Source organism: Eurosta solidaginis, chromosome 3 (genome assembly GCF_040869045.1).
Source record: "Eurosta solidaginis isolate ZX-2024a chromosome 3, ASM4086904v1, whole genome shotgun sequence".
Classification (NCBI taxonomy): Eukaryota; Metazoa; Arthropoda; class Insecta; order Diptera; family Tephritidae; genus Eurosta; species Eurosta solidaginis.
In genome coordinates this window covers 259,508,522-259,652,700 of record NC_090321.1, presented here as the reverse complement: position 1 = coordinate 259,652,700, position 144,179 = coordinate 259,508,522, and the positions used below count along the sequence as shown (strand labels likewise).

Genomic DNA, 144,179 nt, shown 5'->3' with positions numbered 1-144,179 from the left:
ACACGAATCTGCGATTGCTGAATTTAAGGTGTGCGCAGTACAGTGAACGTAGATGGCTAAGGGAAATTCGCCTGCGATACAGGCTTGTGCTCCTTGCAAATGTCCACTCATTGACTTTGCACTATCGTATCCTTGACCGAATATAAAGTCACAGTTTATGCCCATTTTTTGAGCTTTGTCATAGATGATCCCAAACTTTGCCCAGTTGTTTCAGATACGGGAACGAATGCCAAGAATTCTTCTTTATTTTGTGAAGGGCTAGAATTTGTGACATAACGTACATATAATTATAATTGTTCGACACCTGAAAATACCCAAGCTAGTATATTTTCACGATAAAATGTTTTTAATAAATAATTCTTTGAACCTGATATGTCTGCGCTTTGATCAGCTAGTACGAAAAATCCTTTACTTTCATTCTCTTCTCCAACTATTCTGTGCAATATTATTTCATGGCAAGCATCGATTACTTCGTTTTGAATTGTTGAGCTGAGATAAGATGCATTTTTCGGACAAGTTTCTAAATTATTCCTTAATTCCTGGTCAGTCTCGCTAAGAATTCGTAATATTGTACGAAAATTTCCATCGTTTTCCGCAACTTCTACAGAATCTCCAGATACTTCTAATGAACGCCAGTCTTTCTTTCCCCTCAAGGCTATGTTTTGACGCCCACACAACATTACAACTTTTATTATAGGAGTAAATTTTTTCTGATTTTCTGTTATTTTTTTACCGAGACCTTCATCCAATTGTTGTGTGATTGGCACTGTAAGGTGTTTTATAATGCTCACACGTTCGTTGTGATTTAAAATTGCGTTATGATGATATTGCAAACCTGAATGATTTTCAGATGTTTCTATGGCCTTTTTCCAGTTTGAAAAAGGTTTGCAGACAAGCTGACCTGCAAAATATTTAAAAAATCTTTTTCGTTTTGTGCGTTCGAGTTTATCAAGAGAAATAAGTTGAAATACATTTAAGTTAAGCCCAGTCCGTTGGTGGTAAAAAACGCTTTAAGGAAATCAAAAGTTAATATTTTATTTATTTGAAATCGGGCTTCAAATCTTAAGTGATTCTAAATAACGTATCCCTGTTGTTTTGCATAACTTTGCTAATAAAATGTTACAGTCTACGAATAATTAAAAGTGGCAACTTACCGAGAGGTTGGGAGCCAGAACCGCCAGTTTTTACGCTAAAAACGCGCAATACTTACAAAAAGCACCATTTTGGTCTGTTGAGTATGCAAGCCAATTCCATCTGCTCGATCACGAATACTGAAACTTCAGTTTCCTTTTTCCACTCATAGGAAAAGGAAAGCTTGGTGTCGGTGTACTAATTCGATTGAATAATTCCAATCTATTGGAATCATTTAAATTTTTCAATAAGTTAATGACATCATCAGGGTCACCGGGAGAAGGTAATTTGGAAACATTTGAAACAGAAGGATCGGATTCGTATTTCGAAGCTGCATTCAAATCCGTATCTATAACAATGGAATAGGTTAGGTTGGAATTAAAAAAAAAAAATAAAAGGCAGTGCGATTCATAAACACGTTAAAATAAATAAAACGTAATTACATCAATCATAATAATTATTTCACTCTAAATAATGAATGGAAAACGATGTGCCTACTCACTTGAGTCCTGCCGCGCACGTTTTTCCGGTGGCGATTGTAACCATTTTAATAAATTAATTTTAAGTCAAGTTGAACTTTAAGCTTAAATTAAACTTTTAGTTTTTTTTTAATTAGATAACCACAACTCGAAAGATCAAAATTTATTCTGATTGTCTCTTATTTCACAAAATTACTTCAAAGCTATTTAGATTAACTTATTTAATAAATTTCTGAAAATCATAGAGCATAATTCGAAAGAATCGTTGGCCAAATTATATTGAAACCAGCAATACGTACATATTTGCATGCTGCTGCATTCAAATGACACAGTGACAAAATTTAAGCGAAAACACTCGCTCGCGTATACATATGTATCAGAGAACTGCAAAAATCACAATTCTCCAGATTTAATCAAACTCTAAAACTTGCATTCACATTCAATCATGCGAATAAACTATAATTGAATAAACTCAGCACCTGTCTTTACTAGACTCCGTTAGCATGATTGCGATCGAATGACCGAACAGGTCTTGCGTACGATTGTATTGATCAAACGAAGGCAAGCGGAGAATAATATCAAAGCACGAGAATTAGTATCGTTTAGTTCGGCAAACAAACAGAATCGTAAGCAATGTTTCTATGTATGTTTATATGTAGCTTGTCGCCGTGACGTAAGGGCAGAAGAATCATACAAATATTCAGACGCATGGAGTTTACATATTTTCCTTTTCATTCCGATGAATGTAATCGCTGTTGAGGCAAACGAGCAAACGCCTGAATTGACTATATTCACGCATGCAATAAGCTGGTTGATTTTAAATCAATGTCGATTATGCAAGTTGGATCATTGAACACGATCATGTTGCCGAATGTAATCGAACGTTGTTGTGTTCGATTTTTGCTGTTCTCTGATATGTATGCAGATGATCGTTAGGCAAATTTACATTGAGACTTCTTTATGCAATTATATAAAAAGTTAACATGTACATTTGTATATTTAATAAATTGCAGAATTATTATGAAAAAGAATATGATTAAAATATAAGTGTTCACTTCGTACATACATATACTTGCATATTAAAAATATAATATCACCATCAAAGTAAATACGTAGCAGAGTTATAAAGAAATTTATTAGCATAGACATAAAAACATCAAATATTTGAATTGTAACAACCTAAAAAATCAAATGATCCTGAGGCAAGGGGGCGGGTTTTAAACCCCCAAACCCCCCTCGCTACGCCCCTGGTGGGTATTATCAATTCTTGTCTTTATTTCGGCTTCGCATGCATACATATCAGTTTTGCCAGGTTGATGCGACTAAATCGAATATCACAATGAACTTTAGAGCTCTAAGCAACAGCTTTCATTTGATATCCATAATAAACACACATTCTAGGGGTATCCGGCCCATGTTTTGGCCTATATTTCGAGACCCTAGTCACCCAACGGTGTAAAACTTACTCTGTATTATAGCACACATCAACAACTTCAATTTGATACCCATAATATAAAAACACATTCTAGGTGTATCCGGGTCCATGTTTGGCCTATATCTCGAGACCGTAGTCACCCAGCGGTGTAAAACTTACTTTGTAGTAAAGCATACATCAACAGCTTCAATTTGATACCCATAATATAAAAACACATTCTAGGTGTATCCGGGTCCATGTTTGGCCTATATCTCGAGACCGTAGTCACCCAGCGGTGTAAAACTTACTTTGTAGTAAAGCATACATCAACAGCTTCAATTTGATACCCATAATGTAAAAACACATTCTAGGTGTATCCGGGTCCACGTTTTGGCCTACATCTCGAGACCCTAGTCACGCAGCGGCATAAAACTTACTCTGTACTAAAGCACACATCAGCAGCTTCAATTTGATACCCATAATGTAAAATCATTGTCTAGGCGTTCACGGGCCCACGTTTGGCCTATATCTCCAGACCCTAGTCACCCAGGGGAATGAAAATTATCTTCTACTAAATCACTCATCAACAGCTTTCATTTGATATCCATATTGTGTTACCACATTCTAGGGGTACCCGGGTCCACGTTTTGGGCTATATCTCGAGACCCTAGGCTCCCAGTTGTATGCAAATTATTCTGTACTATAGCACTCATGAACAGCTTTCATTTGATATCCATATTGTATAAACACATTCTAGGGTTACCGGGGTCCACGTTTTGGCCTATATCTCGAGACCCTAGTCACACAGGGGTATGAAAATTATCCTGTACTATAGCACTCATCAACAGCTTTCATTTGATATCCATAATAAACACACATTCTAGGGGTATCCGGACCATGTTTTGGCCTATATTTCGAGACCCTAGTCACCCAACGGTGTAAAACTTACTCTGTATTATAGCACACATCAACAACTTCAATTTGATACCCATAATATAAAAACACATTCTAGGTGTATCCGGGTCCATGTTTGGCCTATATCTCGAGACCGTAGTCACCCAGCGGTGTAAAACTTACTTTGTAGTAAAGCACACATCAGCAGCTTCAATTTGATACCCATAATGTAAAATCATTGTCTAGGCGTTCACGGGCCCACGTTTGGCCTATATCTCCAGACCCTAGTCACCCAGGGGAATGAAAATTATCTTCTACTAAATCACTCATCAACAGCTTTCATTTGATATCCATATTGTATAAACACATTCTAGGGTTACCGGGGTCCACGTTTTGGCCTATATCTCGAGACCCTAGTCACACAGGGTATGAAAATTATCCTGTACTATAGCACTCATCAACAGCTTTCATTTGGTATCCATATTTTATAAACACATTCTAGGGGTACCCGGGTCCACGTTTTGATCTCAAGACCCTAGGCACGTAGCGAAAAAAAAGGTAGACGTTGGCCGATTCTCAGACCTACCCAATATGCTCAAAAAATTTCATGAGAATCGGTTCAGCCGTTTCGGAGGAGTTAATCCTCTAAAAACGTGACAGAAGAATTTTATATATTAGATTATAATACGAGTGTATGTAGTCAATTCTTCTAGTCCGTAAATATTTTCTAGCCCTTTAATGTGTCCACCCTAATATGCACGTTTAAATATATGTAGGGTTAGGATGTGTCATACAAGTGCTTAACTTAATATATTAGGCAATAAGTTCAAGTAAATAAGATATGGATGTGCATGTAAAGGTGAGATAGTAAACAGCAACGAGATAAAATGTAAACCACAAATTTACCTTCTCATTCCTTCTGTATGCTGCCGTCATATACCCGCTACACCCGCTACAACCAAGTAACTCTCACAAATCATGAAACGATAAAAAATTAGGGGGAATCGATATAGTACTCATTGAAAGTATTATTCCAACAATATCGGGTACCCATTATTATATCGATACCAATTCAGAAGATGATGTACATAAGTAATACCGTCAAATTAAAATATTTTCGATGGCGAGAGGAGATGTAATGTATCCAGAAAAAGCACCGAGAAATAAGCAAGAAAGCATACCGCGTAGAAATGTGTGGATTGAGGATGTGAAGGGAAATAGTAAGTTGCTACATGGCTCACCTATTTAAAAAATAAAAATAAATTTAAGGCGCGATAACTTCCGGAAAGATTTTATGTCGAGCTTCTCTTCCAATTTGCATCGTGCTCCTACATGCCTACTCCGAACTGCAAGGCAGTTGAGTTTTTATTGAAAATCTTTTCATCCTGCTTAGAAAAACTTTTTTCTAATTGAAAAACTTGTTTCAAAAATTTTGATATTGCTTTGTCCGGGGCGTGAACCCAGGATCTTCGTCGCGGTAGGCGGAGCATGTTGCCACCACACCAAGGCTTACCTATTTCGATAAGAGATATCTAGCAAGTCATTTTTCATTTTCAAAGCTAATGATGTTGTTTGTGTTTATGCTGGTTCCTCCTATAAACGAAGTTTTTTATTATTTCGAAAGTATAACTGCCAACATTGGCGTGGTTGCTAAGACGCAAGTGCGCTGACTCTTTGCTTAATGACAGTAGGTACTTCGTATTATCCACAGACAAACAGTCCCCTTCTTTTCCTAGTTTTGAATATACAGATCTTACGGCCGTGTTCAGGCCGGTGATATCAATGTCATCAGCATACGCCAGTAATGGTACCCTTTTATATAATATTGTTCCAGAGCGCCTAAGTTTTACAGCTAGTATAATTTTCTCCATCATCAAAATAAATAAATCGCACAATGAGTCATTCACCATGTCTGAAACCTCGTTTAGTTTCGAACCGCTCGGAGCGGTGCTTCCCAATTCTGGCAAAGCCGACGGTGTTTAAAATCGACGAAAAGATGTGTGTCAATTCTTTTTGCTCGAGCTTTTCCAAGATTTCGCGCAAAGTGAAAACCTGATCGATGATAGATTTACCAAGTCTGGGACCTAAATACCTCTGTAGGTAATACACCAGCTCCCGGGGCCTTGTTGTGTTTTAATCTGGTTATTTCTATTCTGGCTTCATCATAATCGAGTGGAGGACATTAATGTAATAATCCTCGATCGCGTGATCGGGTTCATACTCCCTGAGTGCTACATCACTGTCTACATTTTCTCGAGTTAGGAGAGCAAAGAAGTGTTCCCTTCGAAATCTAAGTACTTTCTGGACATCGTTTACTTTGAAAAATTATCGATTAGAAAAATCGGTTTCGAAAGCTATCGATATTCTATCGTATTGTTTAAAAAAATGCTCCGTCTCTCTGCTATCAGCTCATTGCAATTTTATTTCAGTTCAGTTTAAGTCGAACAACCAGCGAAACCGTCCGTAAAAATCGCGTTTGTGGCGGTTTTTTTTTTTGCTGATAACAAAAATACTGCACGAGAAAAATTGTTATTTTGCTACATAAATTTATAAGAAAAATATTTATTTTTTTCAAGTTTTTTTCGGTGCTTTAACGCTTTTGATAAAATGTCATATGAGTATAAAGGTCAACAACCACCACCATACTCTGCTCCACCAGCTGGTTTTACACCAGCCACACATTTTCAACCACCACCAATGGCACCGCCACCACAAGTACCAACTGTGATCATTACGACATCAGCACCAACACAACTCGGTGAAGAGCCAACACGTACCAAATGTCCCTCATGCCACGCTGACATTTTGACGACTGTGGATTATACGGCTAACAGCTGCACACACATTTGGGCGTTGGTCTTATGCCTTTTCATGTATGTAAACAAATCAGTATTTAGCAAAACCATATACAATATCTTTAATTATTAATTTTAATTTCAAGTGTTAATTAATTGTATTAAAGTGAACAAGAGAGTATTTCATTAACTCAAAAACAAGCAATACAGAGTAGGTTCAGGTTCCACCGATCGTGTATACTCAACGGTCAACTGTCAACCGGAAAAATCATATACGTTTCGGGGCGCTTTTTTCTAGAATACTACAAGGTCCGTCCAATTTTCTTTTGGTCCCATCTAGGACAAGAAACCATAGATTTAAGCATATATAATGACAGACTTAGAAATCAGAATTTTTTTTGCTTGCAAGAGAGCTGTACTTCCTTCTACTTAGCACAAGCTCTGCAGCGAATGGCACTTACTTCCAACTAGCGCAGAACTATCACATTTAGAAATGGTATAGTTCTAATTCTGTCCTCTTACAGTGCTTTAAACAGACAATTTTAGCAGTATATTGTTCGGCGAAGTGGCAACTGTACCCCGTTTTCAGACTCTTGAATAGGCACACGTGTGGCTGCCAACTGTCCCGCTGTGTAATTGAATATGTAGTGTGACATTATCGCATTGCCCAATTGTATCCCAATTTTTGTGCGTGATACAAGAACAAATGACAGTGTGAAGATTGGTTTCCTTTTTCGGTTTGATACTTATTGTGTTTTCGCTGTCCCCACATACGAAGGTATTGAATTTATATCCTTCAGAACACTCACTTTTACAAACCAGAAAAGACAGTATTTACGGTACCTTTGTCAAGGCCAATGCGTCAGAAACAGTATGCTCCTATATAAGATTTGTGCTACTGTGATTTAAATCCGATACCAGAATCACCTTGTCAAACATTAGGTTAATGGAAATGCCTCTGTTTGGAACTTGGGGATGGGGAGGGAGGGAATGACCTGAAGATTTAATGTGGCCACATAAATCGTTCCCGAGATGGTCAGGCTAGCACCTTAATGGTGCTGTGTTACCGGAGTGTACCGGATCTGTATCCGGCAAAGGACCATCACATCGATAACACTCCCCAAAGCATTCGGGGAGCAACCTTATCGCTACAACAAGAACAACAACACCCCAGGTACAAATATGTATTATAAATAGGAATGTGTAGGGTGTATTAATATTTCGATGTAGGGTATGCAGATGTTGCCTTTGTCACTCAATTACAGCAATCAAGGTATGATACGGAGATAGTCTCTATACGATACCCCGATTTATACAACCTATATCAAATATCATTGGCCTAATTCATAGAAACGCTTCAATGTTCGTTTCTTCAAATTGTTTGACCTCGAAATCTGTGACCCGTACATACCAAATCCCCCCTTCTACATATTTTGTATGTAGAGTGAGACACTCTAATGCACATCAAGGGCCTTTTTATGAACGAACTCTCTTACTTGTTTATTGCATGCATTACTCACTGAACATTTTCTAAGTTAAGAATTGCTCATACGTTTGTTTCTAAATTTAGTTGTACATTTGTGACGTCAAACAACTTCGTCACAAACGAACTCTCGATTTCATGATAAATTGCATAAAATACTAAGCAAAAGTATCAACTACTTGTACGATTACTCGGTTTATTGAACTTTCTGTTGCATTATTATTCGCCGCTTATAAGAGAAATACACGTCAGATATACAAAAAGTCATAATAAGAGTTGAGAATAACAAACAACAAACTAGAGTAAATGACTCATTAATTATGTATGTAAATGTTGAAGATTGTCTGTGCGCAGTACGAATGTAATCATGTGATGTAAATTATTTTAAATTAGGTGAATAATAATAAATAAATATCTGTATATAATTAGCGAGACATGCTCATATTGCTTTATACAATTGTTTTTGTTATTGATATGAGAGAAAAATTACAAAGTTTACAAACGGTGATGGTTACTAGGACATGTTTCTGAATTTCACTTCTTCACCAGCTAGCTTTTCGGGAGCTTAGTATTGAACTCGAAATGGCAATGGGGGGTTAACCTGAGACCCCAAAAACACCGCTCGCACTCAGAGAAATAGGTCCGCCTTAATTTCTTAAAAAAACTGCTCGTAGAAAGACACCTTTGTATGTTAACCTTTCATCTAGCAGACTGTGAATATTCCATCTTTTACTTGCAATTTCCTTTTTTCCGTCTCATACAATGGAGCAGTTAAACTCCATATATTCATGTGCGTAACAGGTGAGCAAATTGAAGCTAATTAGATGGATTACCGTGGTCGATTTTAGAATTTCACTTTTATTGTTATCGCAGTACTTTGCCCGGCTTCGGTCCGTTGACAATTGTCAACGATAATCATTTAATTGATACTCAATTAAATTTTCTGTTAAGCAATTCTGATTTACTGAGCGCTTTACGGAGACACTTCGCATGCGGGACGAATGGCGTGATATCCTAGAAATTTTTAAAGGGGATCGATTCTGAAGTTGTATCAAAGTAACTCTAGTCTCCTTGGTTGTATGAGGTTCTTTGTTTTTAAGCAGTATCCGAAGATTTTTGCCTTAAGTGCACTCGGATACTAGCACACTCAAATATTTATCCGACTTTTGTGCCAGCCATTTGATTTGTCTTAAGCACTTAGCTGTCGAATGCTGACTCAGGAGATTAATATCCATATCCTTATGAACGTTGTTCATGATAGGTACACCGTCGGATCAAAGGTATACTTTATTTCTTGCAGGATATCGTCAAAACATGTCAGGTCGAATGCTCACCATGTTAGTTCCCCAACGTATTGCAATGACTATCGTACCAGAAGCGGTCCCTAAAAGCCTTAGGTCATTATTTTGCCGCAAAAAAATAAGGGCTTCCAACACATTCTCATATTCGAGCTTTAGTTGTTTTAGTTTTTATTTGAAATCTTACTTTTTAATCGCTCTACGGCGATCGTTCCATAAACCTCATACAGAAAGATGGAAGTTCACTTGCAGCCATACTGTTTGGTGGACAGACGCTGCAGATACGAAACTGATAGGTTTTAAGCTGGATATGATAGAGTGAACTTTCCAAGTGTGGCGTTAGATTAGGTTGAACTGGCCGGTCAATAAAGACGGCACATAGACTGTACATATGTACCAGAATTTGTTTGACGGCCAAACGGAAAAGCTCCGAATAGGTACCAGGACTTTTTATAAAATAACTCCGTCCTCTTGGCTTATACTAGATGTTTTTTAGGACTGCTCCTGGTAGATGGAGCCTTGACCTCTCGAGAGCAGGACACGAACACAACACGTGCTTTGTAAACATGTGATGGCGGTTAACCAGTATAAATGTATGGTATGGCCTGAGCGAAGTTTCTGCAATGCTGGTTTTCATTCCGGGTCACTTCTTGATGACGTACTTTGAGAGGTTATTGCATTAGTGGCCTCCTGACTATTAATATGTGTATTGACGTGAGCACTCTTTCTCCAGAATTTCTTTTGGTTCTTTCGCAGCTACAGTTTCCGTCTGAAAGACACTGCTGTGATCTGGCATCCAATAAGATCTAGAGCGACACAGTAAACATTAGACCCGACCCCTTCCCTTATCCCGTTCAGGACCGTAAGAAAACTACAAGTAAATTTTGTTGAACGACTGTTTTATTTAGTTGATTTGAAGGCAAAGTACATAAAAAACAATTCAACTTTTAAATTAATTTCACGGTTTTTTTGTAATTTCATGGGAAAAATATTTCCCTATGGACCTACGGTAATTTCCCAACAACAGGAAACATTTGTTTTCTAATAATGCAAACTTTAAAAGTTTGTCATGAAAATATATATATAGATTTTGAAAACTAAATCATCTATGGAAATCTGCAAAGCAGTTTCTTCTGCTAGTATAGCAGAGCTGAACGTTGCACATTACACATATGTTATGCGTCCTATTTTCAATCCGCTTCTTAGCGCAATTTACACACCTCTTCATGTTATTTACTTTTTGCATATTGTGCATTGGTAAACTTCGCTTCACACCGACTTGACTCTTCGGTTTATTCACTACGGACGGCCAGGCTCTTTGCCTCTACGAAAATTCATTTATAAGACTTGGAGCAATATTTCGACGAAATTCTAGACTGCTCAAAGGCGGTCCCTCTACAAGTTTCTTCTCATGTAACTTTTTATACACCAAATATTAGTTGTTCATAGCAATATCCATTATATCGAAAAAAAAGCGGAAGTAGTAAGTATTTTATCTTTGCTTTGCGATCAACTTCGTAGCAGACTTTACGCTGGTCCATTAGGTCAACGCCACCCATATATTTATTATATTTAATTATCATCTCTGGGCACGTAATATTTACTTTTTTTGACCGACCCAGCCTTTCGCCTCTTTACGAAGCCTGTTTTGATGGGTGAAATGAAATTGGTCAATATATGAACGGATTTTGTGTCCATCTATTTGACAAACGATATGCCCTGGATTTCCCCCCTGGACATATGCATGTTTGTCCAACGGCAACGTTTTTGGCACGTTTTTCCTGTTTATTCTTACAGTTCCACATGCTTTAGTATTATTAATTCTTAGTTTATAATGCAAAAGAGGCGAATTGAAAGAATTATCAAAAAATACTTCACAGCCAAGACCACTTAACTGTTGGGTCAGATTCAAAATAACTGATTCACCCAAAAACCAACTTCGGTACTGTTATTTTTTTGCCCCTATATAAATCAAATTCAAACAGATATCCTGTAGTTGATTCAGCTCTGCACCACATTTTGAATTCCCATTTTATGGGTTTATTTTTTAGGTACTGTTTCATAATGTTGTGGCCTTTAAACTTTATTATATGCTCGTCTATTGATTGCTGCTTTGAATTATTCATTGTCTTTTGAAAACATTCATTAAAATGCTCCATTACAGGTCTTATTTTATAATCTATATTAGTAACTTGTGACTGATTATCGTTATTACAGAAATGTAAGTTTTCACGTATGTGTTCAAATCTTACTCGTAGCATGACATTGGCTACAAAAGTAACGCCCATATCTTCATCAGTCGACCAGTAGCCTTTTTAAAGCGGGTAATATGTGGTAGCTCATCATGTAGTTCATACCCAAAAATATCTTCACCTCCAAATCGTCAACTTTGAAAACTCTACCATGTTGTTCTGCATAACGAATACTTTCTGGATCCAATATGTTTTAACTTATCCAGCTGTGTAACTTCCATAAAAATTTCAATGGGGTCACACTTTCACGCTTATCACAGAATATATTTATGCGACTGAACTCATACTCACTTTCTCGAAAGATACTCAGCCCATATGAGTCCTTTCTCCATCTGAAAACAGGAGCTTCTTCATCAGAGGTATGGACAGGATTCTCATCCGATTTGTCTTCTTGAACATCGTGGGCTAGACATGTTATTTCTACCACACCTACACCATTTTCCACATCCTGAGCAAAATATTCTTGATCTTCTTCGTCTAGTTGTAGTTCATCTTCTGCATCACTATTGTCAGCCATGAGTAATTGTAAAATCCCATCTTCTTTCAGATGAAATTCACTGCATCTTTGTCCAGCTATCTGTAGTGACTTCGAAAAACATGAATAAATGAGTAAATCGCATCATAAAATAATAATAAAAATAGTACCTAAAAATTTCCTTTGTGGTCCACAAGGAAACATGTTCCCCTTATAATAATTCTTTATTTTTAGATACTTTTTCCCATTTAATTACATAAAATTAATCATTGTTTAGTTTCGTACTTACCATTCAACAAATAAAAGCTTTTGAAAACAATTTGAAACACGAAATTCTAAATAAGTTAAATCAATATGAACACACTTTACTCCTCGAAAATTTGCCGACTTTACCTACACTTTTAATAAAAAATATTTGAAAATACTGTCAATCTGCTTAACTTGATTATGGGGATTCTCCTTTTTATATTTAAACACACTCGCTTGAACAGAGTTACCATATAAGAAGATATACAAATTCCCTAATTTATTCATGGGAAATATATTTCTCATAGACCAGAAAGGCTTAATTGGAAATTTCCGTTTACCTACATTAAGTATATTATGTTCTGCTACTGACGCGCCCCTGCACTAACCTTCTGACTCTATTTTGCCTCCAAGACTCTTTTCGAAGCTCAGTGCGGCGTTACTTGTGAGGCGGATTCACTAAAGGATGATTTGATATACATACATATATCCGTATTGATCACATATTATCGTATATGTATGTACATCGTACGCATTTCCCTTGAATAAGATTACCCTTAAACAACTTTACCAACATACATAACTATGGCATCGAAATAAATATCGAAATTCCGTAACATGGTCGCTTTAGTAATTGTGCTCCATTGTACCAGATGTTTCCATATCCTTTTCACATCTCTTGCGGAAATAAAAAAACAAAAATGAAAGGAACAACCCCGAAAAACCAGAAGAATTTTTCCTGCATCTCTCAATGTTTGTATGACTGAGTGCTTCATTCACGTGCGCGAACCACGGTTGCCACTTCGGACCATTTGTACCAAAAATGGTCCTTTTCCAACCCCATTTGGTCCGCTGGTCCCTTTTTCAATTTTGGTACTTTTTAGGCTTTGGTAATTTTGTCTGTTTTTCACTGAGGTTATTAAAATGAAGACGAAAAATAGCACTTCACCAAGCAGATAGTTTAGAAATGTGTTGGATCTTGAAGCAAACCAATTTTCGTTAATTGTTGATGATACAAGCGGCCAATCAGAAAATCTTGTTATGGTAGCTACTTATTTCTATGGGTTATCAAACCCTTAACGCTATAGTTTTTTGTCAATATTTGAACTTAAAAAAAGTGCGTGCACCTCAAAGAAATTAGACGGAATCTGCCACTGATGAAGCCATTCTTGAATTCAAAACTAAATCAAAGCATGAGACTAATTTGTGTTATATTAAGTGCACTTGCCACTCCTTTAATTTATGTTCCAGTTATGCATTCAAGTCTACCGATGGGTATTTAGAGTTTGTGGAACAATATGTCGACATGGCAAGCAAAAAGTAACCTTTAAAAAATTTTTGCAAAGACGTCCCATATAAACATTTTGAATGTGTTACTTTTCGTTTGGGATGTCGATATCTAAATGTTTCCTACACAGCGAAAAACAAATTGATGAGTTTGAGGAGTTGCAAGACAATTGTGGAAAGTGTGTTCTTGCGCACACCTCACACTGCGGATACGGCTGTATTTTCTATCTTCGTGTCTTGAAGTTAATGGCGTTTCCCTCTAATATTCAATATCAGTTACAGTCTAATATTCAATATCAGTTACGGCATTAAAAGTTTATATATATTTCTCGTCTGCATTAAAGAGTTCAATCAGATAAACTTTGTCTGCCGATATTATACCATCAATATGAAGCACATTTGGAGTAATTTTAGGTACACTGATTATATCCAAATATTGGATATTTAAAGAATTTCTGTGTACATAATTTGGAATACTAAGAATCTTAACCCAAAGAATATTTTTATTGGAAGCAATGCAGAAATATTTTTTGAAAGCTGAGGACTGTGGCTAGATTCAATAAATGTGAGTTTTGAAATGTACATTTTTCTATAACGCAAATTATATGGAAAAAATTGTACATTTAAAAATTCTCACTTATTGCATCCAGACCATAGATGGGAAAACTGAAGCGTGAGGGTGCATTGGTAAACGGAAGAGTAAAGAATTAAAATTTAAAAAAATTGGAACACCCAGCTATTGGAATCAATTATTTTTATGTTTAGGTCTTATTTGAAATAATTGATACAACCGAGTTCTGGAGAAATTTATTTTAAAAATAAGATTTTTATGTTTGGTTTGTGGCACGGGTTTTCCTCTAAGGTTTTTCGTTAAAACATATATTTGTACGAGGCGTTTTGTTAAAATGAAAGTGTGTGGGACATTATGGGACATTGTGTGACATTTACCTGAAATTAAAGATTTTACAACGAATTCGACGCATTTCTGAATTACCGAAGTGTTTGTAAGCCAATTAAAGAATATAAAAATTTGATCCATTTCTTTGAGATTTGGTCCTATTTTTCGATGAATTTTGGTCCTAAATAAATACATGGTGTGGCAGCCGTGGCGCGAACTCTCATCACAATACGAAAAGTAAAGCAAAACTCACCACACTTTAGTTCATATGATGTATGAAGCAGCTATGTAAGTTTGAAGCTACTGCAATGCATTGTCAGTTTATTTCTAACAGCAACGCGACATAGCAGAAAGTCGAACGAAGTTAGTCTATTAAATACAAACGATTAAAATTAACATTACAAGTGCAAAGTACATTGTACGCGATTTCTCTATACAAACTAGCAAGAAATTGGTTTTATACGCTTAGTTGATTTCTATTTTGTGAGACTAAAATGTCATATCAAGCACCACCTCCGACATATTCAGAAGCCGTGCCCGGTTACCATCAGGGTGCTTCCGCTCCACCGCCAGGTCCAACCGTCATCATACACACAACAGCGCCAACAATCACGCCCGTGTCTAGTGAACCAACAACAATAACTTGCCCCTCTTGTCATGCCATAGTACGCACAACAGTCGTTTATCAACCTAGTACGACAACGCATCTTTGGGCGCTAATACTTTGCGTTTTTGTGTAAGTTTTTTCCATTTACTTAATTCCTTAGAAGCACTTTTTTTATCTTTCTTTTCTTGGAAATGTATTCTAATCTTATCTGTGCAGATAAAAATATGTGTACCTACATAAATATTTACCAACTTTATTGCATATATACGTTTGTAAACAATCTGACTGAATATATGTATAAAAGAAGATGAAATCGCATACGCAAAAATAACCCTTTCCTCACCTTTCCACCGGCATGTTCCATCGACTGTGGTGAATATGCTCGTGAGAGAGCGTTAAAAAGATAAGAGATTAGTGATGTGTGGTTCCGAGTATTGTAGGAACCGGTTCAGTTCATATAGTTCGATTCTATGGAGGGCAAAATGAAAGCTCTGCGTGCCGAGCCGGCTCATCTATTAACATAACATGACCTAGTCAGTGTAGTTTTTAATTTTTGTACTATGTTCACATCTGCTCAGAGTTCATACATCTCATCATTAATCGCCGTATGAGAGGGAGTATCGAATACTCTCCGTCGGTAACGCGTCCATAAATCTGCTGGAGAACATTTCTCACGAACACTCCAAGGAACATGCCATCTTCTCTCGACACCATCCATGACTCCGAGCCATACATAAGGACAAGACTTCTAAGCAGGACATTTAATTTCTAAGCAGACATTATTTTCGCTGCCGTTACTACCAAGGCTCGAATACCAAAAAAAAAAAAAAAAATCGAGTGCCCGAAAATGTCGGCCAACAACAAACAATCCCACCTTGTTCCACAAAAAAGTTGTAGGAACAGTACAGTCCTATAGTTTGTGTACATTTGCCCTATATGTGTGAGCAGTATGGTCAATCACATAAATAGGTACGATACGGAATGGAAGTGATTCAAGGGGTTGTGTAGCCCAATATATAGCTTCTCTAACCCAATTGTCAACCTCACCTTCGAGCGGCGAATCCCGTTTCACTAACAGACGAGGCTCTGGCGACCCCAAGCTCCTCATGGAACTTGGGGGTGGGGAGGGAGGGATGGCCTGAAGGTTTAATGTGGCCATATAAATCGTTCCCGAGATGGTCGGGCCAGCACCTTAATGGTGCTGTGTTACCGGAGCGTATCGGATCTGTATCCGAAAAAGGACCATCACATCGATAACACTCCCCAAAGCCTTCGGGGAGTAACCTAATCGCTACAACAACAACAACAACATACTGAATGAAATGGTCAAAAGAGTCCTCGATGCTCTTAAAAAATTCTACTAAGGATTTTACGTGTTTCGCCGTCACAAATGTATGGGCAATGTTTTTAGCCAATTTACGAGTATATTTTTTGCTTTTTAATTGTGACCATTCCATTCTGTATCGTACCTTATGTTATTTCGCCCAAACTGCTGACATATGTAAGGCATTAGCTTATCGGAATGTAAACAAACTATAGGGCTGTACTGTTTGCACAACTTTATTCGGAACTAGGTGGGATTTTTTTTTTTTTTTTTTTGTTGTCCCACATTTTCGGTCACTAGATTTTTTCTGGGCACTTCGCCTTGTCCTCATTCACTGCAATACCTAATTTTTTCCTTTTCATCGAATTTAGAGAAAGCCCTAAGCAGAGATATTTTCAGTGAAATTTAGGTCTGTTGGCCCGACTATCTACGAAAATGCCATATTTGTATATTACAAATCCCCCCAGCGGGTTAGGGGTCAGAATATACCCGCGGTATGTATGCCTGGCGTAAGAGGCGACTAAAATACCAGATTCAAGGGGCTGTGTAGCGCAACCCTTCAGGTTGCTAGCGCAATATATAGCTTCTCCAAACCCAATTGTCAACCTCACCTATCCGCGGCGAATCCTGTTTCGCTAACAGACGAGGCTCTGGCGACCCCAAGCTTCTCATGGAACTTGGGGGTGGGGAGGGAGGGATGGCCTGAAGGCTTAATTTGGCCACATAAATCGTTCCCGAGATGGTCGGGCTAGCACCTTAATGGTGCTGTGTTACCGGATCTGTATCCGGCAAAGGACCATCACATCGATAACACTCCCCAAAGCCTTCGGGGAGCCACCGTATCGCTACAACAACAACAACAATTGTATATTACAAGTTTTGCCCTCAAGGAAAAAACAAAATAAATATTCACTTCTTCAAGATCTGTTTCGACAATTTTAATTCCTTTATATTGGGTCCATTTCATGTTTATGCGCAAACTTCAGGAGTTCAGCTTCACCTCAAATTCTTAAACAATTTTTGGAGAGGAGTAAGGAGTTTAAAGCATTTACTCCAACTGCACAATAACCGCAGCCATTTTCTTAATCCGTAACATCATATAATGATGATCTCCAAATGGATCCATATTCGTAATTTAAGATTTTTATACTCAGCTGAGCAGAGCTCACAGAGTATATTATTTTTGTTCGCATAACGGTACCCCGTAACGGCATAAACTGATCGAAATAGATATAGACTTCTATATGTCAGAATGATCTGGGCGAAAAAAGAAATTTATTAAGCCATGTCCGTCCGTCCGTCTGTCCGTCTGTCAGTAAACACGATAAGTTGAGTAAATTTTGAGGTATCTTAATGAAATTTGCTATGTAAGTTCCTGGGCACTCTTCATCTATTTAAAATGAACGAAATCGGACTATAACCAAGCCCACTTTTTCGACATCGAAAATTTGAAAAAACCGAAAAAGTGCGATACTTCATTACCAAAGACGGATAAGGCGATGAAACTTGGTAGGTAGGTTGACCTTATACGCAGAATAGAAAATTAGTTGGACAATGGGCGTGGCACCGCCCACTTAAAAGAAGGTAATTAAAATGTTGTGCAAGCTGTAATTTAGGAGTTGAGTATGTAATGTTCGGTTACACCCGAAATTAGCCTTCCTTGTTATTTCTCAGATCAAAATACCGAACAAAAAATGCATACGGCAAAGTAGCAGAATAATTTCGCAATCTATGGCAATTATTGCTTAAACAAAATGTGTTGAGTTTTTTATTTGTTGATTATGTGAAATTGCAACTGGTTAATACGGCAAGATTTAATGACTTCAAATAATAAATAATGTTGTATGTGTATACAACGTTATTTGTGCTAAATATTAGAACAAATCCCACATAAATATGCATTCCTTCATAAAACAAAAAGCCAAACCGTAAAGAGATTAATCCAGATTAACAAAGCTTTCACTTAAGCCCCGTCTCATAAGCAGTTTTTCATATAGATGTGTATAACACAATCGTATGCACTACAAGTAGATTGCACGTATTTTTATGGAGAACGGCAGATAGGGCGCCACTACGACATAAAAAAGTAGCCATCTTCAAAGTTTTTGCAAGAAAAGCATTAGAAGAAGAATTTGATATTTGATTTGGCTAAGGGTGCTTTCACACTTTGCATGTGAAAATATTTTTCCAATTTGTTGATACTTTTCTAAAATTTTTCATAGTTAAAAGCTGCAATTTAACAAATGAATAGAACTCAAAATATGTTAGAAAGTTTTTTCTTGTATAGTGAGAATGTTTATAACAGTGCTTCGCGAAATTTTGTATGTTAATAGACGAGGCGAAATAAACTTCAATAGCCAAGTCTGAAGTTCTTTATTTACAAACGCAACATCTTGGTTGATTGTGGCGATGTTACTGGAATGCATAAGATTGCGTTGAACGCATCTTTATGAAAAATGTCATTATGGCTCGGCTATTAAAAGCAGATAATAGCAAAAAATGCATATCTTCGTTTGATGTGACTTATGTAGTTGCGAAACCAAAGTAAACAAGTAAAGGTGCCTAAGTTCGGGTGTAACCGAACATTATATACTCAGCATGAGCTTCAATTGTACATTTCATTTCAGATAAATTACTTTTCTACATAACACGTGGCACCGCCCGTTTAAAAATATGTCTCCCCATTTCCTCTTACAATAAAACTTGATAAGTGAAATATCATTGATTCAAAAGTTATAGCTTATTATTATACCTTTCATGAACATACCGAATTAATCAGGGCGACGAAAGGAGTTGATATAGCTATGTGCGTCCGTCCGCCTGTCCGTCCGTCTGCCTGTTTAAACGCAAACTAGACCCTCAAATTTTGAGATATCTCAATGAAATTTGGCACAAGGATGCATTTTTGCATTATATTAGACATTTGTCGGATCCGGTAGGATCGGACCACTATAACATATATCTCCCATACAACCGATCGTTCAGATAAGACGATTTTGGTCATTCCTGCCGCAATCTAGAAAGTATAAACGTGAAACTTGGTGATATATATTCTAATATAATATAATAATAAAAAATCACTTTGATCTACCTATATATAATGTATAACCCTTACAACCGATCGCTCAGATAGAAAGATGTTTAGCCATTTCTCCCTTAATTTCCAATATAACAAGTAAGGAAGGCTAAGTTCGGGTATAACCGAACATTACATACTCAGCTGAGAGCTATGGAGACAAAATAAGGGAAAATCACCATGTAGGAAAATTAACCTAGGGTAACCCTGGAATGTGTTTGTATGACATGAACAATGAAAGGTGTTGATGAGTATTTTAAAAGGGCGTGGGCCTTAGTTCTATAGGTGGACGGCTTTTCGAGATATCGCCATAAAGGTGGACCAGGGGTGACTCTAGAATCTATTTGTACGATATGGGTATCAAATGAAAGGTGTTAATGAGTATTTTAAAAGGGCGTGGGCCTTAGTTCTATACGTGGACGCCTTTTCGAGATATCGCCATAAAGGTGGACCAGGGGGACTCTAGAATTTGTTTGTACGATATGGGTATGAAATGAAAGGTGGTAATGAGTATTTTAAAAGGGCGTGAGGCTTAGTTCTATAGGTGGACGCCTTTTCGATATATCGCCACGAAGGTGGACGGGTGACTCTAGAATCTGTTTGTACGATATGGGTATCAAATGAAAGGTATTAATGAGGCTTTTAAAAGGGAGTGGTGGTAGTTGTATATGTGAAAGCGTTTTCGAGATATTGACCAAAACGTGGACCAGGGTGACCCAGAACATCATCTGTCGAGTACCGCTAATTTATTTATATATGTAATACCACGAACAGTATTCCTGCCAAGATTCCAAAGGCTTTTGATTTCGCCCTGCAGAACTTTTTCATATTTTTCTACTTAATATGGTAGGTGTCATTCCCATTTTGCAAAGTTTTTTTATTAAGTTATATTTTGCGTCAATAAACCAATCCAATTACCATGTTTCATCCCTTTTTTCCTTTTTTCGTCTTTGGCATAGAATTATGGCATTTTTTTCGTTTTTCGTAATTTTCGATATCGAAAAAGTGGGCGTAGTCATAGTCGGATTTCGGCCATTTTTTACACCAATACAAAGTTAGTTCAGATAAGTACGTGAACTGAGTTTAGTAAAGATATATCGATTTTTGCTCAAGTTATCATGTTAACGGCCGAGCGGAAGGACAGACGGTTGACTGTGTATATTTTTCACAGAAAACAGTTATCGTGCTAGGATTTCACAAGGTTTGGTAAGTTTTTGTTCGACTTATGGCATTAAAATTATCCTAGACAAATTAAATGAAAAAGGGCGGAGCCACGCCCATTTTGAAATTTTCTTTTATTTTTGTATTTAATTCCACCATATCATTACTGGAGTCGAATGTTGATATAATTTACTTATATACTGTAAAGATATTAAATTTTTTGTTAAAATTTTACTTTAAGTGGGCGCGGTCGATCTCCGATTTGCTAGTTTTTATTAAGCATACATATAGTAATAGGAGTAACGTTCCTGTCAAATTTCATCATGATATCTTCAACGACTGCCAAATTACGTCTTGCAAAATTTTCAAATTAACTTCTTTTTAAAGTGGGCGGTGCCACGCCCATTGTCCAAAATTTTACTAATTTCCTATTCTGCGTCATAAGTTCAACTCACCTACCAAGTTTTATCGCTTTATCCGTCTTTGGTAATGAATTATCGCACTTTTTTGGTTTTTCGAAATTTTCGATATCGAAAAAGTGGGCGTGGTTATAGTCCGATATCGTTTTAAATAGCGATCTGAGATGAGTGCCCAGGAACATACATACCAAATTTCACAAGATACCTCTAAATTTACTCAAGTTATCGTGTTAACGGACAGACGGACGGACGGACATGGCTCAATCACATTTTTTTTTCTATACTGATGATTTTGATATATGGAAGTCCATATCTATCTCGATTTCTTTATACCTGTACAACCAACCGTTATCCAATCAAAGTTAATATACTCTGTGAGCTCTGCTCAACTGATTATAAAAACGTTAAACATGGTGATATTTATTCTAATATATCATAGAAGATTTCCTGAAAAAATCACTTTGATCGGAGCTATATGTATAAAGTATATACCTATCCCATACAAGGATCGTTCAGATAAGGGGGTTTTTTGCCATTTTTTTATATTTATCTGAAAATCGTTTAGATATGTACATATGTTCACTATATATTTCTTATCTTATACAGCGCATTATTTGGAGATTAGGAATGGGGTAAGATTATTGTTCAGCCCCATTCATGAAAGGTATGAAGTCTTCGGCACAGCCGAAGATAGTCCCGTCCTTACTTGTTCTAGCCTACGCCGATCTTAAATTTGTTTTATATCTAAGTTGCCGTGGTCTTTAGCCGATCCCGTCCTATTTATCTAGAAATATTTCCTGCTATAAGGAAAATGTTTTTACCCAATTTTGTTACGATATGTAAATTTTTCTTCGAGTTATGGCTCCCGAAACATAGAAAATTGCTTAGTAATAAAAGGGGCGGTGCCACACCCATTTTCAAAAATTTTAGTGTCCAATTTAATGTTATAATTCAATTTAGAAAGTAAAATTCTATTGATACAAAGCTCTTATTTGCTACGATATAGCTTATTATTTTCCTCTACGACCGTTTTAAAATCTTTTATATAAAAGTGAGCGTGTTATTTATTTAACCGATCACGTCCTATTTTTCTAGAAATATTTCCTGCTATAAGGAAAATATGTTTACCCAATGTTGTTACGATATGTAAATTTTTCTTCCAGTTATGGTTCCCGAAACATAGAAAATTGCTTAGTCATAAAAGGGGCGGAGCCACGCCCATTTTTTTAAATTTGAAAGGTTTCCTATTTATTGTTATAAATCCACTTGGGAAATAAAATACCATTGATATGAAGCTCTTTTTTGCAAAGATATAGCTTATTTTATTCGCCCACGACCCTTTTAAAAATCTTTTATATAAAAGTGGGCGTGGTCCTTAACCGATTTTGTTAATTTTTCTTCAAAGCATTCCCTATAGTAAAGGGAACCTCTCTGCCGAATTTTGTTACGATAGGTTTAACGGTTTTTGATTTATGATTAAAAATATTTGTAAAATTGATTTTATCACAATGGGCGGTGCCACACCCATTTTAAAAAATATTTTCAAATTTTTTCCAAGAATCTTAATATTAGTCCACATGTCAAATTTCAACATTCTAGGTGTATTATTTACTAAATAATCAGGTTTTTTGTGCTTTCCAAAATGTTATATATATAAAAAGTGGGCGTGGTTATCATCCGGTTTCGCTCATTTTCAATACCAATCTATTCTGGGCACAGATAAGATTGGTATTGAAATTATCAGGAAAGAGTCCTTATAATAATGGTGGTGGTGTGATGGTAGCATGATCCGCCTACCACACCGTATGCTCTGGGTTCGGACCCCAGGCAAAGCAACATCAAAATTTTAGAAATAAGTTTTTTCAATTAGAAGAAAATTTTTCTAAGCGGGGTCGCCCCTCGGCAGTGTTTGGCAAGCGCTCCGAGTATATTTCTGCCATGAAAAGCTCTCAGTAAAAACTCATCTGCCTTGTAGATGCCGTTCGGAGTCGGCATCCGACCAATTTGTAGGGAAAATCAAGAGGAGCACGACGCAAATTGGATGAGAAGCTCTGCCTTAGATCTCTTCGGAGGTTATCGCGCCTTACATTTTTTTATTTTTTTAATGAAATAGAATGAGAATTAACAGGCAATTAAATAAGGACTAAAAACTTGAAAATAAAATAATTAAAAAAGTTTCTTAAGTTAAACGGTTTTTTTGAAAACAATACTTACATTAAGTAATAATAACACTAAAAGCTAGAAAATAATTAGGTAGGTCCTAGGTACTAGAAATCACACTCATCATCAGTCTAGGGCGTTGATCAGAAAATTTAATAAAAGCTTTGGGCGCGTGAAATTTCTAAAAATGCGAGGCGTGGCATAACCTGACTCTTCAATTATAAAATCCAAATGACGCTTTCAAAACTCCAATTGACAATTCCAAAATCCAATTTATGTTTTCGAAAATCCAACAGACTATTCTCAATTCCAAATTGATAGCTAAAACATTTTTTGTATATAGAGCTTTAGGTGTTTCGAAGTAGAAAATAAAAATTAAAAGTAATTTGTCAGTTTTTAAATTAATTGTTTATGTCCAAATCGCCTTTTGACATTTTTATACTCAGTTGAGCAGAGCTCACAGAGTATATTAAGTTTGATTGGATAACGGTTGGTTGTACATATATAAAGGAATCGAGATAGATATAGACTTCCATATATCAAAATAATCAGGATCGAAAAAAAATTTGATTGAGCCATGTCCGTCCGTCCGTCCGTCCGTCCGTCCGTCCGTCCGTCCGTCCGTCCGTCCGTCCGTCCGTTAACACGATAACTTGAGTAAATTTTGAGGTATCTTGATGAAATTTGGTATGTAGGTTCCTGAGCACTCCTCTCAGATCGCTATTTAAAATGAACGATATTGGACTATAACCACGCCCACTTTTTCGATATCGAAAATTTCGAAAAACCGAAAAAGTGCGATAACTCATTACAAAAGACAGATAAAGCGACGAAACTTGGTAGATGGGTTGACGTTATGACGCAGAATAGAAAATTAGTAAGATTTTGGACAATGGGCGTGGCACCGCCCACTTTTACAAGAAGGTAATTTAAAAGTTTTGCAAGCTGTAATTTGGCAGTCGTTGAAGATATCATAATGAAATTTGGCAGGAACGTTACTACTATTACTCTATATGTGCTAAATAAAAATTAGCAAAATTGGATGAAGAACACGCCCACTTTTTAAAAAAAAAATTTTTTTAATTCAAATTTTAACAAAAAATTTAATATCTTTACTGTATATAAGTAAATTAAGTCAAAATTCAACTGCAGTAATGATATGATGCAACAAAATACAAAAATAAAAGAAAATTTCAAAATGGGCGTGGCTCCGCCCATTTTCATTTAGTTTGTCTAGAATACTTTTATTGCCATAAGTCGAACAAAAATTTACCAATCCTTCTCAAATTTGGTAAGAGCATAGATTCTATGACGGTAACTGTTCTCTGTGAAAATGGGCGAAATCGGTGGAAGCCACGCCCAGTTTTTATACACAGTCCACCGTCTGTCCTTCCGCTCGGCCATTAACACAATAACTTGAGCAAAATCCGATATATCTTTACTAAACTTAGCCCACGTACTTACCTGAGCTCACTTTTTCTTGGTATAAAAAATGGGCGAAATCTGACCATAACCACGCCCACTTTATCGATATCGAAAATTACGACAAATGAAAAAAATGCCATAATTCTATACCAAATACGAAAAAAGTGATGAAACATGGTAACTGGATTGGTTTATTGACGCAAAATATAACTTTAGAAAAAACTTTGTAAAATGGGTGTGACACCTACCATATTAAGTAGAAGAAAATGAAAAAGTTCTACAAGGCGAAATCAACAGCCCTTGGAATCTTGGCAGGAATACTGTTAGTGGTATTGCATATATAAATAAATTAGCAGTACTCGACAGATGATTTTCTGGATCACCTGGTCCACATTTTGGTCGATATCGCGAGAACGCCTTCACATATACATCTAAGGGCCACTCGCTTTTAAAACACTCATTAATACCTTTAATTTGATATCCATATCGTACAAAAACATACCAGAGTCACCCCTGTCCCACCCTAATGGCGATATCTCGAAAAGGCGTCCACCTATAGACCTAATGCCCCCTCCCTCTTAAAATGCTCAGTAACACCTTTCGTTTGATACCCATATCGTACAAACATTCTAGAGTCACCCCTGGCCCACCCTAATGGCGATATCTCGAAAAGGCGTCCACCTATAGACCTAGTGTCCACTCCCTCTTAAAATGCTCAGTAACACCTTTCGTTTGATACCCATATCGTACAAACATTCTAGAGTCACCCCTGGCCCACCCTAATGGCGATATCTCGAAAAGGCGTCCACCTATAGACCTAATGCCCACTCCTTCTTAAAATGCTCAGTAACAGCTTTCGTTTGATACCCATATCGTACAAACATTCTAGAGTCATACCTGGCCCACCCTAATGGCGATATTTCGAAAAGGCGTCCACCTATAGAACTAAGGATTACTCCCTTTTAAAATACTCATTACCACCTTTCATTTGATACCCATATCGTACAACACACATTCTAGAGTCACCCTGGCCCACCCTAATGGCGATATCTCGAAAAGGCGTCCACCTATAGACCTAATGTCCACTCCCTCTTAAAATGCTCAGTAACACCTTTCGTTTGATACCCATATCGTACAAACATTCTAGAGTCACCCCTGGCCCACCCTAATGGCGATATCTCGAAAAGGCGTCCACCTATAGACCTAATGTCCACTCCCTCTTAAAATGCTCAGTAACACCTTTCCTTTGATACCCATATCGTACAAACATTCTAGAGTCACCCCTGTCCCACCCTAATGGCGATATCTCGAAAAGGCGTCCACCTATAGACCTAATGCCCACTCCCTCTTAAAATGCTCAGTAACACCTTTCGTTTGATACCCATATCGTACAAACATTCTAGAGTCACACCTGGCCCACCCTAATGGCGATATCTCGAAAAGGCGTCCACCTATAGAACTAAGGATTACTCCCTTTTAAAATACTCATTACCACCTTTCATTTGATACCCATATCGTACAAACACATTCTAGAGTCACCCTGGCCCACCCTAATGGCGATATCTCGAAAAGGCGTCCACATATAGACCTAATGCCCACTCCCTCTTAAAATGCTCAGTAACACCTTTCGTTTGATACCCATACCGTACAAACATTCTAGAGTCACCCTTGGTCCAGCTTTATGGCGATATCTCGAAAAGGCGTCCACCTATAGAACTAAGGATTACTCCCTTTTAAAATACTCATTACCACCTTTCATTTGATACCCATATCGTACAAACACATTCTAGAGTCACCCTGGCCCAACCTAATGGCGATATCTCGAAAAGGCGTCCACCTATAGACCTAATGCCCACTCCCTCTTAAAATGCTCAGTAACACCTTTCGTTTGATACCCATATCGTACAAACATTCTAGAGTCACCCTTGGTCCACCTTTATGGCGATATCTCAAAAAGGCGTCCACCTATAGAACTAAGGATTACTCCCTTTTAAAATACTCCTTACCACCTTTCATTTGATACCCATATCGTACAAACACATTCTAGAGTCACCGCTGGCCCACCCCAATGGCGATATCTCGAAAAGGCGTCCACCTATAGACCTAATGCCCACTCCCTCTTAAAATGCTCAGTAACACCTTTCGTTTGATACCCATATCGTACAAACATTCTAGAGTCACCCCTGGCCCACCCTAATGGCGATATCTCGAAAGGGCGTTCACCTATAGACCTAATGCCCACTCCCTCTTAAAATGCTCAGTAACACCTTTCGTTTGATGCACATATCGTACAAACACATTCTAGAGTCACCCCTGGCCCACCCTAATGACGATATCTCGAAAAGGCGTCCACCTATAGACCTCATGCCCACTCCCTCTTCAAATGCTCAGTAACACCTTTCGTTTGATACCCATACCGTACAAACATTCTAGAGTCACCCCTGGCCCACCCTAATGGCGATATCTCGAAAAGGCGTCCACCTATAGACCTAATGCCCACTCCCTCTTAAAATGCTCAGTAACACCTTTCATTTGATTCCCATATCGTACAAACACATTCTAGAGACACCCCTGGTCCACCTTTATGGCGATATCTCGAAACGGCGTCCACCTATGGAACTAAGGATCACTCCTTTTCAAAATACTCATTAACAGCTTTCATTTGATACCCATATCGTACAAACACATTATAGAATCACCCCTGGTCCACCTTAATGGGGACATCTCGAAAAGGCGTCCACCGATAGACCTAAGGCCCACTCCCTCTTAAAATGCTCAGTAACACCTTTCATTTGATACCCATATCGTACAAACAAATTCTAGAGTCAGCCCTGGTCTACCTTTATGGCGATATCCCTAAATGGCGTTCATCCATAGAACTATGGCCTACTCTCTCTTAAAATACACTTTAATACCTTTCATTTGATACACATGTTATACAACCACATTCCAGGGTTACCCCAGATTGATTTTCCTTATTTTGTCTCCATAGCTCTCAACTGAGTATGTTATGTTCGGTTACACCCGAACTTAGCCTTCCTTACTTGTTTTGTATTGTTTTTCGAACTGTATTTTGTTTTCGTGCTGAATTCTTTTCCATTTGAAGAATTTACATACATACATATATTTGCAAATATTATGTAATTATCCAACTAAATGAACTAACTCAATTCATTGGGCTTAATTTGACAAAAAAAAATCAAATATTTACTCAAAGAGCTCGTCAAAATGAATCACCATCGTATAGTATTTGTAGAAGCTCCAATGCAGGAACCAATGAGCATTATCTGTCCAAGTTGTGGTCAAACGATTTGTACGAGTGTTAAATATGCACCAACAATTAAGACACATATAATGGCTATACTGCTTTGTCTTTTCTGGTAAGTGTGGTTATATATGAATTTTTGATGTATTGGGGAGGAGAAAGATTTCCTGACACACTCAGATTTAATTGCTTCAAACAAATAAAGGCGCTTTGGGTAAGAAAACTTCTATAAAGTTGAGGAAACTCTTCCAATTCAGTAGGTTGTCAGTTAAATCTCGTATCTTAGTCACGTCTCGATGGAATCACGCCACTGTTGGATAGAAGATTCGCGCTTTACATGGTATGCTGCCTTTTTCTCTTTGGGACTATATTCTGTACTAGCAGGTTCTTCAATCTTTAATCTCACTGCACTAAACAATGGCGCTTCAAACATCCACGAATCACTTGATTAAAATGAGAATGGAAGAACTTAAATTCTGCTGCAAAAATTCAACGAATTTCTAAAGGCACTGATGATATTTTTGAGAAAGTTAACATCGAAATCTCTCACTGCGAACTATTGGTCTATTGCGCACTCATTATCTTCACAGCACCTCGTCCATGCGTATGTATTTACTTTCTAATTTTGGCCATCCAAAGTTCGTTAGTATTCTATTCGCGAATGCATCGCAAGCAGGATGTGTTCTTCAGTCTCATCTTCACTGTCATCGAACCGGCAAATGCTATTAGACTATATATCCAGTTTTTGCTGGATTCATTATTCTGCAGTGACCTGTGATCATACCTGTTAGAAATAAAAGGTGGCTTTTTTGGAGGTTAGTCATGGTTTTATAAAGCTTTGAGCCCTATCCTCCTATTAGTGCCTTTGCCGAAGCCCTGGATTTTGACAGCAGCGTTATTCTCTAAGGCATGCCTTCTTTTGCCTGAGCTCTTCCCTTATACTGTGTAATCCTATCTTCATGATGGGCTCAGGCCCTACTGGCTTTTCGGCTGCTGCTTTCCTAGCCAGTTCGTCCACTTGCTCATTTCCACCCACCGCTCTGAGGCCAGATACTCAAGCCAAACTAATGATGTTATTAGCCCCTAAATGATATTATCAAACGAACTAGGTTGAAAAACACCCTATCTCAGAGTTTTTTCATAAACGCCTTATCTCATGTCAAAATGTTGTGAATTTGTACTAAGATAGGGCGGCTTTGAAACATATTCTTAGATAATGATAACAAAAGCCTGTTGGCATTTACAAAACTACTATCACTACTGATATACTATTTAATGTACTTTTCTACTACAATTTTCTTTGAGGGTGTTTGAATTACTCCCCGCTTTCACTCCTTTGGAAAAGCACCCCGTCCTGTTTTAAAATTTAGGAGTTTCAAAGCTCTTGTTATTGAATCATGGGCCGTAGCATCAAACTTCATCAAAACAATTTTTTTTTTGTAAGTTTAAGAAAAAACGACAATGTATTTGTAACTGAAACTATGCAAAACAAAAAAACATACTTATTTTTATACTCAGCTGAGCAGAGCTCCGTCCGTCCGTCTGCCCACAAACACGATAACTTAAGTAAATTTTGAGGTATCTTAATGAAATTTGGTATGTAACTTCCTCGGCACTCATCTCAGATCGCTATTTAAAATGAACGAAATCGGAAATTCGAAAATTTCGAAAAACCGAAAAAGTGCGATAATTCATTTCCAAAGACGGATAAAGTGAAGAAACTTGGTAGGTGGGTTGACCTTACGACGCAGAATAGAAAATTAGTAAAATTTTGAACAGTGGGCGTGACACCGCCCACTTTTAAAAGAAGGTAATTTAAAAGTTTTGCAAACTGTAATTTGGCAGCTGAGTATATAATGTTCGGTTACACCTGAACTTAGCTTTCCTTACTTGTCGAATTTGGTACACGAGCTTATCTGGACCCAGAATAGATTGGTATTGAAAATGAGTGAAATCAGATGATAACCACGCCCACTTTTTATATATATAACATTTTGGAAAACACAAAAACCTAATTAATTAATGAATAATACACGTAGAATGTTTAAATTTGACTTATAGACTGATATATAGACTCTTGAGAAATTTGAAAAAATTGTTTTAAATGGGCGTGATAAAATCAATTTTACAAATATTATTAATCATAAATCAAAAATCGTTAAACCTATCGTAACAAAATTCGACAGAGAGGTTGCTTATACTATAAGGAATGCTTTGAAGAAAAATTAACGAAATCGGTTAAGGACCACGCCCACTTTTATATAAAAGATTTTTAAAAGGGTCGTGGACGAAAATAATAAGCTATATCGTAGCAAAAAAGAGCTTTGTATCAATAGAATTTTACTTTCTGAATAGAATTATAACGTTAAATTGGAAACACTAAAATTTGTGAAATTGGGTATGGCACCGCCCCTTTTTTGTCTAAACAATTTTCATTGTTTCGGGAGCCATAACTCTAAGAAAACTTTAAATATCGTAACAAAATTGGGTACACAAATTTTCCCTATAGCAGGAAATATTTCTAGTAGAAATGGATAAGATTGGTTAAGGACCACGCCCACTTTTATATAAATGACTTTAAAAAGGGTCGTATGCAAAAATAATAATTTAAATCTTAGCGAAAAATAGTTTTGTACCAATCGTATTTTTATTGTTCTGTTATATTTTTATTTTAAAATAAACAGTAGGGAAACCCCCATATCTGACACAAAACTGCATTATTACCCGCTCAAGACCATTGGTGTTAGGCTCTGTATGCTTTTTGCGTCTTTTAAACGAAAATTGGTTCAGAATAGAACCATATCTATATGTATTATTGCGCAGCCCGAACATAGACTTCCTTACTTGTTTGCTTCTTTATTTAATCCCGGGTAAGCAGAACTCACAGTGCGTTTGTTCAGGCCAATAACATCAGCATGCCCTTATAATAGATTGTACCGTCATGGTTTAGTTCTGCTGCAAAAATTATCTTATCCGGCATTATGTTAAAGAAATCGCACGAAAGGGAGTCGCTCTGTCTGAATTCTCGTTTGGTTTCGAATGGCTCGGAACGAAGCTGGTGGTGTTGCTCAACGCCATTAGGAAAAGCCTTATTAGCTTTGCAGGGAACTTAAAACCAGGCACAGTAGCATACAAGCAGCTTATTTCCCCGCTGGCAAATACTAATGGTGAGTGTCGATTATCTTGTCGTGAGTCTTCTCCGGGATCTGGTCTGGGCATTGGTCAGACAACCTGCTGGCTATAGGGGCTTAGTATATATCGGCGGTAGGTATGCCTGTCCTAAAAGGCGACTAAAAAACAAATGCCGTTCCTGCGCTGTGGGCTAGGCCTGGGACCTGCGACGTTAAAACGCTTTCCAATGCCACGATGCGATACAGGGCATTCGCTTATGCCAAATATGGTCAAACAATCGCTTGCTGAATATTTTCTCACATTTAATATACTGACCCCTTTGTAAGCTCCGAACCCCTTACTTCGAATTTCGGGTTATAAGTTTATCAGATTATAACATTTTCCGATAAACAATTAAAGTACAAATAAAATCCGAATGTTGAAATATGTTATCTCCAATGAAGCCTAATAAAATTAAATCAATCATGTAGTTAAAAATAATTTATGACATCCGAAGGTGATAGATTTTTACCGTGAAAAATGTTATGCATTTCTACAAGAATGTCCTCATATCTATATGGACTTATCGTCAAAATTTAAGCGCACTTTGTATTAGAGATATACTTTACCTAGATAACAGCTCGTACTGTATACACACTAGACCTACCCATTTGAATAAAAAAGTATAACACGAAGTTAGTTTGGTTTTACACACCAGTGTTAACGTACATTAAACACGCATAATAACGTCAAATTTTAATTTAAAAAAAGAATCATTACATTACTATTTTGTGAAACTACATACATCTATACAAACCATACAATTATGTCAAATCTTGAGAATACATCGATCCCGTCGAACTTCACGCCCGCTCAAACCTATCAACCATCATCTCACACAGTGATCATATCAACTTCGCAAATCCCTCCTTTGGGCATTGAGGCGACGCACGTCACCTGCCCCTCATGTCATGCTCAAGTGTTAACTGAAGTTAAATACATAGCAACCAGCCGCACTCATTTGTGGGCTGTGGTATTATTTATTTTTTGGTAAGCTAAAATTTTATTAAATTTTCGTATTCAAAACAGCGTTTACATTTGCTACTCCAGAGTAGCAGTGGAAACGCAAAATATGCTCTGTTACTGCTCCGGCTCTGAACGTGAACAGAGCCTAGAACAGGGCCGTAGCATAAACAAGTTATAGCAATTCAGAGGTTCTGCTATGAGCTACGTCGTGTTTTAGAGCGGATTATACAGCAGAGAAAAAAACTTCAAACGATATTTTTAGTGGAGCGATAGCAAAAACAAAAAAGCAAGTTTAAGTCATAGCAGAGGCTAAAAAATGCTATGACGCTACAGCTCTGCTCTATGCTCTGTTCATCTTCAGAGTCAGAGCAATAGCAAAAAAAAAACATTGTACAGGGTAGCACAGTATTTTAAATCACTGACTCAATACGTGGAAAATAATTCGTAGCTGTAAAGAGTAGGAAGCTTTGTTTTCGACTTTCATGGATTCAACTACGGAAATACAGCAGCGAACATAAAAATAGCAATGAAATTTTCCTTCAACTTTCGTCAAGTAATTTCTACTTTTTTATACTCGATATTTTTACAAAAAACTCTTTGAATATTGTTACTTTTACTGTGAAAAACATTCTAGAGAACAATTTCGAGAAAAATTTTCGAAAAATCGAGTTTTTTATTTAGAGGCGCTGAACCATGTTTCACACATTGTATGGATAAAAATCTGAAACACCCTTAAAAATTGTTAAAACTTGTCAAATATTTAGCGACCTATAACTGTTACTTTGTTATATTAAAATGGATTGGGCTACAAAACAGCATCCTCAAATAATTCAGATACCTCGAAATTTTCCTGGAATTTTCTCCAAAACGATTTTGATATTGGTTTTTCTTGTTTCACTTATTAAATTCATGAAGGTTCTTTTCTAAAATATCGAAAATAAATAGAGAAGAATTTAGCTGACGAAATTTGATAAAAGATGTCCACTGTTATTTTCCCGTCCGCAGCTATTGGCAGTTCCTTTTCGTATTTTCGATGGCGACTTTGAAATCGTCTAAGAGGTGATGTGCGTCAATTCTTTTTTCGCGGGGCTGTTTATCGTAGATTTTGCACATATTTATCCTATCGATGGTAGTTTTACTAAGTCGGAAGCCGCACTGATATAGTGCAATCAGCCTATACACGGTGGGCTTCAATCTTTCAAATCTTTCAAAGAATATGCTTGACAACATCGTAGCCAATTTTTTGTTACATTTGTAATTATTTGAAGCTTTTCGGCCGATAAAATAAAGACAAAATACAAGGTTTCTCTTTTCCTCCTACGCGTTTCGATGAAATTTTTCCATCTTCGTTAGGGAGAATTCAATTTATAACATTGAAACTTTAACATATAAACTAGAGTTGGGTCGTTTCGTTCTGAACTTGTTCAATTGACCGGGTCTCTCAACTGAACAAGTGAACTAGATCTTCGATTTCAGTTCTATTTGTTCTTTTAGTTCTTTCTCTCTTCTCGTTCCCGAACATTGTAAATTCTTACATACATATGTACGTAGAATTTCACAGTGAACACGAATGTCGGTGATGCCACTTACACTAAAGATATGTATGGCACTGCTACAAAAAGATATGTGTGGACTATTTATGAAAAGCATCTTTTGTAAGAAACTAATTATTGCATTTATTAAACTTTAAAAGTTCATATTTACAATTTGTGTCTGTACTATTTCAACTTCCTGGATCTTCCGAAATTTGTAATTATTTATTATTATTATATTTATTCATAACACATTTCAATATACCTACACAAAGCATTGCTGCATACACACCCCCATCTATACTTGTTGACTTTTTTCGTGGGTGGGAGCAGCAGTGAACAAATTTGCTTGAAAACAAAGAAGGAACAGATGAACTAAAAGAACAACTTGTCCGTTCATTAGAAAAAGAAAGAAAGAACCGAATCTCTGAAATGAACGAAAAAGCACAACTCTAATCTAAACATAAATAAACAAAACTTTACATTTAAGTTACTGCCTCCATTCATGTTTCCTGCTTCGTCCATTGGCTGATAATCTATCAGTTTATTTATGTTTAGATGTTACAGTGTCAATGTTATAAATTGAACTCTCCCTGATGAAGCTGAATAAAATTCATCGAAACGCGTAGGAGGAAAAGAGAAACCTTGTGTATTGTCTTTATTTTATCGGCCGGTAACCATTTTTATTTAAACCGAACAATAACCTACTTTTATTGAAATATTATATTAATCTTTTTTCATTTCAGTTGTTGGCCGTGCGTTTGTGTACCCTATTGTATGAAGTCCTGTCAGAATGCAAACCATTATTGTCCTAATTGTAATGCATTCATTGGCACCTATTCAAATTGATTTCCAGTAAACTGAAACCGAAAATTCCAATATATCATCCCTAAAGCCAAAGCTATAAAAAAATGTGTGTTAAACAATCAAAAAGAGAGCAGGAGGTGACAGCTTTTCACATTGGAGCATTCCAAGGACGTTTAAATAAATGTACTTAGATATATACACACACTAGGCCGGGTCGATTTGTGGGGAGGCAAAAAAATCGCCCATTGCTCTGTGAAAATCATATTCTAGGGATCAAAATAAGAAACTTTGCCGAAGGAATCATACCCCTAAAACGAATTCTGATGTCCCCCCTTTGGGTCGTAGAGGTAAATTTTGAAAAATCCCACTTTGAAATGCCAATGTTTTTTCTTTTTGGAGTTTATTTTTCTCTTTAGAAATTTATTTAGTCAGAACATATGTAAATCAAAATATGAATTTAACTTAGTAATAGAAAAGAAATTAAAAAAAATTATTAGAAATTAGCGTTTGTACAACCTCCTTTTAAAACCAAGGCATCACTGTGATGCATTTGCATGTCGTAAACATAGTTATGTGGGTTTTTTATTCAACCGTTTTAAAAAATGAAGGTATCACTGTGACACAATTGCCGATCGTAAAATTGCTTGTGTTGTTTTTTTTAAACCACCACAAGACACAGCAGGTAGCATTGAAATTGCCCCTACCCAAAAGTTCGACCCAAAGGGGGGGACTCCAGAATTCGTTTTAGAGATATGGTTCCTTCGGCAAAGTTTCTTATTTTGATCCCAAGAATACGATTTTCACAGAGCAGGGAGCGATTTGTAAATCGACCCTTCCTAACACACACATACTTGCTATTATATGTATTCAATCCATATACGACACCAGTAATTATTTTTTGTAATGTGTCATATTTATAATGTGGCAGCATTGACGATAATGAATATAAAAATTAACTTTCTACAAACGTTTACTTGCTTGTACACACAAAAAAAAATTGTGTTGCATTTTTTAAGTAAAATTTCTGAAAAATAATTCAATGCAAATTCTATTTGTGTATATTTTTCTCGGTATACTACTATGCTTTTGTATTTGTATAAGCCAATTAAAAAAAAATTGTAATTTGTATTAGTAAATAAATAAAACTTTGTTAAAAGTACAGAAAAGCATTTAACGATAAATAAATACATATGTAATGTGATAAACGAAGCCAAAACATACATTAATTTTTTTTCTGCAAAAAATGGGGTCAAGAGTCAGTTTAGATGTGTTAGTGAAAAAATTTTAGTATAAGTTACACAGATATGACTCTAGCTTACCCGTAAGAACCAAAATGAGTTTGATATTTACACACGTGACTCGCGAGTCAGACGCTCCTTGTGTAGACCCTATTAAAGATGTGTACAATTTTCAGAATTCGCTGTTTTTTTTTTTGTGGAGTGTAAAATTGTTTGAAAAGAAATTCCAACATTAAACATAAATTTGCTCTTATTCGATCTATCGAACCTGTCGTCTTTGAGGACAATGATGCAAGGGTTATTCTAAAATCTCCAAATAGCATTGCTTTAAAAAAGCCGGTAGAAGAATTGTCATCGAAATAATCTATAAAAAGTCCAAAATGCAAGTCTGGTCTGGGATGCGCTGGTTTTACTGTGACTGTGGTTGGTTGGTTTTTATTGGGTACATCACATTTGCATTGGGTGGCGTTTGGGCTTCAATTACAACTTTACCGGGTGGACGTTGACAAATCAAATGGCTTACTCCTTAGGTAGGGTTGACAAAAAAACAAAAAAATGTTCAGTTGACGTTATAAACACTTTAAATGGCCATAAGATCAACTGACCTTATGACCACTTGAAATGGTTGTAAAATCAATTGGCCTGATGATCATTTTAAATGGTCATAATGTCAATTGACTATGACATTTCTTAATATAACTTTATGACCGTTTGACCTTATGACCATTTCGGTAAAAAGGCCATAGACATTAACTGCAATTTAAGATCAGCACAAAATCAAAAAGAAAATTGTTTAAGCGTTTAGTTGAATATGTTCTTATTTGGAGGGAATCATCACTGGCCCAGCTTTTTAAAGGATTTTTCATTTTAATGAAACCGTTATTAGGGAAAGTAGAGCCGCTCGCGAATATGTTCTCTAAATTTTAGTTGAATTAGTTCTCATTAACTGTGGTTCTTTAAATTTGGTGATTTTTTATCCGATTTTTCACTAAAATGGGAGCAAAGTTTAGGAAAAGGAGAGCTGTATACGAAAATTTTAAACAAACAAAATTCTTGCGAAAAGAATAAAACGTAACAGCAATTCAATACTTAAGGAAAAACGGGTAGACTTTATGACCATTTCGGAAAAGTAGGGTGGTCATAATGTCAATATCATTAAAAATTTGACACAATTTCATATGGTCATAGCTTCAATTAACTTTGTCTTTTGAACAGTCAGATCAAACGATTGTTTCACGGACCTTATTATTTCGATCTTGAAAGTGCCTATTTATTTCCTTTGAAGCCGATATCTCGTGCAGCATTTCATAATGCTCTCATGCGTTTTTGCATTCAATATCCGAAGTATTATCCAAGGATTGTAGTTCATTGTCAGGAACGAGCATCTCGATACGATCCGCAGCAAAGAGCAACTATGCTCTGCCGTACTTAACGACTTTAAGGCAGAGGTTCTCACGGAAGTGGTTTTTGGTCATGCAAACAGTTAGGCCTGTCTTTGCCCTGGGCTGTCAATCCAGTGACGTCTGAATTATTCAGTTTCCCTGGTTTGTGCTTTTGTAAGTCTACAAAAGGGCTGGACTATAGAATGCTGTTTTAGCACCCTGATTTGCTACGTAATCTAACAAAACCTTGTTTTTGGCTCCCAGGTCATTAAGGATTTCAGTGCAGTCATCCACTAGCAAGGCTGTCCGACATAATGTAGATGCTCTTCGATGCTGTCTACCACAGACTTCTCTTGCATGGATTTCTGCCTGAAATATGGTGGGGTAGCATCCCATTTGTATCGATTTCTTGAAGTGTACCCATGGTTATTACGATCCATTAATTTGTCTTCGAGTTATAGCTCACGAAACATAAAAAATTGTTTCGTCATTCGCTACGGACCAAGCGAGTGCTCCAAAATTAACCATAATTCATACAAAAAATATGGTCCAATTAACATTGCGATGTCCTAGGACTGGACCATATACTCCAGCTCAGAATTACAACAGAGTAATCCATGGAGTACCCAGTATGACACAATAAACATTGCGATGTCCTAGGACTGGACCATATACTCCAGCCCAACTTTACATCAGAGTAATCCATGGGAACAAGGAACAAAAAACACAAGGAAAGCTAGACGTCGAAAAGCTTCAATCACAACAGACTGCCAATGATTTCGCAATTCGACTCTCACACCTGCTCTCTGAGGGAACAACTCATCCTGAAGGAATACAGGAGCAGTGGGAGCATATCTCCAAAGCACTTCATACTGCCGCCGAGGAAAAAATTTGTTACCGGCGGCCACGAAAAAACAACTGGTATGATGAAGAATGCCGCGTTGCAACCGAAAGAAAAGACGCTGCCTACAGGGCTACGTTAAAAGCGAGCGCGACAAGAGGAGTGTGTGAACGCTATCGTGAGTTAAAAAGGGAAGCGAGACGCCTTTTCAGGAAGAAAAAAGCAGCAGCAGAAAGGCGTGAGTGCGAGGAGCTTGAGCTGCTAACCACCAGGAATAACGCCCGAAAATTCTACCAAAAAATACGGCGACAGACGGAAGGTTTTAAGACCGGGGCAAACTCCTGTAGGAATGAAAACGACGACCTTGTAACTGATGTCCAGAGAGTGCTTAGATTATGGAGGGAACACTTCTCGGCTCTCCTAAATGGAGGCAGCAATTCACCGCGCAGAGATGAAGAACCCGATCCCGCAATCGATGATGATGGAATATATGTCCCCCCGCCCGATTATGACGAAGTTAGAATAGCAATAACCAGATTGAAAAACAACAAGGCCGTGGGCGCTGATGGATTGCCTGCGGAGCTGTTCAAGTTCGGCGGCGAGGAGTTGGTAAGGCGCATGCAGCAGCTTCTTAGCAAAATATGGGCGGACGAAAGCATGCCCGACGGTTGGAATCTAAGTGTTCTTTGCCCAGTCCACAAGAAGGGGGATACTGCAAAATGCACCAACTATCGTGGAATCAGCCTTCTTAGTATCGCATATAAGGTCCTTTCAAGTGTATTGTGCGAAAGATTGAAGCCCACCGTGAACCGGCTGATTGGACCTTATCAGTGCGGCTTCAGACCTGGTAAATCTACCATCGACCAGATTTTCACAATGCGCCAAATCTTGGAAAAAACCCGTGAAAAGAAAATCGACACACATCACCTCTTCGTCGACTTTAAAGCCGCCTTCGACAGCACGAAAAGGAGCTGCCTATATGCCGCTATGTCTGAATTTGGTTTCCCCGCAAAACTTATACGGCTGTGCAAAATGACGTTGAGCAACACCATCAGCTCAGTCAGAATTGGGAAGGACCTCTCCGAGCCTTTCGAAACTAAAGGAGGTTTTAGACAGGGTGACCCCCTATCGTGCGATTTCTTTAATTTGATGCTGGAGAAAATTATACTAGCTGCAGAACTTAACCGCACTGGAACAATATACTACAAAAGCGTGCAATTACTGGCATATGCTGATGACATTGATATCATCGGCCTAAACACCCGCGCTGTTAGTTCTGCTTACTCCAAGCTGGAAAAAGAAGCGGTAAAGATGGGTTTGATGGTGAATGAGGACAAAACGAAGTACCTGCTGTCATCGAGCAAAGAGTCAGCGCATATGCGCCTTGGCAACCACGCTACTGTTGGCAGCCATAATTTCGAAATAGTAACAGACTTCGTTTATTTGGGAACCAGCATCAACACTAGCAACAACATCAGCACTGAAATCCAGCGAAGAATCAATCTTGCCAATAAATGCTACTTTGGATTAGGTAGGCAATTGAAAAGTAAAGTCCTCTCTCAGCGAACGAAAATCATACTCTACAAGTCACTTATCGTACCCGTCCTGCTATATGGGGCAGAAGCATGGACCATGACAACAGCAGATGAAGCGGCTTTGGGAGTGTTCGAGAGAAAAGTTCTTCGAAAGATTTATGGACCTCTACGCGTTGGCGATGGCGAGTACCGAAGAAGAATTAATGATGAGCTGTACGAGCTATACGCAGACATCAACATAGTCCAGCCAATTAAAACGCAGCGGCTGCGCTGGCTAGGCCATGTTATGCGAATGAAAGATGATGCTCCGGCCAACAAAGTGTTTCTATCGGAACCCGCCAATGGAAGCAGAGGTAGAGGGCGGCCCCCACTCCGTTGGAAGGACCAGGTTGAAAACGATTTAAACTCCCTTGGTGTGACCAATTGGCGCCGGTTGGCGGAGCGAAGGAGCGACTGGCGCGCCTTGTTGGACGGCCATAACCGTTTAGACGGTTAAGCGCCAATTAAGTAAGTAAGTAAGTAAGTAATCCATGGAGTACTCCAGTATGACACAAGTGGACCACATGATCCAACGATTTTTGCAGAGTAACAGTGAAATAAGTTCTATTAGCTATACAATTAATAAAATGAGGATTTAAAATTTTTTTTGCTATAAATGAACACTTAGTCCAATCGAATAAAGGAAAGAAAATGTTAATGAAATCGGTTAAACCGTTTTTGGGTATAAGCTAAAATAGTTTTCAATTGAAATGTTTGCCGTAAATGATCCCTGAATCAGATCAAAAATAACAGAGAAAAAATTATTAAAATCGCTATAGCCGTTTTTCAGTTTTGAACGTTATAGCGCACAAACATTCATTTTTATATCTATAGATTAAGTAAAAACATGTTTACGAATTGGGCGTTATGAAGAATTTTCCAAGGCCTTTAAAGAGGCGATATGTTACCAAAATAGGATTTTATTTTGTCAATAGGTGTCGCTGAATGTGGCACTAATCGAGCTATTTGGAACACCCTCGGAAAGCGGTGCCGCTATTTAAAAAAAATACTGGGCGCGTTTTACCTCCAAGGAAGTTTAAGCCTAATGGCGGCCACCGTGGTGTGATGGTAGCGTGCTCCGCTGAAAAGCTTCACGGCAGAAATGCACTCGATGTATTTGCCAAGACACTGCCGAGGGGCGACGCCGCTTAGACAAATTTTCTTCTAATTGAAAAAAATTTGGTTCTAAAATTTTGATGTTACTTTGCCCGGGGCCTGAACACAGGATCTTCGGTGTGGTAGGCGGATCACGCTACCATCACACCACGGCGGCCGCTTGTTGATACTTGCTTAATTTAATTCATTATTAACTAAGTCCGCTCATAGCAGTTCAGAAGTTTTTATACTCAGCTGAGCAGAGCTCACAGAGTATATTAATTTTGTTCGCATAACAGTGCCCCGTAACGGCATAAACTAATCGGGATAGATATAGACTTCTGTATATCAAAATGATCTGGGCGAATAAAGTTTATGTTTATATTTTTATGTTAAAATATACAGCCTCCCTGAGGAAGATGGAAACTACCCATCGAAACGCGTAGGATAAAAAGAAAAACTTGTGTTTTGTCTTCAAATTATCGGCCGAAAAGCTCCAATAACCACAAAGTTAACTAAAAATTGGCCCAAATTAATATAGAATAAATAAATTCTTTTACCCATGTCCGTCCGTCCATCTGTTCGTAAACAAAATAACTTGAGTAAGTTTTGAAGTATCTTAATGAAATTTGGTATGTAAGTTCCCCGGCACTCATCTCAGAAAGAAATCGGACTATAACTACGCCCAATTTTTCGATATCGAAAATTTCGAAAAACCGAAAAAGTGCGATAATTCATTACTAAAGACGGATAAAGGTATGCAACTTGGTAGGTGCGTTGACCTTATGACGCAGAATAGAAAATCAGTAAAATTTTGGACAATGGGCGTATCACCGCCCACTTTTAAAAGAATGTAATTTGAAAGTTTTGCAAGCTGTAATTTGGAAGCCGTTGAGGATATCATGGTGAAGTTTGGCAGAAACGTTACTCCTACAAAAATTTGAAAAATCGTCAAATTTTAACAAAAAATTTAATATCTTTACCGTATATAAGTAAATTATGTCCACATTCAACTCCAACATTTGTCTCTAAAGCTCTCAGCTGAGCATGTAATGTTCGGTTACACCCGAAGTTAACCTTTCTTACTTGCTTTTATTATTATTGTTTTCGGATATACTCCTTCATGCAACAAAAAAATGTGGTCCTTTATTTGAAAGTTCGGTCCTTTTTTTCAATGAATTTTGGTTCCAAATGAAAACATGGTTTGGCAACGGTGCTCAAGACCGTTGGGCTTGTTTTAAGAACAGTTTTTCCAAGCATACCTTTCATATTTCGTTTCCAGTTTGGTATTGATGTGTGAATATTTTTTACTCATTTCAAGCACTATTTGTGGTTGATGTAAGATATTTTGTTCTCATGCTTCGAGAACGATTTGTCGTCGATCAAACAGTTTTCCTTCTTAATCCAAGAACGGCTTTTATTTATTCACTGGTGTTGATGGTAATTTTTTCAACAGGTACCCATTTATTTATTTTTATGAATAATAATTTTTTTGTCATTAATACAGGCATGCTTAACCAACGAACCGATATCATTTCGTTACGATAATTAATGTTAATAAACGAAACAAAGTCATTTCGTTTCGTTTATTAACGTTAAAAACGTCAAATTAACGAAATGATTTCGTTTCGTTTTCTGCCATATCAAAACGGAATCAAATCGTTTATGTTCATTATTAATTTCAAACTATGCTGGCAAAGCTGATTGATGGCGGAGTCATTAAAGGTGAAAGCAATAGCCAAGCTGATTGCAACTTTTCTCATGAATTTTGACAGTACGAACATTTCTCAGAGTGTTTTTGACATTACCACCAACGAATTACACAAACAAATTATATGGAGTTTGTGTGTGTATGTGCGCTCGTTGTTACCACCTTACGGCTTCACCATGGCTATAGCATTGCCAGCACAATTCAAACATAAAGTATCACGTTTTTGTTAAAGTTTTTAACGTTAACGAAAGCTTTTCGTTTCGGTTAAAAACGAGATACAATTTATCTTGATAATTTCTTTATCGATAGTATTTCGAAGTGTTTCAACGGAAACGGTGGAAATTTTTTGATAAACGATTAGCTTAACGTTAAGGTGCATCCCTGCATTAATACAAAACATTAATAATAAAAATATTATTAATAAAATCCAAAATTTTAAGAAAAACCAATAATGTAATCTGCATATATACTTAAAACATATCATAATAAGTTTGAGAATTAGCTTTGCATACATATGTGAATCGAAATGAACGAAAAATAAGAGCTAACAAAAAATAGACGATAAAAAAAAATTTTTATTTCAGAGGTTGGCGGTGTTCGTACTCGCGCCACGCATCGCAGCCGCAACATCATAACCGCTGGGTCACTACGCCTGCTTCACAGGTTGTACCAAATGTTGTATTAAACATTGTAGTGCACACGAATTGTATCGCTTTTATACTCATAATTTGATAAAGCCATGTCCCTCCGTCGTTTGTCTGTCGGTTCGTTAACACAATAACTTGAGCAAATATTGAGATATCTTCACCAAATGCGGTATACGGACTTATATGGACCCAGAAGAGATTGCTATTGAAAATGAGCGAAATCGGACGATTTTTTTTTTTTTTTGATATCGAAATTTTAGAAAAATGTAAAAAACGAGATAATTCAAAAACGAATACCATTAAGCTTATTATTAGTAGGTTGATTGGTTTTATAGCGCAAAACATATGCCAAAGAATTTTGAAATATAGGCGTGGCACCGCTTACTTGTGATGAAATCAATTTTACAAATATTATTGATCATAAATCAAAGGCCGTTAAACATACCATAACTTAATTCGGCAGAGAGATTGCTTTTACTATAACGAATAAAATTAGGGAAGTCGGTTAAGGTTCACGCCCAATTTTATATTACAGATTTTTAAAGTGGTAGTGGTGAATAAAATAAGCTATATTTTTGCAAAAAAAAAAAGCTTTATATCAATGATATTTCTTTTTCCAAGTGGAATTATAACAATAAATAGGAAAATTTCAAATTTTAAAAAATGGGCGTGGCACCGTCCCTTTTATGACTAAGCAATTCTGTGTTTCGGGAGCCATAACTGGATGAACAATTAATATGTATATCGTAACGACATTGGGTAAATATATTTTCTTTATAGCAGGAAATATTTTTAGTAAAAGTGGACAGGATCGGTCAAAGACCACGGCCACTTTTATATAAAATAAGTTTAAAGGGGTCGTAGACTAGAATAATAAGCTGTACCTTAGCGATAATAGTTTTGTATCAATGATTTTTCACTTACCAAGTTTTATTGTAAGATAATATTGGAGGACGTTTTTTTTAAATGGGCGGTGTCACGTGTTTTTTAGAAAAGTAATTTATGTGAAATGAACAGTACAATTAAAGGACACCCTTAGTATATAATGTTCGGTTACACCCGAACTTAGACACCCTTACTTGTTTTTTCTTTATCTTAATTTAAGTACATTGATCTCATTGATAGAACATTTGTTCATATTTTAAGACCAGCCCTTCTCTTTTCAAGAAAATGGTGTCAGTTCACACAGCACAAGGTTTTTGTTCTAAGAAATCGTCGTTGGTTTTTCAAGAACAAAAAGGGCTGGATTTTAAAACGGCGTTTTTCTCTGTGTGTATTTGACGTTTGAGAAATATTATGATTTTATTAGAATTCTAATGTAGTTCTCTAGTGCATCTCTAATCGAAAACTAGATTAGAGAACTAGGTTTGAATTCGATTCGAGAACTATTCGAGAAACACTAGAAATGCGATATTGTCACAGCTATCGATTATTTGCAGGATATGATCACTAATTCTTAGTGTTATACAAAAGTATTAAAAGGAAGTAAGTGAAAATTTATTTGAAAAAAAAGTTAAAGAGGGAAAGGGAGCATACTATTTGATTGGAAAACTTGCCCTCATTTATATTTCAAATCAATGCGGAGTTAAATACTGATGGAACAAGTGACAGCAACATTTCATTTAGATTAGGCCATGATGCAATAAATCAGACAGGTGAAGTCAATATTACAAAATGGAGTCGCATTTGACAATACTAGCCCTCATAAACTAAAGTGTTGCTTCTTGACTTTTCTGCAATGTTTATTTGTTTTTTTGCTATCATACAAAATACTACATTAATGCCCCTCTCAAACATGAGGTAACGTGCGGGAAAACAACACCTTTTGAAAACGGTTGTAATTTTCTCTTTTTAATTAAAATAAGGCTCGCTGTCATTACTTAAATTTTTTGGCGTCGATTCCGAGGGCATTATTTCACTGCATCTGCATTACAAAGCTGCTTAGATGAAATGACAACAGTCTGGTCAACGGAACGGAGACGTTAATGAGATGACGATTCGGAGCAATATCATGACGATACAGATGAGTATCTCGGATTGACCGTTCCTAGACATACAAACATTTAGCTAGACCACGAATACTCTCATTCTCCCTTTTCCTCTTGTTTTCTTGACTTTTTCGACTTCCCTCCAACTTTCTATACATTTCCTCTGTTTTCCATTATCTTTTATTTCATCTCCTTGTTTCCAATGTGAAGTTATATCGAATTTGGCTTTTCCCCGCACATCGCATTACAAGGTAGTAAAATAATACCAAAAATTTTCCCTCCCTACTGCTTTGAAATTTATGACAGGATTATGAGGGCGTCATGGGTTAGGCTTTGAGTGATTATAAGAAGCGTTTGAAACATATTCATATCAAATATAAAAGCTTATAACCCAATAAAAGTTTTTGATATAATAAACAATGAAAATTGACTTTATTTCAAGGGGTTACACAACCTCCAAACTTTTCGAAAATCTTTTTTTTTTTCCTGAAATTCTACCTCATAGTTTTAAGAACACACAAAGAATATCAAATTAAATGTTGTTCATTGCAGTCAGACGAGAATTATGCAAACTACACTGGGTACCGGTTGTACTTCGCCTGTTGGAGAAGCTTCGATGCTATTTTGTCCGGGCGTTGAATCCAGGAACCCCACACCACCAATTGGAAATTGACGTTAGAGTTCTATTAGATCTTTAACCCTTTTCCCGATATCCAGAACAAAGTTCCCTTTTTGTCGATAGTGCTATAATTCTCGACAGTTTCGCAAATCGTCTTCTAACTTTCGGCGGGAATGAGAGCAAAACCGGTTTTTGAACACCATCGAAAGTGCACCAACACCTAGTGCAATTGCGTTAACACAATGCGCTGATTCTGGCTAGGTCGCTGGCACGAAATTTGTCAGCAGTACACAGCATTAATACGAAAGTGTTTCTTCGCACTCGTTAAACAAAATATCCCACTCAAATACACAATAGGAATAAATAAATTTTAAATACAAGCAGCAATAACTTACGTGGCTTCAGTTTTCATTAAAAACAAAAACTCAAAGTTATTTAGGGCGTTCCAGTGAGCCATTCAGCTCTGGATCACGATGTATGTATGTAACAATTAGCTTCAAATATAATATTATGCGTTTTTTCTTATATTTTTGGATTTGAATAACAATTTTGTTTGTTATTAATAAAAAAGTATTATTAATAAAAGAAAAAATAACCTATTAAAAAAATTACCTTCCCACTCGCACCAATAACCAAGCACAGACCGTTCTTGAATTCCACTACACATTTTCTCGAAACCAAACTGGTCCTAAAATAAGAACGGTGTGCTTTAAAAAACAGTTCTTAAAACAAGCCACGAGTTAAGGATAAATGTACTTACTGAGTGTATGACATTAAAAATATATTCCTTGCGAGACATATCTCACGTTTTAGGTGTAGTCCAGTAAACAAAATCTGCATACCTGGAATTGGAAATACGCCCGCTTTGTCCGGGTTAAGCGGTCGAAACCCCCCTTTTCATTAGCGGCGACGTATACTAGTATATAAGTTTCCGTCTGTTTATTCTTCGATAAAGTTTTAGGTCATTCAAAGTACGTTCGCGTGTTTCTAACGATGTCTAAATGTTAGTTTTATAGAAGAAATAGAAAAAACTCTAAAGAGGCCATATATAATTTTGCGTTCAAAAACTCACGACTATAATAAATCCATTGAAATTTGGATAAGATATTTCCATTTAACCATTTCTAGCCGACAAATATATATATATTTTTTCAAGCAGATAAGATTTCTTTTGTGTCTTCATATGACATTGTTGAATACACCAATAAAACCTACATTAATCTTTAATATTCATATCTTGTTGAAATTAGAACTGATTTTAGATTTTGCTCAGATAAATCTTTGTATATATAAATTAAAAAAGAGATACAGCAATTTAAATTGTCGTCATATTTTGTAAGATTTATCTAACATCTCCAAGAATCAATTAAAAGTTTATACACTGCTGAAAGCGCAAAATGCCCTCTTTCATTGGCAAAACAGAAATAAAGTTATAGTCAAATATATACATATGTAGATCAAAAATGGAAAAGAGGTTTGACAAATTTTAGATAGGTACTAATAAAAAATTTGACCCGAACTTTGGGGAAAAATTTTAGTAAAGAGACCTATTTGATATCTGAAAGCTTTTTTAATTTCAAGCTTTGAAAGCTGTTTTAATTGTAATGTTAAAGTCTATACAGGCGGCCACTGTGGTGTGATGGTAGCGTGCTCCGCCTACCACACCGTATGCCCTGGGTTCGCACCCCGGGCAAAGCAACATCAAAATTTTAGAAATAAAGTTTTTAAATTAGAAGAAAATTTTTCTAAGCGGAGTCGCCCCTCGGCAGTGTTTGGCAAGCGCTCCGGGTGTATTTCTGCCATGAAAAGCTCTCAGTGAAAACTCTTCTGGCTTGCAGATGCCGTTCGGAGTCGGCTTAAAACATGTATGTCCCGTCTGGCCAATTTGTAGAGAAAATCAAGAGGAGCACGACGCAAATTGGAAGAGAAGCTCGGCCTCAGATCTCTTCGGAGGTTATCGCGCCTTAAATTTATTTTTTTTTTAATTCTAGACAACATTTTATTAAAAGCAAAAATATAGAGCTGGGTTTAACAGCGCAGCAATATAAAGAAAGGACGTTATAAATTGTTAGTAAAACATCCAAATTCGCAAAACCGATGAAGCATTTCTATGAAATTTTGTTTATCTGTCCAGGATGAGGGGAAAGAATAAGTTATTGATTTCCACATCATACATAGATTTGACCTTTAATCCCAAGTGATAGAAATTACGTCTGACCACTTTTGATTTTCGGTGCGTGATGGACCTTTTTTGGGATTCGCCCACATATAAACAAAGAAATTTTCTTTTGAAAAAGTATAGCAAAATGTTTTGTTAAAGCGGAGCTAATTTCATTTCGCAAGAATAATAGACAATACATTTTAATTAGTTATTTTGATGGAACAAAATCTGTTTGTTCAGCTAAATAAAAAAACAACAAAAACAAGTAAGGGTGTCTAAGTTTGGCTGTAACCGAATATTATATACTCAGCGAGAGTTTGAATTGTAAGTTCATTTCAGATAAATAACTTTTTCGAATTTCGTTACGAAGGATTTATTGTTTTTTTTTTTTTTTTGAGGCTCGATAAATTGTTTGTAGTGCTGTTGTAGGGGCACCGCCCGTTAAAAAAAAATCTCTTAATTTCCTCTCTCAATAAAACCTGGTAAGGGAAATATCATTGATATAAACTATTTTTCGCTGAAACATAACTTATTATTCTAGTGTACGACCCCTTTAAATATATTTTATATAAAAGTGGGCGTGGCCTTTAACCGATCCCGTCCATTTTTCCTAGAAATATTTCCTGCTATAAGGAAAATATGTGTACCCATACTTATTATGATCCGTTAATTTTTCTTCGCGTTATGACTACCGAAACATAGAAAATTGTTTGATCATAAAAAGGGGCGGTGCCACGACCATTTTCAAAAATTTGAATTTTTTCTATTTATTTTTATAACTCCACTTGGGAAATGAAACACCATTGATATGAAGCTCTTTTTTGCAAAAATATAGCTTATTTTATTCGTCCATGACTCTTTTAAAAATCTTTTATATAAAAGTGGTCCTTCACCAATTTCGTAAATTGTTCTTCGAAGCATTCCTTATAGTAACGGCAACCTCTCTGCCGCATTTTTTTATGATAGGTTTAACTGTTTTTGATTAATGACTAATAATATTTGCAAAATTTATTTTATCACAAGTGGGCGGTGCCACGCCCATTTTCAAAAATTTTTTTTTTAATTTTGATCAATAGTCTTAATATCAGTCCACACATCAAATTTCAACATTCTAGATGAAATATTTACTTAATAATCAGATTTTATATATTTTCCAAAATGTTATATGTATATGTAACAAGTGGGCGTGGTTAAAATCCAATTTCCCTCAGTTTTAATAGCGATGGAAAATAAGGAACCCATATACCAAATTTCAATATTTTATTCTCAATAATTACTCAAGTTATCGTGAGCACCGACAGACGGATGGACGAAAATGGCTTTTTTTATCCTTAGCGTTTCGATATATGGAAGTCTATATTTATCTCGAGTCGTTTATGCCGTTACGATTAATCGTTATGTTACCAAAGTTAATATACTCTCTGCGCAAAGCACGCTGAGTATACCAAGACTGATTTTGAACAGCTTTAACTTAAATTTAGATGTGCTTTCGTTATATCAAATTCCTGGAATCTTGAATAAAAGTTGTTTGTTTATTTTTTATTCACATGACTCAACTAGGTATAAATTGCGCCCGCAATAATAATCTCGGTGTACTTAATACTTAAAAAGTTATAGAAAAAGTTTTAAACTAAAATGAACCTACGCAATTATTTCGCACTGCTGTTTGTCCTGCTTTGCGGTTTTTGGTCCTACACGAATGCGCAATTTCGCATTGCAAATGGCCTAGATATAACAATAGAGGAAAGTCCACATTCGGTAGCAATATTTAGTGATTGTAGCTATCGTTGCGTTGGTTCCTTAGTCAATATGAACTCTGTGGTTACAGCTGCGCATTGCGTAATAAGGGAAGAACAGAATAAACTCGACGTTGTAGCTGGTGTTGCCTATTTACGTAAAATAAATACAGGAAGTGGGCAACGTCGCAAAGTGCAGCGTATACATCATGATCCTGCTTATGATCCACAAACAAGATTCATGGATATAGCTGTGGTTAAAGTGGATGGATCCTTTAAAGAGAATGATGCAGTAAAATCAATATTACTTTGCGATTATCAAATAGTACCGGGCATGACGATGCAAGTTAGTGGATGGGGTGTGAAATCTGAAACTAGTAGTGATAATCCTTATATTCTCCAAACTACGTATGTGGATATAGTAGACACGCAAGAATGTAAGACTACCTATGCGAATAGACAAAACCCGCGAAATTTAGCAGAAACAATTATTTGTGCTGGATGTGGTGGTGAAGATGTATGTATTGGAGATTCTGGAGCACCAGGCATTCTGAATAAACGACTTTGTGCTGTGGTACAAGGCGGTTGTGGGGACCCCAATGTACCGAGTTTATATACAGATGTAACAAATGCAAAAGTTTGGGACTTTATAACAAGCAATATGTAACTGAAGGGTGTTGTTATAAATTGGCTGTTAAGTGGAATACCACCCTAACTCGAAAGAGCGAAGAATTTCGAAACAACAGTTGAGATATGGTAATATTCCGCTCAGCAGTCGAAATGCCGATATTTTTTACTTGTATCTTGTACAAATAATTTATTATGATTGTGAGTAAATAAATATTTTTTATTGTATGCAATGAAAGTGTGAAGCATGTAAATGACTTAAGTTATGAGACCAAACTTTGATTGGTCGTGTATGAATAGATCATGAGATAAAAAAAAAGTTCCAAAATAACTACTTTCATGCCTTGGAAAACTCCGTGTATAACAGCTGATCCAACGAATTCTATGAAAGTCAATCTAATCGGTTATTGAAGCCATTGAATAACGCCTTAGTCATAACGATAGCAAAGCCAACAGATTAGTTTTTGGTTTTCCGCCATATCCATAATCTATAAATTTGTGGGTTGTGCGAATTTATTCACATTTTGGAGATTGTATTTTTCGTTTTGAAATTTTTTGCATTTTCTATTTTATGAAGTTATTACATTTTTTAGTTTAAGGTACCAATAAGCCATGTCAATATACATTTATCTATGATTAACAGACCCGGCAGACGTTGCTTTGCTCTAGCTTTGGTCTATCTGCCTAACTTTTAAGCAGTTTTTACCTTTTACTCTCCCTTCCCCTCTCTTCTCTTTTTTCCTATCTTTTTATGCACTCTTCCCTCTGCCTTTCTCTGTTTCTGCGTCTTTTTCCCAGTCCCAGTCTCACCCCAAGTCGAAGTCCCAATCCCAGTTGGTGCCTGCTCCATGTCGCGAAAAAAGGTGGATAATTTCTAATCTAGGCAAAGGGCTACCTATATGCTATGTGTCGCATAGATTCATTTCAATTATTAAATTGTGGCAGAAAAAAGGCAATTCCGGTAGCAATTTAATTTTAATTTTCGTTAATGGTTGATAAAACAACGACTTTTCCGAAAGTTGGATATTTCGATCAATCAATTATCAAACACTCTTCGTAAACACTCACAAGCCCAGTCAAATAAAAATGATGCCGATCCTGTGCATCACTGAATACAGAATTTTTGCCTCTTGGAATTTTTACTAAGCCTGCCATTGATAGAGCCAATACGATGGCCGGCGAAAAAATTAATTAAAAACAAGTAAAGGTGTCTAAGTTCGGGTGTAACCGAACATTATATACTCAGCGTGAGCTTCAATTGTACATTTCATTTCAGATAAATTACTTTTCTACATAACACGTGGCACCGCCCGTTTAAAAAAAAAATGTCTCCCTTTTTCCTCTTAAAACAAAACTTGATAAGTGAAATATCATTGATTCAAAACTATTTTTTGCTAAGTTATAGCTTATAATTCTAGTCTGCGACCCTTTTAACCGATCTCGTCCATTTTATTAGAAATATTTTCTGCTATAAAGAAAATATATATGTACCTAATGTCATTACGATATACATATTAATTTGTCATCGAAATATGCTTAGTCATAAAAGGCGCGGTGCCACGCCCATTTTTTTAAATTTAAAGTTTTTCCTATTTATTGTTATAAATCCACTTGGAAAATGAAATACCATTGATATAAAGCTATTTTTTGCAAAGATATAGCTTATTTTATTCGTCCACGACCCTTTTAAAAATCTTTTATATAAAGTGGGCGTGGTTCCAAACCGATTTCGTTAATTTTTCCTCAAAGCACTCCCTATAGTAAAGGCAACCTCTCTGCCGAATTTTGTTACGATAGGTTTAAAGGTTTTTGATTTATGATAAAAATATTTATAAAATTGATTTTGTCATAAGTGGGCGGTGCCACGTCCATTTTAAAGAAAGTTTCCTAATTTTTCTCAAGAGTCTCAATATCAGTCCACATGTCAGATTTCAACATTCTAAGTGTATTATTTACTAAATTATCAGGTTTTTTGTGTTTTCATTTTCAATACTGGGTCCAGATAAGCTAGTGTACCAAATTTGGTGAAGATATCTCAATATTTACTCACGTTATCGTGCTAACGGGCGGACGGACGGACATGGTTCAATCAAATTTTTTTTCGATACTGATCATTTTGATATATGGAAGTCTATATCTATCTCGATTCCTTTATACCTGTACAAGCAACCGTTATCCAATCAAAGTTAATATACTCTGTGAGCTCTGCTCAACTAAGTATAAAAAGGCAAGAAAAAGGCAAAGCACCTAGAAAAGGCGGAAAGTTTAAAAAGGAAAAATAAAAATTTATATTTTTAATAAAAAAGATGTCAAACGCGTAATTCTTGATTCCATTTACAGATAGGACCAAGCAGACTTGATATGAATATTTTTCAAAGGCTTCTTATAATCACTCAAAGCCTAACCCATAACGCAATAAAACCAGACAGGTGAAGTCAGTGGTACAACAACAACAATTTGACGGCTCTCATAATCCGGTCACGAATTTCAAAGTAGTAGAAAGCGAAATTTTTTGGTATTATTTTACTACTTTTTTACTACGGTGGTAATATGCGGAGAAAAGTCAAATTCGATATATATTCACATTGGAAACAAGGATATTAAAAAAAAGTGAGTGGAAAACAGAGGAAATGGGAAGGAAAAGTATAGGAAGTTGGAGGGAAGTCGAAAAAGTCAAGAGAACAAGAGAAAGAGGGAGAATGAGCGTAAGCGTGGTTTACATAAATGTTGGTTCAATCCGAGATACTCATTTGTATCTTCATGCTATTGTTTCGAATCGTCAGTCATCTCATTGACGTCAACGGTCTGTTGCCATATTCCTTAGTTGTGGACAATGTGATAATCTGATGATCCCGCCATTACGTTCCGTTGACCAGAATGTTGTCCAGTCCTTTAAACAGCTTCGTAATTCAGATGCAGTACCAGAATGTCCTCGGAATCGACGCCTCAAATTTTGTTGCAAGCAAATCATAAGAAGAAGAACTTGACATTGGATGGAGTATTACGAGATTTGAGAATATCGCGAGAATTGAAAGTCGAGAAGCTCGGGAGTATTACGAGTATTTCGATATTCGAGAATCTTGCAAGAAGGCGTGTTCTCGATGTCTCGTTAAAAAAATAAAATATTGTGAACAAAATTATATGTATAATAAATATGTTTTGAGTTAAATGCCATTGGAAAGCAATATAATCAAAAACAAATCACAAGTAAAAAAAAAACAAGTGTATAAATGCTGTCCATACAGCATTTAAATTTATGTCGAGAAGCTCGGGAGAGTTACGATTACTTCGAGACACAAGAATCTCGTCGAGTTCTAGATTTCTCGTGTTTCGAAAATCTCGCTTGTGTTCGAGAAGAAATCGTAAGCTCTATTTGCAAGTGAAATTATTTCTCCCACTCGTTGGCAACTTTTCTAAAATTGTTCGGCTCATTTTGAGTGTTCTCAGCAAAAAAGGGCATTTTTTATAAAACAAAAAATGCTGTTACTTGTACTCAAGTGTGGTTTGAGAACTGTTCTTGGAGAATAATTTGAGAATGACGTTGAAGATCAACTCGAGAACTATAAATCTTACCCCAAAGGCGGTCTTAAACTATGACTGAAAAACTGCTCTGTAGTTTAACTGAAGTTTAATTTGGTTAGAGTTTAAGCAAACTTAGTTTAAGTCTAGCTTACCTAACTATTTTTGTTGTTATATCGGCGTACTGTAACCATTCAGCTATCACAGCGGGTGTTTGTTTATCTTCATTATTTCTACTTCTATCCTGTTTCTTGCCAAATAATTTTCACAGCGCGGCGACATCTGTTGCAGAAACGATGTGAAAATTGGACTTGATGCCATAGTCTTATATTCATTGAAACTTTTTCCCGTGTTCTTGGATGTACTAACAATTTTTGTTATTATATCGGCGTACTGACTTGTAGGATGGAGGGTTCGAATCGAGATCAAGGCCTAACAATAATTATTTTATCTTATTATTGTTATGATACATTTTTTTTAAATGGAAAATGTTTATTGAAAACAATACTTACATAAAGTAATAATAATACTAAAGGCTAGAAAATAAGTAGGTAGGTCCTAGGTACTAGTCATCACACTCCTCACCAATCTAGGGCATTGATCAGACAAATAAAAGCGTTGGGCGAGTGAAACTTCAAAAAATATGAGGCGTAGCATAACCTCATTAAGGTTCAGTTGGTCTATATTGGTATATGAATAACTATCAATAGAAATTTGACGCGTCCAACGCTTTTATTTAATTGTCTGATCAACGCCCTAGATTGGTGAGGAGTGTGATGACTAGTACCTAGGACCTACCTAATTATTTTCTAGCCTTTAGTATTATTATTAATTTATGTAAGTATTGTTTTCAATAAAACTGTTTAACTTAAAAAAAATTTTTTTTAAATTATTTTATTTTCAAGTTTTTAGCCTTAATTTCCTTTCTTTCTCATTCTATTTAGTTCAGTGAGTCATTATTACAAGGACTCTTTCTTGAAAATTTGTAACAATCTAAGTCCTCAATACATAATCGATCCAAAGACTTTACTCGACTCTGCGCCACGTATGCTTGTCCCTCCTCGAACTCAAAAATATTTTGGTGTATGTAATATTTGTTCCAAATATGAGCCAAATCGGACATCATAGGTCGCATTCTATTCATGTATGTATTATGTGTCCCAAATATGGACCAAATCGGACCACAAATACGATTTTTTTGAATATATCGATCCTTGCGCCACCTATCGGAGTTTTTTCCTTATTATTGCATTGTCATCGGGTTCTGAACTATATTCTAAGTTTCAAGCTTGTAGTTCATCGGGAGTTTCTTAAATTTCAATTACAAAATTCGTGCCGGCCAGCCAACCAGCCAGCCAGCCAGACTGTCAAGTCAAGCTAAATAAAACCGTTTAAAAAGAAAATATTTAGAAAACTGCCAAAGCTCGTTGTATAGATCCATTTCCGGAACTGCTAAATTCTTTCATCGGCAACATTTAGACAGCGCCGCCATAACCATTGAGCTATCACGGCGGTATGTAGCATAACATATAAAATAATTATTGTTAGGCCTTGAGCTCGATTCGAACCCGCGATCTTAACTAACTACTGAAAACCCGGGCCTTTAGGGTGGTGTTTATTATTAATGTTAAAAGTAAATTTCAGTATGTGTGCCGTCTATATAATTTTTTTTTCTAATCAGATAATGAGTGCTGATACTTGTTTTTATTTGTCGCACTTGGACTTTTTGACTGAAGCCTTATCTCGATAATAATACGAAATTTGTGTGCAAATATAAATGTACTTGTATTGTGTTGCGCTGTCATAGACTAATTCCCTTGAAATGAGTTTTGCTTTTAAATATATATTGAATACGCCTACATAAAATCAAAAAAATTTTATATCAAGCCATAGCCGCCCAAAAGGCTTATAACACAGAGAGCAAACCTTATGTAGAAAGAAGATACAGAATTTTTTAAACACTTCTCGTCTTATTCATACAAAACAATACAGGTATTATAACTTTGATTGGGTAACGGTTTGTTTTACAGGTATAAAGAAGTCGAAATATATATAGACTTCCATAAATCAAAATCATCAGTATCGAAAAAAATTTAACACGACAACTTTAGCAAATATTGAGACACCATCATCAAATTCGGTATACGGGCTTATCTGGACCCAGAATAGATTGATATTGAAAATTTGCGAAATCGAACGATAACTACGCCTACTTTCTTGATAACGAAAATTTAGACAAATGGCAAAAATTATATAATTCAAAAAGGAATACCGTTAAGTTTCTCGAGTCCTCCTCCCACATAAAATATGCGAGAATTGGGGTGATTTTCAATTGTGAAGTTCTACTAACATAGTAGTGCTTTAAATAAAGAGGAACATTTGATTGTATTTATTCGAAAGTTCAACAAATCGAACAGAAGGCATAGACTTATAGAAAAATTCTTAAGGTTTGCAACAATAAGTAAAAGCTTACAGTTGGAGAAGCTTTCATTTACAGTTCAGGCACAAGGTGTTCAATATATGGGTTTCACTTAATTTTAGAAAAATGCAACAAGTAAAAAAAGTAATATTTTTCTTTACTATATGTAAAATTAAAGATCCTATTTCGATAAGAGCGAAACAGCTGATGTACTCGGCCGACTTTCCTAATTCAAGTCTCAATATAGACAGACGTATAGACGGACATGGCTAAATCGTTTAAGGACTTACAACTTTCCACTATTTTTATTTTCATAAAAGGGATAAATTCGAAGGCGTGGCTACCCACTTTATTTGAATTCGGGTTTTGATGATTTTAAGAAATTTTTTTTAGCTGGGGATTGTGTGTTTGGGAATTTCGGGGCACCCCCGTTTCAGGCACCTTCCTTACAAAAAAATCTTCAATTTCACACATATGTATGTTCAGAACCATTTGAGACAAGTGTAAAAATATATATTCGATATGCGTGATAATTCACTCAGGTAACCTTTTATTATTTGGTATACCTTTTCTTCGGTAAATGAACCAGTGATAGAAATGTTCGATGAAATATTTTTGCAAATTATTATTGGAAATGCTTGGATCAGGGAAGGACCTATTTGAAAAAAAAAAATGTATTATGTTATATAATATTTAGGGTTAGTAAGGCACTGCGGTAGAGGAAGTGGTAAATTGTACGGTATGAGGAAAAAGAGATGAAAGGTAAAGGACGAATGGAAGGATAATGAAGCAAAAGTTTGGCATTTTTTGATTTCACAAAGAACAAAAGCCATTAATAAATTCATAACTTTCGCTACATAAAAATAAACAAGGTATGTTGGTATGGAAGTTGCATTTCGACATGACGTTACATTAATCGAGAATGTTTTTCAACAAATCGATCATCGCAGGCTTGCTGGCTCAAATCCCACTCGCGAGCGAAAATTCTTTGAAGAGATTTACAAGTTATAATCGAAACAGCTGTCGACGTGTCCATCCCAATTATGCTATAAGAAGATAGTTCCACTAAACATTTTTTGACATATTTGGGGATTTTTGAAGTTTCATAATGTTTGTTGTTTTGGTAGAAGCTTTGCGTTGTTGAAGGCGAAATTGTGGTTTTTCGGGATGGAAGTTTCCTTCAGGATGAAAATGCAATAGTTATCTGAGACAATAATAATATGCTTTAGCACGATTTATGTGCATACATATCTAATGACTCATACATTGGATAATGACTCATATTTTTGTGGCAGCTTGACCCCTAGACAGAAAAAAATACACGAAAATTCCTCGTCTCTACAATGGATATTTCTCAAGGCATGTTGAGAAAATGTCTACCTCCAAAGTCTGCAGTGAGTTGTAGGTGTTTAATTTGTTATGTTTGTGGGACGCTACAACAATGTCAAAACTAAAAGGGCACATAATGTGTATAGGCGGGGCTTGCCCCAAGGCGACCCCTGGTACAACGGGCAAAAGAAGCCTCATAACTAGTGGCTAACCTGCAGAGATACAGGGCAATGTTCTCCCTAAAAAATCGTTTAACAATTCCCTGCTCAAGCGCTATGCTTGAATTATACAATAAATAACAAGTAAGGAAGGCTAAGTTCGGGTGTAACCGAACATTACATACTCAGTTGAGAGCTGTGGAGACAAAATAAGGGAAAATCACCATGTAGTAAAAAGAACCTAGGGTAACCCTGGAATGTGTTTGTATGACATGTGTATCAAATGGAAGGTATTAAAGAGTATTTTAAGAGGGAGTGAGCCATAGTTCTATAGATAGACGCCATTTAGGGATATCGCCATAAAGGTGGACCAGGGCTGACTCTAGAATTTGTTTGTACGATATGGGTATCAAATGAAGGGTGTTAATGAGTATTTTAAAAGGGTGTGGGCCTAAGTTCTATAGGTGGACGCCTTTTCGAGATATCGCCATAAAGATGGATCAGGGGTGACTCTAGAATTTGTTTGTACGATAAGGGTATCAAATTAACGGAATTAATGAGGGCTTTAAAAGGGAGTGGCCCTTAATTGTATATGTGAAGGCGCTTTCGAGATATCGACCAAAATGTGGTCCAGGGTGATCCAGAACGTCATCTGTCGGGTACCGCTAATTTATTTATATATGTAATACCACGAACAGTATTCCTTCCAAGATTCCAAGGCCTTTTGATTACGCCCTGCAAAACTTTTTCATTTTCTTCTACTTAATATGGTAGGTGTCACACCCATTTTACAAAGTTTTTTTCCAAAGTTATATGTTGCGTCAATAAACCAGTCCAAATACCATGTTTCTTCCCTTTTTTCGTATTTGGTATATAACTATGGAATTTTTTCATTTTTCGTAATTTTCGATATCGAAAAAGTGGACGTGGTCATTGTCGTATTTCGGCCATTTTTTATACCAATACAAAGTGAGTTCAGATAAGTAAGTGAACTGAGCTTAGTAAAGATATATCGATTTTTGCTCAAGTTATCGTGTTAACGGCCGAGCGGAAGGACAGACGGTCGTCTGTGTATAAAAACTGCGCGTGGCTTCAACCAATTTCGCCCTTTTGCACCGAAAACAGTTATCGTCCTAGAATCTAAGCCTCTACCAAATTTCACAAGGATTGGTAAATTATTGTTCCACTTATGGCATTAAAAGTATCCTAGACAAATTAAATGAAAAAGGGCGGAGCCACGCGCATTTTGAAATTTTCTTTTATTTTTGTATTTTGTTGCACTCTATCACTACTGGAGTTGAATGTTGACATAATTTACTTATATACTGTAAAGATATTAAATGTTCTTTTAAAATTAGACTTAAAAAAAAATTTTTTTTAAAGTGGGCGTGGTCGTTCTCTTATTTTTCTAATTCAGTAACGTTCCTGCCAAATTTTATCATGATATCTTCAACGACTGCCAAATTACAGCTTGCAAAACTTTTAAATTACCTTCTTTCAAAAGTAGGCTTTGCACGCCCATTGTCCAAAATTTTACTAGTTTTCTATTCTGTGTCATAAGTTCAACTCACCTACCAAGTTTCATCGCTTAATCCGTATTTGGTAATGAATTATCGCACTTTTTCGATTTTTCGAAATTTTCGATATCGAAAAAGTGGGTGTGGTTATTGTCCGATATCTTTCATTTTAAATAGCGATCTGAGATGAGTGCCCAGGAACCTACATACCAAATTTCATCAAGATACCTCAAAATTTACTCAAGTTATCGTGTTAACGGACCGACGGACGGACGGACGGACATGGCTCAATCAAATTTTTTTCGATCCTGATGATTTTGATATATGGATGTTTATATCTATCTCGATTCCTTTATACCTGTACAACCAACCGTTATCCAATCAAAGTTAATATACTCTGTGAGCTCTACTCAGCTGAGTATAAAAATGTGGACTTGTAGCCAATTTATCACCATTCAATTTCATAAAAATTGCGTTTAAGTATGCTAAACTCTTTAGAATTTGCGATGCCTGTTTATAAGGACCTCCTTTGGGCAATATATTCTTCTGAGTCACTTACGTAGACTTAAGAAGGCTATATTCCCTTGCTTTGTATACTTCAAACCATGTTTCTTCTACCAAAGCAATTTTCGGGAGCTCGAAAAACTTATTAAAAGCCTTCTTTTCTAGGCTGATATTTCGTATTAAAATATTTCCAACGCCTGCGGCTAATTTTTATACTCAGTTGAGCAGAGCTCACAGAGTATATTAACTCTGATTGGATAATGGTTGGTTGTACAGGTATAAAGGAATCGAGATAGATATAGACTTCCATATATCAAAATCATCAGGACCGAAAAAAATTTGCTTGAGCCATGTCCGTCCGTCCGTCCTTCCGTCCGTTAACATGATAACTTGAGTAAATTTTGAGTAGTAGGTTCCTGAGCACTCATCTCAGATCGCTATTTAAAATGAACGATATCGGACTATAACCACGCCCACTTTTTCGATATTGAAAATTTCGAAAAACCAAAAAAGTGCGATAATTCATTACCAAAGACGGGTAAAGCGATGAAACTTGGTAGGTGAGTTGAACTTATGACTTAGAATAGAAAATTATTAAAATTTTGGACAATGGGCGTGGCACCGCCCACTTTTAAAATAAGGTAATTTAAAATTTTGCAAGCTGTAATTTGGCAGTCGTTGAAGATATCATGATGAAATTTCAGGAAGTTTACTCCTGTTGCTATATGTATGCCTAATAAAAATTAGCAAAATCGGAGAACGACCACGCCCACTTTAAAAAAAAAAATTTTTTAAAGTAAAATGTTAACAAAAAATTTAATATCCTTACATTATATAAGTAAATTATGTCAACACTCAACTCCAGTAATGATATGGTACAACAAAATACAAAAATAAAAGAAAATTTCAAAATGGGCGTGGCTCCGCCCTTTTTCATTTAATTTTTCTAGGATACTTTTAATGCCATAAGTCTATCAAAAATTTACCAATCCTTGTGAAATTTGATAGGGGCTTAGATTCTAGGACGATAACTTATTTCTGTGAAAAAGGGCGAAATAGGTTGAAGCCACGCCCAGTTTTTATACACAGTCGACCGTCTGTCCTTCAGCTCAGCCGTTAACACGATAACTTGAGCAAAAATCGATATATCTTTACTAAACTTAGTTCACGTACTTATTCGAACTCACTTTGAATTGGTATTAAAAAATGCTCGAAATCCGACTATGACCACTCATACTTCTTCGATATCGAAAATTACGAAAAATGAAAAAAATGCCATAATTCTATACCAAATACGAAAAAAGGGATGATACATGGTAATTGGATTGGTTTATTGACGCAAAATATAACTTTAGAAAAAACTTTGTAAAATGGGTGTGACACCTACCATATTAAGTAGAAGAGAATGAAATAGTTCTGCAGGGCGAAATAAAAAACCGTTGAAATCTTGTCAGGAGTACTGTTCGTGGTATTACATATATAAATAAATTAGCGGTATACAACAGATGATGTTCTGGGTCACCCTGTTCCACATTTTGGTCGATATCTGCAAAACGCCTTCACATATACAACTACCACCACTCCCTTTTAAAACCCTCATTAATACCTTTAATTTGATACCCATATCGTACAAACACATTCTAGAGTCACCTTTGGTCCACCTTTATGGCGATATCTCGAAAAGGCGTCCACCTATAGAACTAAGCCCCACGCCCTTTTAAAATACTCATTGACACCTTTCATTTGATACCCATATCGTACAAACAAAGTCTAGAGTCACCCCTGGTCCACCTTTATGGCGATATCTCGAAAAGGCGTCCACCTATACAACTAAGACCCACTCCCTTTTAAAATACTCATTAACACCTTTCGTTTGATACCCATATTGTACAAACGCATTCTAGCATCACCCCTGGCCCACCTTTATGGCGATATCTCGAAAATGCGACCACATATACAACTACCACCACTCCCTTTTAAAACCCTCATTAATACCTCTAATTTGATACCCATATCGTACAAACACATTCTAGAGTCACCCCTGGTCCACCTTTGTGGCGATATCTCGAAAAGGCGTACACCTATAGAACTAAGGCCCACTCCCTTTTAAAATACTCATTAACGCCTTTCATTTGATACCCATATCGTACAAACATATTCTAGAGTCACCACTGGTCCACCTTTATGAGGATATCTCGAAACGGCGTCCACCTATGGAACTAAGGATTACTCCCTTTTAAAATACTCATTAACCCCTTTTATTTGATACCCATATCGTACAAACATATTCTAGAGTCACCCCTGGTCCACCCTTATGGCGATATCTCGAAACAGCTTCCACCTATGGGACTAAGGATTACTCCCTTTTAAAATACTCATTAACACCTTTCATTTGATACCCATATCGTACAAACAAAAGAGTCACCCCTGGTCCACCTTTATGGCGATATCTCGAAAAGGCGTCCACCTATAGAACTAAGGCCCACTCCCTTTTAAAATACTCATTAGCACCTTTCGTTTGATACCCATATTGTAAAAACACATTCTAGAGTCACCCCTGGTCCACCTTTGTGGCGATATCTCGAAAAGGCGTCCACCTACAGAGCTAAGGCCAACTCCCTTTTAAAATACTCTTTAACACCTTTCATTTGATACCCATATCGTACAAACATATTCTAGAGTCACCCCTGGCCCACCTTTATGGCGATGTCTCGAAACGGCGTCCACCTATCGAACTAAGGATTACTCCCCTTTAAAATACTCATTAACCCCTTTCATTTGATACCCATATCGTACAAACATATTCTAGAGTCACCCCTGGTCCACCTTTATGGCGATATCTCGAAAAGGCGACCACATATACAACTACCACCACTCCCTTTTAAAACCCTCATTAATACCTCTAATTTGATACCCATATCGTACAAACACATTCTAGAGTCACCCCTGGTCCACCTTTGTGGCGATATCTCGAAAAGGCGTCCACCTATAGAACTAAGGCCCACTCCCTTTTAAAATACTCATTAACGCCTTTCATTTGATACCCATATCGTACAAACATATTCTAGAGTCACCCCTGGTCCACCTTTATGAGGATATCTCGAAACGGCGTCCACCTATGAAACTAAGGATTACTCCCTTTTAAAATACTCATTAACCCCTTTCATTTGATACCCATATCGTACAAACATATTCTAGAGTCACCCCTGGTCCACCTTTATGGCGATATCTCGAAACAGCTTCCACCTATGGAACTAAGGATTACTTCCTTTTAAAATACTCATTAACACCTTTCATTTGATACCCATATCGTACAAACAAAGTCTAGAGTCACCCCTGGTCCACCTTTATGGCGATATCTCGAAAAGGCGTCCACCTATAGAACTAAGGCCCACTCCCTTTTAAAATACTCATTAGCACCTTTCGTTTGATACCCATATTGTACAAACACATTCTAGAGTCACCCCTGGTCCACCTTTGTTGCGATATCTCGAAAAGGCGTCCACCTACAGAGCTAAGGCCAACTCCCTTTTAAAATACTCTTTAACACCTTTCATTTGATACCCATATCGTACAAACATATTCTAGAGTCACCCCTGGCCCACGTTTATGGCGATATCTCGAAACGGCGTCCACCTATGGAACTAAGGATTACTCCCTTTTAAAATACTCATTAACCCCTTTCATTTGATACCCATATCGTACAAGCAAATTCTAGAGTCAACCCTGATCCACCTTTTTATGCCGATATCCCTAAATGGCGTCCACCTATAGAACTTATGGCCCTCATAAAGTACTCTTTAATGCCTTTCATTTGATACACATGTCATACAAACACATTCCAGGGTTACCCTCGGTTCATTTTCCTACATGATTATTTTCCCTTATGTTGTCACCATAGCTCTCAACTGAGTATGTAATGTTCGGTTACACCCGAACTTAACCTTCCTTACTTGTCCTTTTTCTTTTTTATATCAAATAACTATGAATGTAATTTAGCCGCATCCGTTAATATTAAATATATCAAAAATTAGAAAAATCCGTAACATTTTTCAATATAGTAGCTTGTTTTTGGTGAAATTGTCATTGTCCCTGCAAAAGTCAAGTGGCTAACGTCACACTAAATGGAACTACCTCCATTTGTTTTGTATTATGATCCCAATGTAGCGCTGAATAAATTTTCCAAATATATTTAGCAAGTTTCCATAGTACTTGCTTTCGCAGCAAGTTTCTTTGAGCTACACCATACTGAGGCTTAGATTATCTGAAATTGACGATGATAACAAATATGTGACGATAAAAGTTTTTTGTTTATTGAAGTGGACTCAAACTAAATACTGTGCTATCCAGGATTGTTTATATAAAAAAACAGATTATATTTAAGAGCAACAACGTAAGATATTCTCTTGTATGCGTATTTCTTCAAATTAATTGCACTGAGTTATGTTATTATAAGCATACATATCAGGAGCGTGCGCAGGAATTGTCAATGGGGAAGCATCCGTTATTGTGAAGACTAGTTTTGTGATAAAAATTAATAGAAACAGGAAGCAATCCGATAATGAAAGATTATTTTAATTATTTCATATTTCATTTGCAATGCATTAGTACAATGCAATCTTGTATAGTACAAGACAAGAAATATGTAATTACATAAAGTTCATTTAAAAATATACTATATAAAGCGAAAAACATATATAAAAGAATAAAAAAAAAGTAGCTGAAGTAAAAAATTGCGCATTTATTCACTTTTGAGTAAAGAGAAAAATTTACCATATTTATTGGCTTTTTGTGTAGAATTTATAATATTTACCGATAAAAAGTAATCCGATAATGAAAAACTTTTATTATTAAAAAATTGCATACGTCTTTACTTTCGAATGAAATGAAATAAAGCAAAAAATAACATAGTTAATGGTTATCAGTCAACAAACGGCCTCTTCCATCTACCAGTTTTTATGAAAAAAATTCAGTCGTTGTAAGCCCATGGGGGCACGACCCTGATACATATGGACATAGTAAACATGACCCAGTACTTGCATTTGATCTCCAGTAGCATAGATAGCAACCAAAAACAAGTAAGTAAGGGTGTAATCGAACATTACATACTCAACTGCCAAATTACAGCTTGCAAAACTTTTAAATTACCTTCTTTTAAAAGTGGGCGGTACCAAGCCCGTTGTTCAAAAATTTACTAATTTTCTATTCTGCGTCATAAGACCATCCCACCTACCAAGTTTCATCGCTTTATCCGTATTTGGTAATGAATTATCGCTATATTTTCGGTTTTTCGAAATTTTCGATATCGAAAAAGTGGGCGTGGTTATAGTCGGATTTCGTTCATTTTAAATAGCGATCTGATGAAGATACCTCAAAATTTACTCAAGTTATCAGGTTTATGGACAGACGGACGGACGGACATGGCTAAATAAATTTCTTTTTTCGCCCAGATCATTTTGATATACAGAAGTCTTATCTATCTCGATTAGCTTATGCCGTTACGGGGTACCGTTATGCGAACAAAATTAATATACTCTGTGAGCTCTGCTCAGCTGAGTATAAAAATTAGCTCTTCATTGCACCAAGAACAGAGTAGAGCTGTAGCTTAAACAAGTGATAGCATTTCCTTCGCTAAGAGCTGCGTTATGTTTTAGAGTGGAGCAATTAGCAGCATAAAAACTCCAAACGAAATGCTATTTACATTGGAGCGGGAGCAAAAAAGAATGTTCTCTGATGGGCATTGTTATGCAGAATTTTTTCTTTTCTCTTGTTTTTGTTGTTGGAGTTGATGTAGCATTGTGATATTGTTGTTTTCTCTAGTTGTGGTTTCATTTGTCCATCTTTAACTTGTTGTTGTAGCTTCTTGTTTTTGTTATTGTTGTTGCATCGGGACACTCACCTCTGTTCTCACGTTGCGTTGCAAGTTATTGTAGATAAGTTGTAGCGCGAGCAAAAAATTTCTGATTAGAATGCTCAACAGAGCAAATAGCATTCAATTTTTTCTTTTGCTCCCGCTCCACTAAGAATGCTATCACTTGTATATTACGGCTCAGCCAGGCGGCTCTTGGGGCACTCGGGTCAGAGACGATATCATCAGACCTGGTTGGGCAGTGTAGGGAAAGCGCCATGATTCTGGCGAGCCGGCAGATCGTTACCCTGATATGGGTGCCGGGGCATCGAAACATAAGGGTAACGAGATGGCGGATGCGCTGGCACGGCGTGGAGCGGCTCTTAATGTCTCAGGAACGAAGGAGGTCCTTGCACCCCTTGGACTCATTAAGGGTTGCATCTCCCAGCACTGGTTGGGGGAGGCCAACAATAAGTGGAATCGGCTGCGGACCTGTAGAGTTTCCAAGAGCATGTTGCCACTATATAACGAAAAACGATCGGGAGCTGTCCTTAAGATGAACAGAAGGGATATATCCAGAGTAGTTGCGGTGCTCACGGGGCATTGGACAATTGGGGTACATGCGGCACGGATGGGACTGGAACACAATACCTCCTGTCGCAGCTGCAAGCGTTCGGAGGCGGAGGAAACGGTAGAGCATCTGCTGTGTGAATGCCCAGCACACTGTTGAAGCAGAATAAAGTTTCTTGGAAAGCCCTTTTTCGAAAGCCTCCCAGCACTGAAGGATGTTAGGGCGGGAGAGCTTCTCATATTCATAAACTCCACGGGATGGACATAGGGGGACGGGTTTTTCCCTGAGGCACGTGAAAATGTTCATTCGTATTCTTACAACACCCTTTCATTGGTTAACTCACGAGTTCGTGGTATCAAAACGACACATGAGCGCTAATTGGAGTCAATTGGGACTCGCCACTCCAACCAACCAACCAACCAACCATGTTACGGTTCTGCTCCATGCTCTATTCATGATCAGAGACGGAGCAATAGCAAACAAAAAACTCCGGAGTAATGTGGCATTTTCAATCACTGATGTGAAATTTTTTAAAATTAAAAGATTCAATATGCATCAGACTGTGGCATACAATCTCCGATATCGTGCCATCGAAATCTCCAACCAAAAACTGTTCGTGGTTTTAACATTATCACTAATTTTCGCGTAACCGCATAGCGATTTTGGTTGTTGCATAGCAAGGCACAGTTTTTCAAGATAATTGCGAGTGCAAAAGGAAAATAAATCATCCACCACCTACCTATCTATCGCTCCTACACTAAGGGAGGCGGCATATTACTTCTGTTCCCAAATATGGGTGTAGAGAGGCACTCGTTTTTGGGGAACTTTTCAATTGTATACTCATCGGCTCAGTAAAGATACGCGACTTATATAGCGTGATTTTCGTTCGTCGTGAGTAGAATTTACTTTTCAATTGCCTGCGAAGTCCAAGGAAGCCCTGTAAGCATGAGTGATTCTAGATTTTATTTCAAGGCTAATGCGGCTTTGCTGGTTTCAGAACAAAAACAAATCTTTCACAGTTTCGATTTTATAGGTACATCTAAACATTGGCGGGCTGACAAAAGACGTCCTGTGTCCGTTGACCGTAAGACCCATTTGTTAGCCTCTTTATCCAGGGTACATAAGGCAGACAGTAAGTTTATCAGGTCTGTAACTACCCTGATAAGGTCCAATCAGTTCAACGACTGTGAGCTTCATTCGCGCAATACGCTAGATAGTTAGGTTATATTAAGCATACCGACTGTGCGGTAGCGAATTATGGAATCGCCTTTCTTGTGGAATGGATAAAGAATGTTTAAATTTCAGCCATATCTTTTTAGTAGATTAACAATAGTGTTGAAGTTGTAGGGGTTAAAATTTATTTTTTATTTGAAGAAAATCGACGATGCCTTAAGAAGGAAGTGGAAGTAGAAGTGGGAGTAAGAGTAGGTATGAAAGTGGGACTAGGAGTGGGTAGACACTCCCATCTCTAAGTGGAAGTAGGTGTGGGGAATTTGAATAGCAGGGGGAATGGGTGTGGAAATTTGAGTGGGATAGGGACAGGAAATCGGATTAGAAATGGGAGAGGGAGTAGGATTGGAAGTGGGAGTGATAGTGAGAGTAGCAGGAGATGCGGAAGTGGGAATTTGAATGGCAGTGAGAATGAATATGGAATTGAGTGTGAAAATGTGAGTGAGATAGGGACAGAAACTGAGAGCGGAAGTGGGAGGGGGAGTAGGATTGGGAGTTGGAGTGGAAGTGGCTCTGTAGTTAGCAGCTTTTGTGGCCAGAGGTCGAGGAAGAAGAAACGAAAGAGAGTTTGGAAGCTTTGTAGGAAACGGAGAAATGAGGAGAAATAAAGCACTTTAAAAAAATTTAAAATTTATAAGCAAAAAAAATTAGGGCAATGAATTTACGGCCTTTCAAATATTTAGTAGAGAAATACTTAAACGATAATTGGAATATTGTTTGTTTATATTCAAATTCGTAATATTTACAGCAACATAATACGCAATCAATAAATTCTTTGAGTTCCAAGAATTAGTGCTAAAAGAATACAAAAGATTTGATGAATCTGAAGAAATTCTTGTAGATACATATGTAAGATCAATCCGAGGATGATATAAACATAACAATAAACCATGAACATATGTATGTACATATGTACATGAATGAACTCATAATCAAATTTATAAACAAACGGGTGTGAAGACTTATGCTTTATTCAACTGGCATGCATTTACTTCACATCCATGGAAAATTATTTCAAATATACTCATTATTTAAGCCGGCCAGCGAATGAAACATATACCTACAATTTTTCAACACATGCGCCCTTAAAAAAAAACAAAATTTTATTTCCATACTCCTTCAACAGGTCCCAAATCTCAATATAGTTTGGGACTGCGAAGTGATACAACGTGTCCATCGGAAGTTTGCTGAATATAAAATAAAAGCGCCAAACAGAATTAATAGGCCAAAATATTATATATGTATATATACATAAAACAAATATTTACGCAAAAGTAAGTGAAATTAGATGTTGTCATCATATACGAGTATATAAAAAAAGAAACGTTCAGAATGAAGAGATGCAGTGATGTGCGGGAGCGTGTGCGTAAAAAAAATATTTCGAAAATAAAAGTAAATAAGAATATATTAAACATCAAATATATAAAATTCATATATGTATATAGTTTTGCTCAGGCGCAATAAAAGCTTAACTGAACAACAACTCATTTTGATACATACATATATCGCATTGTGTTTGTCAACAGCGCAACTGTCATCTCGAGCTAGAAAGAGGGCTACACCGAAACTTTTTGATGAACATAAAATAAAACGTTTTGAAAGCAAGTAAGGAAGGCTAAGTTCGGGTGTAACCGAACATTACATACTCAGTTGAGAGCTATGGAGACAAAATAAGGGAAAATCACTAGGGTAAACCTGGTGGAATGTGTTTGTATGACATGCGTATCAAATGGAAGGTATTAAAGAGTATTTTAAGAGAGAGTGGGGCATAGTGCTATAGGTGGACGCCATTTAAGGATATCGTCATAAAGGTGGACCAGGGCTGACTCTAGAATTTGTTTGTACGATATGGGTATCAAATGAAACGTGTTAATGAGTATTTTAAAAGGGAGTGGGCCTTAGTTCTATAGGTGGACGCCTTTTCGAGATATCGCCGTAAAGGTGGACCAGAGGTGACGCTAGAATTTGTTTGTACGATAAGGGTATCAAATGAAAGGTGTTAACGAGTTTTTTAAAAGGGCGTGGGCCTTAGTTCTATAGGTGGACGCCTTTTCGAGATATCGCTATAAAGGTGCACCAGGGGTGGCTCTAGAATTTGTTTGTACGATATGGGTATCAAATGAAAGGTGTTAATGAGTATTTTAAAAGGGAGTGGGCCTTAGTTCTATAGGTGGACGCCTTTTCGAGATATCGCCATAAAGGTGGACCAGGGGTGACTCTAGCATGCGTTTGTACAATATGAGCATCAAATTAATGAGGGTTTTAAAAGGGAGTGGTGGTAGTTGTATATGTGAAGGCGTTTTCGAGATATCGACCAAAATGTGGACCTAGGTGACCCAAACCATCATCTGTCGGGTACCGCTAATTTATTTATATATGTAATACCACGAACAGTATTCCTGCCAAGATTCCAAGGGCTTTTGATTTCGCCATGCAGCACTTTTTCATTTTCTTCTACTAAATATGGTAAGTGTCACACCCATTTTACAAAGTTTTTTCTAAAGTTATATTTTGCGTCAATAAACCAATCCAATTACCATGTTTCATCCCTTTTCCGTATTTGGTATAGAATTATGGCATTTTTTTTTCATTTTTCGAAATTTTCGATATCGAAAAAGTGGGCGTGGTCATAGTCGGATTTCGGCCATTTTTTATACCAATACAAAATGGGTTCAGATAATTACGCGAACTGAGTTTAGTAAAGATATATCGATTTTTGCTCAAGTTATCATGTTAACGGCCGAGCGGAAGGACAGACGGTTGACTGTGTATATTTTTCACAGAAAACAGTTATCGTGCTAGGATTTCACAAGGTTTGGTAAGTTTTTGTTCGACTTATGGCATTAAAATTATCCTAGACAAATTAAATGAAAAAGGGCGGAGCCACGCCCATTTTGAAATTTTCTTTTATTTTTGTATTTTGTTGCACCATATCATAACTGGAGTTGAATGTTGACATAATTTACTTATATACTGTAAAGATATTTACTTTTTTTTTTAATTTGACTTAAACATTTTTTTTTAAGTGGGCGTGGTCGTTCTCCGATTTTGCTAATTTTTATTAAGCATACATATAGTAATAGGAGTAACGTTCCTGCCAAATTTCATCATGATATCTTCAACGACTGCCAAATTACAGCTTGCAAAACTTCTAAATTACCTTCTTTTAAAAGTGGGCGGTGCCACGCCCATTGTCCAAAATTTTACTAACTTTCTATTCTGCGTCAAAAGTTTAACTCACCTACCAAGTTCCATCGCTCTATCCTTCTTTGGTAATGAATTATCGCACTTTTTCGATTTTTCGAAATTTTCGATATCGAAAAAGTGGGCGTGGTTATAGTCCGGTATTGTTCATTTTAAATAGCGATCTGAGATGAGTTCCTAGGAACCTACATACAAAATTTCATCAAGATACCTCAAAATTTACTCAAGTTATCGTGTTAAAGGACGGACGGACATGGCTCAATCAAATTTTTTTTCGATACTGATGATTTTGATATATGTAAGTCTATATCTATCTCGATTCCTTTATACCTGTACAACCAACCGTTATTCAATCAAAGTTAAAATACTCTGTGAGCTCTGCTCAACTGAGTATAAAAACTTTAAACGTTTTGTGTTATGTACTTATGTACATATGTATGCCACCAGGCAAGGTTAAAAATATTTTATATTTATTGCTAGTCTTCCAACCGTTTATCCCATCTATTCTATAGTTTTCAGCGCACTGCTAAAGTGTAGCCATTTACCATGGTTCAACTATATACAGGTTGGCTCATCTGTAAAGCAACAAAATATGTCTGTTCAAATTGTCAAAATCTGTGTATTGGTGTTGGTCCGAATGGTATGGAATGGAAACATAAAACTTAGCAGTTTTTGTATGTGTAAGTAAAATGTTGCCAATGTGTTGGTTTCATTTTGAGTTTGCCATCTTCTTTTGACAATCCCTTCGACCATGCAATGACATAAATAAAATCAGCTGATGAGATGAGCCAACCTGTACATAATTGAACCATGCCATGTACATAGATCCATCTAGAATTCAGCATTGCTGTTAACCACCTTCATTTTAAAATTTCTTTTAACCCTCTCCTTCTCAAATTAAGAAGCGTCTGTAGGAAAAAATCAAGCTATGACTTTTATTCCCAGCTGTACTTGTACACAGGTTATTATAACTTTGATTGGATAACGGTTGGTTTTACAGGTATAAAGGAATCGAGATAAATATAGACTTCCATATATCAATATGATCAGTATCGAAAAAAAATTTGATTGAGTCATGTTCTTCCGTCCGTCCGTTAGCACGATAACTTGAGTAAATATTGAGATATCTTCACCAAATTTGGTACACGAGCTTATCTGGACCCAGAATAGATTGGTATTGAAAATGACCGAAATCGGATGATAACCACTTTTTATATATATAACATAAACCTGATTATTTAGTAAATAATACACCTAGAATGTTGAAATTTGACGTGTGGATTGATATTGAGAATCTTGATAAATATTTGAAAAAAAAATTTAAAATAGGTGTGGCACCGCCCACTTGTGATAAAAACAATTTTACAAAGATTATTAATCATAAATAAAAAATCGTTAAACCTTTCGTAACAAAATTCGGCAGAGAGGTTGCCTTTACTATAAGGAATGTTTTGAAGAAAAATTAACGAAATCGGTTATATAAGGCACCGCCCCTTTTATGACTAAGCAATTTTCTATGTTTCGGGAGCCATAACTCGAAGAAAAATTAGTTCAGAATAGAACCATATCGTTAGCTTAATGTGAAAATGTGCTAAGTCACTTTTTACGAATTTTACAAGAGACGAAAAAACTGAATAACTTTTGAAATAACCTTTTTTTTTAAACTGTGAATGAGGAAACCTTAGTTGTAATACTTTTGAGTGTAGAAGCTTTGAGAAAGATAAATAAAAATCATGTATGCTAACCCAGCAGCTATTTTATGACTTTGCACAATTTCCTCACTCAAAACAAATTTTTTCTCCTGACTTAGCACTTTTTATTCAATATGTTTCCCCATCACTCTTCCCCTTTAATGATTGAAATATAACACTAAAAATATATATTTCACAAAAAATACTATTTATTTATCAAACTATTTCTAACTATTGGCGACCACCATGGTGTGATGGTAGCGTGGTGCTCCGCCTACTACGCCGAATGCCTTGGGTTCACACCAGGGGCAAAGCAACATCAAAATTTTAGAAATAAGGCTTTTCAATTAGAAGAAAATTTTTATAAGCGGGGTCGCCCTCGGCAGTGTTTGGCAAGCAATCCTAGTATATTTCTGCCATGAAAAGCTCTCAGTGAAAACTCATCTACCTCGCAGACGCCGTTCGGAGTCGGCATAAAACAAGTAGGTCGCGTCCCGCCAATTTGCAGGAAAAATTAAAAAAAAGGAGCACGACGTAAATTGGAAGAGAAGCTCGGCCTAAAATCTCTTCGGAGGTTATCGCGCTTTACATTTATTTATTTATTTTATTTCTAACGGTTATGATCTGGACTGGATGGCCGGATGGTGCGCAGACAATAACTTATTTTTAAATTCAAACAAATGCGGTGTTGTGTCTTATTCCATAAAGACAACTGCCACATACTTTATCTACAAACTAAATGCTAAATCTCTTAATCGTTGTCAAGAGAGTAAAGACTTGGTTGTAATTTTTGACTCCAAACTCTCCTTTTATAGTCACATTGATTTCGTTGTTTCAAAATTTGTTGCAATGGTTGGGTTCAGTATAGAGATATACGCCGCCGATAAACGCCGCCGTCGGCGCCGATTTTGGTCGTTTTTCGCACGCCGCCGCCGAATGTCAAAAATATCGGCGTGGCGACGGCGGCGGCGGCGTCCAGCGCGTTACTATATTTTCTCCATTAAGACTGTTTAGGCCATTTATTGTTCATGTCGAAAATTGGTCGGATATGGTCGAAAGTGTTATCAACGGATGCGCATCACTGCCAGTTATAAGAAACTAATTGCGAAATTTACCTCTTTCTAACTGTTCAAAAGTTATTTAAAAAACAGGCCTTTTCGATGTCAGCTTAACACGGACTTTGCCCAATTCACCAAGTTATTAAAACAAAACACTAAAAGAAAAGTTATATAATAAATTTATATGCTCACTTACATATATATTTTTTTCAAAAAATGAATAATTAATTCAAATAAAATGACCCACGGCGAACATGTATTCAAATTGTCCTCAAGTTTTTAAAAAAAGCAAAATACCCAAAAAGGTACCGATTTTTAAAAAAATTTTATATATTTATTGTGATGCAAAATCCGTTAGTAGGTTATAGGGGGCGTAAACACAAGGGGTGTGATTCTTACCTCATACTTAAGTTGAGGATATATGTACGTATGAGGAGCGTTTGAAAAATCACTTGGGCTTACATTCAAACATCTGTTGTTTATTTGCGAAAATATACAAAGCGTCTGAAATGTTAATTTTGAATTTCACACTTCATCCTAACACCAAAGTCTCCCGGTTTGACATTTCCTAAAGTTGGCGGGCATATCCAAAACTAGTCCCTTAGAGTCAATCACATTGATTATAGCCTATCAACCAAGTTTAAATATCACCTACACGTTACGGCCCTTTTACAAATGTGAATACGTAGGCACATATATCTACCAGGTGAGGCTTTGTCCTTCGCAAGAACACTCCAAGTGGTGAAGTAAAAGCTTTCCCAAGACATTCGAACTAATGACCGTGTGTGCTACTACCCTAATGTAATGGACAGTCGAACTAGTCTGAAGCTACGCGGTCATCCATAATGAGCTCTTATATGATAAGGCCGGAAAACAGCAGTTAACATCTTTCAACTTAAAATCGGTCGACTTTCATTCCAAAATCTCGCTTTGATTTAACGAAGACTATTGAAATCAATGTTGTGAACACAAACGTCTGCAAACTCTGGTCTACATTTTAAAAATTTTATCCAGGGTCCTTGTAAAATTTTAATTATATAGATGCGCCGAGGATTATACGATTTTAACACATTCCCCAATGACATCCACTTAGACGAGGGCGGCATCCTTGGCCGAATAGTCACTCCCTAACGTTTCAAGGTGCTTCTCTGGTGTACCTCGGCAGCATAGCGCGACAAAAACATCCGTTAGAAAGTCTTCGTAGCTACACCTGGAGCTTCTAAGAAAGTGACGTCGAGGAAGGTATGAGTTCGAAGTCGCAGTCCTTTGGCTTCTGTGCTGGCATATGGTGTGAGGGTCCCGACAGGTGGTCGGGATTTCTGCTGTTCGCACATCGAGAATTGTAGCTATTGAAAACAGCCGAAAAAACTGGAGGCGTCTTGCGCCACAAGAGTCATGAGTATTAATAGACCATTAATATCAACCGTAAGCCGCCTTTGTGCGTGACCGCCAAGGAGCCACAAATAATTTAAAGAAATTGTGTTCGTGACGATTACTAGGAGTTAACCCCAGGTGAAACTACGCTTTGCACGAGACATACAAACAAAAGTGTGACCATTTTATGTATCTCTACTTCTTTTCAGCAGACGCAGCAGTGCCAATTCCAAAGACCGGGGTTAGGTTCGAAGCTTCTCTGGTGTAAGTGAACAGGGGACAATCCCTCCGAGAGGAGTTACTCCTTAAAATTTTTGAACTATCTGCGAGATTTTGAGGCAAAAAACCCGGGTCTTTCCGAAATGGTCAAAACGTTGATTTCCTTAAATACATACAAACAAAACCTTTCGTAAATATTATTTTTTTAAATAGAAAAATTAAGCTTTTTAAAGTAAGAGCACCGGCGTATGCCGGCGCACCGACCACGCCGCCGTCGCCGGTATATAATAGAGCCTACGCCGCCGCCGCCGATAAAGTGATCGGCGTAAAACTCTAGTGCAGTAAACGTAACACAAGTGACTTCAAGGACCCTATGTCGTTGAAGGCACTTTATATATGCTTGGTCAGAAGTGGTATTGAATATTGCTCAATAATATGGAATCCTTTCTATGAATCTACTCCTATAAAATTGAGAAAGTTCCAAAAAATTTTACAAAATTGCTTTACGTATGCTTCACTAGCCAGACGGCCTCCCATCATATACCAGCAGGCACAAATTGCTTGGTCTTCAGGCTTTACATGACAGAAGAACTTTTATCTCACTCATGCTTGCCTATAATGTAATAAACTTTAGCACGAATTGCTCTGATTTATCTACTTTGTTCATTCCATATATTCCACTGCATGATCTTGGGCATAATAGATTATTTATCGAAATAACTCATAAAACGAATTATGCTATGAATGAACCTATAACTAGGATTATACATCTAGCAAATCGATTCATTCCTCATGGAACTAGGGGGGTGGGGAGGGCGAGATGGCCTAGAAGGTTTAATGTGGTCATATAAATCGTTCCCGAGATGGTCGAGCTAGTAGTACCTTAATAGTGTTACCGGAACGTACCGGATCTATATCCGGCAAAAGGCCATCAACATCGGTAACACTCCCAAAAGCCTTCGGGGAGTGTCTTTATCGTTAATACAACAACAACAACAAAGCATGTACTTTTAGACTGAATGAATTAAATAAATAAATAAAATGCGCGCACAAAAAAATGACTAGTAATTCAGATTGTTATTATTGACAGGTTGACTTAGCACATTTTTTTTAACAGCTAACGACTTAGCACATTCACACATCATTGCCCACAGCACGTAAAAATGAAAATTTTTAAGATATTTTTTTTGTGATCAATGTATTTTGAATTCAGTTTTAAAACTGCATTAAATTACAATTTTTCAAAAAAAGTGACTTAGCACATTTTCACATTAAGCTCAAGATATGTATATGTTATTATTGCGCAGCCTTCTAACACTATTAAGTACGCAAAACAAACAACAACAGCATTTGAAGTGTACAGCTGGGTATGTAATGTTCGGTTTCACACGAACTTAGACTTCCTTACTTGTTTAATTTGAAATGCTATCCAAACTGAGCTTTTTGATAAATGTGTCTCAGTGGGTATAAACAGAATTTATCTGACTTCGGATCAGTGCCTCCTATACATTAACGAAGCTTTGCTGCACAAACGTCAAAAAGGTTATAAAATATGCATATGTGGTTTTTTTTATCTCATTGTCGATCTACAGAGTGCATCCAACACGTCGCTCAGATCCACGTCACTCATATGGCTTACATACTGTGTGACAATATTTGACTGCGCAACGTTTTCTAGTGGATTGATTCCTAACCATTTTTGTCTAAGCATTTTACAGGGCATATACTTTCACCTCTTTCGGCTCTGAAATCATTACAGAGCTTGATCTGACGCCAATTAGCATTTTGGAAGTCTGTTGTGTATTTTAGTTCCATTTTAGCGCACTTATAAGTTGATATGACCGTAGCAATTTTCTAGGAACTTTTTAGAGGTTTAATTTTCTATTTTCTGCCTTACTTCGTATTTTTGCCAATTGGGCTTTTCAAAGTAAATACACTTCATTTGACGGGCACTATTTCGTGCAGATATTTTTATATCCATTTGTGCGGTTTCTTGGAGTAAGTCATCAATGGAGTTCATCTCCTCATGTTCAATTTTTTTAGGTTTTCCTTTACGACCGTCAAATAAGGGTCGAATATTGAAAATGTGATCATATCAACATCAAATGTGATCCGCTTTCCATACAAATCTTGCAATCGATTTTTAAGTACCTAACTTCTCATTGAGCTACAAACGTGAAACCTTACACATAGGGTAGAACACCGTGACAATGCAACAAAAAGAAAAAAATCCATTAGGTGGCGCACAGATCGAAATAATTAGATCAAAATTTGAAAATTTTCAAACCACCTTTAAGTAACTTCTCGATGAGCTAGGAACTTGAAATATCAAACTTAATTCAGAGGTCGATGACAGCCGATGACACAATACAAAAAGTTTCGCTAGGGGGCGCACGGACAAATATATTTAGAACAAGTAATTTTGTCTAAGTTCGGGTATAACCGAACATTATATGTATACTCAGCGTGAGCTTCAATTGAACATTCAATTTCAGATAAATTACTTTTCTACATAACACGTGGCACCGCCCGTTTAAAAAAAAAAATGTCTCCCCATTTCCTCTTACAATAAAACTTGATAAGTTTTTGCTAAGTTATAGCTTATTATTCTAGTCTACGACCCTTTTAAACTTGTTTTATATCTAAGTTCCCGTGGTCTTTAACCGATCCCATCCATTTTAACTAGAAAAATTTTTTGCTATAAAGAAAATATATGTACCCAATTTCGTTGCGATATGTAAATTTTTCTTCGAGTTATGGCTCCCGAAACATAGAAAATTGCTTAGTCATAAAAGGGGCGGTTTGAAGTTTTTCCTATTTATTGTTATAAATTTACTTGGGAAATGAAATACCATTGATATAAAGCTATTTTTTGCAAAGATATAGCTTATTTTATTCGTCCACGACCCTTTTAAAAATCTTTTATATAAAAGTGGGCGTGGTCCTTAACCGATTTAGTTAATTTTTCTTCAAAGCATTCCTTATAGATAGTAAAGGAAACCTCTTTGTTTTGTTACGATAGGTTTAAAGATATTTGATTTATGATTAATAATATTTGTAAAATTGATTTTATCACAAGTGGGCTGCGCCACGCCCATTTTGAAAATTTTTTATCAAGAGTCTCAATATCAGTCCACTCGTCAAATTTCAACATTCTAGGTGTATTATTTACTAAATAATCAGGTTTTTGTGTTTTCCAAAATGTTAAAAATATAAAAAGTGGGCGTGGTTATCATCCGATTTCGCTCATTTTCAATACCAATCTATTCTGGGCCCAGATAAGCTGGTGTACCAAATTTGGTGAATATATCTCAATATTTACTCAAGTTATCGTGTTAACGGACAGACGGACGGACGGACTTATATGGCTCAATCAATTTTTTTTTCGACACTGATGATTTTGATATATGGAAGTCTATATCTATCTCGATTCCTTTATACCAGTACAAACAACCGTTATCCAATCAAAGTTAATATACTCTGTGTGCAAAGCACGCTGAGTATAAAAATCAAACGGAACTGAGGGAATTTTGGGATTGATTTATATTGTAACGAATTTACCTGCAAATCCTCTTATTTGCCCTTTTGCTAAGTTCGTATCACTAAAATGTTGAATAAATAACTCCAATATTGAATAATGGAAAAATGGCCCTTATTAAAGTCCTTCATAATAACACTTATGCTTTGGAACTGGCTGGCTTAATAACCAAACTGATAGCTTAAATGAAACTGACTTTCAAATTAATACTGCTATTGCTCGCTAGATAGCGTCTTAATCGAAACTGCCCATAGCGCCTCTACCGCTGATGCGTTTATACTCTGTGATTTCCTCGTGGCAACTTCTAGGCGCTTCCAGAATTTGCTTAGTTGCCGTCATATAATTATTACTACAGATGCAGATGTGATGTGCAGATGTGAGCGATACTTCAACAATTACAATTGCATACTTTTGGGAGCATCTCTTCTCTGATACGTGTACGTACATATGTGTAGATATAATGTTTTATTCGTTTATGTAGATACATAATGATTGATCTATGGATGTGCATGCAAGGCGCTCCTTAGCATCGGCTTAGAGATGGCAGCACCCCTTAGTTTTGCTAATGTTTGTAACACTGCCCTCCACCTATGTCTCGATCTAAACGCTGCCAGCATCTCCAAATGTACCACTCTTCTACTTCGTGGTTTCCAAATGGTTTGTATGTGGTAGATGGTGTCACTGATCTTCTTCACAACTTTGTACGGACCTTCCCAACTGCACCGAAATTTGGTTGGAACACCTTTCCGCCGGTGGGGGTTGTATAACAGTACCAAATCTCCCGCCAAGAAACCTTTCGAATTATTGTTCTCATGGTACCTGTGTTTCATCGTACTACTCAATACCCTGGTTCGTTCCTTCACACTCTGTTGTTTGGCCAATGAACTACTTTGTAGAGCTTGCGCTGGACGGATTTGCTTTGCATTATCAGTATCGTTCCCACGTTTCCCCAAAGTAGTGCGCTCTGGCTTCAAACTACCCTCGCATTCTTTCTGGGAAATTCGTCGCTTCGGTTTTGTGCGTCCATTAGGTTTTGTCAATGCCAGTGTTTCTCTCGCAGGTACTTTTGATTTTGATTTATTTGGCCCATTCGATCTATCAACTTTTCCCTTTGACTTTCATGGTCTTTGTCGAGTCTTTTCCACCAGTACCCTATTACTGCTGAACCCTTTCTCCAAACTGAAGTTAAGTGGTATATCCTGGTTCTTATAACGCATCACCCTTCTCTGCATATCTATCTTGATGTCATGGTCAACCAAGAAGTCCACTCCCAATATGACTTCATCAACGATCTCTGCCACAACGAATTTGTGTAGAACCATGACCTCTCCAATTAAGACTTCACATACCACTTCTCCCTGGAATTGGTTATACTCGCCAGTAATCGTACGCAATCTTGCTCCAGGTAATGGCTTTACTTTCCTGTTGACCAAATCAGATCGGATCAAGGAATGAGATGCGCCCGTATCTACAGTCAGTACACGCTCCTTGCCATCCACATTTCCTTTGACGGTAAGACTGCTCGGTTTCCTTCCAGTTTGCGAGATAGGTATCACACGACATTCAATAGCTGGGGCAAGTTCTCGATCTCTACATTTGACTCGCTCTTGTTTATCTCCTCCAGCTTTGCGTTTACGACCAGCCAAGTTGGAACTACCATGACCGGTGCTGCAAAGACGTGCAATGTGACTTGGGTTACCGCACTTGAAACACTTCATAACTCCGGCATTGTTTTGTTGTAATCCCTTCAGTGCTTCCAACATTGTGTCTACCCAATCTGACCTTTCCACTTCCACGCGATGAGCTTTGTATGCGGGCTTACTCAAAAGTGACGCTGTTTCCTGAGTCATTGCATGGGATACCGTTTCAGCAAATGTTGGCTTTGGGTTCGCGTATGTGGCTCACTTCGTTTCGACGTCCCGTATGCCGTTAATAAAGCTCTGAATCTTTACCCTTTCAGCGTATTCCACGGGTGCGTCCGCATTTGCAAGATGAGCCAATCTTTCAACATCCGAAGCAAACTCCTGTAATGTCTCATTTGCTTTCTGGTAACGGTTTTGCAACTCAATTTGGTATATCTGTTTTCTATGCTCGCTTCCATAACGTCTCCCGACAGCGGCCATCAATGCTTCATAGTTGTTCCGCTCTCCCTCGGGAATCGTCTGTAGGATTTCGGCTGCTGGCCCCTTCAATGCTACGAATAGAGCAGCAACTTTATCTTCAGCATTCCAGTTGTTCACTGCTGACGTCTTCTCAAATTGAAGCTTGAATACCTCGAAAGGAACAGAGCCTCAAAAGATTGAGTTTTTACCTTCGGATTGCTCGCTGGAACAGCTGGGCGATTTAGTTGTAACTGTTGCATAAGACCTTTCAACGCTTCTATCTCGGCATCAATTTTGTCCTCGAGTTGTAAAATTTTTGCATCCTGCTCTTCCAGTTTCACAAAGAGCTGCGATGATACCTGTTCCGAAATTTTTGTCGACATTCCAGATATACGTTCCTCTTGCGCTTCCAGTTGAGATGACATATATGTCTTCTGTTCTTCCAATTGAGATGACATTTGCGACGCCATTTCTGAAATGCGTGCCTCCTGTGACTCCAGCTGAGATACCATTGTCGATGTTTGTACAGATATTGTGCTCGTCAGTGTCTGTGGTGTTTCGTTTTTTTCTTCCATTTTTTTGTTGTTGTTTTGTCGCTATCATAATGAAAGACATACTCCTCAGCATTGTAGATTCCTTCAAATACCATAGCTACACTTAGTCGTTTTTGTAGCTGGGATTTATCGCCAGAAGTAGCCAATCCACGGACTTCCAACTCCTCCCTCAGTTGCTGGATCGTCAATTCACTCAGCTTTGCCATGTCCAAGTTGTATTCCCAATCTTCGGAATTTATTCAACAATTCCTCTTCTGACACCAATTGTAACGAATTTACCTGCTAATCGTCTTATTTGCCCTTTTGCTAAGTTCGTATCACTAAACTGTTGAATAAATAACTCCAATATTGAATAATGGAAAAATTGCCTTTATAAAGTAATTCACAATAACACTTATACTTTGCAACTAGCTGGCTTAATAACCAAACTGATAGCTTAAATGAAACTGACTTTCAAAATAATACTGCTATTGCTCGCTAGATAGCGTCTTAATCAAAACTGCCCATAGCGCCTCTACCGCTGATGCGTTTATACTCTGTGATTTCCTCGTGGTATCTTCTAGGCGCTTCCAGAATTTGCTTAGTTGCCGTCATATAATTATTACTACAGATGCACGTATATAGCTTCTCATATGCGTGCATTTGTGAGCGACACTTCATCAATTACAATTGCATACTTTTGGGAGCATCTCTTCTCTGCTGCGTGTACGTACATATGTGTAGACATAATGTTTTATTCGTTTATGTAGTTACATAATGATTGATCTATGGATGTGCATGCAAGGCGCTCCTTAGCATCGGCTTAGAGATGGCGGCACCCCTTAGTTTTGCTAATATTCGTAACAATATTTTTACTTCTCATACATATTTTTGCAATTTCTATGTCAAAATTTAAAAATCAAAGTTTAGCAAGAATATGTGTTTATATAAGGAGATATTTTTCGCTAATTTTGTTCATTTATATAAAGGAAGTGCTTACATTTTTATACTCAGTTGAGCAGAGCTCACAGAGTATATTAAGTTTGATTGGATAACGGTTGGTTGTACATATATAAAGGAATCGAGATAGATATAGACTTCCATATATCAAAATAATCAGGATCCAGAAAAAATTTGATTGAGCCATGTCCGTCCGTCCGTCCGTCCGTCCGTCCGTTAACACGATAACTTGAGTAAATTTTGAGGTATCTTGATGAAATTTGGTATGTAGGTTCCTGAGCACTCATCTCAGATCGCTATTTAAAATGAACGATATCGGACTATAACCACGCCCACTTTTTCGATATCGAAAATTTCGAAAAACCGAAAAAATGTGATAATTCATTGCCAAAGGCGGTTAAAGCGATGAAACTTGGTAGATGGGTTGACGTTATGACGCAGAATAGAAAATTAGTAAGATTTTGGACAACGGGCGTGGCACCGCCCACTTTTACAAGAAGGTAATTTAAAAGTTTTGCAAGCTGTAATTTGGCAGTCGTTGAAGATATCATGATGAAATTTGGCAGGAACGTTACTACTATTACTATATATGTGCTAAATAAAAATTAGAAAAATTGGATGAAGAACACGCCCACTTTTTAAAAAAAATTTTTTTTAAATTCAAATTTTAACAAAAAATTTAATATCTTTACTGTATATAAGTAAATTAAGTCAAAATTCAACTCCAGTAATGATATGATGCAACAAAATACAAAAATAAAAGAAAATTTCAAAATGGGCGTGGATCCGCCCATTTTCATTTAGTGTGTCTAGAATACTTTTAATGCCATAAGTCGAACAAAAATTTACCAATCCATTTGAAATTTGGTAGGAGCATAGATTCTATGACGATAACTATTCTCTGTGAAAATGGGCGAAATCGGTGGAAGCCACGCCCAGTTTTTATACACAGTCCACCGTCTGTCCTTCCGCTCGGCCGTTAACACAATAATTTGAGCAAAAACCGATATATCTTTACTAAACTTAGCCCACGTACTTATCTGAACTCGCTTTATCTTGGTATAAAAAATGGCCGAAATCCGACCATAACCACGCCCACTTTATCGATATCGAAAATTACGAAAAATTAAAAAAATGCCATAATTCTATACCAAATACGAAAAAAGGGATGAAACATGGTAACTGGATTGGTTTATTGACGCAAAATATAACTTTAGAAAAAACTTTGTAAAATGGGTGTGACACCTACCATATTAAGTAGAAGAAAATGAAAAAGTTCTTTAAGGCGAAATCAACAGCCCTTGGAATCTTGGCAGGAATACTGTTAGTGTTATTGAATATATAAATAAATTAGCAGTACCCGACAGATGATTTTCTGGATCACCTTATCCACATTTGGTAGATATCGCGAGAACGCCTTCACATATACATCTAAGGGCCACTCGCTTTTAAAACCCTCATCAATACCTTTAATTTGATATCCATATCGTACAAACACATTCTAGAGTCAACCCTGGTCCACCCTAATGGCGATATCTCGAAAAGGCGTGCACCTATAGACCTAATGCCCACTCCCTCTTAAAATGCTCAGTAACACCTTTCGTTTGATACCCATATCGTAAAAACATTCTGGAGTCACCCCTGGCCCACCCTAATTGCGATATCTCGAAAAGGCGTCCACCTATAGACCTAATGTCCACTCCCTCTTAAAATGCTCAGTAACACCTTTCCTTTGATACCCATATCGTAAAAACATTCTAGAGTCACCCTTGGTCCACCTTTATGGCGATATCTCGAAAGGCGTCCACCTATAGAACTAAGGATAGCTCCCTTTTAAAATACTCATTACCACCTTTCATTTGATACCCATATCGTACAAACACATTCCAGAGTCACCCCTGGCCCACCCTAATGGCGATATCTCGAAAAGGCGTCCACCTATAGACCTAGTGCTCACTCCCTCTTAAAATGCTCAGTAACACCTTTCGTTTGATACCCATATCGTACAAACACATTCTAGAGTCACCCCTGGCCCACCCTAATGGCGACATTTCGAAAAGGCGTCCACCTATAGACCTAATGCCCACTCCCTCTTAAAACGCTCAGTAACACCTTTCATTTGATTCCCATGTCGTACAACTAGAGACACCCCTGGTCCACCTTTATGGCGATATCTCGAAACGGCGTCCACCTAGGGAACTAAGGATCACTCCTTTTCAAAATACTCATTAACACCTTTAATTTGATACCCATATCGTACAAACATATTCTAGAGTCACCCCTGGTCCACCTTTATGGGGATTTCTCGAAAAGGCGTTCACCTATAGAACTAAAGCCCATTCCCTTTTAAAATACTCATTATCACCTTTCATTTGATACCCATATCGTACAAACACATTCTAGAGTCAGCCCTGGTCCACCTTTTTGGCGATATCCCTAAATGGCGTCCATCCATAGAACTATGGCCTACTCTCTCTTAAAATACTCTTTAATACCTTCCATTTGATACACATGTCATACAACCACATTCCAGGGTTACCCTAGGTTCATTTTCCTACATGGTGATTTTCCTTATTTTGTCTCCATAGCTCTCAACTGAGTATGTAATGTTCGGTTACACCCGAACTTAGCCTTCCTTACTTGTTTTTATTTTATTTTTATTTTTTTATTGCTAAAGTGTGTTTTTTAAGAATTAACTTATACGGAAATATTTTTTTTTATACGAAGAAATAAGAAATGTATGTATGATATTCTTATCAATGAAATACACATGAATTTCTTATTTCTTCGTTTAAGCAAAAAATAAAAAAATTTGCCTCTGCGACCGCCGTGGTGTATGGTAGCGTGCTCGGCCTTCAACACCGAAGATCCTGGGTTCACGCCTTGGGAAAAGCGATATTACAATTTTAGATACAGATTTTTTTATTTAGAGAAAATTTTTTAAGCAGGGTCGCCCCTCGGCAGTGTTTGGGAAGCACTCCGCCATTCTGCCATGAAAAGCTCTCAGTGAAAACTCATCTTCCTTTCCGTTCGGAGTCGGTTTAAAATAAGTAGGTCCCGTTCCGTAGGAACAATTAAAAAGGAGCACGACGAAAATTCAATGAGAAGCTCGGCCTAAAATGTCTTCTGAGGTTATAGCGCCTTACATTTATTTGTTTATAAACTAGCTTTATGCAAAGCACGTGTCGATCGCCATATATCTGTCAAAACTTTTCAATGTTCAAAAAGGAAAACTATAATTATTTGGGGCGAAATCAATTAAGCAGTGTTGCCTTTCAGCATTTGTTGTTTTTTTTATTAAGAAATTCAGCAACCGGACGTTTAAATAAAAGCTTTTAATTTGGTAGCCATAGGGCTACCATGAAAAGGAAAGGGTTTTAATTGTTTGGATGAGAACACAAATCACAAACATTAAAGAATTCGGAATATGGTGCTGGTCGAAGACACTCCCGATCAACTGAATAGGTTCAAAATGTATACTTTATATTAAAAATTATATTTGGTTAAGAGTTTTTAAAAACTTTCATTTAATATATAACGTAATTCTTATCATAAATTACTATTTTAAAACCTTCACTAAATGCAGCAAAAACTTAAAATTAAAAAAAATTAATAGTTTTGAAAATATTTGGGCTGTGCTACAAATTTTCTAAGAACATGTGCAAAGGCTACGATATTAGACTCACAAAGTGGCTCATATCTCTGAAGATAAAAGATCTAAGGCTTACGATGGGCATACTAACTGGACACTGCCTTCTGGCATCACATGATTATGAGTTAGGCCTCGTCAATAACAGCAGATATGGTCCGAGATTGAGATACTTAGACAGACAGCCGAATAAACACGTTGAGTGAACGTGGCGATAAAAATGTATGCTCAGTAATTTGACGTAAAATCCCAAGAGTTGAGTGAAGCGAAAATAGGATTCGTGACTGAAAGCGCCCAATGACAGTTAAACACATGTGATAAAAATTATCGTTGGGTGTCGCACGGATCTAATGGTATCTTGCGATCTAATTTGAGACACATTCTATTGACATACGTACATAAGCATATAGAGAACCCGATATCAAAGCATTAGATGAGGGGGAAAATACCACTGGATTTCAACAAGGCGAGATATTTGGAAATTTCGTGCCGACGGAAGAGTCTTGCGATCAAACGGAGTGCAAAACCTATCACAATAAGTTCCGCTTGAAAGAGTACGGATGGATGGATTTAGAAAAATCATACGGAGGGAAGGGAATTTTGCTATCAATTTTTAAGTAAATTCTCATTGAACTACAAACGTGAAACTCAAACATATTTCAAAGCGTCGAGACAATGCCACAAAGGGGGAAAATAAAGAGGAGATACACAATTTCTAAACACTTCGATGATGAATTTTTTCTTTGAAATATTACGAGAAAATCCAAATTTTTGTAAAAGTCCAAGCGAATAATATGAAATCTCACGGACAAATCTCTTCTTAGCGGTTTCGTCTAGCAAAGATAATATTTGGCCTTTACGTTTCTTAATAAGTAAAAACCAATTTACGTCGTGCTCCTTTTTAAGTTTGCCGTCAAATTGGCCGGAAGGGACCTACAAGGCAAATGCATTTTTGCTGAGAAACTTGTCATGGCAGAAATACACTGGGGGTGTTTGCCACACCACTGTAGAAGGGCGATAACTACCACTTAGAAATACTTTTTCAAATTGAAAAGGTCTTTTCTAATTAAAAAAAAAAATTGCTTCAAAATTTCTGAGGTTTCTTTCCCCGGACTTGAATCCAGGACCTTCGGGGCGTCAGGTGGCGCATGCTACTAGCAATTTACGTATAATATGTTTCCATCCTCTAACATAATGCAAAGACACGAACGATGCGCCACCGAGGAAAGACGAACATTCGTTTCGCAATATTGATTCTGATAAGTTTCAATAAGGAAATTCGGAATTTTGTGTATTTGACTTTGCTATAGCAAATATAAGCTACGGATCGTAAGCAACTTTTTCCATTTTAAATTTTTTCTCTTTGCACTTTTTGTTTTGTTTTAATAGTTGATGATTTGCTATGCAGTATTGAAAAAATAAGATACGGCTTTTGATGCTGTGATTTTGCAATGGCGTAGCAAAATGTGCTGTAAGAAATATGCTACGGATGTTTGCAATGCAATGATGCTAAACCATTTGTACATGTGTAAGCTTTTCATATTTTTTTTTTCTTGTAAGATTGAAAAATTTGAGCAGAACCGAAAAATGTTTAGAGATGTTTGCAGTCATGGAATTTTAACGAGTTCTAATTAAAATGTATTTGGCAAATTACAATATATACGTACATATATATTAAATAACAACATTAAATAACACTTTTTTAATTGACTAGTTAGGAACACATCTGAGCTAAAGTCATTTAAACGTTAGCGATTTTTCAGTTTGTGTTCCCTTATTTTTTGTATGTTTGATTCTTCCAATCAAATGTTCATAAATTCCTCTCATTCTAGCTAATTTAAAGACGAACTCAACATGTCTGCCCCAGTCGGACCAGAACCAACAGTCGTTACGTGCCATAATTGCCACAAACGAGTCACAACTTCGGTGGATTATGCAGCATCCACCAAAACTCATCTATTGGCATTACTATTATGCATTTTTGGGTAAGTAGATGAATAGATATGACACACGTGTACGTGTTTTGCATGCTTCTGTTACCCTATGTAGCAAAATTTTTTTCAAGTTAAGTTTCCATAGAATGATCTTAACTTTGACCCCTGTGTAACACCCTTAATGTGATGAAATAACGTCCCCATATTATTAGATTTGTCCTGACCATTGTAAATTCATACAAGTGAAAAATCTTTCTATTACTCTATTGCCATACCTACCTGTAAAATAATGGATGACAGGGAGAACGGATGTTGCGATAATGGTAGAAAGGTTTGTTTTTTGCTCGCGGTTATTAAATTGAAGTGCCACGAATTGCCCATTTGTGTTTCAAATCAGCTTTACCTTTAAATGTGAATACAGAAAATAAGACTACATACATATTGTTACGAATATTAGCAAAACTAAGGAGTGCTGCCATCTCTAAGCCGATGCTAAGCAGTGACGTGAATTCACATCCATAGATCAATCATTATGTATCTACATAAACGAAACAATAATTGCGTCTACACATATGTACCATGTACGTATACGAGCAGCGGAGAGTCAATGCACAAACACATGCACATATCTGAGATACTCCTATTAGTATGCAATGAGAAAAACTATAAAATTGTGCAATTGTAGTTACAGCTGAGAAGTTTGAGAGCTGCTGGACTAGTAGATTCTGGAAGCGCCTAGAAGATGTATAAAATTGTGCAATTGTAGTTACAGCTGAGAAGTTTGAGAGCTGCTGGACTAGTAGATTCTGGAAGCGCCTAGAAGATGCGAAGGTTGAAATCAAAGAGTATAAAAGGCGACAATTGTAGAGGCGCTGGAATTCAGTTTGATTTGAGTTGTCAAGCAGTTTCGACTAAAACGCTATCTAGCGAGCAAGAGCAGTATTATTTTGAATAGTAGAGTTTCATTTAAGCTATCAGTTTGGTTATTAAGCAAGCTATTCGTTGCAAAGTTTGAGTGTTATTGTGAAGTACTTTAATAAAGGCCATTTTGCATTATTAAACATTGGAGTTATTTATTCAACAGTTTAGTGATTCGAACTCAGCAAAAGATTGCAAATAAGGGGAATTGCAAGTAAATTCGTTACAATATTAATATTCATTTCTAAAATCTAGTTAATAGATTAAATGTGAGCAGCCAGTGAAGCAAACATCTTAAAATATGTAAATAATGCAATATACCAATCGTCTACAAAAATGTTTGAAAAATACTATTGAGCAAATGATTTAGGTAATCGAACATCGATTGAACAGGTGATCGAGGCTGTTTACTATTGTGAATGTTTTTATCCAACATTCGCCACTTGTATGAACTCACAATGGTCTTGACTAAAACTAGGCAAACCATTCCCAAAAACGTTTTCGAAATAACGAGAAGATTTTACGAAAATCTCGACTTTTTTCGAATTCTCTCAATTAATTTAGACATGCAGTTTTATACGGCAATCAATTTTAGTTTGTATTAAAATTTTAATTGATTTTTAAAAATTGTTTACATATAATATACAAAATACAAAAACAAATGGGTCAAAATCTAAAAGACCCTTCCGTAAAAAAATTAAAAAAAAAAAAAAAATTGGAATGGTCTATTACACTTATATTGTGAGACTCAACTTGATTGATTGGGCTACGAAACAGCTTGCATAAAAGAATTCAGAGAAGTTCAAATAAAAAGTTTGAAACTTGTAAAAAAAAATAGAAAATTCGAAAAAATTTTGAGAATGTATTGCATAGTTTTGGTTACAAACTTCATTAAAGTTTTTCTTTAAATATTTATATATATACAAATTTGTAAATGTTTCCAAAATTTTTTAATTTTATTTTTGATTAATTAACTGACGAATTTTGAGAAAAATTGCCACTGCCATATTTCTATTCGCTACTGTATATATGCTTATAATAACTTATTAATTATAATAAGTATTAAATATTTTTTTTTTAATTTAGCTACTAATGCCAATTATTTCATTTTCACTCAAACAGCTTATGCCCTTGCGCCTGTTGTTTGTATTGCACGAGTTGTGCTCGAAACGTCGAACATCGTTGCCCGGCGTGCAAAGCATTCCTGGGAACTTATGAACGTTGAAAGGGATTGTGATCAGCTGGATGAAATTCATTTGCCATAAATTACCTATGTATATTTTCAAAATTTTATAATAAATTTTCATTGAATATAATAAATATCTGGGAGTTCTTTATAATCCCGACTCAAATTATTCCAATAAATCGAAAAGACACTTACATGATTTGCCTATGTATCATGGATCCAACATTTTTCAAAAATCGACAAGTTACAAAATTTAGCAAAAAACACTACTCAACAAATTTTGATCAACTTTAATCTCCAAGAATAAAATAAGCCTTTCCTAAAGTGAAATTTTCTCCTGATTCCGAATATGACTTCCATTTTTCTGTGGCAGATCTAGCCAGCGCAATTTTCCTGGGCCCGGAAGGTATTTGGTGGCCCGGCAGGGCAAAGCGGTATTGACAGTACTCTAACTAGGATTTCATAGATACATACATATTTTGTTGCTACAAAAAATTGTTTTAAAATTGAAAATCACTTAACTAAAATCATAAGCATCCGATCAAATATTATGGGGCATAGTCAAAGTCGAAATAAAATGAGATTTTAAGTTGGATTAACGTTTTTGACACAATTTTATAAGCGCTAACTGTCAAAAATGCTTCAACTAACTTAAAATCACATTTTATTTCGACTTCCCAACGACCTAAGTGGTCGCCATTTCCTTCAAATCATACTCCATACTACTCACAAAAAACGGAGAAAAAGTTAAGCGTGATTTTGGCTCCTTTGGAGTGCAACAAAAGAAGTTTTTTTGTTTTCTATGCCGGCTTTTCAGCAAAATTTCCGAAAATACCCGATCAGCTTTGATAAAATCTTCAGGTTATTCTAAAGAAAAAGGTTGGAAGAGGTTACACGACAAAATTCCTGAACATTAAAATAGTTAAAATCATAAACCTTGCTATATAGAGTGGCGCCAATATGAAATGAGAATTCGAAAAGCAAGTTCAGTGGATTTTCTCTTAGCGGAAACCCTTAAAAATGAAGCAGCTCGCTGGAGAGAGATACTTCGAAGAATTCTTGATGTTGTTTTATTTCTTGGAGAAAAAGGATTGGCATTTAGAGGGGATAATTCATTGATCGGAAATCCAAAAAATTGAAACTGTCTTGCTATTTTGGAACTGATCAGCAATTATGACCCCCTATTGTATGAACATTTGGAGAAGGTGAGGGAATCTCAAACGAAAAAGAATCGTCTCCAAGCACATTATTTGTCTGATGGAATACAAAATGAGTTCATAGGAATCTGTGCAAGTCAAGTAATTAGAAAGATAGAAAGCGAGAGAAAGTCCGTCAAGTATTATACAGTAATAGTGGATGCAACCCCTTATTCGGCGCATATTGAGCTGACTGTTTTTATATTGCGTTATGTTTTATTGGACAGGGACTCCGGAAAATGGAAAATCCATGAACGCTTCTTAGAGTTTGTCGAGCGTAACGCAAAAACAGGAGAAGCTATCGCTGAGCTGATTCGCAATACTCTAAAAAAGCACAATATTCCCCTGGATGACTGCCGTGGGCAAGGGTATGATAATCGCAGTAATATGAGCGGTCATTACAAAGGAGAGCAGAGTCATATCCTGAGAGATAACACCCTGGCAATATTTGTACCTTGTGCAAGCTGCTGAATGTTGTGCAGAAGTCATCACATTTTTCGGTATTATGCAGAAATTGTATAATATATTTAGCGCAAGCCCTCAGAGATGGGAAATTCTCAAGGAAAAAACTAATTGCTCCTTGCACAGCATGTCACAAACACGATAGTCTGCTCGTGTGGATAGTGTGAAACCTTTTGCAACTCACACTCCCCATATATTGAATCTGAGTTCAGAAACAGTAACGGATTCGAAAGGTATTGAAGCATATATGGGGAAATTTGAGTGTATCCTCTTAGCCTCCATTTGGCTCAAAGTGTTGGCGGTAATCAACCATCGGAATCTGGTACTGCAAGCTAGAAATGCCATACGGGACGTGGAAACAGAAAATATACGTAGCCTGATTGACGGGTTGAAGAAGTTCAGGCATCAATGGTCGATCATACTTCAAGAATGTAAGGTTCTGGCAGGGAGTATAGGAGTTGTGAATACCTTCGCAGAGAAAAGAATAAAAGAAGGAAGATAAGAAAGCGCCAGTTCGTTGAATTACCTGGCGAATCGCCTGAGTGTGATTCCGAAACTCAATTCAAACAGCAAGTTTTTTACGTTCTTTTGGACTCCTTGATTGGCAACATGACAAGACGTTCGGGAGCCTTAAATGACATTGCGATTAAATTTAGTTTTTTGTGGAAGTATTAGGATCTGACGGAAGAGCTCAGAGAAAAGGCAGCAGCATTGTGCATGATTTGTGGAATCGATATTTCTACGGATCTGATAGATGAAATCATTCATCTCAAAGCCATCCACTTAGCAAATTTGGGATATGATTCGCTGCCACCATTTCAACTTCTGAAAAAATTTCATGACTTGAAGACGGAAGTATTATTTCCCAACATCTGCATAGCATTAATAATATTTTGAACACTTCCAATCAGTGTGGCTGAAGGGGAGCGTTCTTTTAGTCTATTGTCTCGCGTGAACAATTTTTTACGTTCTACTATGAGCCAAAATCGCTTGACAAGCCTTGGAACATTGGCGTTGGAGTCCAGCCTTGCTCGCAGCATTAGTTTTGAATCGGTAATTTCCATATACGCAGATCAAAAAGCACGGAAGGTTTTCCTTGTCTGATTCAACTTCTTAAAAAGTACGTATATAGAAAAAGTTAATGTAAGCAATCAAACAATGAAATCTAACATTTCATTTATGTAAGTGCTCCAGTAAATCTTATTTTATACGAAATAAAACTGAAAATGTGAATTGAAAAATTATTGTATGTTATGTTATTTTTTTACTGGATTGAGTTTATTTTTTAGGGGGACCCTTGAACGCGAACTGTTCCAGGGGCCCTGCTCAGCTCTCTGCGGCCTTGGTGGCACTTCCTGAGAATACTAAAGAAACTTATTTAAGCATATCCAATTTACTTGAGCTCATTCAATATAAACAATTTAATTGGAAAATTTGTGCGGACTTAAAGATAAGCAGTTTCGGTGGTACAATTTAAAATAAATAGTATATGAAATACATCCCAGGCTGTAGCTATAATTCTCGGACTTCAAGAAGGTTTCACTAAATATAGCTCTTTTCTCTGTCTTTGGGACAGCCGTGCTAGAGAAACCCATTATATTCAGGAAAACTGCTCACCAAGAGCTGAGTACGAACCAGGTGCCTTCAATATCGCAAACCCGCCTTTAGTACATCCCGAACGAGTTATTTTACCAGCACTTCACATCAAATTAGGATCAATGAAACATTTTGTAAAGGCTTTAAATAAGGACGCGCCATCCTTCAAGTACCTAACGAAATTTTTCCCTAAAATAACTCAAGCCAAATTAAAAGAAGGTATATTTGTCGGTTATGCCCACACAAGGCACCGAATCGGCGGAAAAGACAAAGGCGGCGAAAGCACAGCTGCGCAATAACCCCAGCCAGTCAACACCTGCTACTGCAAGGGAAAAAGCGTCGGTCAGCTCACCCAGTGTCGTTGCACAGCGCGCTGTTGGGAAGGAGAAACGTGCGACTCCGCCAAGAGGCTCACTCTCATACACAAGCCAAGAGCCAAGACGAACTGCTGGAGTACGCGGTATCAATGCTGCGCGAGATGCAGGAAACCGCTCTCAAGCAGAAGACCGTGTCCAAGGACATAAAAACCGGTATGGCTCTTCTCGAGGAAGCGTTAAGCTGCATGCGATCGTTAAGGGCCCAAAAGATAGATGAGAGCAGAGAATCGGGCCGAAAAAGCAAGAGGGCACGAACGAGCTCAGATTCCCACTCGGAGGACTTGGAAGCCAAAAAGAAACGAGATGAAAGAACAAATACGCTTTCACAAGGTGAGTCTTGGTCCAATGTAGCGCGCCGGAGGCTGAAACAGTGGGCCCAGCCAGCCAAGCAGGCAACCCCCGTCCAAGCTCCTTAAGCTCAAAAACGGGCGAGAAAGAGGAGACAAGCAGCAACTTTTGTGGTAAAACCTGTGGAAGGCAAAAGCTATGCCCAGGTACTAGGGGCCATACGCGGCCAGCTCCGCCCTAATGACACAGGTACGGTGGTACGGTCAGTACGAAAAACCAAATCTGGTAACGTACTGATTGAAACGGCGCGCTGCAGTGACCAGACGGCCTTCAGAGCAGCTATAGGTAGTGCAGTAGGAGAGGTCGGTGAAGCACAACAGCTCTCCAAGCGGATGAAGTTGGAAGTACTTGGCATGGACTGTCTCACAACTGAAACAGAAATCCAAGACGCAATATGGAGGGAGGTCGGAAAAGAAGAAATCACTAGACCTCTCCGTTTCTCTGTGTTCGCAGCAAACCAAAGAGAACAGAAAATGGCGGTCGTCGAAGTGGACGAGAATATTGGCAACGCCTTACTCAAAAAAGGTAAAATTCCTATCGGATGGATACAGTGCCGAATCAGACAGCGAGCAGAAGTACAACGCTGCTTTAGGTGTCTCGGCTACGGACACCGGAAGGCAGAATGCAAGGGTCCAGATAGGAGTAACGCCTGCTGGAAGTGTGGGCAAAACGGCCACAAAGCTTCGGCCTGTACCGCAGCTCCAAAATGTTACCTGTGTAATACACAGAAGCTCGATCATGTCCCTGGATCTGGAGCATGCAGCATCTTCAGAGCGGCACTCGCTGTTGCAAAGGCCAAAGTCTCAATCCAATAGTGATTAGTTTTATGCAAGGCAACCTAAACCGGAGCAGACTTGCTGATAAGCTACTACAACAGTTGGTCTTAGATCATAAAGCTAACAGCGTTGTCATCAGCGAACCCTATAGAGCCCGAAATGATTGGCAAATAGACAACACCGGCACCGCCGCAATCTGGATGACAGATGCAAACGCCAATATTGTGAACCGTGTTGCCGGACAAGGCTACGTCCGCCTAACTACGAATAATACCACAATAGTAAGCTGCTACTTGTCCCCGAATGATCCCATTCAAACGTTCAGGGACAAGCTTGAACTTATTGAAGACGACCTGAGGGACTTAACTAGTAACTTGGTTGTGGCGGGAGACTTTAACGCAAGAGCCGTCGAATGGGGAATGCCGCAGACTAACACCCGTGGAAGGTTAGTCCTTGAGATGGCAGCCAGGCTCGGTTTGAACGTGCTTAACACTGATACGACCCCTACATACCGACGGCCAGGCTTTGGATACTCGATCCCCGATGTAACACTAGTGTCAGAAAGCCTGCTGCTGACCGCTGCTGGATGGAGAGTCATAGAGGATCTGACTGGCAGCGATCACAACTATATCACTTTCCACCTAAACGATCCCGGTCAGAGGCAGATTCCGAACGGGCCACGCAGAACAAAAGCATCGGACGCATCTAAGGTCGACTCTGCCACGTTCTCCGCATCAGTACTGGGGGATGCCCGACGGATAATCAACAACTCCAGTCCGACGGAAGAGACGGTTGAAAAGACAATGAGCTGTCTTCGCCACGCTTGCAACCTCTCTATGCCACGGAGGGGAGTGTGGAGGGGTAAAAAGCAGGTATACTGGTGGAATAGCGAAATCGCGGAGCTGCGGAAAATATGCCACAGGATGCGAAGGCTAGCAACTCGCGCGCGCGGCAGGCCTGAGGCTCTAGAAAAGTCGGAAACGTACAAAGGAGCGAAGAAAGCTCTTAGTGCTGCCATTAAGCAAAGCAAGCTTAAGTGCTGGAAAGCGCTTTGCGAGGAATTGGATCGAGACCCGTGGGGGCAGGGATATAAGATAGTAATGAAGAAGTTCCGTCCGCCAAACCAGCTGATGGACGAGAACCAAATAAGGAACATTGTGGATGGCCTGTTTCCCACCCAACTGCCTAGGGAGGGCGGGTACGTTACCCATGAAGATCGCAACGTGGAACCATTCCAAGAAGAAGAGCTTAAAACTGCCGTGCGAACTATGAAACCTAAGAAAGCATCTGGGCCCGACGGAATACCCGCGGAGGCAATTAGACTAGCTGCAAAGGACTGCCCAGAACTTATGTTGCACATGTACAACAAATGTCTCGAAGAAAGAACTTTCCCCACCATATGGAAGACAGCACGACTGGTTCTCATTCCAAAAGGGAAAGGAGATCCCAACTCTCCATAATCCTACCGTCCCCTATGTATGTTGGACACAGCAGGGAAATTGATGGAGAGTCTCCTGAAGCAACGCCTCCCAGAGCGTTACAGGACGCCGGAGGACTGTCGCCCAGACAGCATGGTTTTCGGAGGGGGCACTCGACAATCGATGCCATAGCAGAAGTTATAGACACAGTCAAGAAAGCCGAGACAGCGTGCCACAGAGCAAGACCTATAGTGTTGCTGGCCACGCTGGACGTCAAAAACGCTTTTAACTCAGCTAGGTGGGAGGACATGCTTGAGGCACTAGAAAGCACTTTCAAAGTACCGCAATATTTATTAGAAATTTTAAGGGACTACCTAAGAGAGAGGTATCTAATATATGAAAGTACTCACGGTCAAAAAAAGGTAAAAATAACAGGTGGAGCAGCCCAGGGTTCGGTACTAGGTCCCGATCTCTGGAATTTAACTTACGACAGTCTTCTTCGATTAGACATGCCAGAAAGCACCTTCCTCGTTGCTTTTGCAGACGACGTGGCAGCTGTGATAACAGCATCAAGCTGCGAGCTGGCACAGCTAAAATTAAACCAGGTCATGCGTAATGTAAATAGGTGGATGGCTGAGCACGGTCTCCAGTTAGCAACAGCCAAAACGGAGATCGTCATCCTCACAAAGAGACGTATTCCCACTACCAGGAACATGATGGTTGGGGACCAGCCAATAGAAACACTCGCTTCAACGAAATATCTGGGAGTGAGGTTAGACAGCAAACTCAACTTCTCGGATCACATACGAGGGGCCTGCGAAAGAGCTGCGCGCATAATAGCGCAGTTGAGTAGATTAATGGCAAAAACACAGGTGGCCCAAAGCCATGCACAAGGAAGTTGCTTGCATCAGCCTCGGATTCTATACTCTTATATGGTGCAGAAATCTGGGCGAACGCAATGAAATACCGGAAGAACCGAGTCGCCCTCACCTCGGTCCAACGCAGAGGGGCGCTGCGAATATCTTCGGCTTACCGCACGGTATCAGCTGAAGCTGTCCTAGTCGTTGCGGGAACCATACCGATATATCTTCTCGTTGAGGAAAGAAAAACAATATATGACAACGGATCGCAAGCAAGTAGAGCTGCTGTTGCCATGCAGGCGCGAGAAGAATCGATCCGACGTTGGCAAGATCAGTGGAGCAACAGCATCGTAGGAAAGTGGACTAGGGAACTAATCCCTGAACTGAATCCATGGTTGAAGCGACCGCACGGAGAGGTAGATTTTTACCTGACCCAGTTTCTAACGGGACATGGTTACTTCCGCAAATACCTACACAGAATGGGTAAGGTTGATAGCCCGAGCTGCCTGCACGGTGGGGAAATAGACGATGTACGCCACACCTTCTTCGAATGCTGGCACTTCTCCCATCAGCGAAGGAGGGTAGAAGATGTACTTGGCGACCTATCCCCGGGCAGTGTCATTAATAACATGACCTGTCGAAGAGACAGATGGGATACGGTCAGCACATATGTGAGGCATATACTTACCAGTAAACGAGAAGACGGATGCCTAGCCCATTAGCGTGAGAGTAGCCATAGAGCTCACGTAGCGCGCACCCGTACCCGAAGTAATGCTAAACGCGGTCCCAGGTACGGGGATTAGTGCGGGCCGTGGGAGGTTAGGTTTTAGTGGGTAGGCCTTCATGGAAGAAGGGAGTCCTACACTCGGAGAGTCTCGCAGTGAGGCTTAAATATCCCGGTCAGTGCATAAAGCATTTCCTCCTTCCACGAAACACAAAAAAAAAAAAAAAAAAAAAATATTTGTTGGTCCGCAAATAAGAAAGTTGCTGAACGACGAAAATTTTGCGAATCATTTATCATCAGTAGAAACATCGGCTTGGGACAGCTTTAAGCAAGTCATTAGGGGATTTTTTGGCAACAACAAAGATCCCAACTATAGAGAGATGGTCAAAGCCTTGTTGAAAAACTACAGTGCATTTCATAGATGCAACATGTCCCTCAAAATGCATTTTTTGCATTCACATTTTACCGCAAAGCTAGGTGCTGAAAGTGATGAACAGGGTGAAAGGTTTCACCAAGATCTCATCATTTTTGAAAAGCGTTACCATGGTTTTTGGAATGAAGAAATTATGGGAGATTATTGCTGGACAATAATACGTGAGACAAACTCAGAAAATTATAAACGGGTAGTTAAAAGTACCCACGTCCCTCATGCGTGGGTACGTAATTTGAATAAAAATTGTCTCTATAGAAAATCGTAGGATAGACGCTTGCAAGTTAACGGGGCTATAGTCTCAACAGCACGTCCGATTGTTGTACTGGTATGCTTAAAATTTTCATAGTTAAATTACCTACAACATAGGAGGGCTAACTTTTTTTCTTCCATAGAATTTTTCCGATTTTAAAGCGGTTAACTCTGAAATTTTGTAAAAAATTTCTTTTTTTTTCTCAAAATTTTTTCAACGTTTTTTGGCATAGTGGCCAAACTAATATAGTTACTGAAAGGAGGTGAAGGAAAAAAATGTTTACGAGAATTAGTATAATGTATAATTCAACAGTTTAAAACGAAAAAATGAAAACTACAAATTTTTGCCCTACCTATATGAAGTAGTGTTCTGCAAAAATGGGCATTTTCTGCCACAGGAAAATGGAAGTCATATTCGAAATCAGGAGAAAATGTTACTTTAGGAAAGGCCTATTTTATTTTTGGAGATTATTTTTGTCGAGTAGTGTAATTTTTCATATTTCTTTGATGATGTGGTGAAAGCGTTCTCCGGCTAGCACACCGAAAATCTGGGTTCGCACCATGAAAAGCTTCTCAGTGAAAACTTATCTGCCTTGCAGATGCCGTTCGGAGTCGGCGTAAAACATAAAGGTTCCGTCGGCCAATTTGTATGAAAAATTAAAAGGAGCACGACGCGCTTACTTACGATAACTTGAGCAAATATTCAGGACACTGGCTTATTTGGACCCAGAATATATTTGTATGAGCGAAATCGAACGTTAACCACGCCCAATTTTTCGTTATCAGAAATTTCGAAAATGTACACTTTGTGATATTAACAAAATCGGCTGGCGACTATGCCCACTTTAAAACAGAAAATTTGTCAAAGTTTAATTAAAACAAAAAAATTTTAAATGGGCGTGGCCCAACCCGTTAATTCCATAAATCTTACGAGATTTGTTTTTAGGATTCTTACGAAATTTGTTATTAGGATTGTTCTTATGACAAAAACCATTTCTTGCAAAAATTTACGAAATTGTGATTCTGTCCTTTCGTCCGCCCGTTAACCGTGTAATTTGCCCAAAAATTTAGATACTTTCACCAAATTTAGTAAAAATATTCGCAATCCGATAATGACGACGCAAAATAGAAATTAAATAAGCTTTTGGAAAATGGACCGCCCACATCTAGTGAAAGTATTTCAAAAAAACGTTGATATAATTTTACAGTTTGGCAGAAGTGTTGTTCTTGTTATACATAGATTTGACCAAAATCGGTTGAGTACCACGCCCGTTTTTTTTTTTTATTTAATAATTTAACTATCACAAAACTAGCACATTTATTTATGACACATATCTACATTACCATTATAGATTATAGGTATGTAAGTGCAAAGTTCGAAATACTTAATAAAAAAGTAAGTGGTATTGGCCCCCTCCTTTTGGTTAAGCTCGTCACAAAATCAAAGTCGAACAAAAGGCGACCAATTTTAACGAGATTTAGAAAGAACCATTGCTTCTATGGCAGTAACTATTTTATAGCTTCTTATGGAAGAGAGTATTTGCATATGTATATGTAGTATAACTGTTCCAGCTTTCATATCATTTACTGTTCGTGTCATTTATCTTTAAATGTCTTCTTAATATATATGTATATATCAGAGCACACAACTAGGTATATAATATTCAGTTTCGCCCGAAGCTTAGACTTCCTTACTTGCTCAGTTTACAGATTTTTAATTTTGTTTTTCCTAGAAACTACCTTAGAAGATTTGAATTCTACATAAAATTCTACGAAAAAACTCCACTTTCTGTTTTGTAAAAAGAGAAGGGCTCACCCCGATCCTTTTTTATTTGTTGTTATGGTTTTTGTTGTTGTATTAACGATAAGGACACTTCCCGGAGGCTTTGGGGAGTGTTATCGATGTTAATGGTCCTTTGCCAGATATATGTAGATCCGGTACGTTCCCGTAACAGCACCGTTAAGGTACTATCCCGACCATCTCGGGAACGATTTATATGACCACATTAAACCTTCTAGGCCATACCCACCCCCTAGATCCATGAGGAACTTGGGGTCGCCAGATCCTCGGCTGTTAATGAAACAGGATTCGCCACGGGTAGGTGAGGTTGGCAATTGGGTTGGAGCAGCTATATATTGCGCTGGCAACCCCTTGAGAGGTTTGCGCTACACAACCCCTTAAATCAATTTGGTATTTTAGTCGCCTCTTACCACAGGTATACCTACCGCGGATAACCCCTTGACTTCTCTTAAGTTGTCGAATAAATCTTTCCTTTGTATTTGTGATTTCGTAAAGCGACTATTTCTATATAAAAAGTACAATTGTTAAGTGGTTGTTTTGTAAAATAAATATGTATATTTTAAAGTTGGAACATATAGAATTATTTTATTTTCGCACGCAATTTTACTGTTAATGTAGACAGTAGGTCGTATCAGAAAACAGAAGGTTTTTTTACACACGTCTACATGAAATATTTTAGAATGATGTCTCAAGCAGAGTATATCCGGCTCCATTTTAAGAGAACTTAAACCTGCCTAGCTGGTTGATATGCTCGTGAATTCAGAAGCTGACATAGGCTTAAAGGAAGGAGAATTCAGGCCAACAGCTGCAAATTATTCCTAGCTAATGGATGAGGGCTTACTAGCCGGCGTACAAAGCATACCTAAGCAATCGAGCAAGGACTTCTCCTAATCGCTAAATAGCTAGGGAGACGACGAACCCAACGCCAAAATCCCGAAAGAAGGAAAGTATATTCCACTATCCGCCCTTGACAATTATAGCCAGCTGTATATCGCCTAAGGGAATCTGTCTAGTGTAAATTGCGGAGTTTTTAACGACCAGATCTATACGATACACCAAATTTTGGAGAAGACTCACGATAAGAGAACAACCCAAGTCATGACTTTGCCCTTTCGAAGTAGCTTTTGTCAGTTGGAAAAGCGCTGACTACTCGTATATGCTGCCATGTCTAAATATGAGTTACCAAACGTTCTCCGACTTGATTTGAGAGCAGATAAATAGGACAGCACAACTAAAGTGAAAATGTTAGAGGTACACAACCAGCTTATGAAATATTTTGAAGACATATCAAAGATTTATTATCCTAATGTGGAAATTTTCACAGAAAAATAAGTTCACTCAGTCCGCAGCCAATACCGCACAGCCATAATTACTTGCTCCCATTTCATTGCACTCCAAAGTGGAATTGAAGCTTCGTACCTGGAATACTGAAAAAAATCCCGCCCTACTAGTTTATCATCATTATACCTTTCGTGATATATGGCTCGAAATCATGGATGAAGGTAGATAGATAAGCCATCTGTACACAAAATGCGGTCAGGAAGGCCATTAGGCCGCGAATTGCTCAGCATACCGAAAAGTGCGTTTTGTGGAAGACAACATTGAGCAGGCAGTTTTAGATGCCCACAGCGGGGCGAAGAAATCAGATGACCTCTTGAGATTGTAGAAAATAATTTAAACCACTGTGAAGTGGCTCAAGGCCTCTTATCTCAAACAATTTTTGAAGGAGGATTTGATATAGCGATACTTTTTGAACCGTATGGAAATGTTCAGGAGTAAAGTTGAATCTTGGACTCAGTTGAGAAATTAATTTGGTTACCAGGAAAACTTATTCCACAGGAAAAAATAGCAACGGCGGTGTATGAAATCACGTCGGTAACAATCAATTGAAAGGAATGTACATGCATTTTTAGTTGCAATGCACCTCCAAACATGACTAGGATAGAGTTTGAGAACATAATTCTTTGGATGACCATTGAAGCACAGGTTAAAGCCGCACATAATATGTTGATTCTTTAATGTATGTATGGTCAAAGGTTCGGGCTACTATATGAATTAGCGATGGACGTAGATTTCTTCTCGAATGCACCAAACCCCTGGGAATAGAATCCTAAATGAACAATACATTCGACACTGGCAGTAGACGCTCTATATATAAAGATCTCACATTTGCTAAAGAGTTAACTAGCGAGATAAATAAAGTGGTGTATCAGTAATATTTACGTGCATGACGACTACAAAGTTATTAGCTTAGAGATAGTGGAAACTTCGGAAACCCCTTGGCAATGTTTCGAAGCACTCCGAGTATATTTCTGCTATGAAAATCTCTCAGTGAAAACTCGTCTACCTTGCGGATGCCGTTCGGAGTCGGCATAAAACAAGTAAGTCCCATCCCGCCAATTTGTAAGAGAAAATAAAGAGAAGCACGACGTAAACTGGAAGAGAAGCTCGGCCTAAAATCTCTTCGGAGGTTTAACCCGGATACATGTATTATTTTTTTGTTTTTAACTGAAAGGAAGGAGATGGGAACAATATATTTTTGAGCCACAAACATTTGGTATTGTATGGAATAATGCCACAATACGAAGGGCACATAAGGAACACAATCGTTTCAATTACCGAAGTCATTTAGTATGGCGGGTGATACAGCCGTACCCAGAAGTCGCGCAAAAACAAATCGGACTCTTTTACATCTGTGAAAAGGCGAAATAACGGAAGAGCGTAGAAAATGCCACAAAGTACAACGAAGTGCATAGATGCCATGCTCATCATCACGATATGATGAGCCACACAGTGCCTACGTAGCCCAAAGAAGAGCGCTTAAAAATGGTATAAAAAAGAGCAAGAAAGCGTGCTTCAAAGAACTAATGGTTAATGCCGATCTTGAGCCTTTGGAATTGGCTTACAGCAGAGTGATATCTAAAATTAGAAGGCAGATATCAGAGCAATTTGTAGGGAAAATCAAGAGGAGCACGACGCAAATTGGAAGAGAAGCTCGGCCTTAGATCTCTTCGGAGGTTATCGCGCCTTACATTTTTTTTTTTTAATGAGTAAAATCGTCGAAACTTTTTTTCAACTCAAGATTACTGAACCTCAAAGCGAGGACGTCGAGGATATGAGAATTGCACGAATTGCAGAGCAGGAAGTACTGGTTGAAACACACATAGTAACCGATAATAAACCACAAGCTCCCTATGGAGTGCTAAATACATATATTATAACTTTAAAGTTTAATCTTGCAATTCTTGTATATTTGTATAGCCGAACGATCTCGGAAACGACTCAACCGATTCAAATGAAATTTGGCACAGAGATAATGTATCACCTTCTAAGACTTTCTACCTAGGTATTGTCACTCAGAATGTTTCACAAGGTTGCCACCTATTCGAAATTAAAAAAAAAAATGCATGAGATATGCCGATATGGGTATCAAACGAAAGTATTTCACTCCGCATTACAATAGGGACATTTTTGAGTAGGGTTGCCATTTAGGGTTGCCACCTATTCGAAATAAAAAAAATTGCGTGAGATATGCCGATGTGGGTATCAAACGAAAGATATTTCACTCCGAATTACAATAGGGAAATTTTTGATTAGGGTTGCACCTATTCGAAATTAAAAAAAAATTGCATGAGATATGCCGATATGGGTATCAAACGAAAGGTATTTCACTCCGCATTACAATAGGGATATTTTTGAGTAGGGTTGCCATTTAGGGTTGGAGTAGTTAGACTAAATAGTACTCTACTTACTCATATTCTATTAAAGCTTTAAAGGAGAACATTAAAGTTAGAAATCTTCGTAAAAAATCTTACACATGATTCGACTTAATTTTCTTAATTTCACACACGCTAATAAAATTGAAATGCAATATCAAGGCACCGCAAAATATATTTAAATGCATATTTTTGGCAAATATGAAATGAATAATTGCAATTTCTCACAGATTACTATTAGAAAGATTTCTCACCATAGCAAAAAGATATCTCACGATGGTAATTTGGTACCGTTGAACACTAGAGGCATATGTTCAATTTGAAAACGACATCCAACCATTTAACTACTAACCACAGATGGCGCTCAGGGATGTAAGTTGACATTTAATTAAACTAACTGATAGTTATCATTCGTGAAATTTACAAGTTTTTGGAATATAATAAAATTGTGAGACTTTCATAGTGTATAACAAAAAAATGTTTGAAATTAATAATTAGATGCATGAAGATACTCGACCTAAATAACATAGTTCTCGATTTCCCTTACTATAGGCCCATTTCAAATTTTTCATTCCAGTTTATTTTGCGGTTAGTGTTTGATATGTTTTTAAAATCTATTTTTAAGGAAATCAAATATTGGTCAATAAAAATATATAATATAAGAGTTAGATTAATGATGACATGTGGAACAAATTATGTTATGCGGCATACTAGAAGATTGCCGAGCAAAGCTCGGTCGCCCAGTCCTTAAGACAGCAATATTGTTTAGTACATGAGTATTTACGGATCTTTTTAACGCCTGTTTCCAAAAAGTCGTTTCCTCCCGCTCATGGAAACATCAAACATTGTTCCTTTTGCTCAAACCTGGTAAGATACATACCCTACCAGCCATCTTCATACAGACAAATTTTAATGTTAGACACGGTAAACAAATTCCAGAGCGTATTATAAGCCAGCTTCAGCAGCAGACACTGAAAAGCTTAGGTGGCTTGCGAAATAATCAGCTTGGATTTCGAAAATCAATATCCACAGTAGATGAAGTACAAACAGTTGTCAATATAACCGGAGAAGCCATGACCGGAGGAAAAAGGAAGCTCTGTGCACTGATTACTTTGGAAATTAGCAAGGAAAAAGATGGCACGTCCTTTGAAGGTACGCCCGAAAGAAACACATCCCTTACTCCCTTTAAAAATCGATTTATTTACATGTGTGCAGACCTCTACCCGACTATTTCAATGATATTTATAATAAATGTAGCTGCTTTTCTAAGTGCATTTCATTGTTGTTGTCGTCAATTTCAATATACCTACATGTCACATATGACATTGAATGTCGCTGCATAGGATGCATTTAAATGCACGCAATGGTGAAGTTTTGTTATCCTGAAAAGCATCAGTAGATTTAATCTTGGGCTGTGTAACTCTGTGCGGTATTGAGCTATAAAATTAGCCCTAGAGAATCTGGCGCTGATACATTCCTTTATTAATCCGTAGCGCAATATGACACCCGGAACTAGCACAAACTTTTTTGAGCTGAACATTCATCAACTCACTTCACTTATAATTTGTAAAGGCTTAAGAAAGCGAGTGACATCTATTAACAGCGTTTTCACACAGCACAAGCTGAATTACCAGCAGTACCGGCATCATCTCAGTGTCAAACCACGAATCTGACACACAACCATCATTTGACTCAAGAACGCAAGCAACGGCACCAACTCACTACTGAGTAACGTCAAAAATTCGTTTGGCGTCATTGCGCTAACTCACTGAGTTGACACCGGCTTTGGCGTTGGTGTCAACACCACAAAAAATGCACCGATACCCAGGCTTAATTTCATCATAGGATTCTACATATAAGTACTTATGTTAGTTTAAACGTATCCTTAACACTTAAGTATATTGAGTATAATGATAAAGTGCTGAATAACTCTACTTTGCAGTGCAGTTATAACTGTAAACCATTTAATATTTTCATTGACAACCTACAGTATAACTACAATTCGCATTCTTAAGTATTAAAATAATGTCAGAGCCAATTGGGCCAATACCGTGTAATTTGACATGTCCGAATTGTTCGAAGTTAGTGGAATCGCGCCTAGAATTCACTTTGTATTGGTATTAAAAATGGTCGAAATCCGACTATGACCACGCCCACTTTTTCGATAATGAAAATTACGAAAAATTAAAAAAATGCCATAATTCTATACCAAATACGAAAAAAGGGATGAAACATGGTAATTGGATTGGGTTATTGACGCAAAATATAACTTTAGAAAAAAACTTTGTAAAATGGGTGTCACACCTACCATATTAAGTAGAAGAAAATGAAAAAGTTCTGCTGGAGGAAATCAAAAGCCTTTGGAATCTTGGCAGGAATACTGTTCGTGGTATTTCATATATAAATTAATTAGCGGTATCCGACAGATGATGTTCTGGGTCACCCTGGTCCACATTTTGGTCGATATCTCGAAAACGCCTTCACATATACAACTAAGGGCCGATCCCTTTAAAAACCATCAGTAATACCTTTAATTTGATACCCATATCGTACAAAAAAATTCTAGAGTCACCCCTGGTCCACCTTTATGGCGATATCTCGAAAAGGCGTCCACCCATAGAACTAAGGCCCACTCCATTTTAAAATACTCATTAACACCTTTCGTTTGATACCCGTATCGTACAAACACATTCCAGGGTTACCCTAGGTTCATTTTCCTACATGGTGAGTGACCCTTAGTTGTATATGTGAAGGCGTTTTCGAGATATCGGCTAAAATGTGGACCAGGGTGACCCAGAACATCATCTGTCGGGTACCGCTAATTCATTTATATAATACCAGGAACAGCATTCCTGCCATGATTCCAAGGGCTTTTGATTTCGCCCTGCAGAACATTTTCATTTTCTTCTACTTAATATGGTAGGTGTCATACCCATTTCACAAAGCTTTTTATAAGGTTATATTTTGCGTCAAAAAACCAATCCAATCGCAATGTTTCATCCCTTTTTTCGTATTTGGTATAGAATTATGGCATTTTTTTTTAATTTTTCGAAATTTTCGATATCGAGAAAGTGGGCGTGGTCATATTCGGATTTCGCCGATTTTTAATACAAAGATAAAATGAGTGCAGATAAGTACGTGAACTAAGTTTAGTAAAGATATATCAATTTTATTGCCCAAGTTATCGTGTTAACGGCCGAGCGGAAGGATAGACGGACGACTGTGTCTAAAAACTCCGTTATCGTCATAGAAGAGACACCCTTTCCAAATTTCACAAGGATTGGTAAATTTTTGTTCGACTTAAGCTTTGAAAGTATTCTATACAAATTAAATGAAAAAGGGCGGAGCCACGCCCATTTCGAAACTTTCTTTTATTTTTGTATTTTGTTGCACCATATCATTACTGGAGTTGAATGTTGACATAATTTACTTATATACTGTAAAGATATTAAATTTTTTGTTAAAATTTACTTTAAAAGTTTTTTTTTTAAAGTGGGCGTGTTCGTCATCTGATTTTGCTAATTTTTATTTGATTATATATAGTATAGGAGTAACGTTCCTGCCAAATTTCATCATGATATCTTCAACGGCTGCCAAATTACAGCTTGCAAAACTTTTAAATTACCTTCTTTTAAAAGTGGGCGGTACCACGCCCATTGTCCAAAACTTTACTAGTTTTCTATTCTACGTCATAAGGTCAACCCACCTATCAAGCTTCATCGCTTTATCCGTGTTTGGTAATAAATTATCTCACTTTTTCGGGTTTTCGAAATTTTCGATATCGTAAAAGTGGGCGTGGTTATAGTCCGATTTTGTTCATTTTAAATAGCGAGATGAGTTGTCAGGAACTTACATACCAAATTTCATTAAGATACCTCAAAATTTGCTCAAGTTATCGTGTTCACGGACAGACGGACGGGCGGACGGACGGACGGACATGGCTAAATGAATTTCTATTTCGGCCAGATCGTTTTGATATATAGAAATCTATATATATTTCGATTAGTTCATGCCGTTACGGGATACCGTTATGCGAACAAAATTAATATACTCTGTGAGCTCTGCTCAGCTGTGTATAAAAAAAAGGAATAAGTACGTACTGAGTTTCGGCTAAAACAGGATATTAAACCCCCAGTAGTTGATTTTCCAAATTTTCATTAGATTTGAAAAAAGTTTCCTTTGAGTTGAAAAAAGTTTCATTTGATTTGAAAAAAGTTTCATTTGATTTGAAAAAAATTTCATTTCCACCCCTATTCCCAATCCCACATATAATTCTTTACGAGAAATTATTTTTTACCGCGGTTTTCAGGACATATAAGAGGTTAAATTCATATAACTGCACAAAATTTCAGTGCTCTATAATGAATATTTCCAGACAAACACAATATGAAGGGTTCAGTTAGTATAAGCAGTTCCACACCGCATAATTTTTGGACCAATACTATATTTGGAAAGCTTTCAAAGAAATTCGTTCACAGTTTTCAGTTTCGTTTAATGATCTTTTTAAAAAATAAATAAAAAATGATCTTTTTAGTTCCAGTAATAATGTTCTTTCAGCTCTGTTATGTTTAACGTCCAATGTTCTTACTCGTTCCTCCTCTATCTAACTTTTTTCCGTTTAACCGTTATATGACTAACACCACCTAGGTATAAAAAGCGAATTTAAAGTAGAAAAACATTTTGTATTTAGCATTAAGTGCTCACAAGGGGCACGTTACGCTGAACTCGTTTGTATTATAAACGAATCAAAGGCGATAGGAATACAGAAAAGTGGCGCGAAATGCAAGCGAAGAACAGCAAAAACTTGCTAATAGGTGAAAAGTGTTACAGAAGCCGTTAAATCGCTGCAAGTTTAAAAACAAAATATAATACGAGATGAGTCCTTTTAAAAAAACATCATAATTGAAGGAAGTTTTTTTATAATCAGCTGAGCAGAGCTTACAGACTATATAATTTTGTTTGCATAACGGTACCGCGTAACGGCATAAACTAATCAAGATAGATATAAAATTATATATATCAAAATGACCTGGGCGAAAAAGAAATTCATTTTGCCACGTCCGTCCGTCCGTCTGTCCGTGAACACGATAACTTGAGTAAAATTTGAGGTATCTTAATGAAATTTGGTATGTAAAGTCCTACGCACTCATGTCTTATCGCTATTTAAAATCGACGAAATTGGACTATAACAACGTCCACTTTTTCGATATCGAAAATTACAAAACCGAAAAAGCGCGATAATTCACTACCAAAAGGATAAAGCGATGAAACTTGGTCGGTGGGTTGAGCTTATGACGCAGAATAGGAAATTAGTAATATTTTGGACAATGGCCGTGGCACCGCCCACTTTTAAAAGAAGGTAATTTAAAAGTATTGCAAGCTGTAATTTGGCAGTCGTTGTAGATATCATGGTAACATTTGGCAGGAACGTTACTGCTATTTACTATATGTGTTCTAAGCAGAAATTAGCGAAATCGGAAGACGAAACAAATTTTATAATTAAATTATGTCAACATTCAACTCCAAAATTTGTCTCCAAAGCTCTCAGCTGAGTATGTAATGTTCGCTTACACCCGAACTTAGCCTTCCTTAATTGTTATTTGTTACATTGTTATATTTCTTCCCGGTATCGTGTCGTGTCGTTTATAATGTGTAAGTACTTTGAAAAAATCGTGTCGGTGTCGGTGTAGGTGTCGTGTTGGTGTCGGTCAATGTGAAAACGCCCATATGGGCGTATGAGTAACTTTTCATTGAAGTTTTGTGTACTTTAATTGCGAACTTCTGAACTTCAACTGTAATTTTCTGAGAAACGTATAGACTTATGTAAGGCTACCTATCCGATTAAGATAAGATATACTAAAGACTTTTTTCTAGTTAAAGTGCGATTGTGTGTGTTTAGTTGATTTCTAAAATTTAAAATTTTGTACAATTTTATTCAATCGTCTTTTAGATAACTTTCTAAGAAACTAGTAAGAAAAAAACTTATCAGTTAAAACCTCGTTTTTATATAAGTAATGCGATTGTTAGCTTGATAGTTGCCACATCATATTTTTATTTGAGATAAAAATGCTTTGCGACAAGGACCAAAACTAAATAAAAAACAACTAAGTTCGCGACTGTCTTTGGCCGAGCTGAAGACTTCATACATTTCACTAATTAAGCTGAATAATATTTTGATGAAATTTGAAAAGTTCGTAAAATCTGAAAGATGGGATATACATATATTATATACGCTAACGATTTCAAACAACAATGTATGTCATATTTGTGGGCATCTGGTTAAGTTTCAAGCTTCTATCTGTTCAAGTGAAGAAGAACTGACCAAAACCTTATTTTCTGAACAATCGGTTGTTTGGGATATCTAATGAATATATGACCGATTGTAACGATTTTCTTAAACAACAATTAGAGCCATTTGTATTTGCAACTGGTTAAGGTCAACCTGATGAAATGCGGAAGAAATTGCGAAAACACTCTTAACTCTTTCCGGGGCGGTGGTATGAAATTTATACCACTTATTCAAATATTTTTCCTGCATTTTATGCGTATTGGTATACTTCTTTTACCACTTATACAGGCAAATTTAAGCTTATATTTTCTAAAACAAAATATAACAAGTGTGTGAAAGAGATACATATATATATTTTTTATGTACAAAATGAGTAAAATAGTGAAGTATTGAAGTGTTACTCAGAATTTATCATATTTTGTAAATAAAAGCTCGTGCAGCATCGTTTTCCTGCAATTTAAGAAAAATAAGGTGTTTTGAATTAATTACTCAGCCAGTGGAATAAAAATAAACAAAAGTATTAGCGTGGAAAGTGTTTAAAGTTGCTGGTATAAAAAGTATACCACCGCGCATTATATACGTACTTGAATGACAATGGCTAAAAGACTTAAGCAGGGTGATATGTGCAAAATATTGGAAGCTATCGATGATGAAATTGATTTAGCAGAGATTCCTTCGGATACTGATTCAATTGTTGATGACGTTGAAGTATTCGATGAAGAAAACTTGCAGGCACTCTTTGATCGCATCGTTGAAGATGACAATGAGGATGTGGGAATTGTTGAGAGCGAAGAACTAGAGTGTAGCAGAGCCCATAATTCACGAGAAGTTTATGATAGCGATGCTGAAGTTCTTCTAGCTGATTTAAACTTGATTTGATTTCAATACTATGCAGTTCAGAATCACCACCTACTCTTGGAACCAAAAATAAAAAGTAAGCTAGAGTCCGCATAAAGAAAAACAAACCCTATGTAGATCCAAGCCTACGATCCTCGTCATCCCACCAACCAGTCAGATCAACCATACGTAGATGTGCGTACTGCAGCACGACAAGCCACCAAAGAAGGACTCAGTGGATGTGCTCCACTTGTAATGTGCCACTTTGCCTCAACAAAACAAAAACTTGCTTCAATGAGTTTCATAAGTAATCCTCGCATTATATGCGCGATGGTATAAAAATCGTACCACATCCTTGTGCAAAATCCTGCAAGGATAACATTTTTTTTTTTTACATTTTCTTCACTAAATTCTTAAATAAATGAAATAAAATAATCTGTGTGTTTAATTTTTAGCGACTTCTTTCAGTGCCCCGGAAAGAGTTAATACAAGAATGATGAATTGGTGATATAGGAACGTTTAAGTGGTCCGATCCGGTCGATTCCGACAAACATCCAAATCTCCTCGCTCACGAAATTCCATCAAAATATCTCAAAAATTTAGGGACTAGTATGCATTCAAACAGACAGACTCTGAGTCTAACAGACGAATAAGACTTAATCGAGGCAGCTTGTCATCCTGATCATATCGGTCTATCTCTTCTATATCCTTTCAATTCATTTTCGTGAGAGGTATAAACATAGAAGCTGTATTATATTGCTTTCTTTTTTTATAACATTCATGATTGGTTCGCAGCTCGAAAATTCTTTGAAATATCTGTTTGAGTCGAGGAAATATGTTTGTGTATTGCTTATGGTAAATCTTACAAGAGGTTTGGTTAAAAGCCCGTTTTTGCTTATAGAGGTTATTTTTAAGATTCCCCGTCGATATTGCCGTCGAGGCATTTTCATCCAAGTTTTTTAAGCACATGCAGATCAAATTTGAAAAGCACGAACCTTTCTGTTGCTTGTGCGAGGATTTTAATAATCATAGGAACAATTTTTACACTTCTGACTCGCTCTCCCTAATTGTAAATAATACACTTTTCCCCTGGAATAAGTAAACCCAATTTTAATGGTGGGTGGCTTGTGAAAGCGCCCTGTCCAGCCTCCCGTGCAGCGCAACCAAAATTTATTTTTGAAAGTTGTACCTGCCTGCAATCACTTCCATTCCGACGGCATTATTAATTATTGTACACCAGATGCAGAAAGTCTGATTGAATATGTAAATCAGATTGTGAAGACTCCTGAATGTTGGACCTTTATCTTGAAATGAGAGATGACTTCCTTTGTGAAGAGAGAAATTGTATACCCGACAATTTTCAGCTACGTGAACAATTTATGAAAAATTATACAGGAAAATATTGAGGCTGAAATACATCTAGAGCACGTTTTGTGCTCGTGCCCAACGACCGCAATGCTAAGACTGCAGCTAGTTGTAAGGAGTGGCACGGCTATCAGTGATCTAGAAGCAGCAAGAAGCACAGATCCTAGAAAACATCTAGTACTCGCCAAAAGGACAGAGTTATTTTATAAAATATAGGTCCTGGTATTTGATAAGTTTTTTTTTTTTTTTTATTTGGTATACTTCTGATAACAATATGGACTCATTCAATCTATGTGAGGTTCTCACGGACCATCCTGTTCAAACTAATGGTGATTTCTTTTCTACACGAAAATGTTGCCACTTTCAGTGGCAAACATTTTTAAGATTCTCACTTCGCCCTGTGAAATTGTAGCCACTTAAAATGTTCAGTGCCACCCTGCATGACTTGAAAAGAACAAAAATTGTAACCATTTTTACAAAAAAATGCAGTTCGTGTCGTTGTTCGCTGTCAACTCTGATCGCAAATTGCTTTTGAGTGAGGCATGATGCGACACATACGTGAATATATAGCATTCGCTTCAACTTCGTGTGATTCATCCGCTAATTGACATGGCTGTTTTCTGCACCGTCAATGGCAGCGAGGGCAAGTAGTGTTGCATTTTTGGCCATTTTTAGTAGGGGTAGGATGTTGAGAAAAGATAATGATGCCCTCTATTGAGGCTAAGCTGATTTTACAACAGAACACAACTTTTTGAAGGGTTGGCGTGAAGGCGACATTTTTGTGTAGAAAAGAAAACACCATAACCTCAACATCTACATTACTCGCTGACCCAACGAAAAGCGTCCACGCAAAGTTTTCGAGGAATTTTTAGCAGCGTAGCTATCAATTAGTTTCCCATTGATGTATCGTGGCTTAGTGGTTTGACCTTTAAAGAAATTAGTAATTTATGAACGGTTTTAAAATGAAGGAGGTACGTCAATGCTAATATCTCTGATGAAAAATATATACGACAGTTTTGAAGATAGCTGGAAGGTCTTCACCGAATACCAGTAATATGGTAAATGGAATAAAAGTTTTAGTGATAGAAACTAGGAAGAAGGACCACTGCCGGCGTTTCTGTTTACTTTTCTAATGATCCTGACATACATCCATTATTAGGAAAAAATTACTTATGTAAGAATAAAAGATTGCGTAAGTAAATTGAGTCAGAAATTTAGACTTATTTCCCGAAGTTATCCATCCTCCATTGACTCCACTCTCTTGAAATAAATGTTGCTAGCATTGCAATCTAAAATAGCTAATCGTTTATCAAAATATGTCCACCGTTTCCGTTGAATCACTTTGAAATATTATCGATAAAGAAATTATCAAGATAAATTGTATCTCGTTTTTAACCGAAACGAAAAGCTTTCGTTAACGTAAAAAACGTTAACAAAAACGTGATACTTTATGTTTGAATTATGCAGGCAATGCTATAGCAATGGTAAAGCCGTAAGGTGGTAACAGCGAGCGGATATACACACACAAACTCCATGTAATTTGTTTGTGTAATTCGTTGGTGGTAATGTCAAAAATACTCTGAGAAATGTTCGTACTGTCAAAATTCATGAGAAAAGTTGCAATCAGCTTGGCTAATGCTTTCACTTTAATGACCCCGCCATCAATCAGCTTTGCCAGCATAGTTTGAAATTAATAATCAACATAAACGATTTGATTTCGCTTTGATATGGCAGAAAACGAAACGAAATCATTTCGTTAATTTGACGTTCTTAACGTTAATAAACGAAACGAAATGACTTTGTTTCGTTTATTAACGTTAATTATCGTAACGAAATGATATCGGTTCGTTGGTTAAGCGCCAAATACACGACACGAAAATTTCTGCGAACATTCCGCAATCTTGTTCGCAGCTTTGGCCATGCACCATACGAACTTTTGGCCGAACATTAGTTCTCTTTCAGACAGCGATGAATACGGACAACAATTGTGCTGCAGCAATATTGCTCGCTGTGGCAATTAAGCGTAAAAAAAGAGAGAAGAAAATTTTTTATTGTCCATTTTACTTTTCCGCGCACGTCTGTTCCGTTCAGAAATTACTACGATTATTAACTATTTCGCCATACACGCACGAACAGTTCGCGCAAATGTTCGCCAAAAATTAAAATATTTTGATTTTTGGCGAACATTTGCGCGAACTGGCAAACACCACCATACACGACAGAAAAGGTCGCAGAAACATGACATAACGGGAATGTTCGCGGAAATGTTCGTGTCGTGTATTTGGCGCTTTAAGCATGCCTGGTTTCAATAGAAACAGAAGTTACATACATGCGGACCATTAAAAAAATATTAAATAGGGTGGCTACTCTGGTGTTTATTACTACCTCGTGCTTGTTGGGCTAGAGTCGACGAGAGTGTTCGTTGAAAAAAAGTCGTAATGATAAGCGCTACGCACATACATATGAAACAAACTCGGCTATGTAGCTACGAGCGGCAAATGATTTGAGCTGTTAAATGCGAACGGCAAACAGTCAAGTGTTAGCAACGAATTAAAACGGACAAGATATACGGGAATTAAAAGTAAAAACAAAATTTATTTACAATAAACAAAGCGCCGCAATTTATTTATTTCACAACGCAGTCGGTGCTGGAAATTTAATAAGCAACCGATTAAAAACAAACCTCTTGAATATTTTGTATACGTGTCTGAAATTAAAACAAAGTGCTTGAACAAATTTAAATATTACTAAGTATTTAACATAAATATATAAAGAAATACAAAAAATCAAGGGCCTTATTTTATTCTTTTGTGATGGAGAAATCGGGACAATCGGTCAACTATCCGCGCATGCCAACGGAAATGCAAGAAGTTACGCATACCGGCTTCACCTCGCAAACACCAACCGGTCCACCATCCTATGAACAAGCCATACATACCACAACATCATATCCACCAGTAGAAGTATTGCACACGCCCAATGCTAACGAAACGTTGAAGAGCGCACAAGAGCAAAAACCAAAAACAGCAACGTCAGCACCAACTGCTGGAGCGAACACCCAACATCACACCTACCAAAGCTCCAGCGCGCAATATGGAGCAACCAATATGGGTGGTGTGGGCGGCAGCGGCGGTGGTGTCGGTGGCATACCACCTCCAAATCATATGTACATGCCAAATGCGTCAGCCACACAACAACCAGTTGTTATAATTCAACGTAAGTATATGCCGAATTTGGTGCTTAAGACGAAAATATTAAATTCTAATTAATGAAGTATGATTGCGTTAGTAATCTGTTTTTCTTTGTTTGTCGATATGGGTGAAAACGATTTCAGTCGTTTTGTCGATTTTTGTCGTTTTTCGCACGCCGCCGTCGAATGTCAAAAATGTCGGCGCGGCGGCGGAGTCGTCCGGCGCGTTACTATATTTATATATATACTCGTTTAAGACTGTTTAGGCCATAAAGGGCATAAACACTCCTTTGGAATGATTCGTACCTCATACTTAAGTTGAGGATATATGTACGTATGGGAATGGTTTGAAAAATCACTCGGGCTTTTTTTTAAACACCTGTTGTTTATTTGCGAAACTATACAATAGCGTATGAAATTTTAATTTTGATATTCACACTTCATCCTTCAACACCCAGGTCTCCAGGTTTGACATTTCCTAAAGCTGGAGACATTGGTGCTTTATCGGTAACCTTATAACAGCTGATTCGACCAACCTTATGAGAATCAATGCAATCGATTATTGGTGCCGCTAAAATCGTAACCGTATCGTAGCCAACCAATTCGGTTTTGGTTTACCGTCGTAACGATAAACAGCTGATTACGTTAGGGATACGGATACAGCGATACGACATACGGCACCAATGACTCCGGCTTAAGGTTGGCGGCCCTATCCAAAACTAGTTCCTTGGAGTGAATCACATTGTTTATAGCCTGCCAACCAAGTTTAAATATAACCTACGCGTTACGGCTTCTTTTACAAATGTGAATACGTAGGCACATATATTTACTAGGTGAGGCTTTGTCCTTCGCAAGAACACTCAAAGTGGTGAAGCAAAAGCTTTCCCAAGACAGTCCTACTAATGACCGTGTGTGCTACTACCCTAACGTAGTGGACAGTCGAACTAGTCTGAAAACTGAAGCTACGCGGTCATTCTTCCTAAAATATCGTTTTCATTTAACGAAGACTATTGAAATCAATGTTGTGAACACAAACGTCTGCAAACTTTGATCTACATTTTAAAAATTGTATCCAGGGTCCTTGTAAAATTTTAATTATGTAGATGCGCCGAGGATTATACGATTTTTACCCATGAGTTACGCAATGAAATCCACTTAGACTGCTTATGATTTAGAGTGCGGCATCCTTGGCCGAATAGTCACTCCCTAACGTTTCAAGGTGTTTCTCTGGTGTAGCCCGGCAGCATAGCGCGACAAAAACATCAGTTAGAAAGTCTTCGGAACTACATCTAGAGCTTCTAGGAAAGTGACGTCGACGAAGGTACATATGAGTTAGAAGTCGCAGTCCTATAGCTTCTGTGCTGGCATATGGTGTGAAGGTCGGGAGACGTGGTAGCGACTGGTGGTTGGGATTGCTACTATTCGCACATCGGGAATTGTAGCTCTTAATCATCGGGAATTGTAGCTCTTAATCATCAGGAATTGTAGCTCGAAAAACCTGGATGCGCCCTGTGCCACGAGAGTCATGAGTATTAATAGACCATTAATAGCAACCGTAAGTCGCCTTTGTGCGTGACCGCCAAGGAGTCACAAATGATTTAAAGAAATTGTGTTCGCCACGATTATTAGGAGTTAACCCCAGGTGAAACTACGCTTTGCAGCAGTACCAACACCGGGTTTAGGTTCGAAGCCTCCCTTGAGTAAGTGAACGAGGGACAATCCCTCCGCAAAGAGCTACTCCTGAAAATTTTTGGACGATCTGCGTGTTTTTGAGGCAAAAAGCCCGGATCTTTCCGAAATTGCCAAAACGTTGATTTCCTTAAATAGATACAAATAAAACCTTTCCTAAATATTATTTTCTTTAAATAGAAAAATCAAGCTTTTTAAAGTAAGAACACCGGCGTCCGCCGGTATATAATAGAGCCTATGCCGCCGCCGCCGATAAAATGATCGGCGTAAACCTCTAACTTCCGACAAAGCCAAACCCCGGAGTTTGTAGTTAAGCATATTAACGTTGTGCTGCGTGGATATTGATTAAGGTGAAAAAAATTTCTTTTTCTTATTTTCTGCTCCTCTTCGCTGTATTTTTTGATCTTCTTTCTTGCATATCCTTCTAGCTAACTTTTTATGCTTCTTATCCCTCGCCCCACTCACTTGCCTATCACTCTAGTTTTCCTATATTTTCCACATAATTTTTATTGCCTCTACATTGTCCCTTACCTGTATCTCTACATGGACTTGTGCGTAAACCTCTAATTCTTCCTCTACTTCCACTTCACCTCTCCCATTCCTCTTTTTTTTTTCTTTTTTTCTTGGACGATGAGGCAGCGCACAGCATTCAATTTGCCCAATGAAACCTGCGGAAAAAGGGGAAAGGCGCTTTAATTGCCACTGCTTCGCATGCGCATAGCTCTGCGCTCCCTTTCAGCATGCATAAATCACATCGTAACTAGAAAGGCCATTTTGCTCAAAGCACTTCGGCGGGACAGTGCGGACAGAAAGAAGAGCCCTTTATCTTATGCTGATATTAATACTCCTTGAAACCCCTGTGTCCACTCAATATCTGCGTGGGGTGGTAGTTTAATTCGCCGTACTTCCGCGGAAACCATTCCTCAATATTCCGAACTAACGTGAAGTTGCAGAGCCATTTCACTTATTCTTCCCACCGTTCTTGCCAACAGCTTTTCTTCGAGTCCTTGCGCTTTTCTTGGCATCTTCAGATGGTAGCCCGATTATTTCCTTGACAGCAGATTATTGGTGGGTCAGTTTAGATCCCTACTACATTGGTGCAGCATATAATATTATCGAGCTGTTTACGTTGGATAGTATCTGACGAGTACTTGTACCTGGGCCGCCAATGTTGAGCATTATTTGCGTTAGGGCTCCACTAACTTTAGAAACTTTCTCTTCCATCGCCCTGAAGTGCTCCTTAAAAGTTAGTTATGAGTCAATGTTTACTCCTATATATTTCAATTAAGGGCTTAAATTTATTTGATAATCACCTATGGTTAGAACTAAATCATCCACAGTTCGCCTTAAGCTCTTCAAAACCACTTTAGTCCTATTCCTAGCCTTCTCCAGCCCCATGTTCGTCAGCCATTCCTTTATTCTTCCTATGACGTCATTACATAATTCTTCGAGCAGATCTAGTATCGTTGCGCTGGTAATGCGGCAATATCATCTGCATTGCCGACAATTTGCGTGCCTCCGGGAAGGTCGATTTGTAGCCGTCATACTCCGCATTCCAAAGCGTGAACCCTAGAACAGATCCCAGAGGGACGCCGCTCGGATGTTGTAATTTTTTAGTCCCTCATCCGTATCAAGTCAGTGTACTCTGTCGCTAAAATGCCCATCAATTGTTCTGCGTAGGTAAACTGGTGCTTCAAAGTTTCATAGCACTGTCCTTTTATGTATACAGTTCTACCACTATTTCTATCTCTACCTCTACCTACTTACCTCTACTTTGAGCTATACATCTCTTTTACCGGAACGTTTATCTCTACCCTTAATATAGGTTTGAAATACTCACTTAATTTGCCGATATATACGATGTTTTAAAATAACTTGACCATATCGCCTCTTATAATAACAAGTAAGAAAGTCTAAGTTCGGGCGAAACCGAACATTACATACCCAGCTGCACACTTGAAATGCTGTTGTTGTTTGTTTTGTGTGCTTTATAGTGTTACAAGGCTGCTCAATGATACATATACATATGGCTCTATTTTGAACTAACTTTTTTCTTCGATTTATGGCTTCCGAAACAGAAAATTGCTTAGTCATAAAACGGGCGGTGCCACGCCCATTTTTAAAAATTTTGAAGTTTATTTATTGTTATAAATCTACTTGGGAAATGAAATACCATTGATATAAAGCCCTTTTTTGCAAAGATATAGCTTATTTTATTCCTCCACGACCCTTTTAAAAATATTTTATATAAAAGTGGGTGTGGATTTGGTTAATTTTTCTTCAAAGCATTCCTTATAGTAAAAGCACCATCTGCCGAATTTTGTTGCGATAGGTTTAACGATTTTTGATTTATGATTAATAATATTTGCAAAATTGATTTTATCACAAGTGGGCGGTGCCACGCCCATTTTAAAAATTGTTTTCAAATTTTTATCAAGAGTCTCAATATCAATACACACGAATTTCAACATTCTAGGTGTATTATTTACTAAATAATCAGGTTTTTTGTGTTTTCCAAAATGTTATATATATAAAAAGTGGGCGTGGTTATCAACTGATTTCGCTCCATTTTTAATACCAATCTATTCTAGGTCCAGATAAGCTCGTGTACCGAATTTGGGGGAGATATCTCAATATTTACTCAAGTTATCGTGTTAACAGACAGACGGACCGACGGACGGACATGGTTCAATCAACTTTTTTTTCGATACTGATGATTTTGATATATGGAAGTCTATATCTATCTCGATTCGTTTATACCTGTACAACCAACCGTTATCCAAACAAAGTTATAATACCATGTGTACAAGTACAGCTGGGTATAATAATAATATTATTATTAACTAGAAGACCCGGCAGACGTCCTGCCCTAAATTTGGCCTATCTGCATACATTTTAAAAAGCTTTTTTCGTCTGACTCTGCTCTCCCCCCCCCCCCCCCCTCTTCACTTTTTCCTAATCCTTTTATTGCCTGTCCCAGAGGGTGGTATGTATTTTATTTCAACCCCAGTCCTAATCCCAGTCCCAGTCCGTCTCTGGATAATATATTACTCTGTACAGAATCACTCATCAACAGCTTTCATTTGATATCCATATTGTATAAACACTCTCTAGGCATTCACTGGCCCACGTTTTGGCCTATATCTCGAGACCCTAGTCACCCAGGGGTATGAAAATTACCCTATACTAAAGCCTTCAACTACAGGTTTGATTTGTTATCCATATTCTATAAATACATTCTAGGGGTACTCGGGTCCACGTTTCGGCCTATATCTCGAGACTCTGCACGTCGATCGCAACCAAACCTATGTAGTAACCGCCGCGTGAGGTTTACGCAACTTGTGTGAAAGTTTGAACAAAATCGACCAACGCATCTCTTCAAAGCGATTTTTATTTTTCACACTTTAATGTAATATTATAATGAAATGCAGATTTTCGTTGCTTTTGAAATTCGGCTTAAAAATTGCACATGGAACAACTAAAGACCCTCCTGAATTAAAAAAAATTTCATAGTACCTCTAAATAGCGGATCCTTCTGATGACGTAGTGGAATATTTGCATACACTCGGAAGGCCTTACCACACATTGGAAAGAGAACCCGTTTGAGAAAAAATGTCTAAATTACATGTTTTTATGTTATTGGGCTCGTCACATGCAAGGGGTGTTTCTTTAGTTAGTTCCCACCTTTATTTTACTCAAAACACAATGTATTACTTAAAGCCTGTCGCCCTCTCGGTCCTTTCATCGTCTTGTTGATGTTTAAAGAATTGATATAGAAATTACCGCACCGTCGCATAACCTTTGCTACCAGTAAAAACCATATTTGCTCGTCAAGAGAAAGGAGCAAAGAGGGATGAGCCTTAATCTGTAAATGCGGGAGAAATTTCTTACAGAGATACCGATTAAGGGGCCAGGCCTGTTGCATTCCTATTTACATAAGTGCCAATTAGATTTCTTTGCGTGACGTCACATCATATGACTTTTTATTCTCGGCAAATATCATCGAACGGTTATTTTGCTTTCGTTCGGTAATCGGTGTATAGCACGCAAGTGAATTAATATGTACATATGAACGGATCATGAAAAAATGTATCTGATGATACCATCACCGTTGTATTTTCTAACTAGTACATAAGATAATAACAATTTCACATTAATTCATAGTATGAATTAAGCAAATTGTTTGACTCGTCGTAGGTTGGTTGCTGTGCTGCCCGGCCGGTGCGACTGGGACCAAATAGCGCGCTAGGAGCAGTTTTGATGCACTTTCTCCTGGACCCAATTAGTTTTCATGTATATATTTAAAAAATAAAATAAATAAATAAATGTAAGGCGCGATAACCTCCGAAGAGATCTAAGGCCGAGCTTCTCTTCCAATTTGCGTCGTGCTCCTCTTGATTTTTCCCTATAAATTGGCCGGACGGGACCTACATGTTTTATGCCGACTCCGAACGGCATCTGCAAGGCAGATGAGTTTTCACTGAGAGCTTTTCATGGCAGAAATACACCCGGAACGCTTGCCAAACACTGCCGAGGGGTGACCCCGCTTAGAAAACTTTTCTTCTAATTGAAAAACCTTATTTCTAAAATTTTGATGTTGCTTTGTCCGGGGTGTGAACCCAGGGCAGACGGTGTGGTAGGCGGAGCACGCTACCATCACACCACGGTGGCCACCATGTATATATTTATCTTTTATTAATAGAGCTTATTTTTACTCGAACCATTTTGTTAGTTCAATGTTATGTTATGTTATTAGTTATGGAGCATTTTGAAACCTCTCTTAGATCGGATAGCAAAAGTCGGTACCTGATATAAGTCAGGGCTTGACACTCGCAGAGGAGATGGGTGACTGTTTACTTACATCCTTATTGGCTTCATCTCTTGCACAGTTCGTTGAAGGTTAATCCCATTATTTCTGCATGTGGGCCAAATGGCCAGTGTACTGTGATGTGCGGCTAAATTATTTTGGTGATCCTACATGAGTCCGTAGAGTACCAATTTTAAATAGCGGTTTTTCCTGCATAACACTTGTAATGGATGTAAGCAGTCGATTTACCGTGACTGCCTCAGATACGTCTAAAGAAGCCCCTGTCTTTATCAATTAATTAGCTTTTCATTGCCGTCTATATTTATGTAACCCAGTATCTATGTGAGAGTAATGGTCGCTTAGCTTGCTGCATTAAGCAGCGCCCTAATTTAGTTCATATTCAGTCGATTTTCCGTTGATATCGCAGCTTAAGCGGAAACGACTAACCGATAAGAATTTGTTGACGTCAATTTCATCTTAGTATTAATGAACTACTTCAATACATATAAGCGTATATAAAAATAGTAAGTTAATGATTATATACCGCAGAGCTTCAACAAAACAAGGGAGGTTTCAGTGGGGCCATGGTATTAAACGATTTTTGTTCCAAAACGGACTAGTTCTGCACTAGCGCAAAACTATCTCATTAAGAGACGGTACTAGTTCAAATTCGGTTCCCTACACTGTGCTTTGAACTGAAACTTTTAAAACAGTGATGTTCCACTGTAGGGTTATCTGTTTATAATAAATATACCTGTTAAATTTAAAAGTTTATTGTAATTGATATTAGAGAAAAATTGTAAGTTTACAAACGGCGATGGTTACTAAGACCATGTTTCTGAATTTCACTTCTTAATCAGCTGATGAGCAAAGCTCGCTAATGAAATACATATGATCGTATTGATATAATAGTAACAGCGGAAGTATTAAAAACAAATACTGTAAAAATCCGAACAAATGTTACTAAGCTTTCAAAAGCGCGCCTAAAAATCATATCCACACCATTAGGAATAAACTACATACAGAGTGTATGTGCCTGCATGGTGATCAAAAGGAATATAAACAAAAAGACAACTCTTAGAGACCAATTGTACAGCGAACAACGGGACATTCATATGGCTTAGCAGCTAAAGGCTTGCACTGATATGAATGCTGGAGATTCGAGTTCAACGCTCAGCTCCCGAAAAGCTAGCTGATGAAGAAGTGAAATTCAGAAACATGTCCTAGTAACCATCGCCGTTTGTAAACTTACAATTTTTCTCTAATATCAATTACAAAAACCATTGTATAAAGCAATATGAGAAAAGCTCGCTAATTAAATACATATAAAAGTTTATTATTTTAAGATTGTTTATGGTTAATTATCAAAAATTTAAAATATTTTCAGTCATCAAAAATATCTTTTAAAAAAATAAAGTTTAAATAAATTATTCAAAATTATATAGAAAATTATTATTTTCTATATCCACGAAATGGAAATTTCCCCCAATTTGCAGACCTTTTGATTATATTCTTTACTGGTTCCGACGTACACTCAGAGAAAAACGCCGTTCTAAAGTCCAGCACCACCGGACTCATTCAAGCTTTTCATGTTCTTACTTTTTGTTCTTGAAAAACGAACGACCTGTTCTCAAAACAACAACCTTGTTCTTTGAACTGACAACCATTTTCTTGAAAACAGAACGGCTGGTCTTAAAATATGAACAAATGTTCAATTAATGAGAAACAATGTTCTTAAATTAAGAAACGGTACAATTCGTGTGCACTACAATGTTAAATACAACATTTGGCACCAGCTATTAAGCAGTTGTAGTGGCCCAGCGGTTATGATGTTGCGGTTGCGACCGTGTGGCGCGAGTTCGATCACAGTCAAACTCTGAATTTTTCTAGAACAATTTTTTATGTTCTATTTTCTTTAACTCTTATTCTTCGTTCAGTTCCATTCACATATGCACAAGTAATTCTCAAACTTGTTATGAAATATTTTAAGTATATATGCAGATTACGTCTTCAAACAAAAATAATTTCTCAATAAGAGAAATGTATGAAAAAATGCATATTATGCATTTTTCTTAAACTTTTGAATTTTGATAAAAAAGTTTTTGTTATAAATATTTTTTATTATGACAAAAAAATTATTAATAGTAAAAAATAAATGTCCTATTGAAAAAAATACTTTCCCCTCCCACCAAAGATCAAGCACGAACCGTTCTTGAATTGAGACCGAAAAATGTTAAATCAACCCCAAATCCTTCTCGAAGCGTGAGAACGAAAAATCTTAGATCAATCCCAAGTAGTGCTTGAAATGAGCACAGAAGTTTCACACATCAATACCAAAGTGGTCATAAAATGGAAAAATTGTTCTTAAAACAAGCCATCGGTCACGAGTTAAGAAAAAAACGTACTTAACAGACTTCTGTCAACGAATGTTCTTAATTTTGAACTTGTTTCGTTCGTTTTAGAACAATTTTTTCTCTGAGTGTAGGTTGATCTGATATAGTTACATACTTTTAGCTCGGACTTTGGGGCAGCTGGTACAAATGTGGCTGCCAACTGTCCCGCTTTACATCCGACTTGCACCAGTCCCGAGGTAGTCACTAAACCTTAAGCTCGAAACTGTCGTTTTGCGAGACTGTTCCAAATTTTTTGGTCTGTCTACAGTCTGAAACAATTGTTGGCTAAACGTAAGCAGGCTAATATCTGGCATATCACATTAAGCCCACATGTATTTCAGATAAAGCAAATATATAGAATTACTGCTCCTTTTACTTATCGCAAATAAAATAAAACAGCTGAAAACGTTGAGTACATACACAAATACGTAAGCACCTGTATATTAAATACCACCCATGTACATAAAAAAGGCGTATTAATTTCTTTTATTTACCCAGTAGATGACTAAAGAACGACTATAACACTTGGTGCTGTGTTCACTATATTCGGTTAAAGCTAATAGAAAATTTCTTGAACCATCGTTCGTTGATCTGTCAGGAAAACTTACAGTAAAGGTAACCGGGGATGGAGAAAACGGTTCTTCGTGTGACCCTCTAAGTAAGCAACAGCAAAGTAAATCGAACTAAGTATAGGAGTAAAAAATAATAAAGAACTTGAAAAGAAATATTCAAACAAGTTTTGCAATTCTTCTTCATATCGGATGTGAGCCGATAGTTAATAAACGGCCATATCTCATAATTGTCTACAAAGTCGTGACATACCAGAATTGGGTTAAGGGAAGTCCTACATCACGTTAACTCTTTTTAATTTTGGTTGGGAGGCAAACCAGTCTTATAATTCCTCTGGTCTACTTTTAGAAACCCCTTTTATTTATATGAAGACCAAACTGCTGAAGTTTGCTCCCGTACACCCGTTTATTGAAAGTTTGTCTCCTAGCTTTTTACTTAACTACTTACATAACATCCGAGTTCCAGTGATGATTTAATCCCACAGCCTCTGCACAAGACATCAAGAGAGGTGCTTTGGATCTAGCAAACAGGTTTTAGCGCTTGTATTCCATTTTTTTAGTGTCCCTGACTGAGTCGAGTAGCACATAATTTGGCATAAATCCTTCCTTCCCTTTTACGCTTTACGATCCGTGATCGATACTAATTTTTTTAAATCACAATAGCTCTGAAACGGTGAATCGGACAAATGACATATGTGAATTTGCGAAAAAGCGTAATCGTTAGATTCATAGCATATTATAATTTTCTAGAAAAATTTGACAGTTGCACAGTTATCGTTGGAGTGAAAAGGGTTTTAGGTTACTGGTCGAAAAACGTAATATGGGTCCAGATCTTTACGGCTGTTTAAGTATCTCTTAACTTCTTATTTTCAGAGCACGTTTTGCCTCTTGGACCGGAACCAACAACCGTTACTTGCCCAGCATGTCATATCACAAAGTTGACACGAATTGACTATGAACCCAGTGCTAGAACACATTTAATGGCGGCAATATTGTGCATTGTGGGGTAAGTAGTTAAATGACTAGTTCCAATGCAGAACACACCAAAACCATTAAAATTTAAAATAGGAACTTTCCGTCTAAGAAAGCATGTCCTATAAATGGTAATTCATTCGAAAACTGCCTCTTCCAAAAGTCTTTTGTTTTGAAAAGGTTTTTTTTCGAAAAGTGTTTTTTCAAAATTCAAAAATGTTTTTTGCAAAAAAGGTTTCTTTCGAAGAACAGTTCTTTCGAAAAAGGTTTCTTTCGAAAAAGGGTTCTTTCAAAAAGGGGACCTCCCAAAAAGGTTTTCTTTCGTAAAAGGTTTCTTTAGAAAAAGTTTTATTTAGAAAAAGGTTTCTTTAGAAAAGGATTTCTTTAGAAAAAGGTTTATTTAGAAAAAGGGTTTTTTAGAAAAGGTTTCTTTAGAAAAAGGTTTCTTTAGAAAAATGTTTCTTTGGAAAAGGGTTTCTTTATAAATGGTTTCTTTAGAAAAACGTTTCTTTAGAAAAAGGTTTCTTTAGAAAAAGGTTTCTTTAGAAAAAGATTTCCTTGGAAAGGGTTTCCTTGGAAAAGGGTTTCCTTGGAAAAGGGTTTCCTTGGAAAAGCGTTTATTTAGAATAAGGTTTTTTTATAAAGAGGTTTCTTTAGAAAAAGGGTTCCTTTGGAAAAAGGGTTCCTTTGTAAAAAGGGTTCCTTTGGAAAAAGGTTCCTTTGGAAAAAGGTTCCTTTGGAAAAGGGTTTATTTAGAAAGAGGTTTATTTAGAAAAAGGTTTCATTAGAAAAAGGCTTCTTTCGAAAGAGTTTTTCCTTTGAAAAATGTTTTTTTAGAAAGAGGTTTCTTTAGAAAAAGGGTTTCTTTGGAAAAAGGGTTCCTTTGGAAAAAGGTTTATTTAGAAGAAGGTTTCATTACAAAAAGGTTTATTTAGAAGAAGGTGTCATTAGAAAAAGGCTTCTTTCGAAAGATTTTTCTTTTGAAAATGTTTTTTTAGGAAGAGGTTTCTTTAGAAAAAGGGTTCCTTTGGAAAAAGGTTCCTTTGGAAAAAGGTTTATTTAGAAGAAGGTTTCATTAGAAAAAGGCTTCTTTCGTAAGATTTTTCTTTTGAAAAATGTTTTTTCGGAAGTTTCCTTTCAAAAAAGATATTTTTTCGAAAGAGTTTTCTTTTGAAAAAGGTCTCTTTCGAAAGATTTTCTTTTGAAAAATGTTTTTTTTCGGAAAACTTTCCTTTCAAAAAAGATATTTTTTCGAAAAAGGTTTCTTTCGAAAGAGTTTTCTTTTGAAAAATGTTTTTTTCGGAAAAGTTTCCTTTCAAAAAAGATATTTTTTCGAAAAAGGTTTCTTTTGAAAGAGTTTTCTTTGAAAAAGGTTTCTTTCGAAAGATTTTTCTTTTGAAAAATGTTTTTTTTCGGAAAAGTTTCCTTTCAAAAAAGATATTTTTTTGAAAAAGGGTTTCTTTCAAATAAGGTCTCTTCTGAGAAGGTTTTCTTTCTAAAAAGAGCTCTTTCGATACGTACTTTCGAAAAAGGTTGTTCAAATTCCATAAAAATCGCTGACGCCAAATCCGTTGGTAGTTTGAATTGGCATGGAAAGCCCCATAAATAGTAAATATTTCTTATCATAAGCTCTTTTATCTCTTCATAACTATGTGCATTATGTCAATTGTTTATATAAACAACAATAAGGTAATATTGCATTTGCCAGCAAGTATGTATGTATATCTCATATCATTGGTGCAAGTGTAACCAGCGTTTCTAGGGCTCTGAAACAGATTTTGCTCAAAATTTTACTGAGAAAAATTAAAACTTGCCCCTCAGTCTTCGCAGCTTCAAACCTCACCGGACGTTTTCGGTTGGATTTTCATCTGGATTTTGAGATGGCCAATCTACTACCAGTTTGCATGCTGCACGGACAGGATCGTGATGCGTTTGCCGAATATAGTTAAGACTTTGAGTCCATACAAAATGTTGACAGTCGTCAATTAAATTTAGCATAGTTTAACCATATTACCGCCTTATTAGATGAAAGCATCCTTGTACACATGCATTGATCTTCACATGGTCTTTTTCAGTACGTCACCCATGCTTAGAAAAAGTAAAGGAGGTGGTGACCTAGTCATCATGTAATAACGCCGTAGAAAGAATAAAGGAACAACTCGAAAATATGTGTTTGGTGATAAAATGGTTTTGGTGAGATCAAGCGATTTGAATGAGTTAGTCCTAACCATAAAAATTCCAAGCCATACTTGAAATATTTAGGAGTGAATATTGACATTGGGCCGGGCGCCGTGGTGTGATGGTAGCCTGCTCCGCCTACCACACCAAAAATCCGGGGTTCACGCTCCGGGCAAAGCAACATCAAAACTTTAGAAAACACTTTTTTTTCAATTAGAAGAAAATTTTTCTAAGCGGGGGGCGTGTGCAGTGTTTGGCTAGCACTCCGAGTGTATTTCTGGCATGAAAATCCATCATTAAAAACTCATCTGACTTGAAAATGCCGTTCAGAGTCGGCATAAAACAAGAGGTCCGGCCCCTCCAATTTGTAAGAAAAATTAAAAGGATCACGACGCAAATCGGAAGAGAAGTTCGGCTTAAAATATTATAAACATTATATTTATAAACATTGACTCTTAACTTTTAAGAAGCAGTGCAGTGGAGCCCTAATGCGAATAGTTCCAAACATCAGCGGGCCCAGACGAAGCTACCAGTCAGGTACTGTCCAACGTAACCAGCTCTATAATATTATGCGCAGCACCAGTGTGACACGGGATCTCAAATTACCCACCAAAAAGATATACTAGCAGACTACCGAATTGCTGCCAATGGACGGTGTTCGCGATGGGATCTTTGTTTTATTTATTTCGGAAAATCCCAGTAGGCCTGCAGTAAGGTGAAATTGCTGATCTGTATAACATGTGTAACAATGCCAAAAACAATAGTTAGGTGGCAAAAACGATAGGAAGAGTCGATGAAAGGTCGCTGGGCCTTCACGTTAGCTCAGCATACATTGAACTGTTGTAAGCGGAAGCACCGCGAACTAAACTAACACCTCACGCAGATAGTGGGTGGACACGACCGGTTTCAAGGAGTATTTACATAAACGTAGGATAGAGGAGGATCCTTTTGGTCCACACTGTGTCCAACCAAATTGGAAAACGCAGAACACGTACACTGAAAGAAAAAGACTGTTAATTAACCGAAATACTAGTCAATTCAACCGAAATTTCTGTCAATTTTTATCCATCGCAACAAGATGTTGAATCAACTGCGCATAAATCGTTGATTCGTAATTGACCGTTTTAGTAGTCAAATGTACAAAAAAAGTTGTTGCGGCAGCTTTGTACGACGAAAGTACCTATGTTGCGGCATTTGCAAGGCAGATGAGTTTTCACGCTTAGGAAAATTTTCATCTAATTGAAAAACATTATTTCTAAAATTTTTATGTTGCTTTGCCCGGGTGAACCCAGGGTCTTCGGTGTGGTAGGCGGAGCACGCTACCATCACACCACGGCGGCCGCCATAAACATACGTAAATATGTCGATACATATAGTACACAGCATACATAAGTACAAAGTAGAGAGCGCAGTGATCGTAAAAGTCTCTTTGAAATTTGCTCATATATTGACTGTTGATCGCTGTTGAAATGACCAGTGAGATCAGTTGGGTTAACAAAAAAAATCAGTTAGATTGATTAGGAATCTGTCAATTTTACAGAATTTTGTTAACTTAAGAGCTACAATTTCTCTTGTTGAAATGACTAAACTTATTTCTTCGCTTGACAAAGAACTCGGTCGAATTAACCATAATTCGATCAATTTCACCGAATTTCCGTTAAGTCAAGAACAGTAGAACCGATTTGGTGATTTTACTAGCACCATTTCATTCAGTGTAATGTTTCATTGCACTCGTATTCTCGGTGAAAAACTCTCTGTACAAGGAGTTTTAGGCAGGAACCTTCAATGACCAATTTAGTTCTCCTAATGGATAAGCAATGCGTTAACGCTTAAATTCCAAAAATATTTTCAGCTTCTCTTAAAACAATTTTGTTTTATAAATAAATTTTTTAAGATTAAATTTAATTTCACTAATTTTATATATATACAAAAATTTAGTTATAATTTATTATTGTTTCATTGTTATTAATTCTTTCAGCTTATGGTGTTGCGTATGTTTACCCTACTGTGCAGAAAGTTGCATGAGTACAAATCATTACTGTGGTAATTGTAATAAATTCCTGGGCACATACAATGGGGGTGGATTCTAGAGGCCGGGAGGAAGAGTAGACTACGATGAACAGCCAACGAGCTCGACAACAATATATACTATATACTGTTTCTTTATATATATTTATGTACATAAGTACTATATTATTTATCGATATAGCTTTAATATTGTAAACTGCACGCATACATATATACTTAACTGACGTGCATTCTCTCTTTACACTGCATTAATGCATGATAATTTCATAAGTGAAATGCATAAAGCTTTAACGATATATTTTTTGTATATAAGTACTACGTACATATCGGTCATAAAAGTGCAAGACCGCATAACATCAGTTCAAATTTGGAGAAAAAATTTTCCACTAACGGTATGGCCGAATGAACAGGATTTATTTATATTAAAATTTTATTATATATGTATATAAATACATTTACATGTTAAAGAAAATATTTATTATTTCTTAAAAAAAAAAATAAGCAATTAAAAGTAAAAACACCGATCAAGCTGGATTTGTTTGTGTTTATGTGCTCTTTAAAAAAAAATGTCACGAAAGATATGAAAGCTGCAATATACTACATACTTATACAAATATCGTGTTCCGCAAGAGGCTATGACACCGTTACTGTCCTAAAAACAATGTTGTTACCAAATATCGATATAATAGGTTGATTTTTGTTGGCTTTAATGCAGCCGGTATAGTGTGGTGGTATTGTGCTCGCCTACCACATCGAAGCTCCTGGGCTCAAAGCACGGGAAAAGTAACATCAAAAACTCTAGAGATAAGTTTTATCAATTAGAAATAATTTGTTCAAGCTGTGTCGCTCCTATGACATGTTTTGGCAAAACCGCCGAGTGTATTTCTGATATGATATGACACGATTCAATATGACCACATCGAATGCACCCTTTTTCCGGTATGAAAATCAGAAGTGCCAAAAGTATTAATAACCTTACTAGTATCGATCCATATCTAACTGTGGTTTTTATAAGATAAACTGCAGCTTTAGTTTATATACAAACTGATTGTCCCTTTCGATGATAAACAAAAGCATACCAATTCATGCTTACTTTCATATATACCCTGTAGTGTGGCCAACTAACGATAAATTTTTTTCCGACTAGTATGCTTTTAACGTGAGTACCCACCTCTTTAGACTAAACCTCACGGTGTCAAACGCACCGACCTATGTAATTGTATAATCAGTGGCCCAACTATCGGCTTACTAAAACACATCGTAGTTGAATCATTGGTACCGAATTAGCTTGTAATCGGGTGTACAATCATGAGGTAGTTTGGTAAGATAGGGAGTCTATTAAACCTCCGCATTACCCGCATTGACCGCATTACTCCGAAAAGAATATTTGATTGTCTACTTTGAAAGCTAAAGGTATACTCCGAAGAGAATGCTTTATTGCCAACATCCCCAAAAGTGAACTCTCCCGCATACATATCCCTACTATGTAGACACGTTATCGTTCGCCATTAAACATAAAATGCTAGCCAATTCCTTCTTCGAACCATCTGCTTATTTTGTTTGCAGCTTTTTGATATCTAAATTTTTCTTTAAAACCCCCCTATCCTAACTTTGCCGAGGTTATATTCCCACTAACCGAGCTTTTAAAGAAATCCAGGGCATTCAATTTGGTAAAAACCCGTTTAACAAAAAGGCTAGTCTGTTTATGTTTCGACTCTAAACAATCCTTACAAGTCCTTGCACACTCCTGATCGATCCAATGAAAAATTTTCAAGGTCCGTTTCTAGCCAATCCCGATTTCCAAAAACCATTTTTAATACAATGCGATTTAAGTTTGCATCGTGTAGGCGCGATCAAAAGTTTAGAGCGTATGTAGAAGGCCAGTTCTTTACGATTAGCACGAATCACGCAATTCTGTGCTGGCTGAGGATTCAAAGTGCTCTCAGTGGACGGTTAGCGCGCTGGGCATTAAAGTTTCAGGAATATAACTTTAAAATCGATCGAGATTAAACCACAGCGCACCGTGAATCTCCCACAAGTGGCCGATCTCAGAGGAGATGAGACCGGTGCAAGCATCAAGCTATACATTATAAACAGGTTACATACTGGCTTTTCCTGCTCCCCACTTTACAGTTCTCAATGACCATGATAGGGGCTCGCAAGTGAGACACGTGTCCACATTGCTCCCTTTCGAGTTAGCAACACTTAGGATTGGATAGCCTATTGGTATTTTGTTCGCCTTTTATGACCGGTATACCTACCGCGCGCATATTCTAAGACTCTTACCCACAGGGAGAATGTTCTACGAGATGTCTCTTGTTAGATTTAGGACGAAAATAACCCAGTCTCAAACTGGTTTGTAATAGGCAAATATAACTGAAAATGATTTGAAAGCCGCTTAGTGGATAAGAACTCGCCTCACTTGAAAGTGATCACCCGTTTAAGCCCTAGTGGCAGGAATGGGAACATTAAAATTTTAATTTCTACTCGAATTTTTCACCTTTGGACACTAACTATGCAGCAACACTTCAGATTTGTAGTTAGTCCGCATTTCTTAATTTTGGGACTAGTTCGATTACAGTTAAGAAGTTCGAGTTATTATATGGTATGCTGCCGCCCTAGTTTGGTGTTCGACTACAGTGTGTTTTCTCATTTCAGTGGCGTAGCGCAGTGTGTCCAATGTTTGACTCATAGATATACCGGAGACTACAAACTCCATTTCTTGTGCAAACAGCTTAAGAAAGTTCGATGTGCACAGTAAATAGCACTAAAGTCTCGGCAGTGATAAATAAAACGTCTAGAACGAACAAAATCGGGAAAAAAACTTCTCACAAAAAATAAACGGTATGCTGATGTGGGAGGTGAGTTTTAACGAGAAAATTTAACCCAGTATATGATGAAATTAAAGAGAAGCTCGGCCTTAGGAGCGTCATAGCACAATTTGGGGAAACATTTTTTTATTATTGTTGTGTATTGTCGTTGGTATTAATGTGTTAACAATTGCTTTTGTTATTCTTTTATTTGTTTATTTCCACTTTCAATGTGACGCCCGAAAGCGCGAAATCGAAAGCGATATTCGAGTTTAGTACAATTAAAGTCAGTAACTGAATATTGGCAGCGTAAAACTAACGGAGATATTTATCAATTAGCAAAACAGAAAAAATAAAAAAATTGTTTAGCTAATGCATTGATAAGAAATCAAGAATTAAGGCAACTATAATAAAATAATTGTCAATGCCGTAATCGTAAAACAAAAATATGGTTGAAAAATCAACAATTCCGCCACGTATTTACCCATCAGCTCCGCTCGAACAGGTGGTTATAACATCCGACGAACAGCAGCAAGCTTTACTGCCAACAGCGCCACCCACCTACGACCAAGCAATAGGTGCCGCACCCACAACAACAAACACACCACAAGTTGTTTTAATTGCGCGTAAGTGACACAATCTTTAATATGCTAACAATTGTATAGTTTTTTTTTTATACTCAGCTGAGCAGAGTTCACAGAGTATATTAATTTTTTTCGCATAACGGTACCCTGTAACGTCATAAACAAATCGAGATAGATATAGACTTCTTTATATCAAAACGATCTGGGCGAAAAAAGAAATTCATTTAGCCATGTCCGTTCGTCCGTCCGTCCGTCTATCCGTAAACACGATAACTTGAGTAAATTTTGAGGTATCTTGATGAAATTTGGTACGTACGTTCCCGGGCACTCATCTCAGATCTCTATTTAAAATTAATGAAATCGGACTATAACCGCGCCCACTTTTTCGATATCGAAAATTTCGATAAACCGAAAAACTGCGATAATTCATTACCAAGGACGGATAAAGCGAACAAACTTGGTAGGTGGGTTGACCTTATGACGCAGAATAGAAAATTTGCAAAATTTTGGACAATGGGCGTGGCACCGACCACTTTTAAAATAATGTAATTTAAAAGTTTTGTACGATGTAGTTTGGCAGTCGTTGAAAATATCATGATTAAATTTGCCAGGAACGTTACTCCCATTACTATATGTGTGCTAAATAAAAATTAGCAAAATCGGATAACGAACACGCCCACTTAAAAAATAATAATAATTTTAAATGTCAAATTTTAACAAAAAATTCAATATCTTTACAGTATATAAGTAAATTATGTCAACATTCAACTCCAGTAATTATATAGTGCAATAAAAGACACAAAAATAAAAGAAAATTTCAAAATGGGCGTGGCTCCGCCCTTTTTCATTTAATTTGTCTAGAATACTTTTAATGTCATAATTCGAACAAAAATTTACCAATCCTTGCGAAATTTGGTAAGGACATAGCTTCTATGCCGGTAACTGCTTTCTGTGAAAATGGGCGAAATCGGATGAAGCCACGCCCAGTTTTTATACACAGTCGACCGTCTGTCCTTCCGCTCGGCCGTTAACACGGTAACTTGACCAAAAATCGATATATCTTTACTAAACTTAGTTCACGTACTTATCTGAACTCACTTTATCTTGGTATTAAAAATGGGCGAAATCCGACTTTGACCACGCCCACTTTTTCGAAATCGAAAAATGAAAAAAATGCCATAATTCTATAACAAATACGAAAAAAGGGATGAAACATGGTGATTGGATTGGTTTTTTGACGCAAAATATAACTTTAGAAAAAACTTTTTAAAATGGGTGTGAGATCTACCATATCAAGTAGAAAAAAATGAAAAAGTTCTGCAGGGCGAAATCCAAAGCACTTGGAATCATGACAGGAATATTGTTCGTGGTATTACATATATAAATAAATTAGCGGTACCCGACAGATGAGTTCTGGGTCACGCTGGTCCGATATCTCGAAAACGCCTTCACATATACAACTAAGGTTCACTCCCTTTTAAAACCCTCATTAATACCTTTAATTTGATACCCATATCGTACAAGCACATTCTAGAGTCACCCCTGGTCCACATTTATGGCGATATCTAGGAAATGCGTCCACCTATAGAACTAAGGCCAACTCACTTTTAAAATACTCATTAACACATTTCATTTGAAACCTATATCGATTATGGCGATATCTAGAAAATGCGTCCACCTATAGAACTAAGGCTAACTCACTTTTAAAATACTCATTAATACCTTTAATTTGGTACCCACATCGTACAAACCCATTCTAGAGTCACCCCTGGTCCACCTTTATGGCGATATCTCGAAAAGGAGTCCACCTATAGAACTAAGGCCCACTTACTTTTAAAATACTCATTAACACCTTTCATTTGATACCAATGTCATGTAAACACATGCCATGGTTACCTTAGGTTCATTTTCCTACATGGTGATTTTCTCTTATTATGTCTCCAAAGCTCTCAGCTGAGTATGTAATGTTCGGTAACACACGAACTTAGCCTTCCTTACTTGTTTTACTTTTATTTATTTTTATTTTTTTCTCTTTCTTTCAACGGGTAATTCTATTTGTTTGTGCATAGAGCAGGCTCTCCGATGATATTTGGCTCCATACCATTGGATTTACTATGTCCTTATTGCCACAATTACACACGAACACGTTTACGTTCCCAACCATCTTCACGTACACATTTAGTTGCCTTGTTCCTCTGCTTATTTCAGTAAGTATTTGTTAGTAGGAGATAATAAATACAAACAAAAATACGAAAGCGAGTGAAAGTGAAAATGTGTATATGCATGTGGTGAACGTGGTTGCGAATACTTATGTAGAAATGCAAGCTCTTTATACCTTTAAGGAAATTTAGGTCGAGCTTCTCTTTTGAATGGTGTCAGGCTAGTTTTTAATTTTGCATACAAATTTTCATGGCAAAATACCCTCAAGGTGTTTGCTCTTTCGGGCCTTGAACCCATGGCCTTCGGTTCACATCACGGCAGCCGCTGGTTACGAATACGTATGGACAGGAATTTCGCCTGTTAGCAAATCTTGAAAGCGGGCAAAACCGAAGTGGTTTTTTTCAAATCAGTTTTAACCTGTAAAAGAGGCACTTACTTACATTAAAATCTTAAAGCCCAAATGAGAGAAAACATTACAAATATTGGCAGAGCGCGTTCTCTTTGCGGAGATGATTATATTTTGCTTGAACTTCTCACAAAACTGGCGGCCACCGTGGTGTGATGGTAGCGTGCTCCGCCTACCACACCGTATGCCCTGGGTTCACACCCCGGGCAAAGCAACATCAACATTTTTGAAATAAGGTTTTTCAATTAGAAGAAAATTTTAAAATGTAGGTCTCGTCCGGCCAATTTGTAGGGAAAATCAAGAAGAGCACGACGCAAATTGGAAGAGAAGCTCGGCCTTCGGAGGTTATCGCGCCTTACATTACAAACTAACCAAGTCTGCCGTATGGCTCCTAACCAAGGTTGTAGTCTGGTGTGTCAGTTTTGAAACTATTCAATTAGCCCGTACTATTCTTACTGGGTCGATGCGATGCTTTACTAATACCGATACTTTTGAAATTCTATCCTGATACTTTATGCTCGATTCTTATACGGCAATACTTTTTGGCACTTGAGTATACCGACCGTAGTATTGAATCGAATTTCCGGTAACAAGAGGCGGCATACATGCAAAGGAAGAGCTAATCTACCAGATATACTGCTCTGTATGTTAGACCCTTTCTCTTGCGAATCAGAAGAAGTTTCAGAAAGAAGAATTTGCTGTAAATTAAGTCATAAGTTCCTGTGCTGTAAGCATAGTAAGATTTGTCCAGAACTTTGTTTTGGCATATGAGCTCAATGTGTGGTTTAAATGGGGTACTGCTACATAAAGTTTGTTGAATGTAAAACTAAGCATCCAGTTCAGACATTTTTTAACAAGAAACGCTCTCTTGTGAAAGTTGAGATGTCGTCACAGCGTTCAATACGCTCCGCCCAAGAAAGTATTTCAGTCGACACCGCAATTTAAAAGCAGAGGAAGGACGAGACTTTGACTGAGTTGGGAGAGACAGGTGGAGGATTACTTGATCTCCCTTGGTACTCCCAATTAGCGTCAGTTATTGCGAAACAGGAATAGCGGGCGAGACTGATTACGAAACGGCCAAAATCGCTTAGGCGACTAAGCGCCAATAAATGATGATGATGTACTCTAAGTGCATAACGGAACCGCATATCTATACGTTGGGAATCCGATACTTTCAGGATAAAATCTCGATACTAAAAGGAATCTGTATTTACAATAATATAAAGCTCTTACTACGAACGAACATGGAGTATGTCATATTCACATCGAGTTCTCTCCATCAGAGTATGCAAATAAACAAACAACTCGAATAATACTTAATCGCAAAAATATCTCAAGGCTATTCCAAATTGTAAGGGAAATAATACAGAAAATGTTATTAAGGGGCAAAAACTAATAACAAATAAAATCTCAAAATCATCCTGAAATAAACCGAAAATAAGTTAAATAGTATTAAGCTGCTATCGAAAATACTCCCAATGAAGTTTCAAACAAGTAGCTGTGCTAATAACGAAAAATAAAAAAATCGTACTTGAACAAACTTGTGGGGATATATATGTTAAGTGGTTCGATTACATCAGCTCTTAATATGAGCAATCGTACATCCAAATTTAGCGACCATTTTGCTTCCAAACCCACAGACATGGCTAAATCAATGCCGCTTGGCATCGTGATCAGTTCGGTTTACTTATTGGTAGGTCTTTCTTCTCCATTAAGTATTTGAAATTAACGAAGATCGGACCAAACTTAATATACAATTTCATTTTCATGAAAGGTATTAAAAGCGGTCTGGTTTTCGTTTCAACCAACATAGCTATATATATTTTGGCGAATACGAATCTGAGATTAATTCAGGTTTAAGGAGCCAAAATTTTAAATTAATTTTAGTAGAGCAGGCGATTTTGTTGGAGATTAAGCGTGGTTCCATTTTCTCGACACAATGGCATCACATTACCGACAGGTCCGCAAAATATATTTCACTAAATGTTCGAAAGTAGTCACAGTTTTAATAAACATGCAACCCTGATTGCTTCTAAAGTACAAAGCCGCACTAAAGTCCTCAGATCACTTGTAGACAGCTCTTGAGGACACGGCAAAGAACAACTTTGAGAGCCATTGACCCGCCGCTTATATGTTATGCGTTACTCGTATAGTCATAAGCACACTGGAGAAGCCTACAGGCGTTGAAGTGCGTATCAGGTAGGCGGAGGAGAGCAAACTTCCAAGACGTGCATCACTCTGGCTCAATTTTGATCAGGGTCCTGCAGCTGGCTAAGCTATTAATTGTTCGGAGTTACCTTTGGCATACGAAATGTAGATATGTCCTGCATTCGGTGTCCTCATACAACACTAACTACGAACCTTTTAAATTTTTATCCATCCGCAAAAGGACAGCTACCGATCGAAGCATTTAAGATTTTAATAGTTGCAATATCTTCATGCCGGCGTAAAGCTCATACAGCTTATCAACAAACTTCTTATAGACTCGAAGATCGGTGTAGTACCAGTAGATGCTAATACTCGAGCGTAACGGATTAGTAGCTTGCGGATACAATAACAGCAATATCCGCATAAGGAAAGAAAAAACGATCAAGATCCTGCAGCTTTTATATTTTAACTCTAATCTACATATGTGACCTGGAATCATGAATGAGACCTATTGTGCGAAAATACCGTTGTTCACTTTTTCTTAGAGGAAATTTAACGTTCTTTGTAATGGAACAAACCGCAGTTTTCTATCTTTTCCATATTGGACCATACGATTTTTTGAAATATTTCGATCCATGCGCCACCTATCGGAGTTTTTTTCTTATTATTGCATTGTCATCGGGTTCTGAACTATATTCCAAGTTTCAAGCTTGTAGCTTATCGGGAAGTTACTTAAATTTTAATTATAAAATTCATTCACAACGGCCAGCCGCTACACAGAGTCAAGCTAAACAAAAATTTTAAACGCGTTTTTCTCGAAAACTTGTTTTCGAACAATAGGTCCCTTTCATGATTCCAGGTCATATATGTAATTTTCTTTTGTGTGACTAACAAAAATAGACAACTAGGTACTGCACCCTTAATTTGTATTGCTTATCCATTTCCTAAGCCACGGCAACGTTTGTCTTTGTTTCTTTGCATACTCTGATCAGTGTTTGTGGTATCCTCAGGTATCGCGTGTATGTTAAATTTGCATGTTTCCATTTCAATTTATTAACTGTATTTTCATGTTACACTCTCTTCCCTCAACCCTTCTAGGATGTACTGTTGCGTGTGTTTACCATATTGCATTGACAATTGCATGGATACGGTCCATTATTGTGGCTTGTGTGACCAATACTTGGGTACCTATGTACGCGAGTAACTGAGCGTTTTAATTAATGCTTAAACATGGGTGTGTGATTTACAATAATATTATTAAGCCTCTACAACACGATCTTAAACTTATAAAACCAATTGTTTGTAAATTTTACTTAATAATGATTGATATATAAAGATTTTTAACTTATTTTGCAATAAACATTAGAACATAGTCAATACATTTGTACATACATAAAGTTATTTATAAATTTAAACCGGGGAAAGTATAGTGGCTGCTCGAAAGCTCTCACCAGCGCAGTTTTGCCTGATTTGGACCCCTACGCCATAGTTCGTTGACTTCGTCTATCTTCTTCAAGATAATCTGCAAACAAATGTTGGATAATATCTTCTATTTATTCCGCTTCGAGGGGGCTCTTAAAGCCACAATGGCGGTGTATGGTTGCCCAATAATCTCGCATAGTACAGCATCTAAAAGTGTGTTAGAGTGTAAGCAATCCCTGGAAAAAATCGGGACGGGGAAAAGCATACATCTACATATATTGGATCCCAGGGCATATGGGAATAGATGGGAATAAAAAGAGTATGAACTAGCGCATCCCTTGAAGCTTGCTCCGTAGACATCCAATTATACTGTTTTCACACAGAAACTTACAGACCAATTCTAAATATTCTCGCAGGATTTTGTTCTCGCGGATTCTTTTATCCCCGCGGAAAAATTCCTCAAATTCTTTTCTCCTAGGGAGAAGAATAATTGGGGAATAGGAATTTCGAATTTTCGAAGTCAGCTGTTTTGTCAATTGAAATTTCGTTGCGCATTTCTTATTTTGTTTAAAAAATTGTAAAGTTTAATTATTGTTGCCAATTTGTTTGAAATTAAGAAATAAGGTATAAACAAAAATTTATTGAGCGTTCTTAAGAAATCTTTGCGCAATTTCTGAATGGCTGCATCAAATATGCGAAGAGCTCTTCCATTGTTTATGATATATTTTTCGACTTAAAATAAAGAAAATTGTGGTTGTTGTTGTATTAACAGTGAGAATACTGTGGTAGAATGTAAATACATATTTTAGCACAAATTTGTACAAATAAGTGTTCTTTCTTAAAATAACCAATTTCCTTTAATTATTTTGATGCACTCCCTTTAATTTAACTAGTGAAAAAACTCCTATGAAATGGCAGAGAAATCTCCCTCTCCCTCACATTCATAATACCTACTTTTCTCCCATAGCCGGTTTCCGCTTTTTCGAACATTGTTCAGAATAGGAGGAAAGGGAGAAGTTAAAAACCTCATAAAGAATTTTCATTTAGAATACGAGGAATGGGAGAAGGGAAAAAACTCACACGGAATTTTCGTTTAGAATTGGTCTGTTAATGATTTCATTTCACCTTCTAATGAATTCGTCAATTTTTTGCTTTCACACAGAAGCAGCTGCTCGATTAGTATGAAGGATGAAATGTCAAGCGAATAAAATGACAATGCTATATGACAGACAGGAGAAAATTATCGAGCAAGTTTTGTGCTTAAGGCCTGCGCTTGCCAGGCTACGTCTCCAGGTATTAGGAGTGATACGCTTATCAGATCTAGAAACAGCAAAAGGGTTAGGTCCTAGAAAGTTTCTAGTATTTGACAAGAAAACGGAATTATTTTATAATATTGGCCCTGGTTTTTGATAGGTTTCTTCAGTTTAGTCCTTAAATAAGCTTCCGGTAAGACTATGCACTCATTAAGTCTGTGTGAGGTCCTTATAGACCGGCCAATTCAACCTAACCTAACCTTCCTTTATTGCGTATGGTGTATCGGTGCTCCAACGAATGCTCTATGAGTAGCTGATCCTGCCTTAGATATCGCAATATAAAATGGAATACATTTCCCATGTGAAAACATCTTTGCTCATGATATCGGAAATGTTGAAAGTACGCGTATGGTAAGGTTTGGCATAAGCGTAGTCTTTGTTTTTTTTTGTTGTTGTTGAAGCAGTGCTTCGCCCTATCCAATCACACATTTTTATCAATATCATACAACGGGAGTCCGAGGAAACTTGCATTTTCAGCAGAGAGAAAGGGGTGTTAGAGGGGTATGTTCCACATTGCGATTTATAGTCATAAGCTATAGGGGTAATATGTAAAGTATCGAAGTAGTATGTCGTACTGTATGGGTAAATACACAATGTCAGCGCAGGGTAAGTGTAGACGTAGTGTGTGGGATTAGTATGCTGTACGGGGGATTACATAATTTAAGCGCAAGTGAAGTTATTACACTGTAGGTTAATGTGGAAACAATAGCTGTATTTTTTTTACATCTATAGACGTTTACGCTTGAACTTTATATGGACTACGAAGCATCAAACTTTAAATATACCTCTGAAATTGCTGCGCGGAAAATTAGTACTACAAAATTTCAATACGCATTATAAAAAAAAAAAATAAATGTAAGGCGCGATAACCTCCGAAGAGATCTAAGGCCGAGCTTCTCTTCCAATTTGCGTCGTGCTCCTCTTGATTTTTCCCTACAAATTGGCCGGACGGGACCTACATGTTTTATGCCGACTCCGAACGGCATCTGCAAGGCAGATGAGTTTTCACTGAGAGCTTTTCATGGCAGAAATACAATCGGAGCGCTTGCCAGACACTGCCGAGGAGCGACCCCGCTTAGAAAAATTTTCTTCTAATTGAAAAATCTTATTTCTAAAATTTTGATGTTGCTTTGCCCGGGAGTTGAACCCAGGGCATACGGTGTGATAGGCGGAGCACGCTACCATCACACCACGGTGGCCGCCACCATTATACTCGTATGTAATTGAAATATGTGTCTATGTTTCACCTCAACACTAATTCTATGTACGACCTCTAAAAATGGTGTGTATCCACCTGTAAAAAAAACACGGCTAATGTACGTGGTATAGTTTATATGAGAGAAATCAGTCATTAAATTAAGGCAAGGCAAGGCAAGACGTATTATTCACGTGTTAACAGTTTGTTATCGATGAGTTATCGTTTTGTTATCGACAGGTTATAGGTGCGTTATCCATTTCCTATCGACGAAGTAAAGTTTTGTTTTAGGTGTGCAATCGACGAGGTAAATGAATTATCAATTTGTTTGCGGAGTTATCGATTTTCTAGCGTGTTATCGATTTGAAATCAAAAATTGTTTGATAAGTTATCGATTACTTATCGTAAACTTATCAAATATCATATTTGTATCGAAAAGTTATCGATATGTTATCAAAAAGTTATCGATTTATTATTGACAACGTATAGATATTTTATATTGAAATTTTGGACTTCTTAACGAAAAGTTGTCGATTACTTAGTGAAAGTGTATCGATATGTTATCAAAAACTTATTAATTTATTTTATCGATAAGGCTTTCAATTTTCTATCGACATGTTATCGAAAACTTCTCGGTGTTTTATAGAAAAGTTATCGATTTGTTATCGAGGAAATATCAACTTGCCATTAAAAATGTATCAATTTGCTATCGAAAAATTTACGTTTTCCTAACAGGGACTAACCAATTTGCTGTCACCGTGTTAAGAATTTCTTATCGACTATTCATGGTGTAATATGAAACATACCAAAATTTCAATATAAAATCGATTACACATCTATAACACAACAAGAGCAAGCTAATTAAAATCAAATTAGAAGCCGATTACTAGGAGATAACAAGCTTATAACAAATCGATAACTCGATTATACGAATTTCGCTATCGACAATAAGGCAATATCGATATTGATAATGAAAAAATAACTTCTCTTTCTCGGCTGTTACCGATAAGAAGCCGGCGAAACTTTTCTCAAAAATTTCAAAATTATTTGGTTCTGGTAAAGTTTTCCCCTCTGATGTTTAACTTCAGCACCTCCTTCGCCCCTGCGACATAAATAGTAGTTCCACGACTTGCTAACACACCGTTCATCTCGTCTCACTGGAAAAAAACTTTCTCAACTAGCGAGTTTCAAGACCAACTCTTCTTATTGATTAACCAGCCCTTGAGATAACCCAACTATCTTAATTATTTTAGAAATCATACATATTTCTGCGAAAATCCTTTCTATATGTAAGGTTTTGGTAAAACCCAAAGATGGGTATATAACATTCAGGTTTAGCCAAATTAGGCATCCTTAGTTGTTTTATCTTTATCTCATTATTCGCAATCTGTTGATATTCATATCTTATGGCTGCATAGCATATATTTTAGCACTCTCGCTCACGTGGACTTCGTTAACCGGAATGTGTGGGTATAACTTGGAATTTTTGGTTTTTATGGATTGTGCTTTCATTTTGCTTTTCTCAGTTTCTTACTAAGTTAGCAAAAATTGTTACGAGCAGCACAGTGTGAGGAAATATGGAAGCGCAAGCAACGCATTATAATATAGAAAACAAATAAGAATGACTTAGTTCGGGTGAGACCGAATATTATACACCCAACTGTGGGCTTTGACAGATATATTAAACTAGTGTTTAAGAAAATTGTCATGAATATTAACATGGAAATATAATTCGTGTATTTAACGAAGGGATGGATGAACATAAGGTACGGAAATAGCTCCATCGATTTCTCTACTAACCCTAGGATCTTTGATATGTAAAACTCGATACCTCTCTATTCGTAAATGCAATTGGGTGCGGATAGGTGGAAGCTGCGCCTGCTCAACAGTAAATACAGTTAACTTATTTCGGTTATTATATTTACGTCTTGCCTTCGAAAAAGCTGTGTTTCGGACAGTGGCTTCCAGTCCCAACCGATAGATATGCTTTAGTGAACTTTTAAATTCATACGAATGCTTGTTGTCCATATCTGGCCAGAAGAATTTCGACGCGATAAAAGGAGGTGTTAGATATCATGTGCAATACATAGCAAAGTACCAGCTAGGGTCCGTGTCCAGTTCGCGAAGTTCACTGTAATAGAAAAAAGATTTTCACCAGATATGCCCTAACACATAGAAGATTTTGATACTGAAATTGCTTGAAGGCTATCTATGTCAGTAAAT

The 144,179-nt window shown here is 37.2% G+C and overlaps 4 protein-coding genes across 6 annotated transcripts; all 4 read left to right on the top strand.

Annotated features, from left to right (window-relative positions):
• The first annotated feature begins 6,351 nt into the window (after positions 1-6,351).
• LOC137245442 (lipopolysaccharide-induced tumor necrosis factor-alpha factor homolog) lies at positions 6,352-35,731 on the top strand. The gene is made up of 2 exons (XM_067776112.1): positions 6,352-6,791; positions 34,505-35,731. The coding sequence occupies exons 1-2, from the start codon at positions 6,526-6,528 to the stop codon at positions 34,605-34,607; spliced, it is 369 nt and encodes a 122-aa protein (XP_067632213.1). The 5' UTR covers positions 6,352-6,525; the 3' UTR covers positions 34,608-35,731.
• Positions 35,732-68,423: 32,692 nt separating this feature from the next.
• Positions 68,424-89,779, top strand: LOC137247115 (lipopolysaccharide-induced tumor necrosis factor-alpha factor homolog). 2 transcript variants are annotated; one of them, XM_067778187.1, is made up of 3 exons: positions 68,424-68,553; positions 87,440-87,592; positions 89,582-89,779. In XM_067778187.1, exons 2-3 carry the CDS (start codon positions 87,462-87,464, stop codon positions 89,682-89,684), a joined length of 234 nt encoding a protein of 77 aa, XP_067634288.1. In that variant the 5' UTR covers positions 68,424-68,553; positions 87,440-87,461; the 3' UTR covers positions 89,685-89,779. The 2 variants fall into 2 exon arrangements, with proteins under 2 accessions (XP_067634288.1, XP_067634290.1); XM_067778189.1 differs by having other exon boundaries at positions 68,538-68,671.
• A 24,829-nt stretch (positions 89,780-114,608) lies between these two features.
• Positions 114,609-130,390, top strand: LOC137245441 (lipopolysaccharide-induced tumor necrosis factor-alpha factor homolog). The gene is made up of 3 exons (XM_067776111.1): positions 114,609-115,308; positions 125,614-125,746; positions 129,869-130,390. Exons 1-3 carry the CDS (start codon positions 114,906-114,908, stop codon positions 129,978-129,980), a joined length of 648 nt encoding a protein of 215 aa, XP_067632212.1. The 5' UTR covers positions 114,609-114,905; the 3' UTR covers positions 129,981-130,390.
• Positions 130,391-132,259: 1,869 nt separating this feature from the next.
• LOC137247114 (LITAF domain-containing protein-like) lies at positions 132,260-139,423 on the top strand. Of its 2 annotated transcripts, XM_067778185.1 has the most exons (4): positions 132,260-132,779; positions 132,975-133,354; positions 135,387-135,519; positions 139,125-139,423. In XM_067778185.1, exons 2-4 carry the CDS (start codon positions 133,177-133,179, stop codon positions 139,228-139,230), a joined length of 417 nt encoding a protein of 138 aa, XP_067634286.1. In that variant the 5' UTR covers positions 132,260-132,779; positions 132,975-133,176; the 3' UTR covers positions 139,231-139,423. The 2 variants fall into 2 exon arrangements, with proteins under 2 accessions (XP_067634286.1, XP_067634287.1); XM_067778186.1 differs by having other exon boundaries at positions 132,260-133,354.
• The last annotated feature ends 4,756 nt before the right edge of the window (positions 139,424-144,179 follow it).

Coding starts and splice junctions, on each gene's coding strand:
- LOC137245442 (XM_067776112.1), top strand. CDS start 6,526: ATGTCATATGAGTATAAAGGTCAACAACCACCACCATACTCTGCTCCA. Junction 6,792..34,504: donor TTGGTCTTATGCCTTTTCAT/GTATGTAAACAA, acceptor TTTTCATTTCAG/TTGTTGGCCGTGCGTTTGTG.
- LOC137245441 (XM_067776111.1), top strand. CDS start 114,906: ATGGAGAAATCGGGACAATCGGTCAACTATCCGCGCATGCCAACGGAA. Junction 115,309..125,613: donor ACCAGTTGTTATAATTCAAC/GTAAGTATATGC, acceptor TCTTATTTTCAG/AGCACGTTTTGCCTCTTGGA. Junction 125,747..129,868: donor GCAATATTGTGCATTGTGGG/GTAAGTAGTTAA, acceptor TAATTCTTTCAG/CTTATGGTGTTGCGTATGTT.
- LOC137247115 (XM_067778187.1), top strand. CDS start 87,462: ATGTCTGCCCCAGTCGGACCAGAACCAACAGTCGTTACGTGCCATAAT. Junction 87,593..89,581: donor TTACTATTATGCATTTTTGG/GTAAGTAGATGA, acceptor TCACTCAAACAG/CTTATGCCCTTGCGCCTGTT.
- LOC137247114 (XM_067778185.1), top strand. CDS start 133,177: ATGGTTGAAAAATCAACAATTCCGCCACGTATTTACCCATCAGCTCCG. Junction 133,355..135,386: donor ACAAGTTGTTTTAATTGCGC/GTAAGTGACACA, acceptor TGCATAGAGCAG/GCTCTCCGATGATATTTGGC. Junction 135,520..139,124: donor TTGTTCCTCTGCTTATTTCA/GTAAGTATTTGT, acceptor CAACCCTTCTAG/GATGTACTGTTGCGTGTGTT.